Here is a 144,179-nt window from a genome sequence, read left to right as displayed (position 1 = left end):
CTAGGCAAACTATTTGCTATTGTTTATATTCAAATGATATTAAAATACTAAATTATTAGATATATTTAAAATAACATTAAACAATATATTTTATTAATATTTAAAATTATATGTAACAAAACCATAGAATTTTATAGCAGAAAGAATGAATCTTAATATATGCAAATTTACAAATCATTTAGGAGGGTGAGCGATCCTGAGGTGGAATGCAGAATGTGACAAAACAATTTATCTGTATTATAAATGTATGAAGCAACCTCACTGGGGGGTGGGAGGATCAAGTGTTAACCTAAGTAACTTTGGAAATGAGTGGAGTCTGTCAGACTACAGGCAAAAGAAACTGTCCATGAACATTGTGGTCTAGTTGGAAGGGGGATGTGAAACTTCCAGGAGTGTCCTTAAAGGGAGGGGATGCCCTTCTCACTTTTCTTCTTTCCTACTGGGTAGAACAGGACACGATGCCCAGTGGGAACACTGATTTTGGACCACAAGGTTGATGATGATGGAAACAAAAAGAAGAAACCCATCTTCTTCTCATGACTTTGGAGCCACCATACCAGCTAAATTTACATGGAATGAAAAAGAAACTTCTGCCTTGCTTAACCCACTCTTATTTTGAATTTCCTGTCACAAAGGAATCTAATCCCAACTAATAAAGAGTTTACTTGTATCTTTTCCTCCCTGGCTTTTACTCTTCCACAAATCCCTGAATCCCTCACAAAGTGATGGCACATAACTTTTCAATATATAACTCTCCTTCTAAGACACTCTGATGTCTCCTTAAGCACCTAACTCTAGACAATGAAGGGGGGGGAATAAAGTGGACTCTTGCTCACAAAAAGATTATGCCCTTGAATGGAGCAATAATTGATCAGGAACATAATTCACATGAACTCATTATCCTCACAGAAGAGTTTTTAAAATGAGCTGAATGACAGTATAAATTTAGCTTTTGTTTCCTTTATATCAAAATTACACACTTACTGGATTTGGGGAGAAATGTTAAGAAGTATAACCTTTAAAAATTAAAGCAACCTTAACTCTGATCCTCTCACCCCACAGTGAGGTGGGGCTGTAAACTGGTGCAGCCACTATGGAGAACAGTATGGAGGTTCCTCAAAAAACTAAAAATAGAACTACTATATGATCCAGCAATTCCACTTCTGGGTATTTTTCAAAGGAAAACAGAAAGAGTAATTCAAAAAGACATATGCATGCCTATATTCATTGCAGCATTATTCACAATAGCCAAGACATGGAAGCAACTTAAATGCCCATTGGTAGATGAATGGATAAAGAAGATGTGGTATATATATACAATGGAACATTACTCAGCTACAAAAAAGAATGAAATCTTGCCATTTGCTACAATGTGGATGGCCCCTAGAGGGTATTACACTAAGTAAAATAAGTCAGACAAAGACAAATACCATATGATGTGACTTATAAGTGTAATTTAAAAAACAAAACAGATGAACAAACATAACTAAACAGAAACAGACTCAGATACAGAAAACAAACAGGTGGTTGCCAGAGTGGAGGTGGGGAGGGGGGAGGGGAGAAGAAGTGAAAAAAAGGTAACTATGTGAGGTAATGAATGCTAATTAACTTGATTGTGGTGATCATTTCACAATGTATATTCACATGAAACCATCACATTGTACACCTTAAATATACAATATTTGTCAGTTATACCTCAATAAAACTGAAAAAAGATTTAAAAAAAATAAATAAATAAAAATAAATTAAAATGTGAAGCAACACAAAATAAAAACACTAACATGTTGGTTGGAAGGTGGTAAGTATGTGGTCTAAAACAGTAGAACTATTAAGAAAATAGTCATTCATGACTGGCATTGTTGCTTTTCTTTCAGGTATTTCCATAAATAGGCACTAATAGTCTAAAATCTCTCTCCCCACCCCACCACCACCCCCGACTTTTGATGTTAAACAGGATTTAGGAATTGCAAGTCTGTTCATGGAATAATGAAGCAGATAAGGAGGATGGCAGTTAATAATTGCTAGATGTCCATTTCAAAATGGTTACCTAGCAACAGCCCGAGCTTGTAGCTACAAGGACTATTGCCAGCAGCTTACAGCTAAAAAGCTTGCTTGAGCTACATACTTCCTCCACTAAACATCTCCTCTGCCTGGTTTTCAAAATAAGAATCACCTTTTGGGGTCATGTGGGCTGACGTGCAATGGACCATCTGTTTTGTCTTATCTCGCCCTCTGACAGGGTTAATGTGCTTGCTGTGTTTATAGCAAACCACTCAGGTTGTGAAGAAAAAAAAATCTCGTGGTATTTGAAGCTAAAACAAAATCTCTTTCAAAGTTTCTAGATGCCAGAGGTAGCAGCTATGTGAGTTCCTAAATAGATTTTTTTTAAGTCCATTTTTAAGCAAGAAAATTAAGTTTCCTGAAACGCAAAGAAGTAACTTCAAAGAGTTTAAATCAGTGTTAAGTAATTTTCACTAGAGTTAAGTATCATTCTAAGAGCACTCTAACCAACTCAGCCCCCCACATTTTCATCTGTTTATGTTCAGTTCCAGGAAACTAAAACAAACATCTATAAAATGAGAAATGCAGGATGTATTACAGAGGTTGTGGTATTTGATATTTACATCCTGTCATTAAGCTGCACTTTTATTTCCTTTGTGTTAAGCCTCTCTCCTTGTTTACACCTATTTTCTAACTATATTTCAAAATTAGAAAAATATTTCTTTGTAAAGTCTCTGGAACTCTATAATCTCTCAAAAGGAAAGCCTCTTGATAAGGTTTAAATACACATCACACATGCTCTATGGGTTAAGAATCTATTAAAAATCAAATCTGCAGGAACTTGGATATTTTTATACACAAACAGATATTTGTACATAATAATGTTCACAGCAGCATTATTCAAAATAAGTGGAAAACCTGTGTCCATCGACAGATGAATGGATAAAGAAAATGTGGCATATATTAAAATATAGAATAGTATTCAGCCCTAAAAAGGAAGAAAATTCTGACACAAGCTCCAATAGGGATGAACCTTGAAGACATGACGCTAAGTGAAATAAGCCAGACACAAAAGGATAAATATTGTATGATTTCGCTTATATGAGGTACGTAGAACTGTCAAATTCATAGAGACAGAAAGTAGAATGGTGGTTTCCAGTGGCTGGGGTGGCAGTAGGGGCAGGGAATGGGGAGTTTTTGTTTGATGGGTACAGAGTTTCAGTTGGAGAAGATGAAAAAGTTCTGGAGATGGATAGTGGTGATGGTTGCACAACTTTGTAAATGTAGTTAATGCTAGTCAACTGTACAGCTACATTTAAAATGGTAAATTTCACTTGTATATATTTTACCACAATTTTTAAAAAGCCAAAAGCATTTCTTTAGCCCAGACCAATGTTAATGATACTCTTGATTTTTCCTTGTGCTCCAGTGTCCTAATGGGAGATAATCACAGCGAGATAAAAATCTACTATGGGGATCATGTCATGAACAGAGGAATAAACCACGTTATTGAAAGAGTAAAATCCTACCTGATTCTTGCTAGGAATTCTGACATCGGCTGAACGAAAAGTAAAAAAAAAAAAAATAGAAAGAAAGAAAGAACGACTCTTTTGAGGGGAGAAGGGGCTGACAACATGTATCCTAACAGATATCCTTCGTGTTGTTTTCTCCTTGCTCTTTCTCCTTCAGTGACCAGACATTTAAATTTGTCTCTCCTGAAGAATTAAACAAAATATATTTAAAAGTGAACTAGAACTGAAATTATATTTTGCTGTTGCTTCCCCTAAGCAGAACTTTCACATACTCTACATGGCTTTTGTAATGGATCTTGTTCAGCAATGTAATGACAATATTACTAGTTTTGCTTGTTTTCTCATCTGGGCCCAAAACTGAAACACTGAGATAACCATTACATAGAGATACTGCCATCCTAATTACAGTGCCCTGGGTTAATCACAATGGACCCCAAATGAAGACCAGATTAGACTTTTAGGCTTTTCTGAGTCACATGTTTACGATGTGTAATTGTTATAAAGACCTATCTCATTTAAAAGCATGATTTTTATCTTTTGATATACATTGTCTTAAGTTTTTATCCCTCTTGCAAAAGTAAAGTGTATCTATTATAGAAAAATCAGGAAATACATGTAGGCCTAATAAGTCCTAGGGCTCCACATAATCCAATGGCCACAAGGAATTCCATCAAAGCAGCATGGTAGGCTAGCCTGTCTGCCTGTAATAGTGCTGTGTTATGTCCTATTTCCTGCACCCCATTTCCTCCAGAGGCATTCCCCCAACCTCCTCTGTGCTGCTCCATCCTTTTAGAGGCTGAGCCTCATATGCACACTGTGTCACCCAGGTTTCCTGCCTTCTGCTTGGGTTCAGCCAATGGGAGGACTGGTAGCCCCACATGTCTGCATCCCAAAGAAGTAACTACTTCCCAGAAGAAATACTGAGTCTTATTTGGGGTTTGTCCCAGAGCAGATCTTGAAACAAGGACTTGAATGCAAGCCGTTTATTTGGGGGATGATCCTAAGAAACAGTGGTAAGGAAATGAGGAAGAGAAGAAAACAAGAGGGTATATTGTCAAGCAAGTCACCCTACAGGCAACTAAAGTTTAATCTTTTGGGACAAGGCGGGGAGGAATCCTAGAAACAGTGAAGAATATGCACCTCAGAGCTGGGAGTGAGTTACTTATCACCAATTTCCATCTGTCATTGCAGGTGGATGCCCCAGGGACAGTGTACGTGACAACGTAAGGGCTGTGCCCATTGATTCCTCCAAAGGTGTTTCTGGAAGGACAGAGTCAGTGGAGTGGCAGGGCCTGAAGCCAGAATGCTTCAGAGAAAGAAGTGGAGATGATGTGTTTGGACAATTCTTCCAGAAAGCTTGATCCTGAAAGGGAGGAGAGAGAGAATCCATGGCTCTAACCCCACAGCCCCAAAGGCTGCGGGGTTAGAGCGATGGTTTTCAAACTTGGATCTCTGAAAGTACTCTCTGTCCTTAAGATCTGAGAATTTAAACACACATACACACACACACACACACACACACACACACACACACACACACACACGCTGTACACACTGTATCCCCTGGATGCCCACTGATAACTGAAAACTATTTGGGGATTTCAGTTCCTCTGGTCATATTTGTGTTTACAATCAAGTTGCAGCCAGGCGGTAATCCTTTAAAGATGACTTTCCACCAGAAATTGTTCCTGCTGTACGAGAAAAGGGATGGTCTCCATGGGAGTGACGTCCGTTTCTAGGGATGGTCTCCATGGGAGTGATGTCCGTTTCTGTGTTGACAAGGAGAATCCTGATCCTGTCTTATGTGCTACTTGTTCCAGCTTTGGAGATGTTTGAATTAGAATGAACATTCCCAATGGAGAATGTTTATGTCCTGGAAAAGACACTGAGACTCAAAGAGAAACAAAGGGAACAAAATATTGGGGATGAGAGATTTGTCATATTAAACCAGGGACACAAGCTGAAAGCTTGATCACATGTATCTACCAAATCACTCTGGCTACAGGACACCTTTCCAGAAAGCAGCTCTGGAAACTTCCAACCCTGAAGGACTCAAGGACTTGATTTTCAGAGAGGAACTACTTTAGTGGGTATATAAGCGAATGTCTCAAGCAAGATTCAATGGGAATGGGCTCCCCTGTGGCCATGGCAGCATTGGAGTTGGGGATGTAGAAGGTGGGCGAGATGTAAAAGCCACTTGTTTGGCCATCCCAGAGAACCTTCCTGTCTGTATGAGAATGCAGGCCATGAATATGATTTAGTGTGTATCTGCAAAAAGCAAACACAACCCGTCATAGGTAATCTCAAGCTTCTGATGTCTAATAAGGAAGCTGAAGAACTTGGCATCAATGATTAGGATAAATAATCTTAGAAGTATTCAGTGTTTAAAGGAGTTTTACCAAAACAAACAAACAAACAAAACAAACCTGCAACCCCCCCACCCCCAACACACACACTCACAGAGGAAAAACACTCCGTTTTAACAGAGCAACTATTTGCAACTTGTTTTCTGGTCTTTCCAATCTTGATCTATACGCCTATGGTTTTTAAATTGTTGTGGTCAATGTGTTGAACACTTCATGAGTGATCCGAGACAAACCATGTTAGCTCCACTAGTCTGTTTTTCTATCAGCAAATGGAGAGAACTGCTTCTATTTCACAAGGTTATGATGAAGCATAAGTGAGATAATGTAATATAAACACAATCTGTAAACTCTAAAAGTATAAAATTATGAGGTATAATACTCATGCGATTGTTTCTTATATGCTTTTCTATGTATCATTTTCAATGGTTACAAAATATTCAAACTGAATTGCTATCATTGTTTATTTAACCATTGTCTAATTGTTGCTCATTCCTGCTTTTTGCTATCATAAAGTTGATTATAAACATCTCTGCATGGTGAGCATTTTTCCCTTCTGAAATATTTCCTTAGACGGAATTACTGGAAGTAGAACGGCTGGGTCCAAATAGCAGCTGGGACATTCTTCTTGAGATGATGTACATCTTCTTAGTACAAACCCCACCCCCGCCAAGATCTGAAACCTAGTTAATTAGGATGTACCACAATTCAGATAAATTAAAAAACTAAATCTAATCCTGGTGGTGGCAGAAAATCAGGATATATAAAACCATATCATCATAATCTTCAAAAGGCAGATAGTTAAATTTTCTCTGATCCTGGAACATATCTCCCAGTGGCTAAAAGTCCTCTTTTTGAAACATGGCAAGATAGAGAATGAAATGCAAAGACCCTGACCTGGTAACCTTCTTTTCCAGTTTTAGCATCCTCTGTTTACCTGGTTTTCAGAGGATGAATGTCTTCCCCTCTGAGGCTTCAGGCACCCTCTTCTCAGTTGGATCAGATTCCAAGCAAAGTAATTTTGGTAAAAGGATGGTTTGCTACACAGATTTTAGGTTAAAGTCAGGGATGTGAATTTTGTGCTGCATGTATAAAAATATGAGAGTATATTCCTCATGATCTGGTTTCAGTTTTCTGGAAATATCTTAATATTTATAAAGTATATGCAGATTCCTGGGCTCCTGAGCTGTACACACTCGTAACATCAATTATGTGATACTATTTTTGGAGGCTTAAATGCTCAGATTGGCAGGAGTTCTCTCTGCCTAAAAGATTCCTTTTTTTGATTGAAATTTTGCTTTCCTCCAGGCCATTTCTTTACGGATGCCTGCAGGGATCAAAGAAATATCTAACCAAACAACTATGGTTCACTAGAAACTTTCCCTATGTTTCAGGGGAATTTTACTTAATATCGTTAATCAAGGGACCAGTATGGTTGATTATTGAATGATTAGTTCTACATGGATCTTTTGCTTCTCCAGGTATTTCTTTTTGAATTTATTTTATTTTTTAATTTTTTGGCCACGTGGCACAGCATGTTGGACCTCAGTTCCCCTACTAGGGACTGAACCTGTGTCCCCTGCAGTGGAGTCTTAACCACTGGACTGCCAGGGAAGTCCTCATATATTTCTTTTTTAAATGGCTTGAGAGGGAGTTAGGAGGAGGTATAATGGAAAAGTGCTGGCTAAGAGTTAGATGTGTCTGATTTCAGCTTTGCCACTAACTAGCTGTATGACCAGATTCAAGTTACTGAACCTACTTGGGGTTCAGTTTCTTCAACTTCAATGTTGAATGTAACAAACACTCTGTCATTCTATATGCAGGAAAGGCTATTCAGAGAGCCAAGTAACATAGAAAAGTCTATTTCTACATGTTGTGCTATTGTGGTTCATTGTGTGCGTGCGTGTGTGTGTGTGTGTGTGTGTGTGTGTGTGTGTGTGTTGCTGGAGCACTGGGTGGGAGGAAAGCTTCCTACTTCTCCACATATCAGTAGTTGAAAAACAGGCTGGAAAAAAACACTGTGTTCTCCTATGTTTGGGCAAACAGGAATCAGGCCACCCTAACCTCACGGTCGCATGGAGATTGCCAGGAAGCGTGCAAAGACAGCGTGCTGCCCAGACAGCATGTTTGTCTGAGAGGAAGCTGGAAGGAGCAGTGGAGAGAGTTAATGCTTGTAAAGAGGTGAGCAGGTGCTGGCAGGGTACTGCACGTACTAAGTGCTGCAGTGACACCTGCCTGACGGTCATTATTAGCTCCTGCAGAAACAGCCAGTAGCGATCTAGGGAGGGGCCTTAACTTACTCCAACCTCATTTCAGGAGCGTTAGTACTTTAATACGTCTACTACTTGTTAAGATTATTATTCCTTTCAGATCCAAATTCTTGCAGCTGGTTATTTATATCTTTTTTTGGTATTTCTCTGGCATCGCTGTTGAAGCTAAGATCTCAGATGAGACGATCAGGTTCTACAAAGCACTACTATGAGAGCTTTGAGAAAGTGAGTCCCAGCATCCCCGAGTCTGCCTTCCCTTCCTCTGGGGCCCTTGGAGTCCCAGGCCTGTGGGGCTGTGTGGCCATCCTAGCGGCCTCCGGCTCACCCAGCCTACACACCTCTGCTAATGCCTCTTACAGTCACTTGCATTTCTCCCTAACACTTCTCTGGCCCTGCCACCTGGTCAAACACTACATCCTGCTGCTTCTTCACACACCCCTCAGCTCCAGGGAGAACCATTCGCTGTGAGCTTTCACGTGCCCTTCTTTGGTTCTCTGCCCAGGTTCTTGCCCCTGCTTGCTGGCCTGGTAAACTCGTAAGCCTGCCATCCTTCAAGACTCAGTTAAACCGTCCCTTCCAATGTTGTATTGCTTCCCCCTCTGAGCTGCCTCAGCACCCAAGACAATTACATCTACACAGGACAGTGTGAGTTTCTTGGAATCATGCATTTTATTTTCATTTTTGTAATTCCAGCACAGAATCTGGCAAATAGATGCTCAATAAATGCTCAGTCCATATTTAGACATGCGTTCTAATCATCTCACCTGCAATTCCTGTTTAGAACAGGGGGAGGGGAGGGGCTTAGATGAAAAAAGTTGTGGGGCTTCCCTGGTGGCACAGTGGTTGAGTCCGCCTGCCGATGCAGGGGACACGGGTTCGTGCCCCGGTCCGGGAAGATCCCACATGCCGTGGAGCGGCTGGGCCCTTGAGCCATGGCCACTGAGCCTGCGCATCCGGAGCCTGTGCTCCGCAACAGGAAAGTCCACAACAATGAGAGGCCCGCGTAACGCTAAAAAAAAAAAAAAAAAAAAAAAAAAGTTGTGTAAACTGACATGGGAGAATCTATATTAAAACATGTTCGATGGGCTTCCCTGGTGGCCGCAGTGGTTGAGAATCTGCCTGCCAATGCAGGGGACACGGGTTCGAGCCCTGGTCTGAGAAGATCCCACATGCTGCGGAGCAACTGGTCCCGTGAGCCATAACTACTGAGCCTGCGCGTCTGGAGCCTGTGCTCCGCAACGAGAGGCCGCGATAGTGAGAGGCCCGCACACTGCGATGAACAGTGGCCACCGCTCGCCACAACTAGAGAAAGCCCTCGCACAGAAACGAAGACCCAGCACAGCCAAAAATAAATTAAAAAAAAAAAAAAACCAACATGTTCGATCGTCAATTTGCTTTATGTAAACTCATCTTTAAACAACGAAAAATGGGACCAGATGACATATGGTCCCTTTCAGTTTCAAAGATCTTATCTAAAGGAAAGTCCCTCCATACTCAGCCCCCAGCACACCCCCATGAATTTCTCTTACACTTTCTATCAACCATGGACCCATTTAGGTTAATAAGTTACTCTTTTCAAAACATGCTAGGAAGGCTAAGCCTTATTTACCCCTTAGCGCGAATTACTCTAAATAGAAATTCTGCTGTGGACAGCCATGTGTTGAAGACAGTCAGTGTACTTTGTTGTTTGTTTACTGAAGTATAATCAACTTACAATGTTATATTAGTTCACTTTGGTTTTGTTTATTGAAGCATAATTGACTTACAATATTGTATTAGTTTCACTTTGTTTTCGTTTGTTTATTAAAGTATAATTGACTTACAATATTAGTTTCAGGTCTACAACAGAGTGCCCTGGTATTTCTGCACACGGCAAAATGATCACCACGTGGAGAAGCGTACTTTGAACGGAGGGCTCTCCGTAGGCATACAGGTTACAGCTCTTATGCTAATTAGTGCTCCTGAGCTGCAGTCCACTCTTGGCCCAAATTCCAGGCCCATGGAAAGCCATTCTCCACAGTGTAAAGAGCCTGGGCATCTTTGCCAGACAAAGCTGGTTTCAAATCCTGGCTCTGTCACATACTGGCCCTATGACTTTGGGTAAGTTACTCAACTTAGCAGAGTCTCTATTTCCTCACCCATAAAATGGTGATAATAACAGCAAGTACCTCACAGGGTGTTGAGAGGATTACATGAGATGATGGCGCTAAGGTGCTGCCATAGAGCAAACGCACGTTAATAGTAACCGTTAGAGCTCTGCATGATTCTGGGGCTCCATAGACTTGCCAGGAGTAGATCTGGGTTGGTTGGCTGTCGGGTCTTGCTCTGAACTGGAGATGGGCTGGGGTGGGGGCAGTTTGGTGATAGGACAGGAGGCCTGCTGAACACACAGTCAGATATCGCATACTGCGGGGCCCTGAGGTTTGATCAGCTGGGGGACACGCTATTCCAGGAGTTCCATGACAGTCATCAACCCAGCGCCTGCCAACGACCCTGGATTCTGGGGGCCAGTCCCTCTTGCAGCTGAAGGTCTTTTCCATTCCTAGCCCGCTGAACTAGGGAAGCCACTGCACTTTATAAAGCTGTGAAACATACACTCTTATTTCAAACATGAAATAAAATGCCAGACTCAGTTTTGCATCTGTAAATAATCGATCTCACCTTTGGAAGTGAAGCCCATGGAAGATTATTTCTTAAAGTGGGGTGTTTAGAGCAGCTACACCTGAGCCCCATCTCAGGCATGCTGAATCAAGATCTCAGAGATGAGGATGAAGAGCCTACATTAAACCAAGTCCCCCAGGTAATCCTGATGCACCCTGAACCCTTGCTTCTGCAGCTGCGTTCCCACCGGCACCATTTCGGAGCTTATAAGAATTGCAGACACTCAGGCCCTGCCCCAGACCTACTGAATCTGCACTTTTAAACAACTGCGCTAAAATATGCATAACACAGAATTTACCATCTTAACTGTTTTTTAAAGTGTACAGTTCAGTAGTGTTAAGTATATTCACATTTTTGTGCAACCAATTCCCAGAAGTCTTTCCATCCTGCGAAACTGAAACTCTGTACCCATGAAAACAACTCCCCATCTCCTTCTCGCCCCATCTCCGCCCCAGCCACTGGCAACCACTCAGAACTGCATTTTATCAAGTTCCCCAGATGATTCATATGCCCATTAAAGGTTGAGAGTCACTGCCCTAAGTATGAGAACCACACATCGTAAAATCAGGAGCCACTGTGAGTTTGAGGCACCCAGGCCATGACCCTGGGCCAGGCAATGGAAACGAGGCAGCAGAGCAATGACTAGTCCCTCTAGACAATTCTGATGCTCAAGTGGTTTGAGAACCACTGCTCTGACCAGTGATTTGCACTCTTGCCTACATACTAGAATCACCTGGGAACTTTAAAATTCATGCCTGAAACCCATCCCAAGCCAACTAACTCTAGTCTCTAAAGGCAGAGCCCAGGTATTCTGAAAGATCTCCCAGTGATTCCGATAACTTAGCCAAGTTTCAGAACCATTGGAGGGACGAAGGAGAGGTTGGTAGGATTCTGCACTGTGCGTGGGATTTAGAGGGGAATCATGGCTCCAGGGAAGGCATCATAACTGCTGCTTCATTTTATATTGGCCCAGCTACCCTGATACGAATGATTGCTCCAAGGAGTTAAAAAAAAAACAAACTGGCTTTATGAAAAGAAATGGCTGTCTCCTTCGAAGCCCTAACACCCTCCCACTGCCTGTCATTATTTCCTATCACACTGCTCCGTTTATTTTCTTAATAGCATTTACCACAATTAGCAATTATCATGCTTATTGTTGGCCTCCTCTCACTAAACCAACACCTGCCTCTGTGTCAGAGCCAGGTTCAGAGCTCTATCTCACCTCTCCATCTCACAGAGCCCCTGATAAATATTCGAGTGAATCAATCAACCCTGCTATGTCATGGAATCACTGTGGCTTCTGACAGTAAAAGAAACTGCTAAACTCTCAGGACCGAGAGAATCATGGTGGGGTGGGGGGGTTCTGCATGGAGCAGTCAAGGTCACTGAGGGCGAGTTTTCCCAGATGGAAGAGGCCAATGCGGGTAGTAGTGCAGATGGATTCACTGGGTGAAAATCAGAATTCTTAAATGAGTGATACAGACTTTGAGCTAGTGAAATCTGAATATATAAATATGACCTCATCCAGAACCTCCCAGCTAGTGAGGCTTGGATGACAACACATTTATACAACACTATCCCACCCCAAGTCCTATCCGGGGTGGAATTCTGTAATGGAAACAGCATATATTTTGGGACAGACCCGCATTCAAATTCTGCTCTCTCTCCTGGCTGGCTGCTCAACCGCAAGAAATTACTGATGTGAGCCTCAGACTCCTCATCTGAAAAATGGAATAACAGTAATTATCCCACAGATTACATAAAGCACCTGACAAAGTGCCTGACACAGAGCGGAGCTCAATAAATGTTAACTCCCCAATCTGCAACCTGGATTTCCTTACCCACTCCTTTTCAAACCTCTTCTTCCTTTAGTTACACTCTTACTGCCTCATCAGCAGAACACATGCAATCACTTACAGCACCAATCGTCTATGCATTTGACTGGAAAAAAAAAAAATCACACACCGACTTGTGGATTGTCTTCTATCACTGTATTGAGAGCTCTTGTATACTGAATACATGAAAAGTTGAAGGATTTATTGAACTTGTTTCCCAGCCTAAATGGAAACGCCTTTTGGGACAGGAACCTTACCTTCTGCTTCTTTCTGTCCTCCAGCACTGAATTCCACAGTCAAACACGCAGATCTGATACGCATTTTCCAGATCTTCATGACCACGGACCGTTCAAAGAGTAGATACTATCTCTACTCTATGTCCCAGCCAGCCCATAAGACACCCTCTCTCATCATCTTCCTCCAAGTTCTGCTTTTACACATTTCCCAATGACAGGGAAAAGAAGTGGTTGCTTCCTGAGTATTCTGCATCCTTCCAAGCAACCTCTGCTCAAATGCAGCCCATCTGTGCACTGCTGACACTATGAATCTATTTAAATTCTGATGATTCACTATACTGATTGAACTAGGTTTTACTTTTATTAAGGTTTTTATGTGCTTTATCTTTTAACAGAATTCAAAGTATTATGAAGAGATATAACATCTTTAAATCATCATGATATTATTTACGTTAAGACCGTGGCAGGGGGCTTCCCTGGTGGCGCAGTGGTTGAGAGTCCGCCTGCCAATGCAGGGGACGCGGGTTCCTGCCCCGGTCCGGGAAGATCCCACATGCCGCAGAGTGGCTGGGCCCGTGAGCCGTGGCCGCTGGGCCTGCGCGTCCGGAGCCTGTGCTCCGCAACGGGAGAGGCCACAACACTGGCCCGCGTACCGCAAAAAAAAAAAAAAAAAAAAAAAAAAGAAGGAAAAAGACCGTGGCAGGGAATGCAAATTTCTTCACTCAACCTAATCTCCCCTTTTCCTTTAGTAAGAGATCCCAAAGTTTTAGTTGGTGCATTGCAGTCCAGTTAAAAGATGGCATTTCCTATTCTCATGAACAGCTCACTGAGTCAGATGTTGGGGTATTTGCCATAGAGGTGTGAGAATACTGTGCAGCATTTCTGGGTGAAGCCTCCTTATTAAGTGTTTATATGTTTATTCTTCCTCATCTGTTGCCAGCCTGGAACATAGATGAGATGGCTGGAGAGCCAGTTACCTTCCTAGACCATGAATACCAGGGCCACACTTTAGAGATTATAAGAGCTGACAGCCAGAAGGAGATTGAGTTCTTACAGAATTTGGGACACCTGGCCACGGCAAACCCAAACTGCCTAGTATTTGTAAAATCCCTTTGCAAGAGAAAACAGCTAACTATTATATGCAGTTGAACTTAATTTGAACTAATACAGGGTACAGTTAAATTATATTTCTTGCATATTCAATTCACATAAATTAAGTTTAATCACAGATAATTACTGCACTGATTCCATGATGATCAAATAGTTTACAGTCTACTAATTGCACTGAACTACTGGCTGAATGTAGCATTTTTGATTTGTAATGCAAAATAAAAAAAATGTGAACATGCTTAAGGAAGTGTAGCTGGTCCAAAAAGCCAATTTTAGACAGCAGTAAATAGCCCTAAGCCTCTCTGGGCACCAAACATTACCACATAAGGAAAACATATGCAAAAAAGCACCATAATCTAATTAAAGTACTGCTGTTGGTTTTATGGACTTTACTAGCTATTTTTATTTGTCTTAAGTTTTAAGTAGATTTTAGGCATATTTATTGTGCTAGAAAATTTTTATCACTAGTGAGAAATAAAGTCTCTGTCCTAGAAACACATATATGTAATTTTTGGTCTTTGCTTTTTGTCAGAAAATGAGCAGAGTGGGAGAGAAACAGACAATATGAGATTAAGGGAATACTGGTTAAAGGGAATGAAGTGGAAGGTCGTGATACTGGTCACTGGGAAACAGGGAAAAGCAGAACTTGGAGGAAGATGATGAGAGAGGGTGTCCCATAGGTTGGCTGGGACAAAGGGTAGAGATAGTATCTACTATTTGAATAATGGACTTCTGTTTACAAAGCCCAAGAGTTATCTCACTCAGAGATAGGTGTAGAAACACAGGGAGGGCTGGCCAGGGGTTACGGGTAAGAGAAGGGATGGCTATAAAGGAATTTCAGGAGGCATTCTTTGGGATGATAGAAAAGAGAAAGTCTCTGCATTCCAACTGCCTGAGATAACCACGGTTGGCCATAAAGTTGGTCATGTATATAAATATCAGGGAATGATTCAGATTTGACCTCATACTTATGCTTTTTCGGAGACCCTCTTTATGAAAAATACAAAATTAAGTTCAGAGTTTTGAACAAGATCTCTGCAAGTAAGAGCTTCTGAGCCTTAGCCTTGCCGTAAATCCAACTCTGATCATTTATCTATACTTTAAAAACAATCAAAACAGGGACCATACTATACAGACTGTTAGTAAACTTTTTCCCCTCAACATAAGTCTCGAGTATCCTTCCCTGTCAATACATATGATTCTAGCTCATCTTTTAAGATAATTCTGTGGTTTTTCTAATAGTCATTAGATAGATAGATAGATATTTAAATTATTTCCATATGTTGATCCTCTCACTGGGGGATGCTTTCCCTAACAACAGAGCCTGGAATATGATAAGCCCTAAATAAAATGTTTGTTGAATTGGTGCCTTGCTCTGAGCACACATGTGTAGTGTCCAGGTTTGACAGGGTTAAAAGATGGTGATCTCTACTCTGAAGCGCCCCCTGGCTGGAGTGGGGAGACAGAGACCAAAGCACCAGTATTCTGTCTCTGAATGCCTGTCCCTCTTCTGTACATCCTCTCTCTCTCTCCCCACGCCCCCACTGGGCTGTCACCACTTAGGGCTTGTAGTGAAGGGTGGGAAACTTCACTGAACAGGTCTGTTCCGGAAACACGATGGTGTTTCAGGAATATGCTCTAGATTTCAAAGCACTTCTAACCTTAAAGGGAAAGTTTCCTGAATATCTTTCCCTGGATTGATGACAGCCAGGTCCCAAATTGGAAAGACAGTGGTAATCGGAGAGTCCTGAGTACATTTAGCTGCTGTGAATCTGAAAAACAAAGAATATTAAAAATGAATAAAAATTTCACAAGATCAAGGAGTGTGGGACTCTATAAATAGAGTTCTCTTTATATTCTTATATGAGAGAATAGATGGCGAATATATCGACTTTAGCTGGGCCAAAAGACAGTTCATTTGTGATTAGAGACATTCTCTGGAAACAATAAACAGACTGAAAGTACCAGCTGAAGAAACAATAGGTTCAAAACATATCACCCAGAAAAATGCATGGAGTTTTGGTCCTTTTAATGAGAAAATGTGTATGCTCATTTCCTTGAATAAATCTCTACATCATTCATGGAATGAATGACATTGGAATATTAAGCCTAGCAATTTCTCTTACTTCCAGCCTCTGTAGCCTTCTAACCTAAACTGGGACCTCTCTACTTCAGGGATTTAGTGATGCCCCCAGATTCAGGAGAATCTAAGGGACCCAAAGGCAGGTGCTCAGTTTAAAGGACAGAGTTATTGTTCCTTGCTACTTTCTCAGCTTTACACAGGTTTTCCAGGAACAGGGCTCTTGCTTCATTCCCAGCACCTGAGTGCCTGGCAGGCACAAGTTTCAATAACCAGGTCACATGTCTCACCCATGGTTTTCTCCAGATCCTTGAGCTATCTCATCATCTTTTTGATATTCCATTTTTCTAGGATGAGGACCTTAGGCGGACATTGTTAGTTCACTAATCTGTTCCTACTTCCTAATAGTACTTACATTATCTCTCTGATATTTACCTCTTTCCCATGCAGTCCAGACATTTCAGGGAAAGCCAACCCCACCTCTCGTTCAACAGGTGGACTCTGGTGGGCTTGAGGCCATCAGCCCATTGCAGTCCCCGGGTCAGTTCGTCTGTTCAGGGATGTGCCTGTGACTCAAGGTGAATCTCAGTGTCTTTCTTAGAATACAGGGACTGAGGCACTCTATTTTCATTGGAAATAAGCCAGAAAACATTTAGCTCCCATTGCAGCTGGCAAAAACTAGTTGAATATTTGCTAGTGTTTCCTTTTTTTCCTGGGCACACAGCTCACTACATTTTCCAGTCCCCTTGGCCATATGACTGAGTTCTAGCCAATGGAATGTGGACCAAATCGATGTCTCCCCTTTCAAGCCTGCCTCTTCTCTAGTGATCTTCCTTTTACTTTCCCCATCTGCTGGCTGAGTGGAGAACCACAATGGAGAGAGCGTGGGTAGCCATTTGGAGGACGGCATCTCAGGACAGTTGCTTGACCAGGGAACACTGGACCAAACTGCATGGAGAAACAAATTTACATTGTGTGAATCACCAGAATTTTAAAAAATATTTTATTTTTATTTATTTAGGCTGTGCTGACTCTTAGTTGTGGCATGCAGGATCTTCGTTGCGGCATGTGGGATCTAGTTCCCCGATCAGGGATCGAACCTGGGCGCCCTGCACTGGGAGCACGCAGTCTTACCCACTGGACCACGAGGGAAGTCCCGAAATCACCAGAATTTTAAAGTTATCAGTTACAGTGTTAATCTCTCCTGATTAGTTCACTTCCTTACCTAGGAATCTTCCTTTTCATGGTCCCATAAATCCTCTCTACTGATTAAACATGCTTGCATTGGGTTTTTCTGTTACTACTTAGAACAGGATAACTGATACGGATCCTGCCTTGCACCCCATCTTAGGATTGCATTGTGGCTTTTTGGTTGTGCTGTTAATGCTTATTTGATTCAGTTCATTTCTGGCATTCAGTGTCACCCTGCCTAGGGAGAGTGATCTTCTTTGTTAATGGCTTAACTAGTGATTGTGGCTAGATGCTCTACCTATTTTCTCCATTCACTAAAATAACTCTTGTTTGTATTTGCTCTCCATTTAGGGATTGAGGATAATCACTACTGGCGCTATGCTGCTCCTGGTTAATAACTTAATGCTTCCTAATTACTTACTAAGGGGCTTAGTAGCTGAATAGTTTAACTAATAGTACAAGGTAAGAAAAGATACAAACTTGGACAGGAGCATCTCATCCTTACTTTCATGGGGGTTATATTTCTCCATGACCAGATCAAAGTATCCGGATTCCTTGTTCCCATGACTTCCACAGGGACCAAAAGACCTGGGAGGCAAGTGACAAGGGTCACAGGAACAATAAAGTGGTTTGATTTAGTCCTTTGCGGAGAATTGTCTATTTAGAACAAGCAGCCTCCTGTGTTAACAGCAAAGGCCACACTCATGTTACATCCACATTCATAAACAAACCAGTGTTGAGGAAGTGCCACATATGACCACAAGCAAGATCTTCTCTTTTTGCCCCAACCTTTCTTTCTCACAATATTTTACTGTCCCAGCCAAGGAAGCCTTCCTTCCTCCATCAGACTAGATATGTTAAACCAGTAACACTCCAACTTTTTTTTAACCTATTAATCCTGCTTCCCATCTTTTCTACCTTCATTTGCATTGACCACTGGAATTACAAAAATGATTAAGCCATAATTTCCTTCCTCAAATGCTTACAATCTCATGAAGGAGACAATCACATATTTTAATGAAATGTGGGAGGTGCTGTAATAAAGTTATACACATGGTGCTATGAGGCACAGAAAAGGACCACTTAGCCCAGTATGAAGCTCATAAAGGTTCTCAGGGGGGAAATGATTCCTAAGCTGAACCACAAAAAGCTGAATACTACCCAAACATAAACCATGGGCAGAAATGCCAGCATTTGATGGGTGAAGGAAGGCAGGAGAGGCCAGGTCTTAGAAAGAACATCCAAGCATGTCTTTGAATTATTTATTCCTATTAGAATTTAAGTTCCTTGAGTGTAGGAACTTGATCCATCTTGTTCACTGGTGTGTTCAGTGCCTAAAACAGTGCTTGGTACTTAAATGGTGCTAAAAAAGTATTTGTGGAATTGAATGACGCCTGAAAGGAACGCCAACAGATATGTATCTCATAGGAATCTCTCCAGCAGGTGTGTGAAGCCGGCAGGGAGACCCGTCATGAGGCTAAGGCCATATTCCAGGTAGAGAGTGGGACCTCCATAGGGCAATGAGAGTAGGGTAAGGAAGAGGGGGCATATTTGAGAAATGTTTACAAAGTAAAATCAGCAGGACTTGGTAACTGGCTGTGGGAGATGAAGGAGAGACCAGGATGACTCTTAGTGATAAAGAATACAGAGCAGGAACAGGAGGAGGAGAAAACATGGCTAGGAATCTGCTTTTAACAAAATCTCTTTCCCACCCTTGACCCTCTCAGGGACCTGCTAGCCAGGTAATGTTCAAGTCACAGTCATACTGTCATGTTCATTCAGGTGACCTTTGCATAATTTTGGAATTATATAATTTATGATAAGTTAGGATATATTTATATATTCTAAATAATGTGTTACTTAAAAGTGTATGTTAGGTCTCAGTGTATCTTTCAGGTCTTCTACTTTGTATTTTTTATATTTTTGACTCCCTATTCTAAATTCTTGATAAGTGTGTATTATATATATATATGTTATATATATGTATAAAATATATATATATATCTGTGTGGCTGTATAATTTCAATAACATTGAAATTATAATCTGTGGAAGTTTTATTCTAAAGAAGACATATTTCTCTAACAGCTAGATGAGATAAACTTTTTCTTCTATTGTTATTGACTGTTAGGATGTAGCAAAAGATTATTTTTATTTAAATAGACAATTTGGATGTACTCAATTTGACATGTAAACAAATTTGGGTTTATTAATATTTAGTTCATAAATAACACATTTCTTTATCGTCCATTTTACTTTCTTTGATGTTTACTATTAGTGAGTTATAGTCTCTGTGAATGCCCAGACAGGGGACACAACACCTTCTGCTTCCTGACTTTTTTTTTTTATGGTACGCGGGCCTCTCACTATTGTGGCCTCTCCCGTTGCGGAGCACAGGCTCCAGATGCGCAGGCTCAGCGGCCATGGCTCACAGGCCCAGCCGCTCCACGGCATGTGGGATCTTCCCGGACCGGGTCACGAACACGTGTCCCCTGCATCAGCAGGCGGACTCTCAACCACTGCGCCACCAGGGAAGCCCTGATTCCTGACTTTTAAGTAACATTATATATGGTTATATCCTACCTCTACAAGTCATCTATTTATATTTTGCTTTGTTAATTGTTATATCACGTAAGTATGATAGACATATGTAGGAATAAAAATAAATGACAAAATGAACACCTGAGTTTCCTCACCCAGCTTAAGAGATACTAATTAGATTTTTAAATAATTTTCTGATTGTTAAAATAATATATATTTGTTGTATTTTAGAAAGTATAAAAAAGACTAAGTAAGAGGGAGAAAAATCATCTATGATATTATTACCCAAGAGGAACCAATGTAGCATTTGTATAGGTTTCTCTCAAATCTTTTAATGTAGAAAATCATATTGTAGAAACAACTTTGTATCTTGCTTTTTCCTCTTAATATTGGACCATATGTATTGTCTTCTATTACTGTATCATTAGACATCATTTTTAAAAAGCTACAAAATTTCCATTGTATGACTGAATCAAAAATTTTAAGCTGTTCCCTAAATTGTTGGACTTGTAAGTTATTTCCAATTTTTCATTATTATAAATATAATTTGATGTGTATCTTTTGCAAAATGACTTTTCTGTACTGTGATGTTGTATGTACCGGGTGTGTAGTGTGTATTCCATCTTCTCTTGGATAGATTCCAAACTCATGGAATCACCAGGCCAAAGGAAGTGAACACTTTGAGGTTCTCAAGACATGCTGCCATATTGCTTCCTCCAAAAGCTCTAGCAATTAGTATATTTGATAGCACATCTTCCGCAATACTCTTGTAAACACAAAATCTAGTTATTTTCTGTTTTTAAAAAGCACATGGATGAGAAAGTATGAATGGAGCCATATTCTCCAAAGTATCCTTTGTCTTGATTCCATGCCCTGTTGATGATAAATTTAAACAAAACTAATTTTTTAAATCATAGAGGAAAATTGTGTAGTGGAGAAATTAATATTAGATAACTGATAGTGGTGATAATTTGATGGGGAGGAAGGTGGAAATAAGAGAGTACAAGGATGTAAAGACTTATTAGGCAGTGATTCAAGTCACATGCTTTTGTCCTTAATTGTGTGGCTCACTGCACTTACAGAATTTTTATAAAATACAAGACTTTAGGATTACAAAATGCACATGACTTTGCATCTCAAAGGTCACTTTTGATGATGTAGGATTTTTCGCTGGCAACTATTTTCTATTAGCATATTGAAGAGATCATACCACTGGTTCCTGGCTACCACTGTGGCTGTTCAGAAATCAACAAGTCCGGGGCTTCCCTGGTGGCGCAGTAGTTAAGAATCCACCTGCCAATTCAGGGGACACAGGTTTGAGCCCTGGTCTGGGAAGATCCCACATGCCGCGGAACAACTAAGCCTGTGCGCCACAACTGCTGAGCCTGTGCTCTAGACCCCGCGAGCCACAACTACTGAAGCCCGCATGCCACAACTACTGAAGCCCGCGTGCCTACAGCCCACGCTCCACGACAAGGGAAGCCACTGCAATGAGAAGCCCGCACACCACAACGAAGAGTAGCTCCCTCTTGCCACAACTAGAGAACGCTGGAGCACAGCAACGAAAGACCCAACGCAGCCAAAAATAAAGAAATACAATAAATACATTTATTTTTAAAAAATCAACAAGTCCAACTGTCCTTTCTTCAAAGCTAATCTGACTTTTTCTCTGGCTATTCTTCTTCCCTCTCCCCCTCACCCCTCTATTTTTAGTTTTCTTCAGTTTTACTCTGCTGAATGTAGGTGTGGATTTTAAAATGATCCTTCTTGGTATTAACTTGCCAGTGAGTCAGGGAGTAGTATTTCTATTAGCACTGGAAAAGTTTGTCACTATTTCTTCAAATATTGAATCTCCCCTATTATCTCTTTCCTTGCCTTCTGGGATTTTGATCAAATGTATGTTAGATGGAATAGATATTTGAAAGTATTAAGGAATTATTATAAATATTTAGGTGTGATGATATTGTAGTCATTTTCTTTTAAGAATTCTTATTGTTAAAGAATGTCTATTTTTAAAAACGTGTTCAAACTTCTGTCTCTTCTAGGTTTCTTTCCTCTGTTGTTCATAATTTTGACTCCCTGTTGTAAATTCTTGATGATATATATTCTGAGTTATTTTTAGTTCACTAATCTTCTGCTGTATTCTAGTATCCAATCTGCTGCCAAAGATGTCCGTATATATATAATTTAAAACAAATACATACAGAGTTTATAATAAGTATATATAAATTCTGTTTGGTTCCTTAACCAATCTGTCTTATTTCTGTAGCTTTCTGTTTCCTGCAAACATTTCCAATATTGTCATTTATTTTTTTAAACCCAGTAAGCAAAGTGGCTTTATAATCTGAGCCTGAGAATTCTGATAGCAGCAGTCTACACAACCTCTTCCGGCTGTCCTGTTTTTGGCTGATTCTCCCTCCTATTGTCTTGCTTTCTTGTGAGCTTGGTTACCTATAAGTGCGCATTTGCTACTGACCTTGAAAACTGCCTGTGAGGTTTTCCTGCGCCTGAGATGAATATGCTTCCTCCTCTGCATTTTGCATTTGCCGGTTAGACTCTTGGAAACTCCATTACTTGGAAACCAAGTCAAACCAAATTTAAGGCTTGACTTTCTCTGGCTCCCTCAGATTGTATGTGCCCCAAATGCAAATGCCTGTGAGGACTGGTCTGTGGCCAATTTTCTATGGGATTATTTTCTTTTCCTTCTTCCTCCTGTTCTGCTCACTTCCAAGTAGCATTTTCTAGTCTCTTGTGGTTGTGATGCAGAGGGCATATTTAGTTCTGCTTAACTCACGCTGATGCCGTTGCACTTTGGGGTTAAAGGCTATAGGGAAAGTCTTCCAGAACTGCCTTCCCTGCTGGACTTGACCTCCGTCCCTCCTACCCGAGCAGGGTTAACAACCTTGGTCAGCTGGGTGCTGTCTTCAATTCCCCTGCAGCATAGGCAGTTTTGACTCCCAGCTCCCACCAACTCTTCCAAATATTATTCTGAAAACAGTCTTTTATCCAAAAAACTAGCCAGAGAGTCCCACCTGTCAAGGCTTTTCAACTTTTCAATTTTTTTTAACGGGATCCAACTAACCTAACCCTCCATTTTGAGAGACAAGAAGTCTTCTGCTAAAAAATTTTATCTTTGTAATTAGCAAAATGTAGAATAACTAAGAGATTTTTGCTTTGGGAATCTGACAGTAGAAATGTAGATGAGTGGCAGCTTGACTTTATTAAAGGATAAAATGTTCATGATACGATGCAATGTTTATTATTAATGATTAACAACATAAATAATTTCAATTGGCATCATTAGTCTGTAACACTGTCTGTAACACCATATGAAATTCCACCTACAGCTGCCTCCCTTTCTAGACACCTGATACCCAATTAGCAAAAGTGTTTTGAATAATCAAGGACACAGATGTTGTCATCAACTAGTATCTAATCACATAAACTTTGGCTTCCATTTTCTCAGGGCTGAAATAAGAAGGTTGAACTCTGACCTCTGAAATGAGAAGGTCACTTCAGTTCAAAGAGTTTTCTGGCTCTTTCAGAGCCAATAATCTGGGCTAACATTTCAGCTCTTTTCTCTGGGGAAGGAAGAGAAAGATAGGTTTATCCAGTTATTAGTTTTTTTCCTCTCCTCAGTCCAAATGTTTTTTTCCCCCCCCCAGTCCAAAAAAAAAAAAAAAAAGGAGTTTGTAGCAGCAAACAAAAATAAATTAATACAACAATACAGAAAAATATATTGAGATTTTAAAATGAGAGGAAGAAAAAAAGAGATGAAAGCATTACTCCAAAATGTCCTATAGTTGGGTCATGAAGTCTATGCAGGACTTCACAGCATTTGCTAACTTAAGGAAAACATATACTATATTTTGTATATATTTAGTAGTTCATACACTAAACAGAAAGCTCCCACATAAATGAGATTTCTAGTACAGAAAAGACTTCAAGTATATATAGGCATTACTATGTTTTTATTCTGCAGTCACAGTTTTAGCAGATATCCACTGAGTTTAATGCTAATTGAGGTTCTACTATATATTGTCTATTTCAAATAGCATAAAAAAGAGAGCACATCTTGCCTGACCCATTGATTGAGCTTGATTTTGGACTTATCACCAATCTCCATAAGAACACCTCACTCAAAGAAAGGATTTGTAATTCCACCCCCCCTTAATTTTCAAAGAATGCTTCCCTCAAAAGAAAAACCATAAAATTTTAGAACATCCTAAAAAAATTTAAGTTCTGTAATCTGTCTTTCCCATCTACATTCAATCAGGAGAAAGGCAGTTAAAAGCAACTGTATTACATGCTGGAAGGTCAGTTCTAATGCATTACAGGATGATCTTGAACCATCTGACATTTTAAGTGCGTTTAAAATTTTCTGTCTTGATATTTTGTGACTCCACTGGGCTAGCTACTGTTGCCAAGGCAATATGGGTTACTGCAGGGATACAAAGGGGTTTTTGTTTGTTGTTTTTTAAATATTAACGTGACAAACATGGAAAAAGTAACTATAGAGAACAAATTCAGCCCCTTTTCTCTTCAAAATGCATGCAGTACAGACGCTCTGATCATATATCTGATTAAAAAATACAAAGACTCATGCAGTGACTTTCCCAACTGGTATAGAGACCTTCTCCCAATCAGTGGGGCAGCTACCATCAGAGTCCTCTTTTCATTTTTTGTTCTGGATTGAGGCCCCTCTGAAAATGTGGGACATTGATTATACACAATATTAACTACCCACCTCCAACATGTTTATCTCTAAATGGAAAAATCCTTTCTTTATGTAAATAAAGGTGGCGGTAAAGGTCCAGAGTGTTACATTTCAGGGAACTTGTGAAGAGAAGACAGAGAAATGTATGGTGCAAATCATATAAATACATTCAGTTGGGTTGCAAAAGACTCAAATGCAGATGAGAATAAAGATTCCAAGTAACCCTTTTTTTTCTCTGTGATTATTCCTTCTAGTCAATATAATCTAAAGCTGTTCAGACACTATGATGGACTCCAATCATCTGATGATGGGATGAATCAAAGCCTCTATTTTCTGGAATACTACATGAAACTTTTCTGGAAACAGATAACATCTTTGCTTCCTACTAACTGAAATGCAGTATTTTAAAATCAGAAGTCCACGTGCAGATCAAGAAACCCTGTAGTACAAGGCACTTTTTAATCAAAATCTCCCAAAGCAAGGTCTCCTTATGACAAACCAATGACTCAAGCAAAATGCCATGTTGCTACCAGAGACCTGGAAATAAATAGGAAGTCTTTTAAGCACAACGGAAAAACAACTCACAAACCTCAGAGCAACTATTTTTAAATAAATATTTAGAAGCTCAAGGAAAGTGTTTTTCTTATGCTGGGAAGCACACTGGACCCCATCGGCTCCTGCTCCCAATAAATGATGCTGGGAGTGTGTCTGGAAGAATAAACGTGAGACTGAGCGCTCACAGGAACGGTATAGGGTTGATGTCCATGAGTGCTTTCACATGCTGACACGTGAGCAGACCTTTGGTTCCACTGCAGGCAAGCTCCTCCTCTCCAACCATTTAAAAACTATCCAGGATACAACAGCCACTCCTACTGTGGATGGATACTTCCACTCAGTTTTGATGCAGTTTCAGTTTGATCCCGGGAAACCATCAGAACTTCCCACCAGAGATAAATGAGGAGGTTCTGGCCTTATTAGTGTGCACAATTAACACAGGTGACCTGGCTGTACCTGCCAACCTTCCCGCTATTTTTAAAGAAAATAAATTTATTTATTTATTTATATTTGGCTGCGTTGGGTCTTTGTTGCTGCGCGCAGGCTTTTCTCTAGTTGCAGAGAGCAGGGGCTACTCTTCGTTGGGGTGCACGGGTTTCTCATTGCAGTGGTTTCTCTTGTTGCAGAGCACGAGCTCTAGGCACTCGGGCTTCAGTAGTTATGGCGCGTGGGCTCAGCAGTAGTGGCTCCCGGGCTCTAGAGCACAGGCTCAGTTGTTGTGGCGCACGGGCTTAGTTGCTCCGCGGCATGTGGAATCTTCCCGGACCAGGGCTTGAACCCGTGTCCCCTGCATTGTCAGGCAGATTCTTAACCACTGCACCACCAGGGAAGTCCCCTCCTGCTATTTTTTCCACCTCCCTACATGTGAGCATCTTTGACCTACTCTGAGCTCAGACCCCCTGATCTATTAGAGTGAGTTTGTCAGTCTTTCTTTAAAAATGAACAGGCAGGGGCTTCCCTGGTGGCGCAGTGGTTGAGAGTCCGCCTGCCGATGCAGGGGACACGGGTTCGTGCCTCGGTCTGGGAAGATCCCACATGCTCCACAGCCATCCAGGGCTCTGTCTTATCTGCTGGGTAATAAAAATGGGACCTTCCTAAACTTGAAGGGCATCAAATAAAATAAGTAGTAAAGTTGTTGCTAGCCTCTGGCTCTTGGGGGGATTGCTATGCAGTTTAACCAGTGTATACTAACTACAAAACACTGTCATGGGTTTGAAACACCTATGTTCTAGGAAAGTTTTTTGGGGGGTGCAGAGGGAAGGTTGTTTCCACATAAAGCAAAAATTGAAACACAAACACCTTTGAGAACAGGGATTGTTAAGAGGGCAGCAGAAGGAAGGAATGGGCAGAAAAGAATATCTCCTCTGAAGTTAGGGTAGTTTTTCCAGAAAAGTAGGGTTCAGTCTCAGTTTAAGGAGAACACTTATAAATACCTTGGACAGCTCAAAACTGCTATTTGGGGAACCAAGAACCAAGTGAGCCAAGAATAGAGCAGTGCTTTAAAACTCCTGGCAAAGCAGCAAGAGGATGAAGAGTTGGTTTTGCATAGTTCTGAACACAGGAGTAAAGAAGCAGAGGCACCTCTTCCCAAAAGGCGCTGGAATCCTACGGCATCAACGGATCCGTCGCGGGGGCGGGGGTGCGGGGGGTATTTCTCAAAGTCTCCCAGGGCACTCACCCCTCCCTACCCTGCCCCACTACTCCCTCCACCCTTCCTCCCTCCACCTCCAGGGCCCACCCACCCCCCGGGGGTGTGCAGCACTTCTTAAGCTCTAGCCCCCAGGGGGCCACCTCTGCAGCCCGGACTCTTCCTGGAGCTTGGCAAGTTCTGGGACTGAAAGCCAGGCTTGCACGGCCACCAGGGGCCACTCGTGCCTGGAGGTCGGGGGGTCGGGTGTGCGTGGGGGAACTAGAGCCTTAAAGGCCACCCACTTCCTTCGAGGGGATGAGGAACGCATCTTCCTCACAGTGCTTCTCAGGGGTCAGCCCGCTCCTCACTCGACGGTGATCAATACTCACTCGACGCGGCTCGGACCACCTCCTGTGCCCCTGGACTCCGCCCTAAGGGTCCTCTGGCGTCTGTGACGGCGCGGGTCCCGGCCTCTTCAGTCGGCTCAGGCCAGCGCTTCACGGGTCCCTCCAGTCCCCTGCCCCGTCCCCTCCCCCCCGCCCCCGGCACTTTCTCTAACCGAGGAAGGAGCGGAGAGGAACTTGGCTGAATCAAGGGAACTGCGAGCCTATGGATGAGTTTTAAACCCGAGAGCCAATTAAATATTATTGGAACCTACTGTAAGGGCGGGGAAGGGGAGGTCAGGAGGCGGAGAGGCTGAGTCCCACGGCGGCGGGTCCAGCCCCGGAACCCAGCACAGCCCTCCCTCGGCCCTTCCCCGCCGTCAGGATGAGGGGCGCTGCCACCCCAGCCGGGACCCTGCGCCTCCCCGCCCCCGATTCTCCTCAGGACGCGCAAGTCGGCCCCTCCCCACCCACGCCGGGCCGAGCAAGCCGAGCGGAGGGCAGGGCCGAGACGAAGGGCCAAAGTTCCCCGGACTAAGACGCCGCGCGCAGCTCTTGCTACACATCAGCTAAGGCTCTGGGAGAACGCCTGCGCCTCAAAGGTTGGTCTCGCGCCGCAGCCCGGGACGGGTACAGGGCCCATACCCTCTTACCTGACGCGCGGCCCCGAGGGCGGACTGGGCTTCCGCCCGCCGGGTCCAACCCCAGGGCGGTGTGAAGGCCGTGGGCGGGGTCGGCGGTCGCACCGCCCTCCCCGCGGGCTCCGGGGCTGCTCAGCGCCAGCGGAGGGAAGAGACGCCCCAGCCGGGAGTTCGGCCTCCGCGGGCACCGGGTCTACTCCGGGCGGCGGGGACGGGGCCGCTCGGCCCTCAGTCACTCGGGGCGGGAGGTGGGGGTACCGGGGAGCGGGAAGGGGGAGCGGGGTGCCGGCGGGCGGCGGGGGACGGCTTCTCAGCCGAGTTCCCACCTTCTGAGGAAACCCGCGCTCCCCCTGGCCTGGGCGCGAGCGCCCCCTGGAGGCCCCGGTGGAGGGCGCGGCCTGGAGCGGAGCGCGACGCCTCTCCCCGCCCGGAGACCGTGTGCCCGGACTTTGGGGCTCCCGCCGCGGGCGGCCGCAGCCCCGCTTCCACGCCTGGGCCCGTCGCTCACCCCGGGCGCCTAGGGACACGTCACCCTGAGGACCTCCTCTCCACTTCGGGGTAAAGCGGGAATATCTGGAAGGCGGTGGGAGCGATGCTTCACACATTGTAGGAAACGTCTTGGATGGATGCCCAACTGCCACCAAAACCGGTGAGGGTATCTCTCACCTCTGCATCCTCGGTGTCTACAAGAGCTCCTGGCATATGGTAGGAGTCTGGTAATTATTTTTTATCAAATAAGTATGAATAAATTAATGAACGATGCGGCTTTTTTTTTTTTAAATCCTGTAATGTCTTCCTGAATACATCCACTTCACAAAAAGTATAAGACAGAAAGGCTTAGGGACCACCAATGTTTGAAAATAGAAACACGCTGACTTATGTAAGGGGTAGCCACTGCCACATGTTCTGAAGCACTTTAGAAAGAAAGCGTGGCTTTCCTGTTCCATACTTATTAAAAGTTGAATTCAGACAAATGAGTGCTAGAGGTGTATATACTGTGCATTGCGTCTGTTTCTGCAACAGTAGATAAACTAGACAGCTACATTCGCTCAGCATAGAAGTATTGTCAGAGTCACAAGTTGGACTTCAGAATCCATAAGGTCCAGAAAAGTCTGTCTCTGTCTGACATTAGGATAACATGGAGGATATTACACACAATGTGGACAGAGATACAGGGACATAGGAGGGTCTTCCTCCGCATCCTCTTAAGACAAATCTAACAAGACTTCCCTGACAACCTGGAGGGTGGATGGCAAGAAATAAACTCTTTCTGTCTTTGTTCGAATTCTCACTTCCTTTTATGAAAACAGATTCTATTCCAGATAGAACCCTTTCAGATTTCAGATTTACTTGTTCTTATTCTATTAATAGTTATACAGAATTCAGATATATTACTGTTATTTGGCCCATTTGACTGATGTAATATTGACAAGATGTGATTTATGTTCTCAGAATGACACAGCTGGAGGGCTATTTGACTGTAATTACTTGGGGGTTTTATTACCTTCCCTCCAAAGGGAAGTGTGCAAATGTGAAAGCACCAATTGTTCCCAATTACTTGAGATACTTTCTGTAAATATCTAACCTCTGGTCACCTAATATCAGATTTTATTTTATTTTTTTTTTGCGGTACGCAGGCCTCTCACTGTTGCTGCCTCTCCCGTTGTGGAGCACAGGCTCCGGACGCGCAGGCTCAGTGGCCATGGCTCACGGGCCCAGCCGCTCCGCGGCATGTGGGATCTTCCCGGACCAGGGCACGAACCCGTGTCCCCTGCATCGGCAGGCAGACTCTCAACCACTGCGCCACCAGGGAAGCCCCCCTTCCTGTATTTTTATTAGCCACATTGAAAGGAAAATGATCAGGTGATTGTATAGAATTTTAAAGTGAACAATGTGCCTTTAAAATTGCTTAATAAACAAGTGGTTAAAATATCATCAGAGATGTTACCGGAATTCAGTTAGGATGGTATGTGTCACATCTGATGGACAATGGAATGGTAAATAACAAATCAAATAAGTAAATGCTCACATAGAAAAATACAACATAGCATTTTATGAATAAGAGCTTATTGCCATAATAAGATATATAAAATTGACTTCATGGATATAAATAGCAAAAGAAAAACCCCAAAGCAAAACTTTTTTTAAATCAATTTTCTCTCCAGACCAAAAAAAAAAAAAAAGCCTAAGAAGTAAAATAAAATTAGGAATTTACCTACTGGTCTGTGTCCTTCCAATGGACACAAAAATTTTAACATGCATTTGGTTGTAGCAGGCTGTTGACCTGTTTAACTAAGGGGAGGTGTTTGATTTTGTTCATGTAACCTGATGTGAATACAGAAGGGCTAGAGCTCTTGAACCTGAAGATATTTCAAACTAGGAAGTAGCAACAAATCTTCAGGTTACTCGTGCTTGTTAGATTGAATTGCTGTGGTACACGGAGCTCATTGGAAGAGCAGTTGGCTAGTTGTCCCCTTTAGACAGTTTGTACCAAGTGGGTGGACATCCTGGAAATATTCAAAAGTATCCTAGAATCTCAGGGTCGCAGAGTACCTTCCATACCAATGAGTAGCCCATATGTACTTACAAATGGGCTGTTCAGTGAACAAATTGTTTGCTTAATTATTGTATCAAAGCATAATCTAAACAGTGATATAGGCATTTGGCCAAGTAATTCATGGTGTTTAGTAATTTATCTACGGGAGACTTGGCCCTGGAAAATAGTCCCCTCTAACCTACCTGATTTTAGGAATTTAGGAACATAACAAGACCATGTGATTATGCACTGGGTTGACTTTACTGTTCTGTCACCCCACCACTTACATATGCCCTGATTTTTGTTGCACATGTGGGCTTAGGGATTTTACAAATAGAAGAGCCACTGTAGTATTTTCTCAGTTCCTTATATTACACATATAGTGGTTAGAAACAGAACAAATGTGACCATTTGCTGGTAACAGTGCTAGATGATTGGGAAAAAAAAAGATGACCCCTAATCTCTCCTAATTATACACATTTATCTATACAACATAGATAAATGAAATATTAATATTCCATATGCATCATATGAAACCCATCATTCTTCCCTTACTGTTAACTCCCTGGATAGGTTATATTTCCTGATGCCCATTGTTTGGCTTCTTTCCTCTCTGGGTTCCACTTTTTTATTTAGTTGATGTTCAAGAGCCTACTGAAACAGACACACAAGAACTGAATGGAATTTCTCAGGCAGGAATTTCTTATGTAAAGTGGCCTCTCACTGAACTATGGTTTTGCTCATCCACCAGACTTACAGAGTGCAGCTGACTCTGTGAAAAGGCTCTGTCAATGGAACCAACACCAGTGCCAATGCAGGGGCTCATTCATTTACTGAGAGCACCCACTGAGAGGAGATCCTTTTCCCAACACAGTTTAATAAGACATGATGTTCAAACCTGAGTACTCAAGACAGCTTTTAAAAGAATAAAACATCCTCTGAGAGATCCAAAGACCCAATGTAAAAACACTCATATTTTATTCTACAAAAAGATGTTTCAATTGTAAATGATCACTGCAAAAGCAATGGTTTATAAGAGGGAGTGGTTTCTGCAACTGGGCCTTCTATATGGAAATGATGAATATTTGGTTACCCTTTGAGCCCCTCCTATGGTTATTATTTTCCCTCCTGGAGTTTAGGAACTTTTATTATTTTCTATTCCCATTTTCCAAAGAATTGCAGATGTGCTTGGTAGGATAGATACCTGAGGGAAGTGCATGGACTTAGAACAAAAACAGCCTTTATGCTATTAGTACATGGGGAAATTAAAAGTTACCCCCCATAAAAGAATTTATTGTGCTAAAACTATATGAGAAACTCTAAGTGGAACTTTGGTTACCAGGGAAGAGACAAGTCGCTTCTTGGGGAAGGGGTGACATCACCAAGAATGTAGTGAGAATAAGAGAAGATAAATGATGGCTGATCTAGGAATCTGCAGTTGGGAGTGACATGAATAAGCCCAACTTCCAAACTCTCTCCTGCTCAGGAGTGATATCAGTGTATTGCTCACTTAGTGTAGCTCTAGGGACCATGGAACAGGGTAACATTTTGGAGAAAGGGAATCAAAAGTCCCTATCCTATTGAAGATGCCAAAAGGAGGATTTAAAATGTGTTCCATTTGACTATATTTTCAAACGCACTTTCTCAAAAACAAAAGCAGGACACCTTCTTCAGAAATCATTTACACACATATATTGCAAAAGGTAACAAAGTATATATTTTGTTACCAAAAAAAGAAAAGATAATATACAGGAATGCCTGGATATGAAGAGGAAGTAGTTAGAAAGATACATATAAAAATGTTAACAGTGGTTACCTTTGGGGAGCGGGAATGGGGCTGGGGACTAGTGTGGGAGTGAGTACTTGCTTCTCACTTTATATATTCCATATTTGAAAAAAAATGTTCACCTGAAGTGGGTATCCTTTTTTTTAATTTGGGTTTTTTTTTGTTTGCTTCTTTTCTTGTGCTTGAGACTTAAAAATTGAAGTATAGTTGATGTATTTCAATATAAAAGGTATCATTTTTATAATAATTAAACTTCTAAAAATACTTCTTTGTGTACCTGATCTGTGCAAGAACAGAAGGCAGAAGAGGTGTTAGAACAATGTAAGAGTGACATCATAGTGTCCAAATGTGTTTGGATGCAGAATGTCATTGATAATCATGTTTGACTAATAAATACTGGTAATAAGATGACTTCTGATTTGTAAGCTCTTAATTCCAGATACTAAAAAGGGGTGATAACTAATTGTCAAAAATCAGAAGCAACCAAGATGTCCCTTGATAGGTGAATGGATAAACAAACTATAGAATATCCATACAATGGAATATTATTCAGTGATTGAAAAAAAACCAAAACTGTCAAGTCGTGAAAGACATGGAAGAACCCTAAATGCACACTGCTAAGTGAAAGAAGCCACTCTGAAAAGGCTACATACCATATAATTCCAACTATATGACATTCTGGGAAAGGCCAGACTATAGTGACACAAAAGATCAGCGGTTGCCAGGGGTTGGGAGAGGGATGGATATGTGGAGCACAGGGGTGTTTAGGACAGTGGAACTATTCTGTATGCTACTGTAATGATCCATACATGACATTCATTTGTCAAAACCCATAGAACAGTGCAATGCGAAGAGTGAACCTTAATGTAAACTGTGGACTCAGTTAATAATAATGTAGCTATATTGACTGATCAGTTGTAACGAACCTACTGCACTAATGCAAGCTGTTAAGAGGGAAACTGGGGAGGGGAGAAGGGACACATGGAATTCTCTGGACTTTCTGCTCAATTTTTCTGTAAAACTGAAGCTGCCCTTTTAAAAAGTATATTAATTTTTAAATAACAATGTTGGCTTTTAATATTTATATGTAATAATAAATGACCAATAATAACATAATATAATTGAAAACTATCATTTCAAAACCAAGCCAGGACTATGATGCCCTAATCATGTTTTATAAGGTAAGGTACTGAATGCCTTTCTTCCTTATCTAGTTTGTATATACAGCTATCTGGGGACCGGTCCAGGTCTTGCCTGGATAGGAGCTGGCGCGGACCTGATGCGCCCTCATCCGCTGGCACGGCCTTGGCAAGAGCTGGCCTCGGGCGCCCTCCATCGCCAGGATCCCTCTGATTCCCACTAGGGTGCTGGGCACGAGGGGCAGCTCCCACGTGCTGGCAGGTGCCTCTTCTATCTGGTTGGTGATCACTGTGGCCACACGGCCGGGCCCGCGCATCCCACAGCGCCGGCTCCACCTGCCAGCCCAGCGCCGCGTGTGGCCACTGGCCGTGCGCACCACACCCTGGCACCAGGGATGGTGAAGATGCTGAGCAAGCGGGTCTGCTCTGAGCCCCGCTCTGCGAACGGCAGCCGTGGCTAATAGGGTGCACGGGCAGGCGGCCCGGGAGGCTGGGAAGCAAGCCCGGCAACGCAACAGACGCACTTCGACACCAATCTGGACTTTCAGTCTGTCATTCTTAAAGCCTGGGTGGCAGTGCTTGTAGCCTAAAAATAAACTCCCGCTTCCCTTGGGGGCATTGGGATTTATCCTATTTAAATTGCACAGACTGTTTTCATTCCTCGGGGTTTGAAGCACTGAAGGCTGAAATATGCTTCTCAGCTCTTTTAGTGATGGAGTCACCCTTGCAACACACGCCGCTCCCATGGCAACTGCCGAAAAACAAGATCAGACTTCCACCGGAGTGGGGAAAGAAGCCTCTCAAGAAAGCCAAGAGCTGCTTTCTTCCATGGGTGTGACTCTCCCTTTTAGGGCCTAGTCAGGAAGGGAGGGCCTGGTGAGCAGGACTTGAAGAAAGACCAGCATGACAAGGATGTTTTCATGATGAAGTCCTGCATGGTGCCAACTCAACTGAAAAAAATTTTTACGTATGCCCTTCTCTTTGGGTTAGAAGGAAATGTTGGAATTAAGAGTTAATGCTTATTTCACACAGTTACATGAGGGAAAAGTATTGCACCTTAGCTTATATTCACACAAATTGCATGCACTGTCCTTGATATTATAAATAGATAGATAGATATAGATAGATATGGCTAGATATATAGATGGATATATACATATACACAGTGCATACAATAAAATGCACATATAATCTATATAATTGTTGCATATAATTATATAATGTTCCATTTACTTTGAAACTTTGTACTTCTGAGCAGATATTGTTTGGAAAACACTTGCAGCACTTAATATAACACTTTCTTATGTTAAATACAGAGTTGAGGTTCAAGAGTCCTTTGGATCCAGCCTGAAAAGCAAGAATTCATTTCCTTCTAACAGAAAAGTTCTCAACCCTATTAGACTTTGTGCTCACTTTTATCACAAATATTTTGTAATGCCTCCTTAACTGTCCTAAAATGCAATTCATAGGTAATGTCATTTACCTACAACATAATTTTTAAAAAAGCAATACAATGCTCTAATGCTCTAACTAAAATATAAAGGAGAAATAAAAGGGAAGTCATTAATAATAATACGGGGGGCTTCCCTGGTGGCACAGTGGTTAAGAATCTGCCTGCCAATGCAGGGGACACAGGTTCGTTCCCTGGCCCGGGAAGATCCCACATGCCGTGGAGCAACTAAGCCTGTGCGCCACAACTACTGAAGCCCGCGTGCCTAGAGCCCGTGCTCCACAACAAGAGAAGCCACAACAATGAGAAGCCCGGGCACCACAACGAAGAGTAGCCCCCGCTCACTGCGACTAGAGAAAGCCCGTGCACAGCAACGAAGACCCAACACAGCCAAAAATAAAAACAAATAAATAAATTAAAAAAAAAAGTATAGGGAACATATGCATATGTATAACTGATTCACTTTGTTATAAAGCAGAAACCATTGTAAACCAATTATACTCCAATAAAGATGTAAAAAAAAAAAAAGAATAAATTGTCTAAAATAATAATACGGTACAGGGACATGATGTAGAGTCCCTTACATGTAGAGTCACATATGAAAGTGACAGTCACAAATCAAGGCTGATATAGGTGCCTCATATGGGCAAGTAAAATATCCCAAATTGGTGATAGCATTTTTTGAAATGACAAATAACTCTTAGTAAAGCAAGAAAAACAAAGTGTGATCTTCCTCTTTTTACACTGTAGTTGCATTCATGAAATTCAGTGTATATTAAAACCATGCAAAAAATATTTTGTGTAAAATAAGTTGGGTTCTAGGCTCAGATAATCATAAATAGGGTGTTCATTTTATCTGACTTTCTTACACAAATATCTGATGGGGTATTCAAAAGTTAACAGAACTGTCCCATACCAACAGCAGTACTCAAATATTGTGACAACTAATCCTCCCTCCCACACAGATTTCTGAAACATTCCCTAGGGGTAATTCCAAACCACCCTACCTTTGAAACCACTGTTCTAAAGACAGAACTCCAATAGAAACATAATGTATTTCATAAATTGACTTGAGATTTGAATCAAAGAATGGAAGGCAAAATTGCTGAAAACGAGACTGTCTTAAAGTCACAGGGTGGTAAACTGATGACAATGAAAAGAGTAACTTCCTAGAACTTGCCACTTCAAGAGAGGCTGAAATGACTTGCGTATTCACAAACAAAAAAGGGCTAGGTCTCCAAAAGCTTTTCTAAGCATTTTATAAGTGCAGCTGGTCCCAAGGCAAGGTGATGCCTTAGGAACTCAGTCATGGGGAATAATACAGTAGCAAAAAAGGAGGCCAGCGATGAGCTGAATGAAACTGGGGCATGAGATGCAGAATTCTCAGCTTCTCCATCTCCAAACAGCTGCCTGTCTGTAGAAACCATGTCAAGCCAGCTCGAGCACAGCATCTCTTCTGCAGGGTTAAGTGCCATTTGCTTGTATGCAAATAACACAAATTCCAAGCAGATTCTATATGCTGTCTACCAAATAGTGACACGGAGTTTTCCAAAGAAGGAAGACTGAATTAAGAGGAAAGAGATGAGGCAAGAATTCTCAACCCTGGCTGCACACTGATATTGGAAAACCTTTAAAAAATATGGATGGTTAGGCCCATCCCTTTGGAATTCATTTTTTTTCAGTATGGGAACTAAAATATTGCCTACCATATCAGTAAACAAAGGATGTTGCAGCCATCAAGCAAGCACATTACAGCCGCCTGGATGGTGAGCGCTGAGGGAACTCAGGATGGAGGCAAACGGGCTGCCGACTGCCAAGCACATCTAGCAGTCGGCTGCTGCAGCCACCCCCGATGGTGCATCTGAGGAAACTCAGGAGAGGAAAACACAGGATACTGGCCCCTGATAGCTGAGGTGCATACCAAAGGAATGATTTCAGTGAGCCCAGACTCTTGCATCTTCCCATACAGAGAAAAGCACTAAATTCCTTAATTTGAGATAACTGGTTTTCTTTTTCTTTTTTCCTGTGGTGTTGAATTTTATTTTACTTATTTTTTATACAGCAGGTTCTCATTAGTTATCTATTTTATACATATTAGTGTATATATGTCAATCCCAATCTCCCAATTCATCCCACCACCACGGCCCCCTTGTTTTCTTTTATTAACAGTAATCTTTTGATGTTCTGAATACCTGCTCTTTTGTTGTAAAAACTCCTATATATCCTAGCTATCCCCCCACCCACCCTTGCCTCTTGGGAACAGTTTCTCAGCATTATCTGAGATGCTGTGTCCCGGGCTTGAAGTCCTCAGAATGTCCACCGAATAAAATATAATGCACAACTTTTAGGTGGTGCATTTTTTTTCAGTTGACAAGTAACTATTAGCTGACTTTATTTAATTTTATGTCCTTATTTTTGTATACTATCTGTCCCCCGTGACATTATTTTTGCGAATTACCTGTACATTTCAATAGTTTTCTCCTTCCGAATTCAGGGCTCAGGATACTTATAACAATCTTGTTATGAAATAGAAACCCAGTGACCCTACATTCGTTTCATTATCCAATATCCCCTCCACTCAACCTCCCACTCATCGAAGCTAAAAGCTGCCTGTGTAGTCCCATCCCCTTCTCCCTCTAAACTCATATTCTCCTAACCATGAATCTACCATCATATTTTCAGTGCAATCTGTGGACAAAAACATGCTGCCTGCCATTTCAGTAAACAAAGAATGTTGCCCGCCATCCTGGTAAACGTTGAATTCTGCCCCCCATCAAGCCCTGAGCCGCAGCAGCTGCCACCCAGGCCACCCCACGGTGCACCCTGAGGGGATTCAGGGTGGGGAAAACAGGAGACCGGCCTCAGGTAGTGAAGATGCATCTCAGGGCCCCCCTGGTGGCGCAGTGGTTAAGAATCCACCTGCCAATGCAGGGGACACGGATTCCAGCCCTGGTCCAGGAAGTTCCCACATGCTGTGGAGCAACTAAGCCCGTGCTCCACAACTACTGAGCCTGTGCTCTAGATCCCTCGGGCCACAACTACTGAGCCCGTGTGCCACAACTAATGAGCCCGTGTGCCACAACTCCTGAGCCTGCGCGCTAGATCCCTCGAGCCACAACTACTGAGCCTGTGTGCCACAACTACTGAGGCCCACGCACCTAGAGCCCGTGCTCTGCAACAAGAGAAGCCACGGTAGTGAGGAGCCCGCACACGGCAATGAAGAGTAGCCCCTGCTCGCCGCAACTAGAGAAAGACCGCGCACAGTAACAAAGACCCAACACAGCCAAAAAGAAATAAATAAATTTATTTTTAAAAATGCATATCAAAGGAATATTTTCAATGAGCCCAGGCTCTTGCATATTCCCATACATAGAAAAACACTAAAATAATAAACTGGAGATGTCTGTTTGTGTGATTAGCAGTAATCTTTTGATGTTTGACTACTTGTTTGTTTCTTTTTTTCCCCAGCAAATACTCCTATGTGTATCCTGGCTCCTTCCTTACCTCTTTTGGAGCAGTTCCTCAGAGCTACCTAAGAGGCTGTTTCCCAGGCTATAGTCCTCAGTAACGGCACCGAGTAAAACATAACTTCCAAATTTTAGGTTGTGGGTTTTTTTTTTTTCCATCGACAAATCTTTTCCCATCTCAATCGATACAGTTAGCTTAACTTGTTCCATACTGATATCTATCTAGCCACAGCATTCTGACTTCATTGGTGGGAGTAGGATCCCAGCATCAATTTTACAAGCTCATCAGGTGATTCTAATGTGCGGTCAAGGTGGAGAACACTAAACTGGAAACTGGAAACAAAACTCCCTTTAGCCAGTCCAGAGATTTTACAAAGTAGTTAAATACATATGGATGCTTCCACAAAGGAGGTTTGGGCTACGATGTTGTATTCATCCTGGAATATTAACTTCATGGTATGACCTTGGGCTGGTTAATTTATCTAAGACTCAATGTCATCTGTCAAAGGAGATTAGTCATAGCCTCTGCCTTATACAGGTGTCAGGTTTAAGTGAGATAATATGTGTAAATCACTTAGCACTGTGCTTGATATAAAGTATTCAATAAATAGCTGCTATGTCATCATCGTCATCTTATTATTATTTAATAGAATAAAAAATATTGGATTGAAGATTCATACACAACACTGCACTCCAGGAAGAAGTACACATTCTAAAAGGCAAACAAAAAATCATTTCATACTCTTAGAGGGGTTTTCCTTTGAACATAGACGAGGAGGGGACTGAAAAGATTTTCAATGTTCATAACTGAATCTGTTCCCAGTCTTTTTTGACATTTCCAGCCTTGAACCTGTATCTTGTTAATCCTCCTCCACAAAAGCACATACTAGGCTTCATTATTTTCTCTCAGAATATCTCATATCTTAATTTCTATCCATTTATGTTCTCTAAATACTAATCCCAGACTTGTGTAGCCAGCACTTTTCTGGCCCTAAGGGCTGCACAAAATGGACTAGGATGTTCATGTATAATGCATAGTCTACCTGGTGTGTGTAAGGGGATAAGGTGATCTGTGGTATCGAGATTGAAAGAACAGGGTGGGAAAATCAAGCTGTTACTTCACTCCTTTCCTATCAATAGGAACAGAGAGGGGGGAGAGCGAGAGAGAGAGAGAGAGAGAGAGAGAGAGAGAGAGAGAGAGAGAGAGCGAGAGAGAGAGAGAGAGAGAGAGAGAGAGAGAGAGAGGCTTTAGCTCTAAACTTCTAGTATGGTGAGCTGGGCTATATGATGTGAAGGATTCACTTGGCCGAGGCTACAGGCAGATCCAAGGGGCTGCCTCCTAAAAGTGGGATGAGCAGCCTCTAGGGGCCTCCTTCCTCTAAACCCAGTCCAAGTCACAGCCTCCAGAGCAGCCCAATGTGATGGGGCAAATCCAAGGAAGAAGAGGGGAATGCACTCCCTCCTGACAGCTAGATCAGAGTGTCTCTAATCTCTCAAATTGTACCTGGCAAGGATCTCATTTGCAAGTGACAGAATCCAACTCTGATAACTTGGGAAGGAAGAACATTATTCAAAGGCTAATCTGGAGCTCCCACTCCTGTGAGGAGGCTAGAGGAACAGGCTTAGAGACAGAGTCAAAGGACACTGGACAGCTGCCAGAACCACAAGCCAGTCCAATGAGGACACCACTGTTGCTGTCACCTACACAAGACCCCCTACAGCTTGTCCACCACTGATGCTGGCATGAGATAGCGGGTGCTGCTTCAGGCATTACTGCTACCGCCTTTGGGAACTTGACGCTGCTCCCTCAGCTGCCCTCCCCACCTCCTGTAGGTGGTTTCTCCACCACCCTGCTTCCTGAAGTGGTGCAGCCCGCAAGCAGAAGCAGCTTCAGACTACCATGCTGGGCCGGCCTGGTGGAGGAGAAAGCAATTCCTCAACGGACTGAATCTCTAAACAGAGACCCCACGCCTATGACACTTAAAGTAAATACCCCTGCCTCTGACAGGGATGCATCAGCATTCCAACCCCTGAAAGCTACGGTGGGAGAGGGCTGTGAGGAGGGCCGCTGTCCACATTCTTGGAATGATTCCTCCATGCATGGCTTTTCTAGGGAAAAAGGCGTATTGTTTTTTAAAAACAAATACTTTCATAGGTTGGGAAAGACATGATTTTTGTTGTTGTTATATAACTGCGGTCTCCTTTTATGTTTTCTTTTCCAAAGAAAGTTAAAACCTTCATTTGATTTGGAGTAGAAGATGTTGTTCTGATTGGACCAGTCAAGTTCCAGATATAAGAGCCTGGGATGAACGCTCTCTGAATCTCTTGGCAGCAACTTTCCTACTCCATTAAGTGGGGAGCACAGAACTGCCCTGGGTAACTCCCACAGCTGTTTTCAAATATGTGTAAACATAGCAATAATATTATTTCATTATTAATGAAAGTACTTCAAGTACATCGAAGGAACAGTTTTCCTGTTGTGTTTGAATTAGTCTGCTAAAGATACATTCTACATGGAGCAGGATGAAACAGAAAACAAAGCCCCAGAGCCTGGAGCTTTCTGACTAATAGAAGCACCTACATAATAGTGTAAGAAGTCAATTAACACAAGCCGAGTGAGTTCAGTTACTCTGGTAGGCAAATACCAATTTCTTCAATCAGCATAGTCTATAGAACAAAAAATTAATTCAATGCTTTTATAATTGCATGGTCATTTTATTCTGTGACTGAAAGTCACATTTCCTGGAGATTGAATGAGAGCTAAGTTTTTAACAGTTAAGTATCTTATGGATTATCTTGAGAAGCCTGTTTCTACTCAATAAATATAACAATAGTTGATTAGGTATAGAATTCTAAATTGCAAGCAATATTCTTTCAGATTTTGGAAGATATTGCTCCAATGTTTTTTTACTTCCAAGATTACTATTGAGAAGTCAGAAGCTTTTCTGTTTCCTAATATTGGGTATACTACTACTTCTTCCTGTCTGGAAATGAATAATTTCTTTTTACCCCTGGATTTCTGATATTTCACAAAAATATGCCTCAGAGCAGATATATTGGGCTAAGTACCTAGGGCTCTTTCCGTCTGGCAACTTACATCATTCAATTCCAGGAAATTTTCTTGAATTTTTTCTTTGATTATTTTCTTCCCTCCATTTTCTTTCTTCTTTCTTTCTTTCTGGAACTTCTGTTATTAAATTGTTTGATCTCCTGGATGGTCGTATGGTTTTTTTTTTTTTCTTTTCACCTTTTCTCTTTGTCTTCTACTTCATGTGAGGTGTCCTCAAATGTACTTTCTCAAGTGCTAGCAATAGAATTTTCTACAATGATGGAAATGTTCTATATCTGAGCAGTCCAACACCTTAGCCACTAGGCACATGTGGCTTTTGAACATTTGAAATGCAACTAGTGCAAATGAGGTGTTGAATTTTTAATTTTGTTAATTCTAAGTGATTTACTTTTCAATAAAGGGGTTAGTGGTTAGCACGTTGGACAGCACAAGTATTTATTTTCTGCTGCCATGATTTTAATTTCCAAGAGCCCTTTGCAGTTGCTTCCCCCCTGCCCAAATCTTCCATTTCCATAGCTTTGGTTCTTGTTTAATGGATGCAATATCCCCTCTTCTCTGTCTGAGGATATGATTATAGCTGTTGCTTTTAATTCTTGACTAATTTCTGTTTCCTCCAAGATGCTTCTTCTGTTTGTGCTTGTTTGTTTTGGTCTCTATCTTCTATACAACAGCCTTTCATCAGCTATCTGGTAATCCTTGGTGGTCTGCTCAAAATTAAGATTGGGAAATTTTAAAACCGATGAAAAACTCTGAACTTTTGACTTTCACTATAGGGTGATGTTGGTAGAGAGCCTGTTGGCAAAACCTTGACATCAACCTTTAAATGTTTTCTTTTTGGATGACCAGATTTCTCCAGGGAAGAGTCTTCCAATCTCCCACCTAAAGAGTAAAGATCTAGCTGTTACATTCTGGGGACCAAGTAGGGGGAAGAGGTTGGCGAAGGGATGATCTCTTAATCCCCCTCAATAAGAATAAACATCCAGACTTCTACCAGGGTGAGGGAGGGTCTAGGGCTCTAATTTCTTCTCAAGCAGTTTTCATCCTGGTCCTCCTTATATTAGCTCTTTTCTCCCTTTTACCTCCAGTCCTGGAATTGTAGTCCTTACTTAAGGAGCCTACAAATCATGCCTTTTGAAGATTTTGCTGTGTGATTATTGTTGGTTTCTCAGCTTTCCCACTGACAGCCTGAGGTTCGTTTTCTCAGGTCTGTTAAATCACTTACCACTAATCCATAAGTTTTTCAGCTTCCAGAATTTTGTTGCTGTTGTCTCTTCTCCTATTCTAATCCATGTGGGCTTAGGTCCTAAAACACTTCTTATTTTTGATTGTTCAAGAGGGAGGCAAATTAAATGCACATGTTCAATCCACCACTGTAACCTGAAAGTTCAGAGGACTCTACTCATTCTGCAAGGTTCAATTCTTCTGTGAAGCATTCTTCTGACCTATTTGCTTTTAGCAGAATTAATCCTGTCCTTCACAGCATTTGAAGATTTTTAGTGTGGTACACAAAATACTGGATCCTAATTCATTTGTTTATGTACGCCTCTTTTCCCAGAGAAAATATTAATCCTAAAATGTCAGGACCAAGTTTTATCAACAACACTTATTACAATTAACAGTAAGTAAGCACTCCATAAATTTTTGCTATATTCAGGAATGTATAATAATTAGGTTCCCAAAAGGGTAGTGATGAACCTTTTAAAAAATTGAACACTTATTTGGATATATTTTCTACTCACTAAAAGGTTTTTTAATTCTTCTTTTTTTTTTCTTCTGTCTTTCCAAATTAAAACTGAAAACCTGTCAGCACTTCCGCAACACAGAAGCCTGTTTATAAATCAGATAGATGAATTTTTGAACTGATCGCCCTCTGGTGGCATTTCAAGAAACTAACTTCTTGTACAGCCCGTGGGTGGTCTTTAAAGAGAAAATATCTGGGGCTTCCCTGGTGGCGCAGTGGTTGAGAGTCCACCTGGCAATGCAGAGGATACGGGTTCGTGCCCCGGTCCGGGAGGATCCCACATGCCGCGGAGCGGCTGGGCCCGTGAGTCATGGCTGCTGAGCCTGCGTGTCTGGAGCCTGTGCTCCGCAAAGAGAGGGGCCTGCGTAATGCAAGAGAGAATATCTGGTATTATTGCTATCAAATTCTCAATGGAATACATCTTTCCATTTAAAAAATTTTCCTAATTGAATACACATAACTTTTTGCAATCATAGAAAAGCTATAATTTTCAAAATCATTTGATGAGTTTCTGATATATTGGACATTAATATAAGGACATTAGGAAGCTGAACAAAGGTACAAATACAAATTATACATGTTTTAAAAATACAACCTATTTGAAATGCTTACTTTGCTTTTCTTATTTCTCAGTCTGACTCAGCTAAATTACAATAACCTTCAACTGAATCATTTATAATTCAAATGGTAAGTAAATATCTGAAGTTTTTATAACAGAAAATCCATTTTATTTTATATACCAAAAACCCAATTGCGTTTCTTCTGCTCAAATTCAAAATAAATCTGAAATCTTTAATAGGTAGGTTTAATCATGTTTATTTAAACAAATATTTTTATATATTTGCACATATAAAAATGTGCAAAGTAAACTTTCTTGGATGATATATTCAAGGAGAGGGTCAAAATTTGTACACACCTCCCCCATCATTGAGTTGTCATGCTGGTCTGTACATGTCAGCAAGATTATGCAGGGGGATGCTGTGGGCAGAGCAGAGGACCCTGTTTGCTTGTGTTCAGGATGAGATAGGACATGATTGGTACCAGTTCCCACAAATGTTTTGAGCAATTGCATAACACCATACAAGAAGAGAAACTACTAGAACAAGGCATTATTTAACTCGCAAATCATATATATACATATATATTCATATATGTGGCACACATACGTATTTATGTCTAAACTGAATAAAATTATTTAAACTTTCAAATGTTTTACATAGCAAAGACATTCATACCAAGCAAATATAAGAGAAACAGGTATTATCAGATGAGACCCACAGAAGATAAAGGTGGGAGAGACTCCCCCTCCTTTCCCCATCTCTCTGATAGCAGAAACAGTGCTGGCCACAGGAGTTTAACCAGTCTGAGCCCAGAGTCTTTCCAGTTCCTGCTCAGCAGAATTAGTCATTTCTGTGGCCCAGTGACTACCTATGTTTTCCCTTCCTTCCCCCTCCTCCTCTTTCTCCTCCTCCCCCAGATAAGCATTCTTATTACATCTATCCTGCTCCTTCTATTTCATATTGGGTATGATCAGAGCAGACAACCTGTCACTTGTTTTAGAAGTGGCTGGACCAAGAAGAGCCTGATCTGAGCCTGATGAAGAGGACGGCACATCCCTCAGAGATTGTAGACACTGAGCTGGATGCACTTGCTGAATAGAATCCAGGGGTGGTCTCCACCGGGGAAGGGATGAGTGTGCTTTCTGTGCAGGAAGAGAGTGTGCATGGATACGTGGGTTTCACCAGGATTGTGGCAGAAACTGTTAGCTGTCTGAATATTTGATCTCCCCTTTTTCAACCACAATAGACTTTCACTGTTCATAGTTAACTGTCCACAGAACCAAAACAACATTTTTCTCAGTTTCCTCTGCAACTAGTGTGTGGTTATGTGACTAAGTTCCAACAGATGGGATATAAGCATGAATAATGGGCATGACTTCTGGGTGTGACCTTAAGAGGAAAGGCCCATTCTCCCTTTCAATTTTTTCCCTCTTTCCACTGGCTGGAAGGCACACAGAGTGCTGAGCTGTCTGGAACATGGGGATAAAGATGGCATAGTAGGAATAGTGGAGCAACAAGACAGAAGGGCCCTGGGCCCTGGACATCTTTGAGTTACAAGGCCAAGGTTTAACTTCCCAGACAAACTTCTATGTCATTTAAGCCACTGCCATTTAAGGTCTTTTTCTTACACAGTCGAATCTTTATTCTAAAAAAAAAAAAAACATGCCAAGGAAGGAAGCAGATCTCATAAAGAGCAGAATCTAACCAAATCTGGGGATTTGAGGGAAACATTCTGGAGAAGAAGTTTAATCTCTGATCTAAACAATGAGAGGAAGTAGGCTGGAAACACTTTCAGATAAGAACAAGCATGGGGTGTCGAGGTACCCAAAGAAGTTAAGTATGGAAGGAGATAGAAGTTATTTCCTGCTAAAACTGCAGAGGTCAGCACAACCCACATCACTCGAAGCTTTGTAGCCTTATGATTAGGGAAGGTGAAGAAGACAAAAGTGACTCCCCAAAGTGAATCCAACTATGTGGTTTTTAGAACCATTTACTGAGAAAAGAAATGACAGTAGGTTTTGGGGGTGAAGATGATGAGTTCACTTTTGGATGTGTGGACTTGCAGGTGTTCATGAGTAGGCAATTGGTCATGTAGATCTGGTGCTGAGATCCACCAAGATCTTGGATGGAAATATATGTTTAGGAGTCATCAGCAAGTGGATGGTAAACAAAGCTAGAGGAATGGATAAGAACACCTGGGAATGGATAGGAACACCTAAAAAAGTCTAAACTGAGAAAAGAATATGATTGAAGAGAAGAAGGTCTAAAATCCAGCCCTGAAAGGATTCCTGCATTCAATGATTGAGTAAGAGTGGTGACGGACCAGTGAGACTGAGAAACAATGGCCAGAGAGAAAGGAAGGAAGCCAGGCAAGTTTGTTGTCATGGAGACCAAAGTAAGAAAGTGTTTCAGTAAATAAATTATGGCCAATAATGTTGGATGCTGGTCACACAGGATGAGCTCTGATAAGAGCCTACAGGGCTTAACCACATGGAGATAGTTGATGACCTCGATGGAGAAAGAAAGGCCCTGGGCAGTGCGGGTGGAATCCAGATTAGGGTAGGCTGTATCAGGGGTGGGTGGCATGGGAAAAGAGACACTACTTTCTACAGGTTTAGCTCTGAAGGGGAGGGGAGAGTGTGAGCAGCAGCTGCAGGGGTTCTGAGGTTGAAGGAGGTGTTCGTTTTGGTTTGGCTTTTTTAGTTGGAACATTTTGAGTTGAGCTCATTTAAAAACAGAAGGGAAAGGTCCATTTGCAAGGAAAAGATTGAAGATACAGAAGAGAGAGTGGAAAGCACAAAATTCTAGGCTCCTGAGGAGGTGGGGTTGCAGAATTCAGAGTATGTGGTGAGAGTCAGCAGAAAATGCAAGAGGGAAGGAGGGAGTGAGGGATGGAGCAGGGCTGGGGCTACAGTGAGGCGAATAAGGCACTCAACTAGGGCACCAAATTTAGGGAGGCACCAAAAAAATAAACCCTCCGTAATTAAGATAAACACTATTTTAGTGCAATCTCTAAACAGATTAAAATTAATGCAAAGAATGTATGATGAATAAAATGTTAAAATATTAAACAAGGACAGGATCAGATATGGGTGGGTGAAGATTGGCTGGTGGAAAGCTAAAATAGTTTTCTTCAGAAAGTTTCTATTTTCTTTGTGAAGCAGGAGGTGAGGTTGGTTGTCCAGTGAAAGTAAGTGGGGAAGTAGATGGGAGTTTGGAGGTGAGAGCAGAGGTTCACAGAAGTTGTGGAGAGAGAAGGCAAGGTGGGGAAAGAAGCATGATAGGGCTGCAAAGGGAAGCTGGTGACTATTCATTTCTCATGATCTGCCTGTTCTGTAATCTCCAAGGCATCTCTCAGAACTCAGGGCAAGCATAGGGAAGGCAGATAGACTTATTATCACGGGGGTTTAGTCAAGGAAAGAAATTTAGGATATTGGCAAGAGATTTAGTTATGATAATGGAGTAGGACCTTTGCTGGTGAGGAAGTCAAAATCAGAGAAGCTATGGTTGCCGTTGCTGTGCAAAAGCTTTTAGTAACTTACTGAATGGGAGACAATATTTGCAAATGATATGACTGATAAGGGGCTAATATCCAACATACATAAACAGTTCATCTAACTCAACATCAAAAAAACAATCTGATGAAAAAATGGGCAGAAAACCTGAATAGACATTTCTCTAAAGAGGACATGCAAATGGCTAACAGGCATATGAAAAGTTGCTCAACATCACTAATCATCAGGGAAATGCACATCAAAACCACAATGAGATATCACAGGTGTGACCTGTCAGAATGGTTATCATCAAAAAGAACACAAATAAGAAATGTTGGTGAGGATGTGGAGAAATGGGAACCCTCATACTCTGTTGGTGGGAATGTAAACTGGTACAGCCACTGTGGAAAACAGTATGGAGGTTTCTCAAAAAACCAAAAATAGAACTACTATGTGATCCAGCAATTCCACTTCTGGGTATATATCTGAAAGAAACAAAAATGCTAATTCCAAAAGATACATGCACCCCCAATGTTCATAGTAGCATTATTTATAATTGCCAAGATATGGAAACAACCTAAGTATCCATCAATGTATGAATGAAGAAAATGTGGTATATATATACAGTGGAACACTACTAGGCCATAGAAAAGAATAAAATCTTGCCATTTGCAACAACGTGGATGGACTTGGAGAGGATTATGCTAAGTGAAATAGGTCAGACAGAGAAAGAAAAATATTGTATGACATCCCTTACATGTGAAATCTAAAAAAACAATAAACTAGTGAATATAATTAAAAAAGAAACAGACTCACAGTGGGAGAACAAACTAGTGGTTTTCAGTGGGGAGAGGGAAGGGGGAGGGGCAGTATAGGGTTAGGAGTTTAAGAGGTACAAACTATTATGTATAAAATCAGCTACAAGGATATATTGTACAACACAGGGAATACAGCCAATATTTTATAACTATAAATGGAGTATAACCTTTAAAAATTGTGAATCACTATTATACATCTGTAAGATAAAATATTGTACATTAACTATATTTCAATAAAAAAAATTTTTTAAAGAGGCTTAAGAGTCACATCCACTAACATCAATGTATGAATGTGATTTTGATTCCAATTCCAAAAATAAAATTTAAAACTATAAAAACAATTGAAAAAAATAAAGGAGAAATAAGCTAAATCAAATATGGAATTACAGCTCCATAAGGGAATGTAAACGCCATACATTATGGGCTGAGCTGTAGAGTCTCCAAATTCATATGTTGAAGTCCTAATCCCTAGTACTTCAAAATGTGACTGTATTTGGAGACAGGGTCTTTAAAGAGATAATTAAGTTAAATGAGGTATTAGGGTGGGCCCTAATCCAATATGATTGATGTTCTTATAAGAACAGGAGATTTGGACACTGATAGTTACAGAGGGAAGAAAATGTGAAAACACAGGGAGATGGCTATGTACAAGCCAAGGAGAAAGGCCTCCAAAGAAAGCAGCCTTGCGGACACCTCGATCTTGGTCTCCTAGCCTTCAGGATTGTGAGAAAATAAATTTCTGTTGTTTAAGCCACCCAGTCTGGGGTACTATTTTGTTATGGCAGCCCTAGTAAACTAATATACCACATATCTTAATGTTGTAGAAATAATAATGTAGCTTCATAACTTATTAACCCCTCTCTCCCATGAACCCTGGAAAAATTCTAGAATTAAGAAAAAACATGAATTTGAGAAATGAATAATAAAAACAACAAAACAAGAAACTCCTTGGGAGTCTGAAGGCAGTTTTCAAATAGTGTGGGAAGTAGATGTGTTTTTTGGGGGGCACGGGGCTCTGCCTGGGGTGGTGGGCGACCAGAAGCAGCCATGAGACGGCCTGGAGGAAAGCAGAAACCAGCAGCAACATTCCCAGCCTGTCCATGACTTATATCAGAGTAGCAGCATTTAGTGCACTTGGCTGGGGAGATGGGTTGATGAAAACAACAGGCTGACCAGCTCCCCTCTGACACTTTCTATGCCCCTCCCCCTCCAAATCCCAGGGTTGATGGATTACGAACTGGGAAGTGGGTCTCTCAAAGCTACTTCTTCCTTAGAGATCAACAGTGTAACCCTGAACAGAGTTGCCTTTGTTGAATGGAGTGAAAACAAATAAGAGTGCTTAACACTAATGCTGTGGTGACAGGGGCTCACAGGCTTCCTTCTCAAATTCGTCTGGAGGATCACACATGCCTCCTCCCCAATCCACATTACCAGACACTCCCACGGGCACAGGAGCTCACAGGCCAAAATAACCCGGCACTTGTCGGGGAGCAAAGAGACCACGAAATGCAGACAACAAATTGAATCACATATACCAACTGAATCAGAATTATTAGAACAGATGAACCAAGAATTTCAAAGATGCATAATGAATATACTTAAGGAGATAAACGAAGATACTGGCAATCTGAACCAAAAAATCATTAGAAAGTGGAAATATGAGGTCCCCTCATTAAACGCTCACAGGTTTCCGAAAATCCACAAACTACTGTAATTGTTTTCTTTGATACCCCTATCGCGCTTATTCAAGCTGCTGGCTGACAACTGTACCCCAGATATGTGCACACCAATCACTATTTCCAGAATGTGGCCTCTTTCCTCTCTCTTTTGTGTATTAAATCCTGTTTTTGCCTTTGTTTTTTAACAATAGTGTAATGACTGCCTTCCTTATGTGACTAAATTGCTGAAGCAAATTAACTAAAGGTCCCTGAGTTATTCTTTGACTAAACAAAATAGAGGGGAAATGCAACAAATAGGAAAAAATGGCACGGAGGATACAGCTAAAGAGTAAGTTAGAGATTGTAAAATCAGATTGAGGAATTTTCCCAGGCGGCTGCAGGAAAAAATAAAGATATGGAAAACATAAAAGGAAAAATAAGTAATATGGAGGGTAAGGAAGGTAGAATCATGCCAATATCTAGATTTTATGGGTTCAAAATAGAGAGGGGGGAAAATTGGAGAAGATACATTTAAAGAGATAATGAAGGTAAATTTTCCTAAATTAAAGAAAAATGAAGGGCCTCAGATTGAAAGAAATCAAAGAAAACCAAACAGACAAAAAAGAAGATTCCCTACCTAGAAGCATTACAATGAAATTTAAGAATGTTGATGACAAAAATAAAATATGCAGAGTTCTCAGAAAAAGGGAACAGATATCTAAAAAGATCAAGAATCATGCTGATATCAGACTTTCAAAGCAACGTTAGATACAAGAAAAAATAAAGTAATATTTTTAAAGTACTAAAGGAAAAGACCTTGGAACCTGCAGAAAACATTGCCTTAAATAGAAAGGTTTTATATGCAATTCCCATGAGTTCAGCACTGGTATCATTACTATTAACAAACTACCAAAGGCTTCTGGGTAATGCAGTAAGAAAAGACAAAGATAGAGGGGTATAAAGTTAGGAAACATAAAGCTAAAACATTTACAGAAATATGATCATCCATCAAAAACCAACAGAATAAAAAAACTATTAAAATTCATAAGGGAGCTTAGGCATGATAAAAATCAATAGTATTTTTTTCTCACCACAAATAACCAACCTAAATTTTAAATACAGTATAAAATAATATGCTATTCATAATGACAACAAAAAGCATAATGTATCTAGGGATTAACTTAATCAAGAATGGACCAGGGCTTCCCTGGTGGCGCAGTGGTTGGGGGTCCGCCTGCCGATGCAGGGGACACGGGTTCGTGCCCCGGTCCGGGAGGATCCCACGTGCCACGGAGCGGCTGGGCCCGTGAGCCGTGGCCGCTGGGCCTGCGCGTCCGGAGCGAGAGGCCCGCGTACCGGAAAACAAAACAAAACAAAAAGAATGGACCAGACCTCTATGGAGGAAATTATAAAATTTTAAAAACATATAGCATGATCTGAATAAACAGTTATATTTTTCAACAGGAAGGCAATGTTAATATGTCAGTTATCCACAAATTGTTCTACTGAATTCAATTTTAATGAGAATTTTTGTTGGATTTTCGAGGACCAGTAAATTTGTCCTCAAACGTACGTGAAAGGCTAAAAATCCATAAATAGCTAAGCCAGTATTGAAAAAGAAGACTCAAGAGGGGGAACTTATTTTACAATATATTAAGACATACTGCAGAGACAAGCAATAAAAACAGCATGGGAAGGGTGTAAGAATGGACACCACGGACCAATAGAACAGAGCAGGGCACTCAGATATGAACCTAAAGATATAGAATTAAATATACATTGGCACCAGGCAGCCATGGGTAAATGACTTAGAAACAAATGGCATTCTACTCTTCAAAGGTCATATATTTATTGTAGTTCAGCCTAGAACAATTTACAAACCCTGGTATTCAATACACAGATCTATCACTAACAGTGTATTAATCCAGGGACATTAATGCTAAATGAAAGGCAGGTATGTTTTTCACTGGGGTTAATAAGAGAATAACTGATGCTAGAGCCTCTCTTTTAGGCTTGGGCCATAACTGAAACTTTTAGGGAGGCTCTCCCCCTGAGCTGTCCAACTAGGGCACTTATTTTCTTAGGCAGAAGGCACTGGCATCATTGGGACTTCTCCTTCTGTGTACGTGGAGAGTAACAGCAGTCACCACGTACGAAATGTGGGTCTCCTGCTTGCTGATACCATACAATCAAAGGAAAGTATGGGACATGGTGGTATTTCTTGAACATTCCAGGCACGTTCTCAACTCAGGGCCTTTGCACTTGTTGCTTACACTGCCTAAAATTCTCTTCCCCCAGACAGCCTCACAGTTTGCTCCCTCACCTCCTTCAGGTCTTTGCTCAAATAGCACACCATCAGAGAGACCTCCCATAACCACTCTATTTACAATTGCAACCCCCCGTTTCCCACAGGATCATCCCCCCATTCCCCTTACCTGCTTAATTTTCCTCCATACTGTAAATATTTTACTTCTTTCTTTTGTTTGTTGTCTTTATTCCACTTCTTGAACGTAAACTCATGCCATAGGGCAAAGAGTTTATTTTCGTTTTGTTCGGTGCTCATTCCTGGCACATTTGTTGAATGAATGAATGGTTATTGTGTCTTAGCCTTCCCATAGATACTGGCAACAGTACTAAGGTATAAGCCCATCGTTTGAAGTACAAATAAATGATCAATCAATCCTTGACAGTGAATCTTCTTTACTTAACAGTTAAGTATCAAATCAAAAAGTTTGAGCAGAACAATTTTCAGTTACTGCTTATTAATGTTCACATAATGTGAATCCTGATAGTGTTTACTGGGTCATTTTTTCTTCTTTGAGAGAGATGCGATTAACAATTCTTGTTAATTTCCCTGCAGTTGTATGTCAGGACTCAAAATCATTATGTGAAGAGAAAATGAATAAATCCTGACAAAAGGAGATGATCAGAGTTGTGCCTTAGAAATCTTTGTATTGTATTGTATTTGTATTGTGTTTCTGAGCCCATAAACTTTTCGTGTCTAAACACAAAGATAAGTTTGTAATCATAAGAGAAAAAATACAGTCCACTTAGAAAGAAGCAGGTGATTTCAGAGGTAAAACATCTGTGGTAGATTTCCAGTTGTGTCCCTTTTGCTGTTAGGGAGTTATATGTCCGCACGCATTGCCACGTGACTTGAAGAGATCTTAAACTCATTAATTATTTTTATAATAATGCAGAATAACCACACCAGTGGCTTACAATAAGCATTTATTTTTCTTCCTTCCAGGTCTGCAAGTCAGCTGGGATGGCTCTGCTTCAGGATGTGGCTTTCCTGGATTTGTTTGTCTGAAAAGGTCTCTGTTTCATCCTGCTGAGTATAGAATTCCAAGTTGACAGTTGTGTTTTGCACTTTTGCATTTAATTTTCTTTTGGCTTGCACAGTTTCTAATGAGAAGTCTATGAAAACTCTTATTATTATTTCTCTATATATAATGTGCCTTTTTTCACTAGCTGCTTTTAAGATCTTTTCTTTAGCACTGTTTTTCAGCAGTGTGATTATGATGTGACCTGGTGTAGTTTTCCTTATATTTACCCTGTTTGGGTGCTTCTTTGACCTTCTTGGATCAAATATCAGATATTACACTTGGAACATTTTTGCCCACTATTTCTTCAAATATTTTTTCTTCACCCCCATCCTCTTTCTGGGTCTGTAATTATATATACATTAGATCTCTTTATATTGTCCCACAGGTTACTGAAGCTCTGGGTTTTTTTGCTTTTTTTTTTAAGTCTATTTTCTGTGTGTCATTTTGGATTGTTTCTATCACTATGTCTTCAGCTTACTTTTTATTTTCCTGCAGCAACTAAAGTGCTATCCATCCCATGTAGAGATTTAAAATTTTCAGATATTATATTTTTCATCTCTAGAAATTCTATTTGCTTCTTTTTGAAAAAACTCTTCAGTTTCTCTCCTGTCATATTTTGTGTTAAACCCTTGAGCATATTACACGCATAAGTCCTTCTCTGTTAATGCCATCATTTTTGTCATTTCTGGATATGGTTCTATTGACTATATATTTTCCTATGTACTTGGCATGCCTATTCAGTTTTGACTGGACGCCTGATATATTGAATATAATGTTGTTGAATCCCGGATTTTGTGCTAGTCTTTTAGAGAGTATCAGGCTTTGCTTTGGCAGGCAGTTCGGTTACTTACTGAGCAGTTTGACTCTATCAGGGCTTGTCTTTAAGCTTCTGAAGGGTCTAAACTAGCCCAGAGTCTAGGGCTAGTTTACCTCACTACTAAGACATGACACTTCGGGGGTCTCTATAGCATACTCCGTTCGACAACCGTATTCAACAGTCTCTCCACTCTGGCTCCAGGGAACTCAAATGATTCCTTAGCCCAGTGTGAGCTCTGAAAATTGTTTGGCTTACTGCTCCCCAATAATTGTTCTTTCCTGGTCTTGTGGAGTTTCACAGAACATATTCACTGATTTTTATTCAGCTAAAGATGCAAGGGTGCGCCTATGCAGATTTCTGAAGCTTTTTCTCCATAAACTCTGCCTCATAAATTCCAACCAACTTGGCCTCGTCAAATTCCCTAAAAAAAAAATCCCCATCTCATTTGTTTCTCTTCTCTCAGCTACAAAGGTCCGGAACTACCTGTCGTCCAATGTCTGAAAACAGTTGTTTCACCTACTTTGTTCAGTTTCGTAGTAACTCCAGACCTATTGCTTTTTCTTGTCCAGCAGTGGGCGTCTCAAACGCCTTATGGAAAAACGTAGATTGTTTTATAAATGCTATTCTCTATGGTTAAAATTCACCTCTCTCTCGGATACTCCTCGCTTACTTCTCAGGAGATGGTGATGGGTCATTTCTTCGGGCGGAATCTCTAGGCACTACAGCCCGAACTCTGGCGTCGCTTCAACCCCGCGCACGCAGCGTTCGGTTTCTCCCGCGCGCGCCTCCCCGCCGCTTCGCGCCTCCCCCGCGCTTCGCTCCTCCCATCTCTCCTTCTACCCACCGCCCCCCACCGCCTTCCTCGGCGGAGGCGCTGGCGTTCCGCGCGCCGGCTCATCGCGCCTGCGCGGCGTGTGCACGCCTCACGCTCCCGGAAGTGGGAGGTGTCCATTCGAGTTTGTGTGGTCGCCGCCGCGGGAACGGTAGTCCGGTAATTTTTCAGCGGAGAAAGGTGAGGCTTTCGGGCTTGGCCGAGTGAGAGAGCGAGTGGTGGGCTCCAGCAACTCTTTCTTACGTGACACGCGTCATGGAGGATGAGCAGAGCCACCAGCCCGGCGGCGAGGCCGTGGCTCCCGCGCGGCGCGGCTCGCGGGGGTCGGCGTGCGGAGAGGAGGCGCAGCGCCCGAATTCCGAGGTGAGAATCCGCCCGCGCGCCCTTGTCTTCGAGGGTTTCACTCAGGAACCTCAGCCCGTGCGCCCTGGGGCCCCAGCCCTGGCCGCCTTCCCTGGCCCCAACTCCGGGAGCCTTTACTCGGGGGTGGTTGTCAGTAAGCCCCTTGTGGTCCCAGTTACTGTCTGGAAGTGAGTAAACAGCCCAGACGAGAAGTATGCGAACCGCGGTTTTATTAGCTCTGCGTGGGAACTCTGCTCTAAGCATTCTGGGCGCACGGTTACTGTTGTCATTCTCTGTAGCCCTAATCTGTAGCGGGTAGTTGATGTATTTAGAAATACCACCACAGCTCTAGCTATATCACTTCTTAAGACCTTTAAGCCCAGCTCCCAGGCTTGGCAAAAGCAGATTGTGCCTGTTAGCTGGAGCTTCGTCTCTGATTTTCGCCTATTTACAACTATCTCATATAAACGTAATGTATGACTGATACCCTTAATGAGTTTGATAGCTCACCGATAGATCCTAGTTACAGTGGCAGAGTTGTAAAAACCGTCTTAAAACTTCTTTATTCATCTTCTTTGACACATACAATTATTGTTGACTGGCGCTGCAGAGTGTGAACGATCTAATACCCGAATTGGTCATTTTCTGTTAATAACATACAAATGCGGAGCACCTCATAGTGTGGGTACTTGCAGGAGGCTTCCTAGCTCTTGCTCTTTCCGTCTACAGCCCATTCCCCACATAGCAGGTAGAATGAGCTTTTAGTAACCTGAATCTGACCGGTTTCTCCCCTCCTTAGTCTTCAGTTTGCTGCCCACAGGACCTGGCTCCTTTCTCCATTGTTAACTGCACCTTGTACAGCTCTTCCCTTTTGCTCTCAGTGCCCAGCATACTCGGTTTTATGGCGGATGATCTTTCTTGTTAAGGGTCTTTGTGTGCTTCCTTTGCTGTGCATGCTCTTCCCCTGGGTCTTTTGCATAGTTATCTGCTTCGCCTTATGGTATTACTTTCAAAGAGGCCTCCATGTCCCTTCTGTCTAAAGAACTGCTCTTCTACCCCGCCATCCCTCTTCAGTTTGAGATACTGTCAATAACATCATCAAGTGAGTCGGCTTAAAAATAATTTTAAAAACTTTATTTTTAATGAGAGAAGTGTGATTGAATACACTTCATTAGATTTGGAAGTCTTAAAACTTGGAGATATAGTGACTTAAGGCCTGAGTTTATGTTCCTAGTTGATGTTAGTGACTATCATATTTGTTAAAAACCTGTTGTTGGATGCTTTTAATAAACAATGATACAGTCTTTTTTTTCAGGCTCAAGAAAGCAAAATATTTTGTTGGAGTTCAGCTAAGTAAATTTTCATTATCTTTGATGTCAGCAAAATTGTTTTTGTAAACTAATAGGTGTTGCAATTTTATATTTTTAACCAAGTAGGTTCAAATTTCATCAGAACTCTTCTTTTGGAAGGATTGTAACCAAGTTTAATTCTGCTTCTAAGTTTGTTTGTTTGTTTTTTATGTGTAGATGCAAAGGCTTTTTTTTTTAATAGGTAATGAGCAGGTTTTCTTTTTTTTTTTTGGCAATAAAATAATGGAAACACTTCCAAAACATCTATTTTCCAAATGTTCTTGCCACAGAAGAGGTTTCTCTTGATAAGCAGTTACTTGCTAAGTTATTGTTAAAACATACTTTTTTTCATCTTGAAACAAATAGGGTTTATTTAAAAAAAAAAACAGGGTCTTCACTGGTGGCGCAGTGGTTGAGAGTCTGCCTGCCGATGCAGGGGACATGGGTTCATGCCCCGGTCTGGGAGGATCCCACATGCCGCGGAGCGGCTGGTCCCGTGAGCCATGGCTGCTGCGCCTGGACATCTGGAGCCTGTGCTCCGGAACGGGAGAGGCCACAACAGTGAGAGGCCCGCGTACCGCAAAAAAAACCCAAAAAAAACAAAAAACATTTAAGGATCAAGCTATTAATCTCTTTCTCATCACAGAAAATGACAGCAATTTTGGAATACCATTTTGTGAAAGGAAATATGTAACTCATTTGTAAGTTCAATAGCACTTTTAAGTACTTTACCAGAAGATAGTCAGCCTCCATTTGGTATAAAAGATTTTCATGGTCAATTCCATATTGTAAAGATTCTCTCATTTGGGATAATATAAACCGTGCAACCATTTACTGGGACGTGTGAAAATTGCAAAATGTCACAGTATCATGAAGGTGAATATTCTCCCTTGTACGGTAGAGTCTGTCCCTACTTTCCTCATTGTATGGCCGGTACTTTGTGACATGTGACAGATGGACACAGACATTGGGGAGGGCACCATTATCAATCCATGTATTACTTAGTAAACTAATTTTGTGTTTTTGTAGATTAATAATACATACAGGGTTTTAAATATTTTCCTTCTGCTCCTTAGTGTGTTGTCTTAGTGGATTTTCTTTGGAAACCATTAGTGTAGACCACAGTTTGTGAGGACTGGACCTTCACCATGTCTTAAACTTCACTGAAGGAAGAGGGCTAGGGTTGGACCCAGGAGAGGAAGCAGAACTTTCTTTATAGAAATCATGATTTTTTTTTGTTTTTGTTTTTGTTTTTGTTTTTGTTTTTTCGGTACGCGGGCCTCTCATTGTTGTGGCCTCTCCCATTGCGGAGCACAGGCTTCGGATGCGCAGGCTCAGCGGCCATGGCTCACGGGCCCAGCCGCTCCGCGGCATGTGGGATCTTCCCGGACCAGGGCACGAACCTGCGTCCCCTGCATCGGCAGGCGAACTCTCAACAACTGCGCCACCAGGGAAGCCCAGAAATCATGATTTGTAGCATATCTAGAAGAGGCCTAAGTGTTACTTGGTGGGTAATATTTGTAGCTACAGTTTTAGACAAGAATTAAGTAAGTGAGTCAGAGGGAGGATTTAACCAAGGAGAAAATTTGCTTAAATTAAGTGAGACATTTGTTTTGGTAGACAAACTGTTACTCGTTGTTGACCAATTTTAACCCAATTGAAGACGAAGTTTAAAATTCATTGTAAGTGTAAAGACAAAGGATAAATCAGGAATCCTGATTAAATGCTAATGATAAAGTAGCCAGGCATTGTAAATTTAATATAGTATTGAAAGCTAATTATTTTCTTATCTTAGTCAAATATCCGTGTAATAAAGTTTTTAAAACATTGGTCAACAAGGAACTTCACTATAATTATTCTTCAAGGGACTTGCCTGGTGGCGCAGTGTTTAAGAATCCACCTGCCAATGCAGGGGACACGGGTTCAAGCCCTGGTCTGGGAAGTTCCCACATGCCACGGAGCAGCCAAGCCCGTGTGCCACAACTACTGAGTCTGCGCTCTAGAGCCCACGAGCCACAACTACTGAGCCTGCGTGCTGCAACTACTGAAGCTTGTGTGCCTAGAGCCCGTGCTCTGCTGCAGGGGCCGCCACCGCAGTGAGAAGCCCGCGCACCACAACGAAGAGTAGCCCCCGCTTGCTACAACTAGAGAAAGCCCACTTGCAGCAATGAAGACCCAGTGCAGCCAAAAAAAAATAAATTAATAAAATTATTTTAAAAATTATTCTTCAATTTATGGACAGTTCATACATTGGAATTCCTGTCCTCTTTCCTCAGAGGAGATGGGAGAGAGTAATTCTTAAGTATTCTAGCACAGTATCTGCTAAATGTGTGTTGCATTAAATTGAGAGCTAAGAGTGAGAAATAGTCCCTGAACCATCAGGATCAGTCCCAACTCAGGGACTGTGTCCTATCCACGGTTATCCCTCCTTAATCTGTCATTAAAGTTCACATGGGGACAATGTGGTAAGTTGTAACTAAGTTAACAAGCTTTAGTATGGATTGCTAGTAAATTCCAAAGTATTTTTGAAAATTCTGTAACATACCTAATATTTGTAACGTTGCATGTGGAAAATAACTTGTAAATGAACCTTTGGAACTTAACATATTAGTAATTTGGGACTACCTGTGGTGTGATTAGAATCAAATTATGTCTTCTTAACATGGATTTTCATTTAAGAAAGGAGGAAAGGTTTATAATATAGTTACTATAGTTCTCCTGAATAACTGATATATGTGTAACTTTTGGAAATTGCGTGTTTTGGAACTGAATTTATTTCCTTCTTTGCCTTGGGTACTAGCAAGCTTTGAATCAGATTTCTGGTCCCTTTAATTTTTATACTGGCCAATTTCTGTTAACTTTGTGAAACGAAGTCAGGTTAAAAAATTCTCGGGAGGGCACTGATGTATACATGCGTAATGTTGTAAAAGTTTACTTAAAAATTGGTTCATTTGTAAATTTTAGAATACTGCTTGTGAAAAGGTCTGACCTGCAGTCTGTGATGGTAATTAGTAAAGTTACCATTTATTAATAGCCATGCTGGGTATGGTGTCAGGAACCTGATATACTTGATCTCATTTAATCCTTATAATAATCTCTCCCAAATACTATTTATCATTACCAATACCAAATACCATTTGAGACAGTTATTATTATACCTTATTTTATAGATAAGGAAACTGAAGATCAGAGTAATAAGTAATTACCCAAGGTTATGCTACTATTAAACAATCAGCTGGCTCTGTACTGAGGTTGCTGTGACTCCCAAAACCAGTGCTCTTTTTACTTAGCTTCATTTCCTGTAAGGAACCTCGTGACTGAGAAGAGAGCAGGGTAAATTGTATTGGAAACACATCCTCCTTCCTAAGCACTTTTTATTGAACATATAACACAAAGAGCCCTTAGGAGTTTGAATATTTAAGATGTTTGTACTAATTATAAACTTTTTATATATATATATATATATATGTATTTTTTGTGTGTGTGGTAGAAAAAGCAGCGATGGAGACTTGATGGCCAAGAAACAAAAGGATCTAAGTTCATTACCTCCAGTGCAAGTGATTTCAGTGACCCAGTTTACAAAGAGATTGCTATTACAAATGGTTGCATTAACAGAATGAGTAAGGAAGAGCTCAGAGCCAAACTTTCAGAATTCAAGCTTGAAACCAGGTAATTAAAAATAACTTTTTAAAATTATAAAAGTAGTACATGTTCATCTAGAAAATCTTGAAAACACTGAAAAATATCTGTAATCCTATTATAAAGAGATAACCATTACTAACAATTCGAATAACAGCTGTAATTTACATTCTTATCCATGAATCTTTGTGTGACTCTGATTATTTCTGTCAGTCTTTTAGACAATAGAGTAGTATTGCTGAGTTAAAGTTGATGAACGTTTTGATCATCTACCAGAAGTGTATAGGAGTATCTATCATTTTATACTGAGTATGTTTAAAAAAAATTTTTAGTTGATCATTTGGTTGATAGATAATTATAACTTATTAACGAGATTGAGTATTTTTCCTTTTTCTTGTTCATTTGTATTATTTTTATAAAGAAGATTTCTTCGAAACCAAACAAACCAAAAAAAAACAGCTTTTACCTACTAGGAAGTATTTTTTCTTCTGTTTTAGTTTCTAAAAATATGCAGTATGATAGTAAGTGTTATGTTTAACTGTATATTGAATGAGAAAATAATGCAGCTTAGCCAACTCAGGAGTGTGTATGTGTGCATGTGTGTGTATCTTCAGTGAGATGTATACATACTTAAGTTTTAATAACTTTTTGTGAAACAAATCACTTTATTTTGACTTGGGGCATGGGCTAGGAATGACCTTTGGGATCCAGAAAAACATGTAGCTTCTTGATACACAAGAGAATTGCCAGGTATCTAGAAAAAAATAACTACAGGTAATAGAGGAACACTTATTGTTTTGAGGTCCCCCTGAATCCTTATTCTCTTATAAGCAGTATTCCTCCTCTTTGCTTTAAAGTAGAGCTTCACTGCTTTTCAAAAGAGCACACATGTATTTTTTCCCCCTTCTCGATTGTCTACTCCATAATTTGTGAAGAAGATTTTTACCTCCTTTCCCCCTGACTCTTTCTATTCTGGGAATACAACGTGTAGCCTACTTAAGATTTTCTGGGCAAAATGTGTGTTCTTCCCTGGTGTGAAGATCAGTTGCTCACTCCTGACTTATATGGGAGCTAGAGAGATCAAATGTATGTTTATACATTTAGTCAACAAACACTTACTGAATTGTAAGTACTTTACTAGGTAATAATGTTATAAAGGTAAAACAGATCTACTCCCTACTTTGGAAATCTCAGTCTTTTAGGAAAATACACAAACCAATAATCACAATACAGAGTGACCAGAGCTGTATTGAAGGTCTGGCCAAGTACAGCATGAGAATGTGGAAGAGTCTGTCTCAGGGATTCAGAAGTGACATTTGAATTGACTTAAAACAGAAGAGGGAGAGGGAGGGTATTTGGGGCGAAAAGAAATCAAAACTCCTAATTTCTGTTTGTATATTTTCTGCTACATGATCTTGCTTTTTCTTTGTACAACCAAAGCTATGGAACAGGAAAGCATGCCCCATTTTCGGGACGTGGCCTGTATTGTGTTTTGTCTGCAGTGTGCAGCGTACCGTGGGGAGGGGGAGCATCTGAGGAAGATGATGAAATGATAGGTCGTAGCCTAGTGCTGAAGGAGCTCTGTGCTAAAGTCTGCGTTTTACCTCGTAAGCAGAAGGGAGCCACTGAAATTTCAGCAGGAAGGTGGTGCTAGTGCCTAGCTCTCGAGCAAGGTGAAGAATGAAGAGGAGGGCTGTGATAAGGGGAGACGTGTGCCAGAGTCCGGGAAGCTAATGGGAGCCCCACCGGAGAGAATTCAGGAGAACCAGATTCTGTATGTTTCTCTGAGTTGGAATTGGCAGAAATGGTGATTGTTTGGATGTGGAGGGGCAAGGGAGATGTTAAAGATAAAGTTTTCTCTCTGGAGTAACTGGTTGGTTATGTGTTTATGTTGTCATTAGGTTTGCAGACAGCCTTTTAGTAAATAACGTTTCACCTTTAGTAGACTATAGTTTCTTCCAAAAAAGAAAGAAAGAAAAGAAATTAAGACAAAGCAATCCAAAGCTGTCCCATGACGCAGAGGTCACGCACAATACCTTAATATGAAAGGAGTTGAGGGTTTCCTTCCTAGAGGTCACGCACAATACCTTAATATGAAAGGGGTTGAGGGTTTCCTTCCTAGGTTTTGGTAGTTTGGAAAATCTCAAGCAAATAAACATATTAACACATTTTGTCTTAAAACAACTTGCTGGTTAATTATCAGGATTTTTCATGGATAAGATTCCTTTTTAGTGGTAGTTTAGAAAGGAAAACAAAAAGTTAGAAACATTTTTTCTAACGGTCACTAATTGGTGATGGGGCCAAAATGCCTTCCTTGTCACTTTCCATTAGTTACAGTTTTTAGATCCTCTTATTTTTACTACCATTTTGAATTTACAAGCCCTTACAGGACTCAACCAAGTAACAGTGAAGGAAGTCTAAGTAATGGTTGCAACTTATGATTTTTTGAAGTAATATATACTGTTTGACGAACGAATGTGACCACCTTTACCCACTATTGTCATACATTTAGAACAACTTTGCCCCACCTCCCTTTTGTGGAATGTATATTTTAAAAATACCTGTAAAACAGAAATCTCCTGAATCCAGTTCTACCCACGGTAAATGAAGAAATCTAATTGCAATTAAGATTCTACTGACTATGACAGTGTTCTTCTGGACATGGTTTATTCTAGGGTCTCCTAAATTAGTTTTCCTAGTTAAATAGCTAAGAGACATTCAACTTTATATACTACTAGGCTCATAATGCTTTCAAATTCATGTGGATTTTTTTAGTTGTCTAACTTACAAAAGCCAAAAGAAAGGAAAGAGAGAGCATACTATGTTCAATTTTCCTGAATTTTCATTCTCTGAAATTTGTGTTTGGTCAGCAGAATAATTCAGTATTAATTTCGGTTTTTGTATCATGTATGTCATCTTACTATATAAGGCAACAGGGCTGTGTAGGTAGTGTATGCTGACAAAGGTTATGGTTTGAAACACCAATATATATTTTATATATCGTACTAGAAAAATGAAAAGGTACGTGTGAATTAAAATATTGATGCTGTATTAAACGTTCTGTTTTAATTAGTTCTTTGCTAAATTAGCTTTGCTTTCTTTACATTTATTTTGGCTAACATTTGCTAAATTATGCTGGGATAATGCTGTCAGTGTTCAACCCAGTGCCAGCAGGTAAGAGTTCAGATTCTTGCCTGTAAAATTCACCTAAGCATTAATTTTATTCTTATTTTCCTTAGAGGTGTAAAGGATGTACTAAAGAAGAGACTGAAAAACTATTATAAGAAGCAGAAGCTGATGTTGAAAGAGGGCAATTGTGCTAACAGTTACTACGACTACATTTGTGTTATTGACTTCGAAGCCACTTGTGAAGAGGGTAACCCACCTGAGTTCATACATGAAATAATTGAATTTCCTGTTGTTTTACTGAATACTCATACCTTAGAAATAGTAAGTGAATTGTTTTAATTTTATTTTTAGCAGCAGCTATTCTGGGGTTGGCTACTAAGGTCCCATTTGCTGTTTCAGCTAGAATTAGGATTCTAAAGAGGGGGTGTTTGCTCTTGCTGCATGCTTAATAGATGGGCTATAATAAAATAATTTCAGGGTCTGCTCCTCTGCTTTTCCAGTAGCTAAAACAAATAAACAAACAAAAAACAAAAAAACCTGACGCCTGGTCCTTGTCCCAGAGATTCTGATTTAGTTGTTCCGTGGGGCCCCTGGCATTAGCTTTTTTTTTAAAGCTTCTCAGTTGGTATGCAGTCAGGGTTGAGAACCACTGTGGTAGACTAATGTATACTCTGATCTATAAAAATGATAAGGTATAGAAATTACCTTTCAATTTAAAACTAGTTAGCTTTCTGGTGAAAAGTTTATGGGGGAAACAACTCTTGTAACCTTGGCTTCTAAGCCATATAACATTTGCTTTAGATACTCATCGTCAGTGCATTGTTAGTTTAGGAGCTCAGCAGGTTCCCTCCAAATTAATACTGTTTGCCTTGTAAATCCTGAACAAGGATTGTAACAGCTCATATACCCAGAAGTACCACGTCCGTGGTATCCCCAGTTGCCACCAACACACTGGGAGTAAGTATAAAAAGGCTTGGTGCATTAAAATGCACACAGTTTATTCTCTCTGTTGTTTGAAGCCTCTTTTAGTTATAGTCTTAATCAGCCCATTTATATAATTTCCTTGTCCAAAGCAGATTAAAGGTCAGTAAATTAAAAGAAAAAAATGACAGCTATGAAGGCAAATCATCTTGCATAACTCACTAGATTTTACTTCCTCTCTCTCACTCAAGGACATGGCTCTAGGCCTTCTCGTCCCTCATTTAGACATGAATGATTCATTGCTTTCTACTATATCGTTCCCATCACATACAAACTTGTTATTTTTCACACCATAAAAAGCCTTCACTTGATCCCACTCCCTGCCAGCTACCCCATGTCTTTGTTCCTCTACAGCAGGTTTTTGTAAAAGTTACATACGCTTCTGTCTGTTTCCTCCCATTCTCTGTTAAACCCACACCACTTGCAGGTTTAATTTATGTATTCCAGCCCATCACTCCACTAAAATCACTCCTCAGTGTCATCTTTGACCTTTACCTAAGTCCTGGTGGAATTGACCACTGTCTCCTTCAAGTGACTGCCAGAACCCCTCATTCTCCTGCATTTTTGCCAGCCTCACTGGGTTCCCCTTCACAGTTTTCTTCACTGGTTGCTCCTTCTCTTCCCAACTTCCTAATGTAGGATGCTGTAGGTTCAATCCCAGGTCCTCTTCTCTATATAGATCCTCTCCCTTAATGATCTCGTCTATCATCTTGTTCCATAGCTTTTAGAAACTACATGCTGATGTCTTCCAAATACATATCTCCAATCTCGTCCTCTGTCCCAAATCCAGACTGTTACTTACGATCTCTACTTGGACATCTAAACAGACATCTTAACATGTCCCAAATTTACCCGCAACCTGTTTTATCTTCAGCCTCCCTAGCTTGAGGGCTAGCAACTCTGTCTTTCTAATTGCTCAGTCCAGAAACCTTGGAGTCATCCTTAACTCCTGTTTCTCTCACATCACACATCCAGGCCATCAGTGACTTGTTTGCTCTGCGTTCAAAATATATCCAGAACCCAGCCACTTAACCACACTACTATGACTGTAGTCTGAGTCCCACTGATTTCTTGTCTGGATTTGCTGCTTTTGTTCATCATTTAACCAGTCTCTGTTTCTATCCTTATTCCCTGCAGCCAATTCTCAACCTAGTGACCAGAGTGATCCTTATAAAATATAAGTCAGAGCATTTCACTCCTCTGCTCACGACTCTTTTATGGCTCCCCATTTAACTCAGAGTAAAAGTCATATTCCTTATGTGATCTGGCTTCTTGTTACCTCTGATTGCACCATATTGACCTGCTTGCTGTTTCTCAGAAATTCCAGGCATGCTCCACCCTCTCACCTCCCAGAGCTTTAGCTCAAATTCCTTTCCTGCAGAGATCTTGCTGCTAATTCCCTTCCTCCCTCCTGTCCTCCCTTCCTTCCTTCCTTCCTTCCTTCCTTCCTTCCTTCCTGGCATTCCTTCTCTCTTGCCTTCTAAATAAAGTCTAACTGGTTCTCTGTGCAATAGTGTAGCTTGAATACCCCACAGACCCAGTGTTTCTGATCCCTCTTATCTACTCTACTTTTTAAGAACCCTCATCACCTTTTAACTTACTATGTAATTTATTTAGGTGATTATTAAATATTTGGTCAATGAATGCATAGTCCTCTGGCATCATTCTGTTGAAAGTATTAAATAGCAAATACAATTTTATTAACGTCATACTTAGTAGTACCTGCTTATAATGGTAAGGGAAGTTGCAGCATATTTTTTTTTAAGATTTTCATTTAAAATTATGAAACAAAATGCTGATATTTAAAAGGATAGACTTCATTTATCTATGAAATTCAATTAAGTAGAATTTTTCCTTTTGCAATATGTCTGGTAATTAAAGAACATCTATAGCTTTTGAAGTTCAAATGTTCTTTGCTGTTCTTTTACTCTTTTATAATTGTTGGTAACTTGATAATTCATCTGCTTAACACACTAGTGTGTAAAAAGAATTTTATAAACATGATTTTTCTTAATTTTTTAATCTTCTACTATAAGTAATATTCTTTGTCTTTTTCTCCATAGCTACCTAGTATTAATAATTGCTGCCGATAAATCTTTAGGCTTTGAAATTGTCCTTAATTTTTAACAAGTGACTTAGTGTGATCTGGTTTAGGGAGGCAGCATTGGGCCAGAGGAAAAAATGCTTAGAGACCTGAGCCCGATGATAACCATGCCGTCCTTACTGAGTTCACAAAGTTGTTGTGAGTATAAAATACGAAGGCAATCATGAAAGCTTCTTGAAGAGGTTAAACGTTGCTAAAATAATTAGTAGTATTATTGCCCTTTAAATGACTACATATCATATAGTTAAATTTTGATTATTCAGAATTCAGTTTAGTGGAATCTTAATATAAAAATAAGGACTAGTCAGGAGTAAATGGGAGAGCAGGAATCTGAACTAATTTATTTGTAACTGCAGACTGGCATTTCTTCAACATACTACGTTATTTAAAAAGCTCTTAATATCTTGAACTAGAGGTTGCGTTAATAGGCTTTACAGTTTCAAAATATTATAAACAAAATCATTGACATTTTGCTCCTCTGGTTAAACTTTGGCTTGAAGACTTGCTTTCAGGTACTTGTTCTATCTTAAACTTTTTTAAACTATGAAGCATAATTTTTTAATTAAAAAATTAGAGTACTTTGGGAATAGGGCATTATCCTTAAATTGTTAAAACTCTAGACAGGTCTGTGCCTTGAGCCATCTATAAGATTACAACCTTATGTGGCTGACATAGTCACGTTATGTATCATGTATCTTAAGTCATAGAAAGTACTTCAAAATACTTTAACTTGCTGTCCTTCCCTTGTAGGAAGATACGTTTCAGCAGTATGTGAGACCAGAGATTAACACACAGCTTTCTGACTTCTGCATCAATCTAACTGGAATTACTCAGGTTATAATTCTGTGTTCCTTTTTCTAGAGTTTGAAAGAAGTTTTGAAATTAGGGATTTATTTCATAGTTTAAAAAATTTATTGTTGTAAATAATTAAATGTGATACATTCCTTGCTTGGTAAAGATCTTTTGTATTGTAATATTTAAAAAATAGAAAAGCACATTTTACACCTGGTAAGATTTTTTTTAGCCTTTCCTTTTAAGGAGTTGTAATCATTTCATTTGTATGGAGCATTAGTGAAGGAAATGTTAGTTACCATGTTGAACTTGGAGATGAAGTTTTAAAATGTATCTGTTACAACCTGATTTTATATATAGCTTAATTTTTTTTAGGCCTCTGATTTTTGGTTGTATTCTAATGTGGTAGGCCCTTTGTTGATTTATTTAGTTCCTTTATTCATTCATTCAACAAATATTTGAGGGCCTGCTATAATATTCAACATTGGCCAAGCTACGGTGGGTACAAAGATGGTCAAGGCAGTCTCCTCAGCTCACTTAACAATCTGTAAGTCGGGGACAGACAGAAAAAAACACTGGTCACGGTATGGTTAGGAAGACTGACAGTGTTTCATTAGGGTGTCATGGGCATCTGTAGAAAGACCTCCCTCTGACAGAGGGAAGGGAGGGCTGTCCTGGGCAAAACTCAAGTTGGTGAACTTGGGCCGAGTCAACGATAGGTAAATAGGTGGAAAAGAATGACTGGGCAGGCATTTCAGGTGTGAAGGGCAAAAGTGTAAGTGGTTCGGGATGGTTCAGGTGTATTATGGGCTAGTGAGAAAATGGTCGCAAATAAAGCTAAAGTGATAGAGACGAGCTAGATCATGAAGGGTCTTGTGTGTCTTTTTGTCTGGAAGACCTTGGGGAGTGTTTGGAGGATTTTAAGTATGCGAGTGATGTGATGGATCATTCAGATGTGTAGTATGTTCTGGAACGATGTGAGCTTTGAGATAGGGAAACCAGTGTAGAGGGCCATGGTTTTCAGCTGAGGAGAGATTTCCCTTTTCTCCCCTCTGGAGAAGCAGTAAGCCACTAGGTTGAGGCCTGAAAAAAGAGAACCCCTGAGGATTATCTTAAATCTTAATCTGGGGAGGATTATATACTTCAGTTGAAAGCAGTCCCTAATACTTGGCTATAAACAATTTTTAACTGTCTTAAAAATGGAATTTTAGGTGAATCTTAGCCTAGGAAACCATGAAGAGTTTAAAAGATCATAGTTAAGACTTTCTCCTACTGTTTCCTTCCCTCCACTGTTTGTTTCTGGGTAGGACTACATGTAACTACCCAGATTTTTATATATTTTACTTTCATATCCTCAGGATCAGGTAGACAAAGCTGATACCTTCCCTCAGGTACTGAAAAAAGTCATTGACTGGATGAAATTGAAGGAATTAGGAACAAAGTATAAATATTCCATATTAACAGATGGGTAAGTATTAAGGAAATTTATCTTTTTTAATCTACTTTTTAAGATTAAAGATGTCCTAACTCATCCAACTTTTAGAATAACCACAAAAAATATTATTTACTAAAGGTGTCCCCACAACAGACAGTAGTTTTTCTTTTACATTCTTACTCCTGGTTAAATTTTAAGTCCTAGATGTCAGAGAGAGGAGGGAAAGCAGAGATAACAGTCTGATCCAGTGCTAGAAGAAGATTAAATATTAATGTATAAAACTTAAAATGACTTTACTGAAACGCTGTTTTTATCAGGACACTTCCTTGCTCAAGAAAGTCCAGACTCTTCAGTCTGGCTGTCAAGGCTCTGTTGTCTAATCCCACCCTGCCCGTGTAGCCTAATCCTCCTGCCGTTTTTCTTTTTTACTCCAGTCAGGCTGGCCCATGAACCACACGGTTTATCCTTCCTCTCTGTACCCATACAACTTTCCTCTCTGCTGGAAGGTTCTTTTCCTTGACTCTTCTTTATTATTACCCAGAGCCTACCTCATATTTTATTTTGGACACTGCAACTCACGTTGACCTTTTTCTTGAAGCCTTACATCCTCTGGTATGTCCCATTCATGTTGGCATCTGACTAAATGTTCTGATGTCTAAACTTCATGTGTGTAAGACTTAGGTTTGCAAGGAGATTCAGAGCAAGGATTTTTGCTACTTGGTAGTCTTTCATATTGCTTACTATAGTGCTGAGCTCAAAATTATGCTCCAGAAGCATTAGTTAAATGAAAAGCCAAGTGGGGAGATGAGAGAGATTAAAACAGGATTAACAGCATTGTGCTGAGCCACCTCCTATTCCCTACGCTATTAAGGTTGAAGAAGAAAGTCCTGATGAACTTCTGTTTCAAATTGTGGACAAAAGCTGAGGTGTCACCTAAGTGAAGGGTTTAGAGGCCCTCAGGTGCAATAGGAGAAGAGCATTGAATTTAGGCCTATCATAATTGTGCTTAAAAATGGAAGTTTGGGAAAATGTTGATGGGCCTCTTTAGAAACCTGTTCCTGATTTTCAACATGAATGAGCAGTGTTCGTGCTAAAGTATACAGGTGTTTCTGTCATAACGTGGTGTGTGCAGTTCTGTAAAAAACCTCACATTCTGGGACAGATCATTCAAAATCTGTGCAATTTTGTAACCAGAGGACTAACAAAAACAATAATTGATACCCCCAGAAATAATTTGGACAGCCCAGGCAAGCTTCCCGGGGTCTGTAGAAGGCACCTCAGAGGATGTTACAAAGGCACAGAAGCCAGAGGATTGTGGGGGCAGGTGCTTGTTTTTAATTTTCTTAAAAGTACTCCTGTTGCTGGCACAGCGGCCGAGTTGAGAGCTTTTTCTTTCCTGCTGAAGGTTATAATTTCTACTGCTGCAATTCTGACTCCCTTTGCCAAGGAAAAACCACATATGAGGCAACATAACTTCTACATGATACAGCCAGGATTCTCCTACTTAACTACATAGATTGATTCGTGTTGTAGAAACATATGCTGTGGCAGAGCAAATTGCATTCTAACTACTTGATATCAGCTACGTTTGTTTCTCTCAAGTATTTTGTTCATTTGTTTGTGGTTTTTGTTTTATTTCAAAGCATACCCTCAGGGAACTTCCTAATGTGATAAACTTGGCATTAAAAGTAAGCTGAGCAGTTATTTTAGAGTTGTAAAAAAAAAAAAAAACAACTCAACAAGATAGAGGTGTGCCTAGGTAATCAGAACCATAAAAATGGTCAAGATGAGCCCAATAAGAATTAGACAGTTTGTCAAAAAAAATTTAATATATCCAACTTCCACTTTGCTTTTTTTTTAAAATTTTTTTTGCGGTACGCGAGCCTCTCACTGTTGTGGCCTCTCCCGTTGTGGAGCGCAGGCTCAGCGGCCATGGCTCACAGGCCCAGCCGCTCCGCAGTATGTGGGATCTTCCCATACCGGGGCATAAACCCGTGTCCCCCTGCATCGGCAGGCGGACTCTCAACCACTGCGCCACCAGGGAAGCCCCCCACTTTGCTTTTTAAAGTTTGTTTTTGAATTATTATTTTGGAGGAAGAGAAGTTAATTTTCTAAGCTTGATGTTATGTGTGAATATAAGAAAGGTGATGTGTAAGTAAAAACAAATAGAATGACTTAAAATCCTCATTTTTAAGAATGGTATAGCATTTATTTAATCCAGATTTTTTTCCTCTTTTGATTTAAGTTCATGGGATATGAGTAAGTTCCTGAACATTCAGTGCCAGCTAAGCAGGCTCAAATATCCACCTTTTGCCAAAAAGTGGATCAATATTCGAAAGTCATATGGAAACTTTTACAAGGTAAGATTTCTATATTGATTATACTGCTCTTGATAAATTTATTATATTTTGCATGTACATAAAGTTATGATTTACTAGGTACTTTTCACAGAAAAAGGTCATATAATTAGTTGTTATTCTTCAGATTCCAAATAGTTATGTTCATGTGAATTTAGAAAAATAAGCTATATTCCTCACTCAGCCTGTTACTTAAATAGGGTAACTATATATGTATGATCTTCAGTAACAGAGGTTTGAAACTGTAGGGGTATTCAATATCTGGATTGTTTGTGGAACAAATGCTCCCCACTGATTTTTCATTCTAATTTTATCAAAGTTAATACGTGTGTGTAGTGTAAATTTTTAAAAATAATATTGCAAGTCTCATAACAAATGGCAGTCTCCAACCATGGCCCTCACCAGTACTGGTTCCTATTCTCCCAAACACTTTTCACTTTTTAAAGTTGTTTCTTCCCATATTAACTTTCCTGTTTCCGGATTATATATTTATGCTATTTCTTGAATTTTCAGTCTGAACTATCTATTGAGTTCCTGCAATGCAAAGTGAAGGTTCAGCACCATTAAACAGCTACCATTCACTTTTCCCCAGATTTAATAATTGACTTCTTTAGTTGTTTTCTTATGCTGTTACTCCCCATTCAAACTGTAAATCACTTTTCAGTACTCAAAACACTCAGGTGGTATGTCAATTTTTCTTTTTTTCTTCTTTTTTTTCCTTTTTTACCTTGGAGACTAGCTTTCTGGAACCTTTAATCCTGTTCTAATCTGAGCTGTTCTTCAGGCTTCTTCAAAAATCATCCTAGAAGATTTCCTTTGCTTCTCTATCACATGTTAGATCTTGGGTCATCTTTTTCCCTTTACAACCACATTTTGGTGAAGCACATCCTTTCCTGAGAAAAGGTGCTTTTCTCTCAAAACATTTTTTTTGTTTAGCATTTTAAAATTGAGAACTATGTGTACAGAAAAGTGGATTTTGACAGATTGTTTTTAGAGTGAAATCCCTTGTAAATTCCACCCACTTAACCCTCTTTCTTCCTCCTAGAGCTTCTGTAATCCATACTTTCGTGGGGATAATTTTCTTGTTTTTCCTTACAGCTTTATTTTTTAATTATTATTTTTATACATCTTTATTGGAGTATAATTGCTTCACAATGCTGTGTTAGTTTCTGTTGTACAGCAAAGTCAATCATCCATATGCATACATATGTCCCCATATCCCCTCCCTCTTGAGCCTCCCTCCCACCCTTCCTCATAGCTTTAATATTTATATGTTGATCCTTGTAGCATATGGTTTAGTTTTGCCTGTTTTTGAAAACGATGTAATTAGCATCATACTGGCTGTATTGTTTATTTTGCTTTTTTCCTCAACATTATATTTGAGATTCATCCTTCTTGTGTATATAGCTGAAGTTCATTTATTTTACTGCTGTGTAGAATTCCATTGTGTTGGTTTATCTACTTTGGGTGGTTTTTGGTTTGGGGCTTTTTATGAACAGTGGTGCTATAAACATTCCTGTGCATATCTTCTGGTGCCTTGCATGCTCATTTCTCCAGAGTATAAGCCTAGGAGTTGAATTGCTGGGTTATAGAATATGTACCACATTGAGATTACTTGATAATGCAAAAATTGTTTTCCAAAGTGGTTGTACCAGTTGGCACTCTCACAAGAAGAGTGTGTGATTTACTATTGCTCCACGTCTTTGCCAGCATCTAGTATTGCCAGTCATTTAAAATGTTTGTAAGTGTGGTGGATGTGTGATGACATCTCATTGAGGTTCTGATTTGCATTTGCCTAATTACTCATGCAACTGAGCTCCTTTTCCTATGTTATTAGTCATTTGGATTTCTTTCCTTTGATTATATTTGGTAAATATTTTTTCCTTTTTTGTGGATTTTTCACTAATTTTGTGATTTCTTAAAAAAAGTTGGTTATGAAAAATTACAAACATATACAAAAGTAGACAGATACAATGAACTCTCATGACTCAGTTTCAACAGTTATTAACTCATGACCAACCTTGTTTCATCTATAACCCTACCCACTTTACCCTTTCCTTATTATTTTGAAGATCTTAAACATTATTTCATTTGCTTTGTAAACATTTCATTATGTAACCCCCAAAAGATGACTCTTTTAGAAAGCATAACCACCACCATTATCACACCTAAAAAAATTAACAGTAATTCCTTAATGTTATCAAATCATCATAAATATCATAAGTATTTTGTTTTCTTTTACCCTTTGTGTGTTGAATGAGGATCAGAATAAACTTCACACATTTGCAGTTGGGTGACATGTCTCGTAAGTTAAAAATTTTTTTTTATTATTTTTTAAAATAAATTTTATTTATTTTGGATGAATTGGGTCTTCGTTGCTGTGTGTGGGCTTTCTCTAGTTGTGGTGAGCAGGCTTCTCATTGCAGTCGCCTCTCTTGTTGCGGGGCACGGGCTCTAGGCACGTGGGCTTCAGTAGTTGTGGTGCGTGGGCTTCAGTAGTTGTGGCTTGCGGGCTCTAGAGCCCAGGCTCGGTGGTTGTGGCACATGGGCTTAGTTGCTCTGCGGCATGTGGGAACCTCCCGGACCAGGGCTCGAGCTTATGTTCCCTGCACTGGCAGGCAGATTCTTAACCACTGCGCCACCAGGGAAGCCCCAAGTTTTTAAATTTATAAATTCCTTTCCCACCTCCTTTTTCCCTTTAGCAGTTTTTTTTTTTTCCCCCCTCAAGAACCTGAGCCATTTGTCCTATAGAGTTTCCCATAGTCTGGATTTTACTTGTTGTATCCTGTGATATAGTTTCAAATGTGCCTCTGTCCTCTGAATTTCATATAAATTTGTAGGAGCTGATCAGCTTTAGATTCTTTTCATGCTACAACTCCCAGGTGGTAATGCGTTCTTATGTAAGGGGTCTTTCTCCAACCTTTAACTTAGAGAAATAATTTACTTATTCTAAGGATAATTATTAACAATTACTAAAACCATAAAAGAATTTTCAGGTCTGCATAAAAACATCTACAGCTCATAGTACATTAGAGTGATCAGAAAGTTTTAGATACATTAAGGCAGAATTGCCAGTGCTTTTTTGAGTAGAGAATTACATTTTTCTGTGGATCTGTTTATATTGGTCAGTTTCTTAGGCTGCTCTTTTCTGGGTGGTTCCCCCCTTTGTACTAGATACCAATTATAATGCTGATTAGTAGTGTAAGTTGAGGAAACTTACATTTTCCTTTTTAAAAATTTTCTTCTCCTCTTCCCATTTGTATATTATATTCTTTGGAGAAATGTCTATTCAAGTTCTTTAAATCAGGTTGTTTGCTTTTTTTGTTGTTGAGTTTTAGGAATTCTTTGTATATTCTAGATGGTAATCCCTTTCCATGTATGTGATTTGCAAATATTTTCTTCCATTCTGTGGGCCGCCTTTTCACTCTCTTGATAGTGTCCTTTGATATATAAAAGTTATAAATTTTGTCAGTCAAGTAAAATAGTACATTACAGAAAAATACCATGCCAAAAAATTAGTTTGGGTTAAATTTAGATGTTTAGAACAATGCATTTCCTTTCATAATTTGTTAAGTTATAAAACTGCAAACTTTTTAGGTGTTTTAAGGATTCCATCTGTTTATATGTATTTTTATCTAAAACTCTAAGATCATTTTTTTAAAGCTCTGAAGGTTTATTTATTTGCTTAATTTGACCCGAGAGTATTTGCCCTTTGCCTAACTTTATTTAGCTATTACTGTTCATTTTCAGCTTCTTATTTTTCCACTTCACTATGACTTACAGAATACTAAAGAATTATTTACTGAGCTGTTTATTTTTCAGGTTCCTAGAAGCCAAACCAAGCTGACAATAATGCTTGAAAAACTTGGAATGGATTACGATGGGCGGCCTCACAGTGGTCTTGATGACTCTAAGAACATCGCCCGAATAGCAGTTAGAATGCTGCAGGATGGGTGTGAACTCCGGGTTAATGAGAAGATGCATGCAGGGCAGCTAATGAGTGTGTCCTCTTCACTACCAATAGAGGGCACTCCAGCGCCACAAATGCCGCATTCCAGAAAATAACAGCATTTTTGCGCTTTTGCCCGTGGATCATTCACTCTAACTGGAGCTGCTACAAAGAGGTAGCAGATGATTACTTATTGAATTAGTCCTGCAGTGCAAAATTTAAGCACCTTAATCATTTAAAATCTTGTTACAGTTATAGATATATGTATGTGAACAGATTCTGTGGGGAGGGCATATTGAATTCTTTGTTGAATTCTTTGTCACCAGCACTTTTGATATGAGCAGTATTTGTTACACAGTAACAGTTCCTGCTTAGAACTGAATTTTATAATTTAAGGTGTCCAAGATGTGTTCCTTTTGGTTTTAAAATACAGAGGTTTATTGGCTCTCCCCTTGAATGTCATACCTTATTGATGTTAAAATATGTAATGTGTTTCTACATTAACAGATCATTAGATCAGATCATTTCTTAAAATGCAGAAAAGATTGGAAAGGTGGGCCTTATCTAGCCTTTGGGTTTTAAGAATGTCAGTGTCCTTTTGATTTTTTTGAAATGTACATGTGAAGGTCAGTTGTGAGTGGTGAATTTCATAAAGTACTTGGTACACATATCTGCCTTTGTTTTTTTTTTTAATTTATAATTGGAAGATTCACGATAGATTATAGGGTCTGATTAAAAATTCAGTTACTAATGAGGTTAATGGAAATTCAAAAGAAAATACCATTTAAAGGAATATAAGGGCTACAGCTTGAACTTTATAATACATAGATAAATCATTGGGATTTTTTTGGATTCGGTTTTTTGGTTCCCCTCCCCCTTGTGACATATATCTGTCTGCCTTGTTTCTTAAGTCTAAGAGACCATGCTTTGAATTAGATTTAAAATTAAAGGTCACCACTTAATTTTGCATTTGTATTCAACATTATGAGTGAGGTTAGTAAAGTCGAATAATGCTTTCTACCATATCTTACATTTCTATTACTAAAAACTGATTTTACACAGTGACCACTAAATGTTAATTCTTAACTAATTCTAAAAACAAAAGTGTGTTTATGGAGTTGAGAAAGTAAAACTCTCCTTATCTAGAAGCTAAAAATACATGTTTTCAGAATTGGATTTCCCCCTATAGCTTTCCTAGAACAATTTCATTAACATTGTTTGCTTCTTTTCGTTTACTTCCTAATAGTAATTGTGATGCTACTTTATTTTAATGATTTATACATTATAATCAAATGAATTTTATAGAGGTCTTCCAACCCTGGTGCATAGGAGAAAAGTAGGCATTTTTCTTGGTATGAGAATTCTCCACACAGTGCTGTAGCTTTTTTTTTTTTTGCGGTACGCGGGCCTCTCACCGTTGTGGCCTCTCCCGCTGTGGAGCAGAGGCTCCTGACGCGCAGGCTCAGTGGCCGTGGCTCACGGGCCCAGCTACTCTGCGGCATGTGGGATCCTCCCGGACCAGGGCACCAACCCGTGTCCCCTGCATTGGCAGGCGGACTTTCAACCACTGCGCCACCAGGGAAGCCCAGTGCTGTAGCTTTTTAACTTAAAAGAATGAATTTCTGCCTTTGAGCAGTAGTTATAGAATCAGCATAATAAAAAAATAAGTGGATAACAGAAGGCACAAGGGTGGACAAAATACACCTTATAGTAAAACAAGGACATCTAGATGTTTTAGGTTTAAACAGGAAACTCTTGGGGTAAAATGGGTATATGCTAAGATTTTTGTGAATCCCAAATAGCACCATACAATATACCATAAAGTATTACTGGACGTTTTAAAGCATTTCCTTCAAATCCTTACAGAGCTACTGTGCCAGGGCCAAGTAGTAGAAAATAGGAAATCACTAGTGAGGTGTGGATGCTGGGCAGTCCACTCACACTCCCTAGGTGACTTTTTCACATAGCCACCTCGCCGTAGAATTCAAATTCATGCTGCAGCAAAGCTGGAATCCTCTCTCACCAGCTTCCAGGGTTGCTCACAGGAGGTAAAAACTGCAAGTGGGAAATCTGACTATGGCAAGGGACCACTACATTGCCCTCCTCCTTTATTTTGTTTTTAAGTCAAGCTGCTAATCTTTTCGGCTGTTTTTCTTTTTGCCAAGTACCCAAGTGCCAACAAGCTCATTTTATATTTCTTTTTAAGACCTTCAACATTATAAGCTCTCAATATCCTTTTGGCTCAACCAAATATTTTATTTGGTGATGCTTTACTGTCCTGATACATTTTTTAAACTTTACTGAGGAATAATTGACAAATACAATGTATATGTTTAAGTATAAATGTAGTGATTTGATGCACATTGTGGAATGGTACCAAGATCAATTGACACATCACCTCATTTAGTTAGCTTTTTTTTTTTTTTTGATGGTGAGAATGCTTGAGGTCTACTCTCAGCAATTTTCAGGTATACAGTACGGTACTATTAACCATAGTCATAATGCTGTATGTTACATCCTCAGAAAATATTCTTTGTATAACTGAAAACATGTATCCTTTGACCTTTGTTGCCCCATTCTGCCGTCCCCAGCTGTTGGCAACCGTCGTTCTATTCTCTGTTTCTATGAAATTGGTGCTTTTTTTTTTTTCTTTTTCTAGATTCCACCTATAAGTGATACCATACAGTGTTTGTTTTCTCCGTCTGGCTTATTTCACTTAAACCTCCAGGTCATCCACATTGTCACAAATGGTAGGATTTCCTTCTTTTTTTATGGCTGAATAACATTCCTCTGTGTGTGTATGTGTTTGTGTACAATTTTTGTTCAGGGTATTTTTTGAGTTCCCTTTTGACTTCTCCTTTGAGCCATTAGTTGCTCAGAAGTGTGTTGTATAATTTCCACATATTTGTGGACTTCCTCGCTTTCCTCCTGTTATTGATTTCTAGTTTCATACCGTCGTGGTCAGAAAAGATACTTGATATGATTTCAGCCATCTTAAATTTGTTGAGACTGTTTTTATGACCTGTGATCTATCCTGAGAATGTTCTTTGTGTGCTTGAGAAGAATATGTACAGGTGTACCTCAGAGATAGTGCAGGTTCGGTTCCAGACCACTGCAGTAAAGCGACTATCACAATAACGTGAGTCACATGAATTTTTTGGTATATTTACAGTATACTGTAGTCTATTAAGTGCAATAGTATTATGTCTTAAAAATGTATATACCTTAATTAAAAAATACGTTATTGCTGAAAAATGCTAACTATCATCTGAACCTTCAGCGAGTCATAATCTTTCTGCTGGTGGAGGGTCTTTCCTCGATGTTGATGCTGCTGACTGATCAGGGTGGTGGCTGCTGAAGGCTGGGGTGGCCGAGACAATTTCTTAAGACAACAATGAAAGTTTGCCACATCAATCGAATCTTTCTTTCACAAATGATTTCTCTGTAGCATGCAGTGCTGTTTGACAGCATTTTACCCACCTTTCAAAACTGGAGTCAGTCCTCAACTAACTGACTTTATCAACCTGACACTGCTTTATCAACTAATCTTATGTAATATTCTAAATCCTCTGCTGTCATTTCAACAGTCTTCACACCATCTTCACCAGGAGTAGGTTCCTTCTCAAGAAACCACTTTCTTTGCTCATCCATAAGAAGCAACTTCCCATCCATTGGTTTTATCATGAGGTTTCAGCAGTTCATTCACATCTTCAGGCTCCACTTCTAGTTCTCTTGCTATTTCCACCATATCAGCAGTTACTTTCTCCACTGAAGTCTTGAACCTCTCAAAGTCATCCATGAGGGTTGGAGTCAACTTCTTACAAACTCCTGTGAATGTTGATATTTTGACCTATTCCCATGAGTCACAGATGTTCTTAATGGCATCTAGAATGGTGAATCATTTCCAGAAGGCTTTCAGTTGACTTTGCCCAGAGCCATCAGAGGAATCCGTATCTATTGCGGCTATATCCTTAGGAAATGTATTTCTTAAAGAATAAGACTTGAAAGACAAAATATTCCTTGATTCATAAGCTGCAGAATGGATGTTGTGTCAGTAGGCATGAAAACAATGTGGATCTTATTGTACCTCTCCATCAGAGGTCTTGGGTGACCAGGTAGGTACATTGTCAATGAGCAGTAATATTTTGAAAGAAATCTTTTTTTCTGAGTAGTAGGTCTCAACAGTGGGCTTAAAATATTCAGGAAACCATGTTGTAAACATGTGCTGTCTTCTAGGCTTTGTTGTTCCATTTATAGAGCACAGGCGGAGTAGGTTATCATCATTCTTGAGGTCCCTAGGGTTTTCGGGATGGTAAGTGAGCATTGGCTTCAGCTTTAAGTGACCAGCTGCATTAGCCCCTAACAAGGGAGTCAGCCTGCCCTTTGAAGCTTTTGAAGCCAGGCATTGACTTCTCCTCTCTAGCTGTCAAAGTCCTAGGTGGCATCTTCTAATAGAAGGTGGTTTTGTCTACATTGAAAATCTGTTGTTCAGTATAGCTACCTTCATTAATTACCTTAGCTGGATCCTCTGGATAACTTGTTGCAGCTTCATATGTGCACTTGTTGTTTCACTGTACACTTTGATGTTATGGAGATGGCTTCTTTCCTTAAACCTCACGACCCAACCTCTGCTGGCTTCACACTTTTCCTTTGCAACTTCCTCATCTCTCTCAGCCGTCATAGAATTGAAGAGAGTTAGGGCCTTATTTTGGATTATGCTTTGGCCTAAGGGAATGTTGTGGCTAGTTTCATCTATCGGACCGCTAAAACTTAAACAACAATAAAACTTATAATTCGTGTGTTCACTGGAGTAGCACTTTTAATTTCCTTCAAGAACTTTTCCTTTGCACTCACAACTTGGCTGACTGTTTGGTGCAAGAGGCCTAGCTTTTGGCCTATCGCGGCCTGTGACCTAACTTTTTCACTAAGCTTAATCGTCTCTAGCTTTTGATTTAAAGTAAGAGATGTGTGACTCCTCCTTTCACTTGAACACTTAGAAGCCATTATAGGGTTATTAATTGTCCTAATTTCAATATTGTTGTGTTTCAGGGAATAGAGAGGCCCAAAGAGAGGGAGAGAGATGGGAACAGCTGGTTGGTGGAGCAGTCAGAACACACATAACACTTACTAAGTTCACTGTCTTATATGGGTACAGTTTGTGTGCTTCAAAACAATTACTGTAGTAACATCAAAGATCACTGATCACAGATCACCGTAACAAATATAATAACAATGAAAAAATTTGAAATATTGCAAGAATTACCAAAATATGACTCAGAGACACAAAGTGAGCAAATGCTGTTGGAATAATAGCACCAATAGATTTGTCTAACACAGGGTTATTAGAAACCTTCAGTTTGTAAAAAGTGCAGTACCTGTGAGACATAGTAAAGCAAAATGCAACAAAATGAGGTATGCCTGTATTCTGCTGCTGTTGGATGGAATGTTCTGTATATGTATGCGCTAGGTCCATTTGATTAAAGTGTCTTTCAGGTCCATTATTTTCTTACTGATTTTCTGTCTGAATGATCTATCCATTGTTGAAAGTGGGATATTGAAGTCCTCTACTATTATTGCATTGCTGTGTATTTTTGCCTTCAGATCTGTTAATAATTGTTTAGTATATTTAGGTGTTCCAGTATTGGGTATGTACATATTTACAATTGTTACACCCTGTTGAAGTTAACTCAGACGTCTTTATTGTTGTATAGTGACCTTCTTTGTCTTTTGTTACAGCTTTTGAGTTAGTCGATTTTGTTTGATATAATTATAGCTACTCTTGCTCTCTTGTTTTCCATTTTAATGGAATCTTTTTCCATACCTTTACTTTCAGCCTATGAGTGTCCTTATAGCTTAAGTGAGTCTCTTGTAGTGAGCATATAATTAGGTCTTATTTTTGTATCTATTCAGCCACTCTACGTCTTTTAATTGTAAAAACCATTTACATTTAGAGTACTTATTGATAGGTAAGAACTCATCTCCATTTTGTTCATTGCTTTCTGATTGTTTTGTAATTCCTTTGTTCCTCTCTTTATGTTTGTCTTTGTGAGTTGATGACTTTTTGTAGTGGTATGCTTTGGTTCTTTTCGCTTTATTGTTTGTGTATCTATTATAGGTTTTTTTTTAAACATTTTTATTGGAGTATAATTGCTTTACAATGGTGTGTTAGTTTCTGCTTTATAACATAGTGAATCAGCTATACATATACATATATCCCCATATCTCTTCCCTCTTGCATCTCCCTCCTTCCCACCCTCCCTATCCCACCCCTCTAGGTGGTCACAAAGCACCAAGCTGATCTCCCTGTGCTATGCGGCTGCTTCCCACTAGCTATCAGTTTTACATGTGGTAGTGTACATATGTCCGGGCCACTCTCTCACTTTGTCCCAGCTTACCCTTCCCCCTCCCCCATGTCCTCAAGTCCATTCTCTTAGTAGGTCTGTGTCTTTATTCCCATCTTGCCCCTAGGTTCTTCATGACCTGTTTTTTTTTTTTTTAAGATTCCATATATGTGTGTGAGCATATGGAATTTGTTTTTCTCTTTCTGACTTACTTCACTCTGTATGACAGACTCTAGGTCCATCCACCTCACTACAAATAACTCAATTTCATTTCTTTTTATGGCTGAGTAATATTCCATTGTATATATGTGCCACGTCTTCGTTATCCATTCTGTGTTATAGGTTTTTGCTTTATAATTACCATAAGGCTTTCATTATATAACTGATCCTTGAACAACACAGGTTTGAACTGTGTGGGTCCAGTTACATGTGATTTTTTTTTTCAGTAGTAAATGTTACAGTACATCACAGTCTGCATTTGGTCGAATCCACAGATGTGAAATGGTGGATACAGAGGAACCAAGTATATGGAGGACCAACTGTAGTTACAGAATTTCAATTACACGGAGGGTCAGCAACCCTAACTCTTGTGTTGTTCAAGGGTCACCTGTGTATCTTATGGGTATAGTAGTCTATTTTAGGCAAGCTGATAACAGCTGCACTTAATTGCATAAAAAAGTCTTCACATTTACTTGCCCCACCTACACATTTTATGTTGTTGATGTTCCATTTTACATCTTTTTGTATTGTGTATCCATTAACAAAGTATTGTAACTATAGTTATTTTTAACAGTTTTATATCTTAATCTATATGCTAGAGTCCAAACTGATCTACACACCACCACTGCAGTATTACAGTATTTTGAATTTGAATATATATTTACCTTTACCAGTGAACTTTATATTTTTTATATGTTTTAGTGTTTGCAATTAGTACCCTTTCCTTTCAGCTTGAAGAACTCCCTTTAGCATTTATTGTAAGACTGGCCTAGTGGTGATAAATCCCTGTTTTTGTTTGGGAAAGTCTGTATCTCTCCTTAGTTTCTGAAGAACAGCTTGGCTGGTAAAGTGTTCTTGGTTGACAGTTTTTTCTTTTAGCACTTTGAATTTATTATCCCTCTCCTTTCTAACCTATGAGGTGTCTGCTGAGAGGTCTGATAATACCTTATTAGGATTCCCTTGTACATAATACGTTTTTTCTTGCTTTCAAAATTTTCTCTTTTTCTTTGATTTTTGAGATCTTTATTATAGAGTTCTTTGGGTTGAATCTGTTTAGGGATCTCTGAAGCTTTATGTATCTGCATGGCCATATCCTCAGATCTGGGAAGTTTTCAGTCATTGTTTCTTTAAATAAGTTGTCTGTCCCTTTCTCTCTTCTCCTTTTTGGACTGCTATAGTACAAATGTTGTTTCACTTGATGATGTACCATAATTCCCATAAACTGTCTTCACTCTTTTTCATTCTAATTTCTTTTTTATCCTCTGGATAACAGTAAGAGGTCTGTCTTAAGTTTGCAGATTCTTTCTTCTGCCTGCCTGAGCCTGCTGTTGAAGCTCTATGGATTTTTCATTTCATTCACTGTCTTCTTCAGCTTCAGAATTTCTGTTTATTTCTTTTTTATGATTTCTTTTTGTTGAACTTTCCGTTTTGTTCATGCATTGCTTTACTGAGTTCACTGAGTTGTCTGTGTTCTCCTGAATCTTGCTAAACTTCCTTAAAATGATTGTTTTGAATCTTTATTTCAGGTAACTCACAGATCTTCAGTTTTCAGGGGTGTCAGTTACTGAAAAATTACTGTGTTCCTTTGGCGGTGTCATGTTTCCTTGCTTTTTCATGTTTCTGATGACTTTGCTTTGGTGTCTGTGCACTGAGGGAGCAGTCACCTTTTCCAGTTTTTTTGGCCTGGCTTCTGTGGGAAAGACCTTCACCTGAAGTTGGTTGTGCAGGCACCAACTGGGTGGGATGCAGCGTCTTGGATTCCTGGGAGAGCACAGTGGTGTAGTCTCTGTGTAGCTCTGTTAGCAGAAATCAGCTGTGGTGCAGACTGATGGGATCTTCTGTGGCCAAGGCTGCCAAGGTCCTGTGGTGGCTGGGGCTTTTGGGATCCTCAGAGGTGAAGATTGCTGGGGTCATCCTGTTCTCTCTCTTTTTTTCCCATGGAAGAAAGTTCTAGCCAAGGGGCTACCTCCTGGCATTTGATCTGGCATGCTGGCACTCAGATTAGTAGTGGAGTAGAGTCTTGGGGTCAGACGCATGTGGAACTACTGCAGTGCCTGGGTCCTCAGGCACAGGTGCATCTGTAGGATCTGTGGCACTGGTATCTAAAGTGCAGGTGTGTGCACATATCCTGTGGAACCAAGGTCTGGGTCTCTGGGGCTCATCTCAGTGACTCAGACAGGGTTGGGGGAGAGATACAGAAGCAGCAGAGGCCCTGAGATGATGGGGTGCAGTGGTGGCTTGGGTCCAGGGAGCAGAGTGCAGTAGCAGCTGGGGACAGTGGGTCAAAAGCCCAACTCTGGCCCCAGGGGGCAGTCTCAGAATAGCAGCGGTATGTCCCTGGTGGAGGCCTGTTAAAGCCATGTGTCCGGGACCCGGGGGGGGGGGGGGGGCGGACAGTTGCTGAGCAGCAGGAGCTTGACCTCTGTGATGACGGGTCAGAGCTGTGATGTGGGGTGGGGGCAGAAACAGCAACAGACATCCCAGAAATGGTGGGACAGAGTTGTGACTGGGAGCTGAGAGCCGGGTGCAGAGCTGTGGCAGCCCTGGTTTGTATATGGCAAGGCCCTGTGGCATCCGATCTTGGAGAGTGGGGCACAGCAACAACTGGGTTCCCTGGGGGCAGCTCTCACCGCAGTGCCAGCCCCAGGAGCTGATGCAGTGGGGGGCACTCCAGACAGCGCTGGCGAAGACTCTGTAGCAACTGCTGCAGATGTCCACGGCAGGGAGGCTCGCTGGGGTTCTCCTGCTCTCCTTTTCCCCATGGGGTGAAAGTCCTTTGAGGGCCTCCTTCCTGGGGCCAAGCTGCTCTGGACTGAGAAATGAGGGGGCGCAGCTAAAATGTGCCCTTCACTTTTCTGTGAGGTCATCCTTGGTTTTTGAGCTCTGTAGGGTTTTCGCTGCTGCTTTGTTGTAGTCCAGAGCTTTCTCTGTTTTAAGGAAACATAGCTTTCCCTGTTTTTGTCGATTTGTAGTTGATTTATTGTTTTCCTGGGGGAGATGAGTGGGAGCACCTTCTAGCCCTCTATCTTACTCACGCCGCCACCCCGTTTTTAACTGCTCTGTTGAGGCTCTGCCCTCCTCTCCAATGTGATATGCCTTGTATCATGGGCTTTTTGGGGGGATTTTGTTGAGACTAATCATGCCTATTCTGATGAGATGATCTTAAACATCAAGAGTACTGTTTTGGATTTTTGTTGTGGTCTGTTGTTTTTAAAGTATTCAATCCTGCTCATTCTTTCAAGGAAGTGCGTATTCTTTTTTTTTTTTTTTTTTGGCGGTACGCGGGCCTCTCACTGTTGTGGCCTCTCCCCTTGTGGAGCACAGGCTCCGGACATGCAGGCTCAGCAGCCATGGCTCATGGACCCAGCCGCTCCGCGGCATGTGGGATCCTCCCGGACCGGGGCACGAACCCGCGCCCCCTGCATCGGCAGGCGGTCTCTCAACCACTGCGCCACCAGGGAAGCCTGGAAAATGCTTATTCTTAAGCATTTATGCTGTTTAGTATTCCAGAAAATCAACAGTATTAGGAATATTTTATTGTCAGTTTTTGTTTTCTTTTTTCTATGGAATGTGTATTCTTTTTTTTTTTTTTTTTTTGGCGGTACGCGGGCCTCTCACTGTTGTGGCCTCTCCCCTTGTGGAGCACAGGCTCCGGACATGCAGGCTCAGCAGCCATGGCTCATGGACCCAGCCGCTCCGCGGCATGTGGGATCCTCCCGGACCGGGGCACGAACCCGCGCCCCCTGCATCGGCAGGCGGTCTCTCAACCACTGCGCCACCAGGGAAGCCTGGAAAATGCTTATTCTTAAGCATTTATGCTGTTTAGTATTCCAGAAAATCAACAGTATTAGGAATATTTTATTGTCAGTTTTTGTTTTCTATTAATGGTATTATTGTAATATATACTATATACTAGAATGTTAATATTTTAAAATAATTATTATTTACAAACAACTATTTGTTTTTTCCCTAATCATTAGCTATGTTGATTTCTTGCTCACTGTTTTTCACTTATGGTTACATACTGACATACTGGGTTTCTGCTGTATTATTTCAAATCCACAGTCTTTAGAACCAGCTGAGGTGTATGTGGGAGCGCTGTATTTTGTCTGTGTTTATTTTGTGTTCTTTTAGATAATATACTTCAAAACACTTGCTGTGAAAAATCTTTTTCCTGAAGTTTTTCTTTTGCCTAAAGATAGACCTGTTTAACGTGCTTCCCAGGGATAGGTTTCTACCTGGATTGAAGTAAAAAACTATGGAATCACTAACGTGGTACCTATTAGAAGGGAGACGGTATCTTTGAAGAGTAGTTTAAATGGTCAGTTTTTAAAGACAGGACTGATTGACTTGCTCTCTTTAGTACCTCATAATGAATATTACCCCCAACATGACCATGCAAAACAGAATAATTTGAAGGCAAGGGAGAGCACTGGTCGTAAAATTACTGAGGAGACGAGGAAGCAGGGTGGTCACAATCCGCGCATGTTTGGCATGGGCTGTGGGTGGAGTCACCAAAGACACTCCCAGCCTCTTGTATGAGCGTGCCTGTGTATGCTGGAAAAGCCTGATAGGAGGTATTGTATTTTGAAGGAAGGCTTTCAGTTTCTAAGCCACTGTGGAGGAGTATAAGCTCCTTGAGAGCAGGGACTTTGACTTCTGCATCTTTGATTGCACTGTGACATCTACAACGGTGCGTGAGTCCAAAAATGTTCTGCACATAACTGAGTCTGGTGTTAATAAGTGAATGACAGCATTAAATATCCTTTTTCTATTATACTTAGAAGTTTCCTCTTCTGTGCCACAGACCGAACCCGTATTTCAGAACTGCCTGCCCCCACAAACTTCCAAAGCCCATCAACTTACTAAGTTTACTGTGGAGCAGGGGCCAGCAAACTACCAACCCCTGGGCCAGTGTGGCCCACTGCCTATTTTTGTATGGCCTTCGAACTAAGTATAGTTTTTACATTTCTAAATGGTTGAAAAAAATCAAAAGAATAAGTATTGGGTAGCATGAAAATTATATGGAATTCAACTTTAAGTAAAGTTTTACTGGAACACAGCTACCATGTTCATTTGTTTGCATGTTATCTCTGACTGCTTTTGTGCTACAATAGTGGAAGTGAGTAGTTGCAGTGGAGGCCACCTAGCCAGCAAGGCTGAGAATATTACTACCTAGCCCTTTGCAGAAAAAGTTCACTTACTCTTACCCCTACCCCTTGATCTAGAGCAATATGTAAGTTCCATCAATAAATAAGTTAACTGTGGTAAATGACTGCCTAGAGCTGGAAGTCCAGGTATAATAAGAATTGTACCTGATTTTGAACACTGTGAAAGCACTTTCATCCATGTTTTAGCAAGAAGCCTGCAGGCTACACATTATCACCTCCATTTTACAGATGGAAAAATTGAGGTACAGAGAGGTTGACTTGCCAAAGTTTACATAGTGGGAGTTTGAGACTTGGGGAGTCTGCCTTGAGCCTTTGCACTCTACCATTTTGCTATGCCACCTCCTGTTATAGACTTCAGCTCCCTTGATATTCTAAGAACAGATAGGTTGTCCTACATTGTGTGAACATCTTTCTGCAGTTTGGGTTTTTTTTTTTTTTTTTTGGCAGCGCTGCACGGCATGCAGGATCTTAGTTCCCTGACCAGAGATTGAACTGGTGCCTCCTGCAGTGGAAGTGTGGAATCTTAACCACTGGACCACCAGGGAAGTCCGTCCCCCAGCTGCAGTTTAAATTAGACATTTCCAGTGTCTGATTGTACTAAATATTACATACCAGGAAAGAATTTGAAGTTCATTCTTCGGATGGAACGAATACACAAAATACTGTTCACAGATGACAAGCTTGGAAGGCTTGTTGGGGATGAGGGTCAGTGAGGAAGGGAAAGGATTTATGTTTATAATTTTTCCCATTTTTCTGGAGGCAAAGACTATAATGAGTCTGTAATGAGACATAGTGGTCAGAGGGCTTAAGCTTGGCTGATGAGGGGGCTGAAGGTGGAGGTGGTGGTTTTACGAATTCTGTGTCAAGACTTGTGTAAGAGGCTGATGATTCTGAGGCTTTAAGCTAGATCTGCTTTTGGACTGCTAAATGAGTATTCTCAAGGAAATTTTCCTTAGATTTCTTTAGAATGAATGCTAGTAAATCATTATGTCATATAGTATGATTCCTTAGGGTCATTAATTCATGCAGTATGATTCTTTAGGGTGAATACCAATAAATCAGAAAGTCACGTAGTATGATCACTACCAATTTAGAATACTAATTCTTTTTTCCCCTGTTGAACAAGAGGACGTGGGAGAAAGCATATGATTTCCCATAGAGCTGGTGATGGCAGATGAGTTGGAGGTTGGACTTTCCCCTTCACGTGTCCATTCTTGCTTGTTGACCCTGCTCCTTCGAACATCAGGCTGCTTTCCCTTTGGATTTGTTTTTGTCAGTGGGACCATGATTATCACAGTCACATAGGCTTGAAACCTTGGAATTACTTGTGGTTCCCCCTCCCCTTTTAGCAAATTGTCGTTTGATTATTTTCCAGTCACAATATCCTTACCCCAGTCTCTGCTTCCATCCTAGTTCCCCAGACTGTTGCTAAAATTTAAGTGACTCTTCTCTCTTCCTACATTCTACTGTCATAAAAAAAAGCTCTCTAAAATGTCTCACGGTGCTCTCAGAAACCTTCACATTTCTCGTGAGATAAGAGCCAGCTCTTCGTTGGCATTTAAGACCCTCCACAGTCTGGTTTCTAGCTACCTTCCAATTTTTATAGCAGCCATCTGTTCTGGGCTAATCACTGTTCCCATCATTGTCATACCTGCATCACACGTACACCATCCTATTTCTTTTTTTTGAATTTTATTGTTTTTTTTATACAGCAGATTCTTATTAGTTATCCATTTTATACATATTAGTGTATATATGTCTATCCCAATCTCCCAATTCATCACACCACCACCCGTCCCCCACTACTTTCCCCCCTTGGTGTCCATACGTTTGTTCTCTACATCTGTGGCTCTATTTCTGCCCTGCAAACCAGTTCATCTGTACCATTTTTCTAGGTTCCACATATATGCGTTAATATACAATATTTGTTTTTCTCTTTCTGACTTACTTCACTCTGTATGACAGTCTCTAGATCCATCCACATCTCTATACACATGACCCAATTTCATTCCTTTTTATGGCTGAGTAATATTCCATTGTATATATGTACCACATCATCTTTACCCATTCGTCTGTCGATGGGCATTTAGGTTGCTTCCATGACCTGGCTATTGTAAATAGTGCTGCAATGAACATTGGGGTGCATGTGTCTTTTTAAATTTTATTTATTTATTTATTTATTTATGGCTGTGTCGGGTCTTTGTTTCTGTGCGAGGGCTTTCTCTAGTTGCAGTGAGCGGGGGCCACTCTTCATCATGGTGCGCGGGCCTCTCACTGTTGCGGCCTCATTTGTTGCGGAGCACAAGCTCCAGATACGCAGGCTCAGTAGTTGTGGCTCACGGCTGTAGTGCTCCACGACATGTGGGATCTTCCCAGGCCAGGGCTCGAACCCATGTCCCCTGCATTGGCAGGCAGATTCTCAACCACTGCACCTCCAAGGAAGCCCGCATGTGTCGTTTTGAATTATGGTTTTCTCTGGGTATATGCCCAGTAGTGGGATTGCTGGATCGTATGGTAATTCTATTTTTAGTTTTTTAAGGAACCTCCATACTGTTCTCCATAGTGGCTGTATCAATTTACATTCCCACCGGCAGTGCAAGAGGGTTCCCTTTTCTCCACACCCTCTCCAGCATTTGTTGTTTGTAGATTTTCTAATGATGCCCATTCTAACTGGTGTGAGGTGATACCTCATTGTAGTTTTGATTTGCATTTCTTGAATAATTAGGGATGTTGAGCAGCTTTTCATGTGCTTCTTGGCCATCTGTATGTCTTCTTTGGAGAAATTTAGGTCTTCTGCCCATTTCTGGATTGGGTTGTTTGTTTTTTTAATATTGAGCTGCATGAGCTGTTTATATATTTTCGAGATTAATCCTTTGTCCATTGATTCGTTTGCAAATATTTTGTCCCATTCTGAGGGTTACACTGTCCTATTTCTGCCCCCACCAAATTAGCCCATCAATCTTGTTCTCTTGATTCTGTTTTTTTGTTGTTGTTTTTTTTAAGACCTAATTTGATTCCAGCCCTCTCCTTCCCAGATCACCCTGACCTTTGGCAATAACTCCGTCTATTCGTTCATTTCAGTTTCATCATAGCCATTGGACCCTTAATTTGTGCTACACAGATTCATATTTATCTCAGTGTTTTTTCTGTTTCATAAGGGATGCTCAGTTGAAAAGAATTAGTGGTGGTAAAATATATTCCATGAAATCAGTACCTTTTCCTGAAACTGCAAAGAGAGAGTTTAAGTCTTGACTAGTCTCTGGTCAAGAACGAGTTATTGCTTGGGCAGAGTTATGGATAAGAGCTGTTCCCTTTCCTCTTACAGTGTGCCATAAATCAGTTTTTAGGGCCTTTGACTCAATAGCAGGAATGTTTAATCCCTCTGTATGCTTGGCTTTCCCTCTAGATGCCAGGAAAAGCAAACAAATGCTAAGCTCTCCTTCTTAGTTGTTCACTCTATGCACTGGTGATAAAAAATCTGCTCCAAATATCCTTGGCCTTGAAAAGGTCATTGCTAACCTTTTCCGTCTAGAACAGTGATTTGCAAACTTTTTTGCACAAGTACTCCCTAATAGTTTTTTAGAAATCGTCTTAAAAGGAAACTGTTCCTTTGTACATTTAAAGCTGTTCCTAAGTTTAAATACTGGCAAAGGATAGAATTTCCAGCATAGTATAAATATTGACATTTTAAAACAAAACATTGCTCTTTCACATATACCCAACGGAGGCAAAATATCATAGAAATTTAATACCATCAACCATATAAAAGATACATAAAGATATTGAAAATTTTACATCTTTCCTTTTTCTCCTTGAACTTGTATTTCATTGTGATTTCCCCACAGAATTTTATCCTAATATAATACAACATAATGCCTAGATGGGATACAAAAAATCTAATTGTGAAAATGCAGGGTCATGTTATTGCAATTATAATGAAAGAAAAAAAGTACGTTTTAGTCTGTATTGTCACACAGAGGACAAAAGTAAAAGTAGTGAAATTTATTGTACTAACTGACCGACCATTCACTGAACTGAGCAAGTCCCCATTGATCACAAGGCAGTCACTTTCTTTTGCGGGGAAGGCCTGCAGTGCACGGCATGCAGAATCTTAGTTCCCCGACCGGTGATTGAACCCAGTGCCTTGGCAGTGAAAGTGTGGCGTCCTCACCACTGGACCGCCAGGGAATTCTTGGCAGTCGGTTTCTAACCACCACCAGCACATGCCTTCCCTGGAGAAGCTTAAACATTTGGGAATAGGGGCCTGGACTGGAGGATGGGGCCAAGTCCATTAGATCAGATTCTCATATTCTTCAAGTTCGTTGACATACGATTTTACTATATATTTTTACGCCCCAAAGTAATATTGATCATACTGTCATACATCTTTGACAAAAAAAAGTATGTAAATTAACATTCTAAAATTTATTTATTGTGACCTTAAGGCTGTGCTAAATTTCTTCTATACTGAGTTGTTAAAATTATTTTACATAATTGATCAAAACATATTTAAAATTTTGATACTTTTTAATAATGAAATGTGAAATTGTTGAAAGTCCTTTTTTTTAGTTTTTTTTTTTGCGGTATGCAGGCCTCTCACTGTTGTGGCCTCTCCCGTTGCGGAGCACAGGCTCCGGACGCCCAGGGTCAGCGGCCATGGCTCACGGGCCCAGCTGCTCCACAACATGTGGGATCTTCCCGGACCGGGTCACGAACCCGTGTCCCCTGCCATCGGCAGGCGGACTCTCAACCACTGCACCACCAGGGAAGCCCTGAAAGTCCTCTTTTAATGAGAGTAATTTTCTGATTAGTTTATCCCTGAATAAATGTGACATTGCTAGAATGAAAGAGGGCTGAATGTCAGTTCTGTTTCTGTCTTTCATTTCTATGTAAATGCTGAACAACAGCCCCTAAATAAAGAAATGGGTGTGGAAGTAGCTTTATTGAAACCATTTTACTCAGTTCTTTAAATTCCATGCCAAAGATCACATTGTGTTTTTAATCATCCTTCAGCTGACAATATGATTAGTTTATTGTTCTTTTTTTTTTGAAAACAGAGAATTGGTAGCTCTGACTTTTAGAATTGTTTGTTACTTAAGAGTTATTCATTCTCAAATTTGGGGGCATAAACCCAAACAGCTTTACCAAGACTATCAAATGATTATTAATCATACCCATTACTCTTTCACTTAGAAAAACTTCATTTAATCCTGCTGGAAAATCCAACCTGTTACTTTCAAAACACCTTTTCAGAAATATTTTTTGATACAATTAGTGCTTTAAATATAGTTTTACCATAATATATATTTCATTAAGTATATAATTAATTCAAAACCTTTGAGCCGCAGGTTTAATCATTCAATTTATGTTAAATGTCTACCATATAATGAAATCAAGTCAAATATCCACCATTTCATCATTAAATCAGATAACCAAATCATATTTCCTTTCTGTCAGAAAAAGTCTGACTTGACAGTTCAAATGTTGTGTTAAAGAATTTTGAAGAATATTATAAAACTTATTAAAAACATCACAGAACACCTTTTGTAAGAGATACTAAAAACAGTCAAGGTGTAAAGTCCATAAACTTCACATATATTTTTTAAAAACGATGTAACTCAATATACAATTTCTCATTATTTAACTTTTAACAAGTCACAATCCTCTATTAGCTAAAATTATAAGTTATTAGGAAGGAAATAGGTTGACAAGGCAAGATAATCTTTCAATAAAGGTATGTGCATATATTGAACTAGTGTGTTTGGCTTTTGGTAGAATTAGGAATCAAAAAATAACGATAATTTTATTAGGATCAGATTTTTCTATAGAATGTTCTATAGGGTACTAAAAACTAGCTGGTGTGGCAGCTAGAATCTAATTTTTCTGTTACTAGGTGGTGGGAAATAATCATTTCATAAAATGCAATAAATTGAGATTTGACTATTTAGAATATGTATTTCATGATATGATCATGAAAAGTTTTGTCTGTAGGTTTTATTCAACGCATCATGAAAATTCTGGTAGTCATGAAAAATATCCCAAGTTATAATTAAAATAATCAGCATTACTAAACTATTCCTGTTTTTCTGTTCAAAGGTACTTTTTTAGGGGGTCAGTGATTGTTCTGAGGATGAATATTTTAAATAGTAAAGTACTCATGAGAAAAGCTGTTTGTAGCGTTCAGTGTCTCTTACAGGTACTTCTTGCTTTGCTGGTAGGGTTTCCATCAAGAGTGATCTATTTCTTCCTTGGCATGAATCTGGAAATGGAAGTAGCCAACTTGTTAAAGAAAAATCAGCATTACTTCCATAGTACCCCACTTTATCACGTATCCAAATTTTGAACATCTTAACAATTCCCCAAATATCTCGTCTCTAAATCTCCCTTAACAGAAATATAGAACAGGGAACATTAGGCAGCCCCAAGGACTGACACTAGTGGACCCTGAAGCCCTGAATGCCTCAGGGCAGTGCAACCTAGCGTGAGCTGGGAAGGTGAGTGGTGTGCCTTTGGTGTATAGAATGGAAGAAACATTGTGGATGCAGTATTTTGTTGTGTTTTAGATTGCTCAGTTTGAGGGAAAGTTGTGTACGAAAGGTAAAGATGTGGAGGAAGTTCCCTTTAAAATTACCCTTTTGCTCAGGGATCCCTTGAAAGGTTTTGAGGGCCCCTCGTAGGGTTAGACATACCCCATATGAACACTCTGGTCCAGAGTGTTGAAAATTTCTGTTCTTATTTCCATATGTTCATAAAATGTTTTCATTAGTGACATTGTGCTTTTTTTTTTTTTTGAGTTCCCATTTGATGAAAGTTCTTATTTAGGACTTCCTTAGTGAGCACTGAGAAAACTGGGTTAGTCTTTCATAGGGGAGTGTAAAACAAACTAACCTGCCCCTTCCTCATTACTGTCATAAAGCTTATCCTTCAACCAGCCAACACCAAGCCTGTTGAGTTCCCTTTATCAGATAATGTCAGGAACACCTGGGTTATAGCATTCTTTCCACCTAAGTCCAGTGCTTATTCAGTCCGGAGCTGTGTTGAAACTGCATACATACAAGGCATAATGTTAAGAGACAGTTTTCAGTGCAGACGGCTGAAACGCGGTCACTCACTCTGCTGAGTGTTTTCGTGATTACACTACCCTTCTGCTCGCTCGCTTAAAATGTGGAAAGAGCGCTGCGGGGAACAATGACCGTGACTTTTGTTCATTCTCTGTGTACAGTGAGAAAAATGCGGCAACTCCAAATAGTAACTTAATGATGATCCAGGAAAGACAGGTAAAATAACATAAATAAACCTTAAGTCATAAAACTTGCATTAAATCCTACATTCTTTATACAGGCAACTTCCTTGTGTGCTACCAATAGTGTTTGCGGAGGAGAGAAGGAAGGGGAGCTTTTAAAAAGTGAATCTAGTAAAAGTCCAACTAATAATTTCAAACATTCTTATAAGGGATTTTTTGCACAAATATTTGGATTTAATGGTGCACAATCAGAACCTTATGCTGTTTTAGATAACACAGTTCTTTATTTTTGAGAAAGTTTATTAATCCATTCAAAGACCACACTCTTACAAGACTTTTTATGGGCTTACTGAGTAAAGTCATTTATTCCAAGGCTCTATTTGACTGTCAGGATTGGGATGAAAATTTCCTACTTTTTTTAAAAATTAATTAATTTACTTTTGGCTGCGTTGGGTCTTTGTTGCTGTGTGTGGGCTTTCTCTAGTTGTGGCAAGCGGGGACTACTCTTCACTGTGGTGCGTGGGCTTCTCATTGAGGTGGCTACTCTTGTTGCGGAGCACGGACTCTAGGCGCGTGGGCTCAGTAGTTGTGGCTCGTGGGCTCTAGAGTGCGGGCTCAGTAGTTGTGGCTCGTGGGCTCTAGAGCGCAGGCTCAGTAGCTGTGGCGCACGGGCTTAGTTGCTTCACAGCATTGTGGGATCTTCCCGGACCAGGGCTTGAACCTGTGTGCCTTGCATTGGCAGGTGGATTCTTAACCACAGCTCCACTAAGAAAGTCCCAAAATTTCCTACTTTTGTCCAGGCTAGAAGGAAATAGAATAAGATAAGTATTAGGAATTGCTCAAGGCTTAGAGGATTCTCTGTACAAAGAATAGGAAGGACTTGGGAACTGGGTACCAGAGTGCCTCATCCAGTGTGTGTCTCCCTAAGCTTGTGTCCGTGGTCCTTGCCTTGCTTTATTTTCTGCCTGGGATGCACAAGATTTTATCACCTTCCTGTAAAAGGTTCTAAAATCTAGGGCCCTGACCTCTCTTGAGTTCTATAAGTTCTTCATGAGTGTCACCAGCATCTTTAGTTCAATACATTAAAAAAAAAAACAAAACACGTGGCTATTCCCCACCCCCCACTGCAGCCTGTTCTTCTGCCACCTGCTCATCACTCATTCAGAATCTGTGGCAAAACTGCTAGTTTCCTGTTCTTTGGGCTTAAGGGTTGCTTCATTCATCACAGTGCAGGCCTGCTTTGGCTTTCTGCTCTTGGAAGAAGCCTAGATGTGATCACCCTTTGCATCTAGAATGAAAAGTTTGCTAACAAAGCTGGAGGGAAGTGCTGTGCTTTTAGGAGGCGATGCCTGAGCCTGCTCCAATCAGCCCCCACTCCATTGCTCCCAGGTGTGGTGTTACCTGTCTGCCCAGAGCCTCTGTCATCCCTGCAAGGCTCTGCAGCCCCTGGAGAGAAATGGCTCGGCCCCTGCCTCCTTGCAGTCTGCCTTTCATCTCTTCCATTGGAATAGGTGGGGTTTGCCTCTGCTTTTACTCTAAGTGCATCTCTTTAGGTTTCTGGCCTTTGAGCCACGCTTGGGTGTGGAGGGGGTGCATAATTCGAATTTCTTTTTAAAATCGTCTTTGTATTTCTCTGCTTATAATTGATGTCAGTCATTTATGATATCCTATAGAGCTTCTTAAAAATCCCCCCTTTAAGACAAGTGGTCAGTGCTTTCTTGTGTGAGCTGTCAGGTAGGTAGATGGTATATTTGGGAAACTGTGAATGTGGTGCCCTCCCCCCATGCCCAGTTCCAGACCTGCCATGTGTGACTCTTGTGACTCAGTGATGAATCCTCTGAGATTCATCACTGGCCCCATCACCCTGTCTTGATACAGTACGTGCACATTTTCAGACACTACCATGTAGGGCCCCACCTAAAACAAACAGCACCATGGAAGTGGGGCTTCCTTGGAGTTCAAGAATGCTTTATGAAAAATGGTGACAACCGTAGAGGATTCTTTCTCTCAGCCATGGTAAGTAGCTGGGATGCAAATAGACCTAGGCTCACATTCTGTTGGAAACTTTTAAAAAGACATTTCTTGGGAGTTCCCTGCCGGTCCAGTGGTGAAGACTCCACGCTTCCACTGCAGGGGGTGTGGGTGAGGGAACTAAGATCCTGCATGCTGCATGGCATGGCACGGCGGAAAAGAAAGACACTTCTAGGAAGTCATTCCACGCTTGGCAATTGGTAAGAGAAGATTAGGCACTTCTTTTTTTGAGTTCAGGTCATGACATCCCATCCATAATTATATATGGATATATATATATATAATTATGGATATTAATTATACCCATAACTAATAAGTATAATTATAACAATATGATTATACTTGTTGAATATTTCATTTTAATTGGGACATTAAGGCATACACAGGGAAAGAGAGCTGACTGTAAAGTGGGTTTCTCAAGTCGCCTCAAGTGCAGCCTGGTGTTTGGGAGCATAAGGATCTGGAGTCAGATCTGGGTCTTTGTCTTTGTCCTGACACTGCTGGTGTGGCCGAGGCAGGTTACTGAACCGTTCTGACTCTCGGTTTTCCGTATAAAGCTTTCTTTGTAGGCCTGTTGCAAGAGTTAAATGAGGTAATGTCTGAATCATGCCTAGTGAATTATGGCCGATGTAGCTAGAGTATTGTAGAGTAAAACACAAATAAAACATCTGCAAAATTCATCATGGTGTTAAAGGGTAATCCTGATTGGCCCGGCATAATGGATGCAGGCCTACAGGTCACCTTATTTTCCATGATTAAGAGATGAGTGATCCCAGAGCCTGGAATAATACTGAGATTGTTGGTAAAAGCAAAATGGCTCTGACTGTGGGAATAAGGGGGATGTGAGGGACAGAAGGAAAGCCAGCAGCCAGATTAGCAGACACATCACTACCTCAGTTCAGTAGAAGGACAGTTCCCACCAACCCCCATACAAGTAGATTTATTTACTGAAGTGCCAGCTACCCATCATCAAGTGGAGGTGATGGAGACGTAAAATGATTAAATCCATGTGGTTGAGGTACACAGAGGATAGTATAAGGGCAGAAGTCAAGATAAACGGACTAGTGAGTCAGAGAGCGCTTCTTCTAAGTGGGAACACAAGTGAAGTCTTAAAGAACATACCAATAGACGTTAGAAGAGGTAATATTACCAAGCAGCAGAAACAGTATGTGTAAGAAAGAAAGGTGTGGGAACGTAAAACACAACTTGATTCTTTAAGATGGTGTTTTCCCAGTGGAGTTCCATTTTTCTTTAGTATGACCTAGGGTCTAAACCTGTTTTGGACTCTTACACTGACCTGCATCATCTGCTTGGCTAACATTAAGGCAGATTTCACTTGGTAAGAAGTGTTCTTGAAATCTTGTCTAAAAGTCCTGACCATGAAGCCTTTAAGAATAGTGATGTTAGATCCAGCTCTGAGCTGGTGTCTCAGATTTCCACTAGACTGGTTCTACAACAAGTGTTCTGTGGCTCAGGGAGTTCCCCACCCCACTCACGTATATTTGCACTGAAATGAATCGCTCACTCAAGCCCTACAGTAATAGCCTCCACAAATAGTAGACAGCTTAAAAGGCAGTCTCTTGTTAGATCTTAGTGGAAAGATTAATGGATACCAGAGTCTTGCGTTTCAGTGACTCTCAAATATAATTTATCATCAGAATTGCTTAAGGAATTTTTAATGCAGAGTTTCAGCTCCTACTCAAGAGATTCTAGGATGCAGCCTGGGTCTGTATTAAAACAAAAGAAATCTCCCACAACTGACTCGAATCAGCAGCCAGATCTGAGAACCTTGGTTGAGAAAACGGCCACTGGGCTAACTGTCCAGTGACTGCTGCTGATGGAATCTGGCCAGTCATGTTCTTCCTGAGAATGGATACCGAAAGACACTAGTCATGCTCTTGAGGGGAAGTGGTGGTGCTGCCCTCTGAGTGGTAGCAACATTTCTCGTTGTAGGTGGAGGCAAGAGAAGCCAGTGAGCAGAGACACACAAAAGCAGCTCATATGCAAAGCTTCACAGATGAGACATTGCAGACGTGTCCTGGCAGCTTTCCAGTCCCCTGTCCCTTCCTGAAGCCTGGCCACACTCCTTTCTTTGCTTCCCTGAGCTGTTCCTTTATGCTTATAATAAATTCTCCTCTATGGCTAAAGCCCACACAAGTTTTTGTTACTTGCAATTAAAGAGCCCAACAACTAGGAGTCTAAAATAGTTTCTCTAAAGAACAGTCGAGAAATCAATTCCTTCCTTCCTTCCTTCCTTCCTTTCTTTCTTTTGAAGTATAGTTGATTCACAATGTTGTGTTAGTTTCAGATGTACAGCAGAGTGATTCAGTTATATATATATATTTTTCAGATTCTTTTCCATCATAGGGTATTACAAGATATTGAATACAGTTCCCTGTGCTCTACAGTAGGTTCTTGTTGTTTGTCTGTTTTATATATAGTAGTGAGTATCCGTTAATCTCAAACTCCTACTTTATCCTTCCCCCAAGCATACACTTTAAACATGCTCAGGGAGAGAATATCAGCCTTCTTTACAAACAAGTCTGGAAATGGGCTCAGGGGAGGAAAAAACCAAACCACTCTTACTATTGCGTGGTTTATTTAGCTATTAACTTGGGACAAGTAGTACTCCTTTATGAAAAAAAAGAAAAAGAGACTATATTGATAGGAGAAAATGACAGAAAGCGATGGAAGCCACACGTGAACCAGCAGGGTCCAGACGGCCCTCCAGAAGGGAAAAGGGGACTACAGCCAGTTTTGTGCATGGACGATATCTGAGGCCAAGCCAGCCTCCATTACGCTAATCCAAATCTGTACCTTCTGCCTCATCCTCTCTGAGTCAGACCAAGGCTGGCAGAGGTCCCTGAACCAGGCCGGGATGTTTGACCCATAGGGTTGAAAACAATCAACACTGTCCAAGAATCAAATAGAGCACAGCTGTTCTCAGTTGGGATAACAGGCAAACTACTCTTTCCCAAAGGGAGCATCCTTGCCAAGCCAGGATGCCCGCAGGGTCTTTCTGCACAGGGCGCTTAAATACTCTCCTCCTCTTGAACAGGAAATGGTTCAAGCCTCCCAGCCACCACCACACAGCTAAAAACCAAGCAGAGACATCCAGCCAGCCAGGGGATCAGGGTTTTAGAGCAGCGTCTCTTGGGTGGGTCAGTGGGCTAAGTTAGTGGCTGCCTATTCCACTAATGAGCTTGAGGCTACAGAGGACACTTGGGCCAAGCAGCCCTACTCTGCTGGCTCTTCTGGCCACAGAGCTGTCCCTGAATCCAGCCAGCCGGATCCTGCCACCAGAAGAGAGATTGGAAATGGACCACAGCAGTTCTAAGGCAGGAAAAGCCACCCCAAACAGTGAAATTGGGTCTGTAATGTCATTACGTCCCATACTAGTGGTTTTCAGATTATTTCCTAGAACCCCTAAGGGTTTGCAGACCCCTGGAAGAGAGAGTGAGGTCTGAGTCTCTCCCAACCCCTGGCATCCAAAAGCAGTTCCGCCTTTATTTATTCATTGGACTTGCCATCATTTGGTCGGAAGAATGGACACTTAACTAATAATACTAACAGCTCATACTGGGCGTGGAGGTGCATGAGGAACTGCAGGCACACACGCCAGACACTGTGCTTGGTGTTTTAGATGCCTTAACTTGTGCCTTCAAACAATTCTATCGTTATCTCCAGAGCACAATTGAGAAAACAGAAGTAAGTATCTTGTCCAAAGTCACAAAGCTAGTATATGGGAAAGCCAGGAGTTGAATTCTGCTCCCTCTGACCCTGGAGCCTCACTGTTATTGGTCTCTGGAAAGGACCAAAGGGAAAACCAACGGAGGGAGGAAAATAGTGTGTCAGCCTTTCACTAAAGCCATCTTGCCTGCACGTCAGAACCATCTGGGAAGACTTAAAGATTACCGACTCCAGGCGCACGCCTCCGGAGATACCGATTTCCTGGATCAGGGGAGCAGCCCGGGCTTAGGGATTTGTGTTTTAAAGATTGAGAGCCATTGCATTAGAGAAACAGTGACAGGAATTCAATAATTAAGATTACATGTCAACACTGATTTGAGGGTGTCAAAGATAGGAATTTCCCTCATGGCAAAAACTGACGGTGTAAAAAATGTCCTTTCAGAAAGAGAAAGAAACGCGGCAGGCTCCTCTTTCCCCCCACTGCTCAGCTGTGAACTTGAGAGCATGGGGCGGTCTCTACTTCAGTGGGTCTGCATGGAGAGCAGCTAACGTGTAGGGGAGAGAGAAAGGATGCAGGAAAACGATAAACTGGGAATCAGGGCCCACTGTCTGTGATTCCGAATGCTGTGTACCCAGGCCAGGACTGCGATTGGTGAGTGAGGTGCTCACCCTGGGCACAAATTTAAGGGGACTCAAAAAAAAAAACCCAAACTCAGTCATCAAGATAAATACTATTTTACTGCCATATTAAAAAAATAAAAACTAATGCAAAAAACACCCACAGTGAACAGAATGTCAAGGATTTAAATATAGACTGGATCCGACAGGGCTGGGGTGAGGGGAGTGGCGTGAGTGGTGCAAGTGTAGGCTTGGATCTTCTGAGTTTGTTTGTTTGTTTTTATTTGGCCGCACTGTGCAGCACGCGGGGTCTTAGTTTCCCAACCGGGGATCTAACCCGCGCCCCCTGCAGTGGAAGCGCAGAGTCTTAACTACTGGACTGCCAGGGAAGTCCCATGGATATTTTGGCATTAATTTTGATTTTTAAAAATATTGCATGAAAGTATTACTTTTCTTAAATTTTGTGGCCCCATCGTTTACTCAAGAAGAGTAAACAACTTCTTTTTGGCTTGTTCAGATCCTTCTGAATTGAGGGAGGGAAATAACACAGAAGCATCAGAACGTTAGCCTCCTAGAGGCCTGATGCGATTTCCTGCATCAAAGTGAAGATGTCAACAGAAAAATGACCCTCAGGTGAGAGAGAGAGAGAGAGAGAGTGGAAAACCATGCACAGAGAGGGTAGGGAGAGGGTGAGCTGAGTGCAGGATCAGCCCTTGTCACTAGGGGCAGCCTTGGAGGCCCTATCTGTTGATTCTTGAGGCTGGGATGCATTCTAGACCCGAACACACAATTCCCCGTCATAAGGCTCCTTACTGTTCCCTTGGTAAGTTAACCCATTTAACCTTCAGTTCCCCTTATCTGTAAAGTAGAGGCAATAATATACATTCCTCACAGGGATGTTTTAAGGAGAGATGACATCATATATGAAAATGGCTTCAGACACTGCCTGGTACATTCTAAGTGCTAAAAACATGGCATTTATTATCATATGATGATTCCATTTCTAAGTCTGTTCTAGAAGCTCTACCTTCTTATCTCAGCCCACTTTTGGAACATTTCACTGCTCGCTGATAACTCACCAGAGGGTGGGCCAAATCAGTCAATTTTGTTGCTTATAAATCTGGGAATTTGTCACTAAAATAGGTCAGGATTAGAGAAGAGTTGGAGAAGCCTGGGTTCTAGTCTCAGGTTTAGGACTTGTTAGCCGTGTAAGTTAGCTATGTCGTTTACATTTCTGGGCCTCTTTATTTCTTCCTTATGAAATGAGGATAAAAATGTTAGTATCTTTCTTGTTGTTCTCCTGTTGTGGGATCAAAGAGAAAATGGTGCAAAAGCGACTCAGATGCCCACTCAGAGTTGCCCACTCAGATGGAAATATGCTTTGTTAAGGTCTAATTCTTGAAGTGGGCTCATTTCTTTGAACTAGTTCACCTGGTTCTGATACTAAACTTCAGTAATCCTTGGAAGTAGATTCTTTATTCAGGACTTTAAAATGATAGCAGAAAGGATTAATTGAGAGTAACAAAATTTGGACCCTGGAATGAACTACTTACTATTTGCCAAATTCTTATTCTAAGTAGAGAGAACAAACATTAGTTCTGGCCTTAACTATATTACTTTCCCATAGGGAACTGGGGAAATGTTTTCCTCCTCATCCTAGAAGTACAGCTACTTCTTTTGCTGTCCTGAGTTTGTATGTTTTGATCTTCTTAAAAGTCCCATGTAGTTACATATTCTTCATGAGTATGTGTTTGAAGGACCACTTCTTTTTCTCAAAGCTCATGCACGAATTCATGAGAATTTTCAATAATTTGACTGTAGGTGCTTATAATTCAAACTTTAACTTGAAATGGGAGAGTCATGTTCCAGCCATCATTAGAGAATGAGTGCAGGGCATTGACTGAGAGCATGGGCTCTGATGTCATGCAGTGCCACTGAGTAAGTGGCCTTCCTCTGTTAAATGGGGCACAATAGCCTTGATCTCATAGGGTTGTAGGGAGAAGTGTAAGAATGGATGTTTATAAAGTGCCTAGCGAATAGTAACCACTCAATAAATGTTAACCGGTATTGTGTTGACCCTGTTCGTGTTAGCTGTCACACTGGTCTGTGCAATTCTGAAGCTTGAAACTTGTTCTGTGGGGCAATTTCTATGAATTCCAGTTACTGCTCCCTATCACACTTCCTGGCAATGTTTCTGTCTCTATTTCTTTGTTGTCTTCCTCTCTTTGCAGTGGCAATGGAAAGGCTTATATAGAAAGACTGATTCCAGGAGGTCTTTCTCCCTCCTGTTGCTACTTGTAACAAATTACTATTCAATACAACTTAGTGGCTAAAAACAATATAAATTCACAGTTGTGGAGGTCAGAAGTCCAAAATGGGTCTCATGGGCTAAATTCAAGGTGTTGGCAGTGTTGTCTTTCTTCTGGAGGCTCTACAGGAGAATCCGTTTTCTTGGTTCAAAAAGAGAATTTCCGGGGCTTCCCTGGTGGCGCAGTGGTTAAGAATCTGCCTGCCAATGCAGGGGACATGGGCTCGAGCCCTGGTCTTGGAAGATCCCACATGCTGCGGAGCAACTAAGCCCGTGCGCCACAACCACTGAGCCTGCGCTCTAGAGCCCGTGAGCCGCAACTACTGAAGCCCAAGTGCTATAACAACTGAGCCCGTGTGCCACAACTACTGAAGCTTGTGTGCCTAGAGCCCGTGCTCCGCAGCAAGAGAAGCCACCACAATGAGAAGCCCGTGCACCACAACAAAGAGAAGCCCCCGCTCGCCGCAACTAGAGAAAGCCCACACGCAGCAACGAAGACCCAACGCAGCCAAAAATAAATAAATAAATTTATGGAAGAAAAAAAAGAGAATTTCCAAATGACCCATAAACATATGAAAAGGTCCTCAGCCACATTAGTAATAAAGGAACACGAAATTTGAAAATGCAGTGTCTGTCAACAATAAAATAGATGACTAGATTGTGATCTAATCATCTAACGGCTTACTATACAGGTGTGAAAATGAATGAACTGCATATATATGCCCAAATGTAACATTGAGTGAAATTAGACAGTCACAAAAGACTACATAGTGCATGATTTTATTTAGGTGAAGTTAAAAAGAGAAATGCCACGCTAAACCAAAGTGTTGACAGGTGAGCTCTTAGGCAGTAGGAATAGAAAGAGAAACAAAGCAGTCAGAATAATAAGGGAGGGGTAGTGGGGAGAGGGGATGATGCTGAAATCCGGCCTCTGTGCACCGGTACCAAATTGAATCTCGGAGACAGAGTTTTGGGTGAAGTGGAAAAGAATAACTTTATTGCTTTGCCAGGCAAAGGGGGCCACAGTGGGCTAATGCCCTCAGAACTGTGTGTCCTGACCTGGAGGGAGTAGTGAGGACTTTTATCATAATGGTTCAAAGGGGCTGTGTGATCAGCTTGTGGACATTCTTCTGATTGGTTGGTGGTGAGGTAATTGGGAGTTGGCATCAACCTTCTGGTTCCAGCCGGTCTGGGGTCTATGTGCTTGTGGGCAGCACAGCATTAATTTTTCCCACCTGATGGGGGTTTCAGTAACTGCAAAAGAGCTCAAAGATATTGTTATGTGTTTCCCTTGAGGGGGAGCCAGGACCCTGCCCCAAGGCTGCACTATTGTTTCTTGACGGCTCCTCCCTTGTCTCCATATCCCCTCTCTTCCCTGATGAGCAACCGTTTGAACCTACCCATTGGAAGCAGGGAAGGGCATGGAAGCTGAATGAAGCCTATTTCCTGTAATCAAGAAATGGGGGACACAGGCTTTTGTGCCCAGAAGCCCCACAGGGTCTGCTCGGTTTCAGGGATGTGTGGTGTTTGGCAGGAGGACGAAAGGGCTTTGGGGGTGCTGGCAATGCCTGTGTATTGACCTGGGTGGTGGTTGTGTGGGTATTTATCTTGAGATAACCATTGTACTGTATGTTTTTGTTTTGTACACTCCTTTGTTTTTGTATGTTCTACTTTACAATTAAAAAGTTAAACAAAAACAAAACACCAAGATGGTTCAAGACAAAAAGGGAAATCAGAACTCATTTGGAGGCATCCAGGAGCCTAGGATGATACAGGAACAATTTAGCACTAAATTTAACTTATGGTTTGCCGGGGCCAATGCAGAGAGGAAAACATGTTGTACCACGTAGTTCACATTGTCTGATAAAAATTAGCATGCATGTTTGCCTGGAGAGGCGAGTCTTTCTCTGGCTCTAAACTGTGGGCAGAATTTTGGACTCGTTGTATAAGAAGTAAGGACAATGAATTCAGTGGCAGATTTTCGAAGAATACAAGATGTTCTTTAAATGGTTATTTCCTATCTGAATTCTTGATAAAAGCTGAGTGCGCGACATTCAATTATAACTTAGGGAAGGCATTTCTCAGGGACTCTAAGTTGACGCAGTCCTGTGGTTTTCTAGGGCAAGGACAGACCTCTGCGGTAGGAGCTCAGAAAGAATTCCAGCTGTTTCTTGACTGCAGCCTTCGGGACTCTTTTGCATGTACGCTCACAGAGAGGTGGCCGTACCCATCAGCGTCCCAGGCCGATCACTCTTTGTGAAGGGTTTCCTCCAACCCTTATCCTAGCCCTGGTTTTCTCCCAAGGCTCTGTTGGCTCTCTCTTCCTTGACCTTGACCTCGACTTGGCCTTGTAGAGGCCACAGCTCCTCTACTGCTGAGCATGCCTGACTCCCCAGCTTAGGGTTGGGGCTGCTAAGAATTCCTAAGAGTGGCTGGCTCTGCACTCTGTCCTACGTGCAAAGGATGCAGTGTCTGCTTATGTCTCCGCACTTAAGGCACTGTGCCCATTGGCCGCCAGCTCTGCAGCACAGCAGAATCCATGACAGCACTGGCTTTGGAATCAGACTCTGTGGGTTTAAATCCTGACCCTACCACCTTACGGATGCAGTTTGTCGCTCATTTCTTCCTCTGTAAATTGGAGACAAGTAGACTGTTTACCTCACGTGCAGTTTAAAACGTGAAGAGTGCGGGGAGGATGTAGCACTGTGGTTGAAAGCATAAACTCAAGAACCAGATTGCCTGGTTCACGTCCCAGCTCTACCACTTAGTAGCCACGTGGTCTTGAACAAGTTTCTTAGCTCTTCACACCTCAGTGGGCCCACCTGTAAAATGGAAGTAATATAGCACCTGCTTAAGGGTTGTTGTGAGGATTTAATGGTTAATATTTACAATACACCTAAAATAGGGCACATTCCAAGTGCTTTATGAGTTTGGTAACTAAAGATTAGAATGATGCCTGGCGTATGGTAAATTTCAATAAATCTTAGATATTTTCATTATTTTCTCTTTATGTGACCCCTCCCTCCATCTCCCAACTACAGTGATTGATCAAGGAGTAAGAATCTGGAGCCCAAGACTTGGATATTTCTAATAATTCTTAAGATGGGATGGCAGGGACTTCCCTGGTGGTCCAGTGGTAAAGAATCCGCCTTACAATGCAGCGGATGCGAGTTTGATCCCTAGTCAGGGAACTAAGATCCCACATGCCCCAGGGCAACTACTGAGCTTGCACGCCTCAACTAGAGAGCCTGCGGGCCGCAAACCACAGAGCTCACGCACCCTGGATCCTGTGCGCCACAACTAGAGCAAAGAAAACCCACACGCCACAACTAGAGAGAAGCCCAGGCACCACAACGATATCCTGCATGCCTCAACGAAGATCCCGGTTGCTGCAACTAAGACCCGACGCAGCCAAAAATAAAAATAAAATAAATAAATAATAAATAAATCTTAAAAAAAAAGAAAAAAAGATGGGATGGCAGGAAGACTCTTTTGCCCTCTAGTCCCAAAAGCTGTTGCCACTGTGTCAAGGAAGAAGCTGATCAACAGAAGGAGAGAAAGCTAACAAAAATAAAAAGAAAATTTAAAAAGTGTACAAAAATAAACAATATTTGAAAGCAGGGGAGCAGAGAGAGGGAAGAAGACAGACACAGAGAGAAACAGACCATGAGAGTCAGAGACAGAGACCAAATGCTATTGGAGACATGGTTCCCATGTCTGGAGTCCCAGAAGTTCCTTGGTTTTCTGTCTATGGTTGAACAAAGAGCTCTCCTTTTTGTTCTATGAGCTACCCGTATACATACATTTATATATATATATATATGTGTGTGTGTATATATATATAAAATTATATATAGAGAGAGAATTTGGGGGTTTTTTGCAATAAATCTCCTTTAAGCAAATTTGAGTCCAGTTTCTGTCTCTTGCTGCCAATAGAATCTGGAAGAACACCACTAGGTCGGGACAGTCACCTCCTATTCTTAATTTAACGGGTCTAACTCTTTCCGAGCCCTTGGTCTTCTGGGATCCTGGCAATGCTTTCTCTCTAACACCAGCAGGGTTGTGATGTAAGTGGCACATACCAGCACTATCAGGTAATTAATTGAGAACCCATGTTGAGGTGCATTCTTTGCACAAAGAACTGTGTTAAGCATTGTGGTAAAACCAGAGTGGCAGAAACCTGGGTCATAGCTGCCCGTGAAGTTAAATGTGTTAACTTCAGGTTACATTTTAGAAAGCTGAAGTAAAGAGATTTCACCACAAAACACATTTCAGAACTGTGGTATAATAAAAAATGTATTTGGTCTTTGTCCCAGATTCTTGGAACAGAGCTTCAAAACTCCTTGGGATTTTCCTGAGTGAAAGGAGCATCTTTCATTGTTCATACCAGGCTCCTTTCTGACCATCTGAGTTGATGCTAATGAGATGACTCGTGGTGGGACCCTCAGATAGATTCAGGGGAGGGGCTGACCACACCAGAAAGACCCAGCATGAGGTTAGAGGGTTACAACTTTCAGCCTCACACCCAACCTCCAGGGAGAGGAGAGGGGCTGGAGATTGAGTTCAGTCACTAATGGACAGTGATTTAATCGATCATGCCTAAGTAACGAAACCATGATAAAAACTCTTGAACAGTGAGGTTCTGAGGTGCTTCCAGGTTGGTGAACTCATCCTGGTTCTGGGACAGTGGAGTACCTGGGAGGGGATGGGAGCTCTGTGCCCTGACCCCCCACCCCCCACCCCTTACCCTCTGCGTCTCTCTCATTTGGCTGTTTTTGTAAAACTGTAATTATTAATATAGCTCTTTGCTGGGTTCTGTGAGTTCTTGCAGCAGATTATCAAACCTGAGGGGGGTCTTGGAAACCCCTCCAATTTTTTTAATTGAGGTATAATTGACATATACTAGTTTCAGGTATATGACGTAATGATTTGATATTTGTATAGAAACTCCCAGATTTGTAGTCAGCAAGACAGAAGTGCTGGTGGCCTGGGAACCCTGTTAGCTGAAAAACTGGGTTTGCCTCTTGGTCGGTGTCAAGCCAAAAGAGACAACCAAGCCAAACTGGGGAGAAAGAAGGATTGATTAGTTGCAGCAATTAAGGAGAACACTGGGGATCTTTCCCAAAGCAGTGTCTCCCCAAACAGCAAAATAGACGTTTTAAGCTCAGGGTACATGCATATTCATGAAGGGGCTTAAGCAGAGGAGAATTCAGCATAGAATCGGTGGACAGAGTCAAGCTTTGGTTGACTGAAGTCACAAGGGTCAGAAGAAGTCAACGTCATCATCCCCCAGGTTCCGACCAGTCTGGGGTTTCAGCAGGTAGTTACCATCTTCCGCACGGGGGCCTTAGTTCCTCCTGCGGAACTCAGAGATACGTATCAGATACATATCATTGCGTATATCCCTCGAGGAGGAACGAGGAGTCTTGTTTCTTGACCACTTCTGTGTTTCTGCATTCCTTTGTTCCCTTAAGATCATTAATTATGGAGATGTGTTCCAGGGCAAACATTGCAGCCAGGCGTAGATCACAAAATGGCTTAGGCCAAAAATGGCTTCTCTTATGTCAAGAAAATTATGCCTGGTTCTCTTTCTCTGGGGACCCCTACCTTACCTGCTTAACAACCCCACTTGTGCTGGCATCTGAAAGGGGAGCAGTCTCGTGAGACAGAATCCTTCACTTGTAGGGTCTAGTGCTTACTCCAGCTAGTTAATGTCAGCATCGGATTGAATTGTAGGACATCCTGTTGGTGTCAGTGACTCGCTGTTGGAACCAGGTAAGAACTTTGGAGGAACTGGCAGACCACCATGGCAGAGACAAAAAGGTGACTGCTCTGTGAGTTGATAATGAAGATGCTGGGCGAATATCTCTGTGATCGTTTCGATTTTATGAAAGTTTAGAAATTTCATTGTGTCACTGTTCGGGGGTTCTCTGAGACTTCAGCTGTGCTTATGAGAATGGGCAGAACAGAACGACGAAGTGAGAGGCACGGGAAGCACCAGGCTTCCAGCATCCCAGCCGCCTCGCAGCATGGAACATGAATCAGTGCTGGTGAATTGGGAGAAGGCCCATGGTCGGCCCTTTGAGGTGTAAACTTGGGCAAATCATTTACCATATGCACAGCTTAGTCTATTTGTTAAAAAGAAATAATTTGGATTCCCTATTTCTTAAATTAGTTCTGACGTTCAGAAGTGAAAGTGATAGGACATAAATTTGCTTTGTAAACACTAATTATAAAGATAAATGTAAGCCTCTATTATTGATCTAGCAATAAGATGCATTATTCATACATATAAGATGTGTTCAACCCAATGATCACAGACACATTTTTTCATCATCCTAAAATCTGTATTAAGTTTTCTGGACATAAATAACCATCATTTCATGATTGTAATTTTTTTTTTTTTTTGCCTGTGCTGTGTGGCTTGTGGGTTAATTCCCAGTCCAGGGACTGAGATTTAATCTTTAACCTATATGTTTATGTGTGTGTGGGTATGTGGGTGAGTGTTACATTAATAGTAAAAGGAAGGAAAAAAGAAATGTGGACAAGGCCTTACAGATGAGTGAGTCCAGTTTCCACATTTCAAGTTGAGGAAGCTGGATGTGGTTGATTGCCAGGATTACACAGCTTATTAGAGCAGAACCAGTGCTGAAAGCCAGGTCAATGGACTCCCAGTTCAGTGTTCTTTCTACCTTAGTTTACTTCTCTCCTGTATTATGCAATGTTTTTACACATATTAGCACAGAGTATTACACCACCTATATATAACGTTCCTCCCCCAGCAGTCCCCTCCCCGAAGCAAGAACTTTCTACCAAACCTTGAACTATTTCACTTAAAGCTTTACAGCTAAATAAGTAGAGGAAGCAGAGGGCATGTACTTTTAGAGCCAGAACTAAGCCAGAATTGCTTTTCTCTTTATCATCCATGTACTTCTTTCAAAATCCAGATTTTTTTCCCTGATATCTCTGAAATCTTTTTGTATGTGATTGACTTGACACTGTCTTCCTTATGCAGAAGCATTTCTAGAAGTTCCACTGAACAACCTCCGTTACATCTCACATGCCGTCCTGCTCTTCAGATGGCCAGGAAAGATGGGTTTAGTTTTGTGTTTTCTTTTTGAGTTGGGGCTCTCTTCTTAAGGGTGAGAGGGAGGCTGGATATCATCAGGGCAACAGCCTTTCTGCCACGGGGGGCTTTCTTGACACCGACAGAAACAAGTTACTTCCTCGCCTGTAGGCTCCATCATATCCATGGCTTACTTCTCTTGTCAGGATTTACCACAGTCTGAATTTATTTCCTCCCTTCACCTGTGTGCTTATTCATTGTTTTGCCCTCTCTTCGTGAGGATGTAAGTTTCCTGAGAGCAGGGAGCTCACTTGTGTTGGTCATGAGTGTACCTTGAGTGTGTAGCATTTGATAGGCACTCAAATATTATTAAAAGAATAAAAGAATTGTGGGGTCAGTGAGTTGGAACATTCATAAGATTTGGATCCATATTTTCAAATTGCCTCCCCCAAAATGTCAGGGTTCACATTCTCATCAGTGATGTCCAGGAGGGTCCTTTTCCTTGTATCCTCTCTGAACCTGGGTATTATAACTCAGTGAAAAGCCCTTGTTGATATCCGAGACAAAAAAAGAATTCTTATCTTAATTTATATTTGTTTGTTTCAATGTATTTTAGAAAGATTTTTGTTCAAACTCATTAGAATTTTTTTCTTTTTTGATTATGGTAACATAAAGGGATAAACTTTAATGGTCAGGAAAATTCAGTTAATCTTCCCTGTGTTAATTAAAGATTACTGTACAGCTTCTCTCAGTTATGAAGATCAAACATGTTTGACAGCATTTTAAGAAGTATAAACAAGTTACGCAATCATAACGATTTGTTATACTCAAGATGGGAGTACAGAGGATACTGATGGTTTTACTCAGCATATTTAAAGTACTGTAAAGATACCTAGTTAGACAGTCGGGCCTTCTGTATCTGTGGGTTCTGCATCCTCGGATTCAACCAACCTCAGATTGAAAATATACATACAAAAAAAAAAAATCCAGAAAGTTCCAAAAAGTGAAACTTGAATTTGCCACGTGCCAGCAACTATTTAGATAGCATTTACATCGTATTTACAACTTTCTACATACCATTTACATTGTATTAAATATTATAACTAATCTAGAGATGATTTAAAATATCCAGGAGGATGTACACAGGTTATATGCCATTTCATATAAGGAACTTGAGCATCCCTGGATTTTGGAATACTTAGTGGGAAGGGGTGGGGGTCCCGGCACCAATCCCCCACGAATACCCAGGGACGACTGTACTTGGTGAGACATTGGTGGTGTTCAGAACAACCAGTACGGACAGAAAGGAAGAAATTGATTGGTTCTCTTCCCAACTACTTATTCACCCACAGAGCATTCATAATGAATACCCACAAGAACTCATGGCTTACATGGACCAATTAACCCACTTAACCAATGCATTTCGTCCTTGCAGGTGCACACAGAAAGAGAATACTTGCTATCTAACAGGATCTGTCTCCAGTCTCAAGGGCATAGGTCAAAGTTAATTTTTTTTTTTTTTTGACTGTGGTTCTGTGAACTGTTGGGGCTGACTTTCTTTTAAATCCCTCTTTTTCTCAGCATGTTGGCAGACTATGCACGTGTGAAGGGCCCAGCGGGGATGACGCAGTGGTGGTCTGGGAGTGAGGGGAGAAGATTTCAAGGGCATCACAGTCTGCTGTCATCCTGAGCTCTCCAGAGACTGCAGGATGACCCGAGTCAGACTTCTCTCTACTTTGTTCTTCTGGGTGTTTGGGTCTGTTGATTTTCCAGTGTCCGTAACCCAAAGCAACGTATCTTTCTTGGCATGTTTGGAAAGGGAGCTGTTGCTAAGATTATTAAGCTCACAAGGGAAAGTTCTTATAGTTACACATATATAATACATTATTCTAAGCTGAAGATTGCATAGTTGTAGATATCTGCTAGGTCAGTTTTTCTTAACCATTTTAATAAAACTAATGCTAACCAGTAAACTTGACGCAGTCATTTCTCAAAGGAGCTTTGGTATTCAATAACTACTTCCCTTTTTCTAGGGTTTATATTCTAGATATTACATTTGGAAGTAGAATGTACACCCATTATAAAATATCCTCCTGGATGTTTTAAATCATCTCTAGATTAGTTATAATATTTAATACAATGTAAATGGTATGTAGAAAGTTGTAAATACGATGTAAATGCTATCTAAATAGTTGCTGGCACGTGGCAAATTCAAGTTTCACTTTTTGGAACTTTCTGGATTTTTTTTTTTGTATGTATATTTTCAATCTGAGGTTGGTTGAATCCGAGGATGCAGAACCCACAGATACAGATACACCCATTATAAGCTCCTTCTTTGGAATTCAATATAATTAAAAACAGAAAGTATTTATTAAGTTTCTGGGAATGCCAGCCCTATGTGAGGAGCTTTGGGGGACACCCTAGAAGTCCAAGTCCTGTAAGTGATGTCCTAATAATGTAAAGGAATAAAAAACCTTTACCGGATTTCGGTTCCCAATTCAGTCATCTAAGAAACGCTTTCTCCAGATAGGACAGGATAATGATTCCTTTAATTGGACCCCCATTCTGCATGGAGATGTGGAAACTGCTCCCATTGAGCTATTCTCTGGCTGGTACCACCCTTTCAAGTGTTTGAACTGTAACACGTTCATCACACCCATAGTTTGTGGGCTCCAACAGGTCAAGGTAATTCAACTTTGGAAATAGTGGCATCTAGACAATGACAGAGAGGCAAAATTCCCCTAAGAGGTGTAAAATATGGAATATGATGATTTTGAGTTTCCCTGTGATTCTTTACTTAGCATTTGATAATATCTTTCCTTTTTGGGGTCAGTTATACCCAAGTTTTTACCTTCTAGCCCTGGGAGGTTGCTGTGTTAAGGCTGGTTCTCATGCCACATTGACCCATCTCTCTAATTTCTTATAGGCTTAAAAAAAGGCTTATTGGTATGTAATTCACGTAACATACAATTCACTCATTTAAAGTGTACATTCAGGGACTTCCCTTGTGGTCCAGTGGTTTAGGACTCTGTGCTTCCATTGCAGGGAGCAAGGGTTCAATTCCTGGTCTGGGAACTAAGGTCCTGCATGCCATGTGGTGTGGCCAAAAAAATAAATAAAAATAAAGTGTATATTCAGGTATGTGCAACCATCACCACAGTCGATTTTTTATTTTATTTTTAATTAATTAATTTATTTTTGGCTGTGTTGGGTCTTCGTTGCTGCGTGCGGGCTTTCTCTAGTTGCGGTGAGCGGGGGCTACTCTTCGTTGCAGTGCGCGGGCTTCTCATTGCGGTGACTTCTCTTGTTGCGGAGCACGGGCTCTAGGTGCACGGGCTTCAGTAGTTGTGGCACGCAGGCTCAGTAGTTGTGGTTCGTGGGCTCTAGAGTGCAGGCTCAGTAGTTGCAGTGCATGGGCCCAGTTGCTCTGCAGCATCTGGGATCTTCCCAGACCAGGGCTCAAACCTGTGTCCTCTGCATTGGCACGTGGATTCTTAGCCACTGAGCCACCAGGGAAGTCCCCACAGTCCATTTTAGAACATTTTCATCACCTCGAGAAGAAATCCGACATCCCTTAGCTGTCCCCTCCTAGCCTCCCACCCCCTCCAGACCTAAACAACTACTGATCTACTTTTTTTTTTTTTAATCTCTGAAGCCCTCATGAATCAGCACTTTGATATAAATCTCCACTGTTTTTTGATCAGTTCTTCACCAGACCTTGACGTATGCTCTCCCCTTCAGTTGGAGCCAGTACCCTAGGGAACATGATGACCTAAAAGTAGTGCCTCAGAGAGGTTAAGGGTTAGGGTTAAGCACCAAGTGTTCTCAGGTGAACTGAAAATCTTGACCCAGAATTTGGAGAACCTCCCCAGCCTAAAGTCTTTTCGTGGAGATCAAATTGCAGGATTCCTCTTTTGCCTCTTGGGAAGTACAAAAACATGTTGTGGTCTAGCTTTTTGCTGCACCTTCCCTCTCTGGTTTTCTTTAATTTACCTTTTACTGTGCTTGCCTTTAGGATGTTTCATCTGTATCCAGCACATTCATCAGGGAACAAATACATCATCCTTCTTCTGCCTTTTGCTGTCAGTCTATTGGAATATTGGTTGGTTGTCTTCTCAGCCATGAGGTTTATCACAGCTTTGTCCTTGGTTTTGGAAGAAGAGTGAATCAACATTATTTATCTTCCCTGAAGGCTGTATCTTAACCACCTTCTGGTAGCATTAATCTGCCACATCAGCCCAAAGATGTAAGGCACTGTATACTGTCTAAACTGAGACTTATTGTCTGTTGAAGGGTATTATGCACTCTCTTACTAAAATATCTCCACTCATGACCCTGAATACTTCCAAGAAGGGTGAGCACAAGAGAAAGTATATACGTGGGGACGTTTAGGTGGGGAGGAGAGCATGTAGAAAGCAGAACATGGTAGAGATCAGTGTAATCAGTCATTTATCATTTTGATGTAGAAGAATTTTGATGATTTTCTTTTGCTTTTCCAGTTCAATTTTTATTGTAACAATTACAAGTCTTTTAACCATTCTATATTCAATTTTGCTTTGAAGACACTTGATGTTAGGCTTTTTAAAATGTCTCTGAATAATTATATTCTTCTGGTGTGAAAAATGTGTGGTATTAGAATAAGCCTCCTATTTCTTAAATAGGCTTAAACATACTTCAGCTGTTCTCTCTCTGATGCAATCAGGATTGTAGAGACTGGAATGAAACTGTATCTAGTCCAGTAAAACTTTTGTTTTAGGGTCTTTCACTTATTAATAATTCATTTCATGAAAGATTCAAACCCTGTAGTCTCTTATAAAATGCCATGATTCAGTCAATACTGTGCTTTATTTTTATTTATTTATTTATGGGTGTGTTGGGTCTTTATTGCTGCACGCGGGCTTTCTCTAGTTGTGGCGAGCGGGGACCACTCTTTGTTGCGGTGCACGGGCTTCTCATTGTGGTGGCTTCTCTTGTTGAGGAGCACAGGCTCTAGGCGTGCGGGCTCAGTATTTGTGGCTCGTGGGCTTCAGTAGTTGTGGCACGCGGGCTCAGTAGTTGTGGCTTGCGGACTGTAGAGCACAGGCTCAGTAGTTGTGGTGCATGGGCTTAGTTGCTCCGCGGCATGTGGGATCTTCCCAGACCAGGGCTCGAGCCCGTGTCCCCTGCATTGGCAGGCAGATTCTTAACCACTGTGCCACCAGGGAAGCACTGTGCTTTATTTTTAAAGTGGCCACATATATATGGATGGATACTTCCTGTAATATCCACCTCCCTTAAAATAAAATTCCTGAAGCTTTAATTGATAGAGGGCATGGTCTTCTTGGCTTATTTCAGTCCTTCTGAGGGAAAATCAGCATGTGCTTGTGTTCTTAATTTTCATGAGCCATAAGAACAAGGTTTACTCCTCCGACACCTCAGAAGGCAGCATAAAAGAGTGGCAGGGGTACCGTACTTTAACTTGCATTCATCTGGTCCTGGCTGAGTTAGTAGGTTTCCCACAAAAGCCCATTTTTCCTTTCCTGGATCATTTTTGAGCCAAAGGCCCTATAAGGGAAAGATTCCCTGCCTTGTGATGAAATACCAGCACATGACATTCTTTCTAATGAGTTACAGTCAATAAAAATTGCTCTCCGAATGAATCTGAGTATGCCTCCACACTGAGCTACATGAAAGAAACATCTTTTTCAAATCACAACATCTCGTTTCATCCACTGAGTTCAGACAGACGTTTCACTTCTGTAAGCAAAGAGAATGAGTCTCCACACAAAGTGAAAATCCAGTCCGTCCTTATTTTTCCTGAGCTACACATGTTATGTAGTTTGACGAAATGAGGGAGACACATTGGAAAATGTTCTCGGGGTTTGGAGGCTGAGGGGAAGCTACTGAGGAATTTTGTGTATAATAATAAAATGATTATTCATTAGTCTAAAGGTATTTTGAACCCCTGAGAGCTTCCATATAAACATTAGGTGATAGGATTTGTTTATATAGCATGATTGAACGTGGTCTTAACTTGAAATCTCACTGGCCCTGTAATTAGGGGAAGTGGGCATTTGTTAGCAGTGCATTCCTGTTGTGTTGCTGCTAAAGAGACTTATAGTGGGCCTAGTGAAGCCACAAAGGATCCCCAAAGATGTCCACACATCAGCCACAGACAGAAAGGCTGACCTTTCAGGCTTGGGAAAATGGAAATGAAGAAACAATGTAACGTTCGTCTAGGGGCTACTATCATTACAGGAAAAGCATAAAGAAAATTTTAAGGAGGAAATACAAGCAAGTCTGGTGACACATTTAGGGGACAACAGAGAGGGTGTGAATTTCAGGGCTGGCATTCACAAAAGGGAAGAATGTGCAACATGTAGGGTTCAACTTTAAATCCGAGCAAACCCAAGTCAGAATGAGATGAAGGATTTAATTAACTACAATCAAGCCTCCAAGGGATCACCCATAGATAAATGAGAACCCACTTGGACCTTGAGCTTGAACTTCTCTCAAGTACTCCCAGTAAGGTTACCCCATAAAGAAAAGAGGCGGGGCTGGGAATTAAATTCTTATCCAAACATCAAGAGTTTGTTTGCTTAACTTATCCAAGTGCCTTTGGTAATGCTGTGTGCTTCTCTTTCTATGGGAGAAACGAAATTATATGCAGAGAAGGGTAACCAGAATGGCAGAGAGAGCCTCTTAAATGAGAAATGGCTGAAAAATTTGGGTGTGCTTGGCAATAAGAAGAGAAACATGAATAAGGACAAGAGAGTTACCAGGAAAGTTAGGAGGGAGAGGGAGAGTGTGTTCTCCTGTAATGCTCCGGAGGGCAGGGCTGGGACCACGGCAGAGCTGCCTGGCGTTTTGAAAGGGGGAGATCTCTGGGGGAGATGATGACGATTCAGAGGATTGGGATTTACTCTAAGGCTACAGCAGTGCGGTGTGGGGAGGTGGTAAGGACCTGGGGTCGGGAGGGAGGGCTGTTAAGGAAAACTGACTCTTAACAGGTCTCTCTGCCTCCACAGCCTCCCCGTTCCCATCCCTGCCCACCCCACCCCGCCGTGTCCACAGACCAGTATGCCTGATCTTCTGAGCACGTTGAGCTGCTGATCAGAACCTTTCATTGGCTGCCCATTACCTACTGAATCATGTTCGAACTCCTTTTCTGGGTCCTCAAAGCTTACGGTAATGAGGCCTTAAACTCCTTCTCCACCTGTATCATTAGATTAATCATCTTCCCATACCCTTCATCTCCTTGTATGTCATGCATGTTCCTGCCTTGCCCTTCACCTCCCTTCCCCACCCAGTTCCCTGCCTGTTTTTCCTGAAGTTCCCTGCATCCAACGCTTCCTCGTGCCAGCTGAACGCATCTTCTTTCTCCGTGTTCTCGTCACACTCTGACAGTCTCTGACACCGACCCCAGGCTGTGATCCTTTCTATTATTATGTATTTATACATAATATATGTAATATTTGTACAGCACTTTTCAGCCACAAAGAATTTTCACAAACATGGGTATTATCTACCCGGGAGGTTTTTATTCATATTTTGCAGATAGCTCAGGCTTTGAGAGTTTAAGTAACTTGTCCAAAGTCACAGAGCTAATATTTGGTAGAGCTGGAATTTGGATGCAGGTTTTCTGACCCTCAATCCAGAATCTACTTCCCTCCTAGGATTGTGGTGAAGGCTAGTTAAAAAAAAAAAAAAAAGAAATCTCTTAAGGATGAGAGCAATTTTCAAATGTAAAGTGTTGCTCAGATGAAAGGAAGGATTTATCCATCAGACTGCAGTTTTCTCAAAGCCAGAGACTAAGTCATTTTCATCTTTCATCTTTGCATATAAATGCAGGTTCTCAGGCCCACCGCAGACCTGCTGAATCAGTGACTCCAGTGTCTTTGTGCTGACAAACCCTCCAGGTATTCTGATGCATGCTCAGCTCTGAGAACCAGGGCTGTGAGAGAGGATTATTCTTTCTCTGTGGGTCCCTTGTCCTCCAGAGATGGGGCATTATCGGATCATTAGCAAGTATGCAAACCTTGATTCTCAGAGGAGAGGATGAGTGAGAAAACTATACATATATATAGTGCTGAGTGAATGAAGATTTTATTAGGGATTAAAAAATAAATAAATAAAGACTAAACTGGCAAGATTTTGAGCTGTAAAGGGTGTTATCTTCCCTGGAAGGCAGGTGTCAAGTGGAGCTTTAAGTGATGGAGGTAAGAAGACAGGACTTTGAAAGGGAAATTCTTCATGGGTGTCAGGAAAACTCATGGGGAGGGGAGAAAAAGAGTTATTACGGAGTTTTAACTTGGAAAAGAAATGACATAAAAGGGTTTTTTTTTCTTTGAAAACAGTTGACAACAGGCCTTTGGTAAAAGAGTGGAACAACCCAGGTGTAGAGAACGGGTAATAAAGTACTGAAGGGTGAGGTTAACCCTTTAGTCTAGAGAATGGACTTGGGCATTTGAGTTCCTGTGACCATTTTCTTTTGAGTTCAGCTATAGACTGTTTCTATTTTCCCTAAGCAATGCATTGTTCTAAAGAGAGAAAAAAAGAAAAACAAACTCTGAAAGGTTCCTGGTTTCTTTAAGCTATTTTGAATAATGCAAAATGTTGCTTGGTACCCTCATTTGAAATGTATACAGAATTAGCTAGTGAGAAAGAGGAACCTGCTAGAGTTTGCGGAACCCGAATAGTCTATCGCCAGAGTTGATGTGTCCTGTAAGTCTCCAAGAACCCTCTGGTGTGAACTTACATCTAGTGTCCTGAGAGCACAGCTTGAGTCATCCTTCAGTACGCATATTGTAGGAAGCCACCCCCCTACCCCGCCCCGACCTTCCTGGAGGTTTCCGTGGGTTCCTGTTCCCTAGTCAACTTTGCTGTCACCTTATTTCAGAGTATGAAAGCATATCCCCAGGGTGGAACTTGGCCCCTTTTCCAATTCTACCCCTCCCCAAAGCACCACTAACTAGGCTTCTCTAGGTAACAGGCTATGATATTGTGATTTATAATAAGAAATACATATTTGGCCTTTGTCCCTGTTTCTTGCACAGAGCTCCTAAAACCTTTGGAATTTTCTAAGTGGTAAGTGTTATGAAGGTGTCTTTTATTACTCATAACAAGCCCCTTTCAACACTGTGGACCAAAAAAATTTAATCAGTCATCTAAAAAGAAATAGAAAATTTTGTTTGCACCAAATAGAGTATTATAACCTGGGAAGCAGTCTTTCAGAAAGCTCTGAGGTCTGTTCTGCCCATTAGTAGGTCAAAACGTAGTTATCTAAGTTTTTGAGACATAGGGCTGTATGTTAAATGACATATAATGGACAGTTTACACAATCCAGATCTGAGCATACAAAGTGAGTAGTGGGTCATGGGTCATTGTGGCCCCTTACAAGATTAAGAAGGAATGTTATCTTTTAAGGATTTGTCTTGGTGCCAGGAGAATGTTGCTTTTTATGGTTGAGCAGGTATTTCTGCCGATGGGGAGGTTTGGTCCATGCATAATGCAGATATACAATGCACGGTAGAGGGGCGAGAGGAGGCCAAAGGGCAGAGAAAAATTATGTTTAAAATTTCTTTGACTTGCCTTAGAATACGAATTTTTATTTCATCAACCCCATCTGAGTTTATGTGAATGAAGTGACTTTTAGAAAGACTCTAAGGATGGGGGCTGGTGGCCAGGAGAGCCAAACACGTGATTAGAGGGTTGGAACTTTCAGTCTCATCCCTTGACCTCTGGGGAGGGGAGAGGGGCTGGAGATTGAGTTCAGTCACCAATGGCCAATGACTTAATCATGCCTCCATAATGAAGCCTCCATAAAACCCCAAAGGACAAGGTTCCGACAGCTTGCAGGTAGGTGAACTCATGGAGGTGCTAGGAAGGCGATGTGTCTGCTGGGGGCACAGAAGCTCCGTGCCCTTTCCCGCATATCTGGCCCCGTGCATCCCTTCCATCTGGCTGTTCCTGAGTTGTATCCTTTTATAATAACCCAGCAATCTAGTAAGTAAACTGTTTTCCATGAGTTATGTGAGCCGCTCTAGCAAATTAATTGAACCCAAGGAAAGGGGGTTGTGGGAACCTCTGGTTTATAGCTGGTAGGTCAGAAGCACAGGTGACACCCTGGACTTGTGATTGGCATCTGCATGGGGTTGGGGGTGGGGGAGTCTCGTGGGACTGAGCCCTTAACCTGTGGGATCTGACACTCTCCCAGGGTGGGTGGTGTCAGATTTGAGCTAAATTGTAGGACACCCAGCTGGTGCTGCAGAATTGCTTCGTGTGGGGAGACTGCCACACATCCGGTGTCTGAAGTGCAGTCAGTAGTGCTTTAGCAGACTTTTGAGAGTAAAGGACACACGTGGGGATGTGTCTTTCTTTTATACAGGTTTTTAGGGAGGATATTGGCTTATTTAGGGAGACAACAGCATAGCCCAGAAAAGGCTACTACTTAAAATTGACTGCTATTCTAAGATGTTTACCCAGGAAATGTGATATCTGGAATTTCCTTCAAAATAATTTATGGGGGAGGGGTGAGTCAGTGGGGTGCTTTAGATGAAACAAGATTGACTGTGAGTTAATTGTTAAAGTTGGGTATGGTCCATGGAGGTTCATGATTCTTGTCTGTCTACTTTTGTATATGCTTGAAATTTTTCATAATAAATAATTTTTTAAACGGATGCTAGGTATCCCTGAACTGTCCTAGAATCCTCAGCCACCCCTGGCATGGGTAATTTCTCTCTGGCCATCCTTCTGTCTATGGCCCTGCCTGTTAATGTGTCTACTTGGATCCCCCTTCCCCTCTGCCACGCCTTTCTTCACCACTCTCTTCCCTTCTGTGACCCACTAAAACCCTGTCTTCCCCACCTATGGGGAACTCTAAAATAATGATAACAGTTATCCTGTTCTATGCAAAGCAAGCAGTTTCTTTTTTGTTGAGACTTCCCATCAGGCCTCCACTGGAAGCACCTACTCTTTTATAACGAAACATACCCATTCATACTGTTTTTCTGAACAAAAACTCTTCTAACCTCATGAAGAATTCTGCCTTCTTCCCAATCCATCTGGATCCTGCCGCCAGCTTTTAAAATCACTGTATTTCTCCCATCAGAGCTCTCAAATTTGTTTAACTGCAAAGTAGAAGTCATGAATGGTAGATATTTCTATGACTTCAGGAAAGGGAATTTAGTCTCTGTCTAGAAACTTCCATCAGGAGAGGTTCAGCTATGAGACTTGACTCTTGGTTTGTCTCTGGTTGAGAGGCACAGGCGAAGGGAAACTCCTGCAATCTCCTAAAACTCGTGTTTTCTACATACTCCTCTTCCTTTAAATTCCCCTTACTCCTTTTACCAGAACTTCTGGCAAGTAACATGTTGACTCATGCTATTTTGTCACTTCCTTCCTCTGGCTCACCTCCAGTGGAGATGCAAAAGAGTTGTCAAGTGACCAATAGGCAAGTCAGGTTGAAAGCAACGTCCCGCTACAAAAACTCGATCATCTGGAATTGGCAGTGACAAACTGAGACACAGTTAGGTTGGATGAAGTGATCTCTCCTGCCTTCCAGCATGAATCTCTCTTTCCCTGTTTCCTCTGGAGCTCAGATTCTACAGACCCTATCTGTGCGTATGAAGGATGCAGCGTCAGGAGTGACCTGTGCATCTCAGGGGTCTTAATTTCAGCCATGGTAGGAGGATATTGAAGGGAACTTGGGGGGCAGCTGGCTTTTAGGCAAATGGCTGCTCTCCTTCCTGACTTCTCTTCGAGGGCCAGAGGTCAGGCTGACAGTCTGAACCTGTCTAGGGTCGGGAAGAATGTCTTTCTAGGAACGTAAGGAAAGTTGATGGTAAAATACCCAGAGAGTCATAATTACAGGAGTCCTGTCTAATCACTCTGGGGGGAGGTGAGGTGTGGCATGAGTTGGAGAAGGGTGGGGAGGATGGACTCTCCTAAATTTTATAAGCCATAGAAATAGAGTTGCTAGATAAAGTACGGGATACCCACTTAAATTTGAATTTCAGATAAACAACAAATATATTTTGAGTATAAGCGTGGCCCAAATATTGCATGGGACACACGTATACTAAAAAAATGATACTTGTTATTTGTCGGAAATTCAAAAATGTAGCTGGGTCCTGCATTTTTATTTGCTGGAGACCCTGTATAGTAGCCCAGTTGTTTTGATCTTTTTTTGCTCCATTGATGTAACAAGTCGTCACGGTGTATTTGTTCAGTGAAGGAAGCACAATGATTATGCCTTACCTTTTTTTTTTTTTTTTTTTTTTTGGTGAAGTAGAAAAGAATAGCTTTATTGCTTTGCCAGGCAAAGGGGGACACAGTGGGCTCATGCCTCTCAAAACTGTGTGTCCCATGCCTTATCTTAATCGTGCCTTATCTTGGCCTACTTTCAGTGAAAAAGTCACCTATTTTTTCCCTTTGGGAATGTTGTTAAAACAATGATTGTGCTATGAAAATAACTCCCATCCAAAGGTCTTTCATTACGTCGTATATGCTTCTTGGAGAGAACATGCCATTGAGGGTTCAGAAATCATTACTTAATTCCGTGCTTTCCTGCTCTTGATGCCTTTTTAAATTTTATTATGAAAAATTTTAAACAGACACTAAAGAAGAAAGAACAATGAATCTCCATGTTCACTCAGCCTCAACAATCATCAACTCATAATCAATACTGCCTCATCTCTAACCCCCCTATTCTGTCCATCCCAACCCCATCAATTTGAAACAGATTCCAGAGAGCTGGAGCTTTATTGTTTATAACTTTCTGCCCCTCACTGTACCTTTGCTTTCCCAGTAATGGAATTGTATGGATAGTGGTTCCCCCAAATCTTCTCAACATTGCTCCATATGGTTACAGTTCTCTAGTTGTTAGCCTTCCCAATATCAAATCCTCAAATCTGCCTTTTCCAGCCTCCCTTGCCCTCATGGCCCATATGTGGGACTTGAAAATCAGACCCACCTGGCGTAGGACTTTGGTTGGGACTCAGGTTACGGGAGGAAACAGGAGGGGTAGTGGGAACATGTCATTAGGCCCACTCTGCAGTGTCTCTCTGGCAAATGTTCCTAGAAGCTGATCCGAGAACATATTCCTCCAGCTTTTGCGAAGAGCCTGAGCACTTTAACATACCTTAATACATCCTTCCCTCGTGCACTGTCTAGAGAGGATTCCATTGACGTTAACTTGCTACCTTGACCGAGACAAAAGCTAATAGTGCTTACCTTCCAAAGAGGTGAGAGAGGAGAGGCACACACAGCATTTAAGTCACTCAGAAGAGAAATGTGATGGCTCCTGTGAGTTTAATAATGCACTTCGGGCTTATGGGACTGCCCTAGAACAGAGGTGCTCAGAGTTTGGCCTCCAGCCAGCAGCATTAGCATCACTTAAAGACTCAAATGCTTGGGCCCACTCCCAAGACCTAGTGAATCCCTTGGAGAATGAGAGGGGCGGCGGGGTGGAGGATCCCAGAAATCTGTGTTTTCACAAGCTCTAGATGATTTAAATCTGGGGTCAGCCATGGCAACATGAGGACCAAATCCTGCCCACCACCTGTTTTTGTAAATAAAGTTTTATTGGAACACAGCCATAATCACTTATGTATTGTCCTGGCTTTCATGCTACAATGGCAGGGTTGAGTGGTGGTGACAGAGGCCATACGGCCGATGAAGCCTAAAATATCTGCTACCTGGCCCTTTACAGAAGAATTTGCTGACCGCTGATTTTGATTTATACTAAATGATGAGTCAATAAAAGTTAGAGGGAGTCCTCCCCGCCCTGGAAGGACCAGACATTCAACTCACTTCCCCACACCCCTCAAACCTTTGTAAGCTACACATTTTCAAATGCTTGTTACCATATTTTAAAGTTTGGTTTAACATGCATGGAGTGCTTGTTATGTGCCAGATACTGTTCTGGGCTCTTTAAAACTAGAATCTCAATATTTTGGAAGGCAGCCATGCTCACCACTATACCACCAACATGAATCTCAATCTTTTGTATGCAGTATTTTATGTGTACACTGGATAGGATGACATGCCTTTTAAGATACTAATAACATCTTTTTAAAAGATTAAAGTCTTTTATCATGAAAAAAAAAAAGAGGATGAGTCAATAAGAGTTGAACAGGAATGCCTGACACTAATTTGTGCCTAAGTATAGCTGTTGGGATTGGCTTCCATGAGAGAGCAGTCCTCTACCATTTAGCTGAGGTCTGTGGAACAGAGAATAGCTGGCGATTTCTGACTTCTATAAATGGGAATCTTTGCTGCTGAGGACTTACATTTAACAGAATCTTATTTAATCAAACTACTTTTAAAAAAAAGGTGCATGTGTCTGTGTGTGTGTGTGTGTGTGTGTGTGTGTGTGTCCAGAAGACAAATAATCTGTCAAACGACCGGGAGCAATCACAGGAAAATCAGAACAAGGCCTAATTCTATCCCTAATATTAGAGAAATAACTCTAGTCCTCTTCCAAATCCAGATTTCTTTACTTGTGTTGTCGGGGCATTTTTCACAAATGATAAAACGTAGGGATGGTGGGTTTACAAAGTGAGTTCAGAGGGTGCGGAGAGTGGCTAGGGTAGATTATTTGAGATTGATGTAAGACAATAGAACTCTTCAGAAGCAAGTGTAGACAACTGTTACTTGGTCATGCTTCATTACTCTGCTTTGATCCTTCTCCATGAAGAAGAGGCAGTCACACAGTGAGGGCTCCACCCATTTTCTGGTCCCTCACTATGTGAGCCCCAAGGCAATGCCCAGGAGACTGTTTGCTGGGTACCATAGATCCCGGGCAAGGTGGGTGTCTTCCTCCCTGGTCATCAGTTTTCTCACCTGGAAAATGATGGGCTGGGACCAGATCTCTGAGATTCTTTCTAGTTCTAAAACTGCAATAATTGCTTTGCAGATGGTCTAATGCTTCCTCTCACACTGATTATGGTTTCTAAGATACCTCTTAAAGACCATGCAGCACTCAAACCTAGGCTTTTCAAGGAAGAGAGAAATAGCCATACTTATACACTGCTAGTGTGATAACTTTTCTGGAAGATGTGTTTCTAATATACATCAGAAGAGTTAACAAAGCAATCTCTTTGACCCACCAATTCCGCTTTTAAGAATTTATTCTAAGACAATAAGAAAGGGTGTATTCAATGATGTAGCAACAAGCTTGTTAGATTCAGCACTATTCATGACAATGAAAAATTGAAAGCAGCCTAAATGTCCTACCTAATCAATGCAATGAGTAATCTGTGGTATATGCATATTGTGGAATGTTATGTGGTCATGTAAAATGATGTTGTAAAAGTATACTTGTTGACGTGGATACATACTCATACTGTTGAAGGAACAACAGCTTCAAAGCATTGTTTTCTGTTACCATCTTTTTCTGGAATGGACTTACTGTTATTTATACCTATCTATATACCTACATTATAAGTTATAAGGGTACATATAAAAATTCTCAAAATGGTTACTGCTGGATGGTGGGATTATGAATACTTTTGATCCCTTTCTTATCTTTATTTTAAATTTTTCTACAGTGATGATATATTACTTGTGTGTGTATGTTAATGCACACAGAGGCACATGTGTATACATACACACATCTCAGTTCAGAGAAGTAACACAAAACTTAAATGGATAAATTTGGACAACCTGCCCTCTGTCCTAACTGAGAGAAATGCCTTCCCCATGTGGCTAGATGGGAGCAGCAGGCCCCATAAGGGTTACAGGTTGCTCTACTTTTGTAGAGAAGGAAAGAGGCAGGGGTGAATTAGAGGACCCGTTATTCCGCCCTCATTTCCTGGCCAAGGTGACCAACCATCCCAGTTCACCTGGGGCTGAGAGATTTTCCAGGATGTGAGACTGTCAGTGCTAAATTGGTGAAGTCCTAGGCAAACTGGGACAAGTTGGCCACCCAGTTCCTGGCTGACTGGAGAAGAATGGCTGGTACTCAGCGCAGGTACGTAGAGCCGCCGCATCTTCTGACACGCTCTGTGGTATGCGATCTCTTGAAAGATTATTTACAAAACTGTTGCTGACTCCTGGCTAGGAGAGGCTGTGAGCTCAGCAGGGTGGGGTCAGGACTCAGAAGGGTGGGGTCAGGACTCAGAAGAGCCTTCCTGACCCCCAAGAAAGCAGAGCTCATTTCAGAAGACCCCTTCTCTTTTCTTCCTGTGTCCATCCGTGCATTTGTTCTGTGCCTGAGCCTCTGTAAGTAAAATTAAACCAAGTGTTATCTGAATAATTAAGGCCAAATTAGCCATTCAGTGACTCAGATGACTTTGAATTTCTGACTTCAATTATTATTAAACTTTGAACTAATTAATGTTGCTGAAGTTGCATTAATTGTGTCCCATTAGCTCAATTGTGCCCATTCCACTAAAGCTCTCGACATCCTTTTTTATGAAAGTGAAAGAGAAAAGGGATCAGGAACGGGGAATGGCAAACCACAGCCGGTGTGGAAAGGAAAGTTGACATGTGATGAAAGCGGAAGTCTGTGTAAACTGCTGGGCTATCAACATTGAATACCTCTCTCTGTGTGTTGCACATGGACATGTTTGAAGGTGGTGGCCAAGATGGTGCAGAGTGGGACCAGTGCCAGTTCTACAGGTGGACGTTGTAGGCTCATCTGCCTGTCACCTTTTACTTGAAAGTAGAGCACTTTTTGCACCAGCTGAATCAGGGGACGTCCTCCTGGGTAATTTCAGGGACTCTGAAATTACATCACATTCACATCATTCCCTTTGGATCTTAGGGTGCTAGGGTGCTCTATCAGGGATGTGGAAGGGTGAGCATCTCCACAAAGCAGACTGAGCCTATTCCCTGACTGGGTCATCAGGTCAGTTAACAGTGTTCCTTCTGTCCTCTACTCTGAAGTGCGAAATTGCATTGTTTTCCTGGCCCACAGGAAAACTCCTTTTCCGTTGAGTTTCTCTGACGGGTGCTCCTTTGTTGCCTGAAAAACATAAGGAAGGAGAGTAAGATTGATCGGGGAGGTGGGGGGGGGATTCCAAGTGACTCTCGTCTTCTGACACGGCCTCAAGCATAGAGCCTGCATCTTATTCCTCAGGGGAACTTTCTTTTCTGACAAAGAGTAATGCAGGGGGTTGTAAAGCCCGTTCTGTGGACCACTGGTGATTTACTGGTCCTCCAGGTGTCCTAAAATTCGAGGTGAGAACGTGCTCATGTTTCCCTGTAAGGAGGAAACACAGGAGTCCCATTGGCTCTGGGTGAGGACTCCTGGTTCTACTTTAGAGCCCAGGGGAGATCCGATTCTTTTCTTCTCCGAGTAACTGTCTCAGTCTCACGAGAGCCCACATCTAATCCTTTGCTGTTTTTCCCACCTCTTCACTAGCAGCACAAAATGACAAGGTTCGGTGGCCAAAGCAATCCTTTGGGTTTTGTTGTTTATTTTACACCACTAGGAAGAACAGGTGGATTAGGTAAGAGACGCCACTCAGCTTTTGGGTGAGGAAATAAGAGGTGTGGTGAGATGGGCTCAGGTGTATTTTGCGGGTGGGAATGCAGATAAGATCCAGAAGAGGATGATGTGAATGTGAGCAATGAGACAGATTCCCTGAAATTACCCAGGAGGACACCTCCTGACGTGACTGACAGACGGAAAAGAGGGTGTGTTGCTTTCAAATGAAGGATGACCGGCAGCAAAATGAGATCACAGCTTGCATTATTTTTGAATTGGCATTTGTCTCACTCTGCATCACCTTTCCCATCTGCACATGTGTACTTGTGCAACACACAGACATCCACATCTGCTAAAGAGTAGGTAACGAAAATCCAAGGACCCCAGACACTTGCTTGACCCAATTATCCAGAAACTCAACCGCTTCAATCTCCTTACATTTAGCGAGAGAGAAAAGGTGGATGGAGTAATGAGAGGACAGGTGAGGTGATCTCAGGTGTATTTTGCTAATGGGAAGAAGGCACATTGGTACCACATATTAGAAAGTAATTTATTGTCTCACTCTGCATCACCTTTCCCATCTGCACATGTGTACTTGTGCAACACACAGACATCCACATCTGCTAAAGAGTAGGTAACGAAAATCCAAGGACCCCAGACACTTGCTTGACCCAATTATCCAGAAACTCAACCGCTTCAATCTCCTTACATTTAGCGAGAGAGAAAAGGTGGATGGAGTAATGAGAGGACAGGTGAGGTGATCTCAGGTGTATTTTGCTAATGGGAAGGCACATTGGTACCACATATTAGAAAGTAATTTGCATGAATATAAACATCTTTAAAAGTTCTCATTCATTGATCCAATAATTCTAGTTCTAGGAATCCAGCTAGAGTAACTAACCAGTGATGCAGAGGAGCATGTAGTATGTTAAGGCTACTTACTGTAACTTTATATATTGTAGTAAAATATTGAGAAAAAATGGACATGATCAAGGATGGGAAGTATTGAAACATTTTAAGTACATCTATCTGATGGAATTACACCACCAGTGAAGGTGATGCTTTAGATGTATTTGTTTTCTAAAATGAAAAGTAATACATGCATATTGTTTAAAGGCTTAAATAGCGCAAAAGAGCAGAAATAAGGAGATCTGTCTCTCATCTCAGACCCCAGTCCTTCTCTACAGATATGACTACTGTCATCAGTTATAGATTGTGTTTTAGAAAAGAAAGCAGTGAAATAAGAAAATGATTCTAAAGCAATGCTAAGTGGAAAAACGACACAGATAAGAAAACTAACTTTTCAGTATAATTGCAGTTTGAGAGGAGTGAGGTGAGGGTAATATGGAAAGGAAATATCCCAAACTGTTTCTGGGTGGTGAAATTAAGAGTAATTTTTATTTTCTGTGTTTTCTAATTATTTTTATGACGTGTAATGTTGCTATCTAATACTCAGCATTTAGGGAGCTGAAGATTGCATTCAAGCTCGAATTCAGCAAAGAGCACAAATGATCTTTAAATAATAATTGTTTTTGAAAAAGCAAGGGTTTTTATATTTACATATATGTTCCCCAGTTCTTGTCATGTGTAAGTTTAAAATAGCACTGCAGGCCAATATGCTTTTGTTCTAGAAAACACAGAAAATCAAATTTGTCTCCCCACCAGCCCTTCTCCATCATTCCACTAAATCGACACACACTAGAAAGTTAGAGTTCTTGCTATTATTTGTTGGTCTTGTGCTCAAATAAAAACTTCCTCTTATTTTGCATGTGAGTGCCAAATGCTGGAGTTTGAACTTTGCCTTTCTATAAATGAATCCATCAGGGAAAATAAACTTGACACTGGTTCTTAGGTCAAGGTCTAATGTTATGAGATTTTCCAAAAGAATCCCAGGGGAAAGTATTTGTCTGGTTTGTGTATGACAGCACTTAGGAACAAACTCTCCAAGTTCCCCAAAATGATAAATGTACATTTGACAGTCCATTGCAGTGGTATTTCAGAATCCACACACGTTTTAAAGAGACAGACATTTTTGAATATCCCTAAAAAGATGCAGTAGCAAAAGTGTTAATTTCTGATGTTGGAAAGAGCTTTCTGCACTTATATTGGAGCATGTGTATGTGTTTTCATGATGAGATTCCCATGGTGTTGTGAAAACCCTTACTGGAGAGGAGTTGGGAGGGTATCGACTTTTCATTCTGTTTAGAGTCTTCTTGTCTACACCATTGTCTATGCTTCTTGTCAACACCAGCTGTCGGGTTCACCTGAGTCTGGGATGGAGCAAACAAATATCCTATTTGTATCCACATGTTGGTTAATTGGTCAAGTAGATAATGATGTTAGTAACTCCGATTTGTCCTTTTTTTTTTCCTAATATAAATTTATTTATTTATTTATTTACTTATTTATTTATGGCTGTGTCGGGTCTTCATTGCTGCGCATAGGCTTTCTCTAGTTGCGGCGAGCGGGGGATAATCCTCGTTGCAGTGCGTGGGCTTCTCATTGCGGTGGCTTCTCTTGTTGTGGGGCATGGGCTCTAGATGTGCGGGATTCAGTAGTTGTGGTACGCAGGCTCAGTTGTTGTGGGTTACTGGTTCTAGAGCGCAGGCTCAGTAGTTGTGGCGCACAGGCTTAGTTGCTCTGCAGCATGTGGGATCTTCCCAGACCAGGGCTTGAACCCATGTCCCCTGCATTGGCAAGGGGGTTCTTAACCACTGCACCACCAAGGAAGTCCTCCAATTTGTTCTTGCCATAGATAAAGAGATGAGGACTTAACTGAAGATTACATGGCACCAAATGAGCAATGTTTTGCTTCAGTCCTTCCCACACTTATCAGCTTATTAGGATAAACATGAAAATGTGAGCGGGTAGTGCTAGCAGCAATGAGGAACCAGGACTGTAGGCAGTGGTCTGCTACTAGAACTAGTTCAAATTTTTATTTCCTTGTATTTTGAATTCTTGATTCCTGGTGATTTATGTATTTATAGATGTATTTTGTATTCATTTGTTAGGGCTACTGTAACAAAATAGCACAAACTGGGTGGCTTAAACAACAGAAATGTATTTTCTCATAGTTGTGGAGATTGGAAGTCCAAATTCAAGGTATCAGCAGGGTTGGGGCCTTCTGAGCGCTATGACGGGGGGTGGGGGGCTTTTCCATGCCTTTCTCCAGCTTTTGGTAGTTTGCTGGCACTTTTTGACATTCTTTGGCTTGTAGATTCATTACCCCAATCTCTTCCTTCATGTTCACGTCGTGTTTCCTCTGTGTGTGTGTCTGTCTCCAAATTTCTCCTTTTTATGAGAACACCAATCATGCTGGATGAAGGGCTCACTCTACTCCAGTACGGCCTCATCTTAACTAACCACGTCTGCAGCAGCCCTATTCTGTTCACTTTCTGAGGTACTGGAGGCTAGGACTTCAACATATGAATTTTTAGGAGACACAGTTCAACCCCTAACATACAAACAGATGTGTGCATACATGTGTGTATGTATAATGCTTTTTGAGGCCACATAAGCACAGTGAAGGCCATTTTGGCCTGTTCTGGACTCTGATTGAATGATGGAGCCTTCCTTGAATACTACAGCATTACTGTGAAAAATGTGTGTGTGTTGGCAGTTAACAGCAGTTATGCATTACATACGTTTGTGGCATTGCCTTTGAATTTGATGTTTTGTGTATTGCTATGTTTTTGGCAATAATTATGGCTACATGGACATGTGACTAGCATATGGGCCAATTGAAAAGCTTATAAGATGTGGTTTATGATTTCACAGAATTTCTTCCCTTTTGCACAGTTAATAGCATCATTTACTTCTTCATTTTGGTTTAGAAAGGTATTTACTCCACACTAATTTCAACTGGGGCAATTGTGCATTGTCAGAGCAGACGCTCATGATAGGGGTCAGGTGCATGATAGGGTTAGATCATCTAGAACTTAAAAACTTCTACGAGCCTTGTGGTGACTGGGAAAACGACATTTTATGGCATTTCTAGTTGGCCTAATCTCAGCAATGAGCCCATGTATAACCACGGAAATTCTGTGATATTACCCTGTCAGTTCTGATGGTCCCTGCTCTCGTCTGTTCTTTGAAGTCCTTCATGGAGAAACCGATGGGTACTGAGTAGCTATTACAAATTTCCTGGTACCAATCCTTCAGAGAACAGATCTGGCTTAGCCTTTTACCAGGGGTCAGGAAAACATCACATCTGTCCAAGAGAGCAAAGCACACATTTAAGGAAATAGAACATAAGTCTTTGATTGTTCTAGAGAGCCTTATCCACCAGAAAACAGTGGATGAGTGTAGCGTACAGATATGAGGACACCAAATGAGAAGGCACAGTGCCCATATAAATAAGAGACTGTAAAAATAATTATTTTTCCAAGAGAGAGGTAGTTCTGAATTTTAAGAGAGAATGTTAATGTATTTTAAATGTTACTTATTATTAAATACAGAAAAAACCTTTAAAAAATTATGATACCCACATACCTATCTGCTAGCTTCAACAATTATTAACAATTGTTATAAATTAATTGTGTGACCATCACAATCACAATAGCAGTTATTAGCAGTTTAAAAGTTTTGCTGAAGAATATTACAAATAGCAAACAAGGCATTGAGGAAAATGGAAAAATTAGCTGGGATGATAAGCTCCAATTCCAACAGTAATAGCCTATTACATTATGGACACTGAGGGTCATTGTGGACTCTTTCGTAATGAATCCAGGTGGCCAGCAGAGTCTCCAGCAGCTGAGGACCTCACCCTGCCCTGGGCAACAGCCCAGAGGCCTCTCTGCAGGACTTAAGGCTTGCTATTTTGCCTAGCAGTCCCTCCTTCCACAGTTGCTGTTTGTATGGAGTCTCTCAAACTTTTGTCTGTGAACCTCTTTGATGAGGCAAAAAGCCTCCAACCATCTGCCCTACCTGTTGGCTCTGAGCACGAGGGGAGCTTGCCTTTGCTCACTCTTTCTGTCCAGTGTTTTGATGGACGATGCATTTCCAGTAACCCAACTGCTCAGAACAAAGACCACATCTCCTTTTCTCTTTTCTCTTTGTGCTGGTCGGGGAACAGAAATGTGTTTCTCATTATTTGGTCTGTTTTACAATGTGAGTTCCTGCTGGGGTTCATTGCTTTGGGGATTACTAGGTATTTCATCTCATACAAAACTGGCCCTTCCTTAATGTTTAACAATGGCAGCCTGTCCCAAGGCAGGAAACCCTGAAGTGCTTTGCTAAATTTAAAGACTCAACCAAACATTAAGGTTCAGAAGATTTTTCCTGTTGAAAAAAAACGTGTAATTTCCTTCTGGCTGGTGTGTATATGCATTATGAGAGTGTTGGGGGGTACTTGGAATGGGGTGGTGTGTGGTAGGATGGACCCAGAGATAATTCCTAGGTTAAAAGCCATTATGGCACAATGGAAAGAAAACAGGCCCTGGAGCCAGAAGGTTGGGTTAGAATCCCAAGTCTTTCTTTTTTTTTTTTAATTTAATTTTATTTATTTTTTATACAGCAGGTTCTTATTAGTTATCTATTTTATACATATTAGTGTATATATGTCAATCCCAGTCTCCCAATTCATCCCACCACTACCACCCCTCCCACTTTCCCCCCTTGGTGGCCATACATTTGTTCTCTACATCAGATGTCTCTCTACCTAGAGACATCTGTGTGTCTCTATTTCTGTCTTGCAAACCAGTTCATCTGTACCATTTTTCTAGATTCCACATATATGCATTAATATATGATATCTATTTTTCTCTTTTTGACTTACTTCACTCTGTATGACAGTCTCTAGGTCCATCCACATCTCTACAAATGACCCAATTTCATTCCTTTTTATGGCTGAGTAATACTCCATTGTATATATGTACCACATCTTCTTTATCCATTAGTCTGTCAATGGGCATTTAGGTTGCTTCCGTGTCTTGGCTATTGTAAATAGTGCTGTAATGAACATTGGGGTGCATGTGTCATTTTGAATTATGGTTTTCTCTGGGTGTATGCCCACTAGTGGGATTGCTGGGTCATATGGTAATTCTATTTTTAGTTTTTTAAGGAACCTCCGTACTGTTCTCCATAGTGGCTATATCAATTTACATTCCCACCAACATTGCAAGAGGGTTCCCTTTTCTCCACACCCTCTAGAATCCCAAGTCTTTCTTACTGGCTGCTGGAACCGCTAGTGACTTTGAAAGTGAATTGACCTTTCTGAGCCTTAGTTTATCATCTGCAAAGAAGAAGATAATATAACCTACTCCTGGGGATTGTTGTGAAGATTAAGTAAGATGCTGGCCGAGAGCACTGGCACATTCTAGGTTTTCAGTAATTGGTACCTCTTGTTATTATTATCTTCCTGTGTGATGGCGAGGAGTGTCAGCATTGCTAATATGGGGCCCGTGACCAAGGGTTACCCGAATCTATGGAACAGACGTTTACAGTAGAGCTTTGCTCTGTGTTTAAGGATCATCTGTAGGGGGCAGGGAGAAAGCATTGCTTAACCCAGCTCTGTGACCCAGGGCGAGTCACTTAGCCTTAGTAACCTAATTATTGAGGCCTTGTCTCCAGCTCCAGGGCACTGGGTCATCTCTGATACAGGGATCACAATAATCCCCATAGGGTTGACCTGGGGATCAGGTGAGATAATGTCTGTGAAAGTACTTGGTAAACTTGGAGCACAATCTAAATGTACTGCTGTGGATGTGAGGCAGAGGGAACATTTACTCTGTCCCATTCATGAGGTTCAAATATAAACTCTCCATTCCTGGGCATTCAGCAGAGAGCAAACACATTCTATTTGGCTTTAGGATTGAATGAAAAGTAAACAGTACCTTTTCAGTTGCTTTGCTTCCTCTCTTTGCCCTTCAAAACAAAGCCAGACCCTTTAAGTGCTTCCTGCTGAGTTGAGAAAGAGATGCTGGATTACAAATCTAGCCCCAGGTCATAGGGCCTTGGAGGAGGGGAAAATGGGGACGTCAGAAAAAGGACATCCAAAGACTCATACTACCTGGTTCTTAGTTAAGGGATTGGCCTTTTCTCAACCCCCAAACCAGGGCCAAGTACCCTCAAGACAGTTGCCTTCTTCTTCCATGGGGGTAATGCCAGAACACATAGGAAAGCACTTGGACAATAGCACAGCTGGATTGTATCAAGTGTTACTATGACGATAAGGATGAGGTGCCCTGGGCTGGCCTGGGAAGTTTGGTCCAGTGGCTTGACTTTGGATCACGCCTTTCAGGATTCCTGTGAGAAGATTCCTAAGTGAATCCAAAGTCCTATGAGTTTTGTCCTTGAAATGTCTGTCACTTCCCTTCTGTTGCCATTCTCCATCTGAGGTCCTTCATTCTCTTTCCTCCAGTCTCACCAGTCCATCCTATGTGTCCTGAATACTGCCTTTGTGGTGGGAATTAGGATCTTCACGATCTAGACTAGCCTACTTTTCCTGCCTAAGTCCCAAACAGACTCATGGCCCCATCACATTTGTGCCGTAGCTCTCACTGTCACTCCCTCTGGAGCTGCTCTTTTTTCTCTCTTACTGTTTACACCCTCACATCCTTCAGGACACTTTGTGTTCCCCTCGTCATGAAGCCTTTTGTGACAGTTCAATCCCACTGCTCTTCCTCCGTCCACTGGTAGACTATAGTATAGTATAGTATGTATTTTCCGTGTTACTCTTTGGCCTTTAACGATTTTCTGTTCCTTGTACCTTCATTTACAACTTGCCTTTGTACCAGGCACTGTACTGGGGACTGAGGAATCCAGTGGTGAAGCAAACAAATGTGGCCTCTCCCCAGAAGAAATTTGCCATTTAGTAAGTAAGAAGGGAGATTTCAAAAAAAGAAAGAGAGAAGAAAAGAAACAATACATAATACATAGTAAAGAGCATGGATTTTATTCTAAAAGCAGTGAAAGCCATTGTAGAGTGTTTTAAAACATTTTTAAAGAGCTTCATTGAGGTATAATTGACATATAATAAACTGCAATTTTTATTGGGGTGTAGCTCTTTTACATACTATACATATTTAAAATGTATATAACTTGATAAGTTTTGACACATGTGTGCACTCATAAAGCCATCTTCACAATGTAGTGAGCATACTTATTATCCCCAAAGTCTTCTTGTGCTCCCTCCTTCCCTTAGCCCCTGCCTCAAGTGCTGATTAGTTTGAATTTTCTATAAATAATCCTATAGTATATGTAAGGTCGGATCTTAACAAACGGCACCGCAAAACAGAGGAAAGCTTCAAGTGAGCTTTATTAGGGAGCGCTCCCGGGGGGAGGTTCACTGGTCCGAGAGAAAGGGGTCAGAGAAGTCGCACCCGGGTGAGGGTTGGGCAAGATTTTATAGGGGAAGAAGGGAAAGGGGTGTGGTGAATCTGGGAGGGCTCAGGGTATTCCTTATTTGGTGGTCTTTTCGGGTATCCTGGGGGACCGTTAGTCCCGCGCCTCGAAAGGCGGGAAGGCTGGGCTGGGTTCAAAGTCCCCAGGTCAGTTCCTGGAACTGGGTGGTCCGGAATGTCTCCAGGGCAGTTTCTGGAACTGGGTGGTCCGGAGAATTTCGGTCTGATGCAACCTGTGAATCTGATCGTGTTCCCCTGCCTCGGGCCAGCTGGCCTTACAGTATATACTTTTGTGTGTGCTTCAGCATATTTATTTTGAGATTCATCCACGTTGTGTCACGTATCAATAGTTCATCTTTTTTACTGCTGAGTAGTATTCCATTGTATGATATACCCATTCGCTTATCCATTGACCTGTTGATGAACCTTTGGGTTGTTCCCACTTTGGGGCTATTATAATGTTGCTATACCTGCATACAGGTATAGCAATGTTGCTATACCTGCTATAATGTTGCTATACCTGCTATACCTGCATACAGGTATGTGGACATATGTTTTCATGTCCTTTGAGTAGACAGCTAAGAGTGGAATTTCTCAATCATGTGGTAAATTTATGTTTAATTTTCTAAGGAACTGCCAGGTCTGTTTGACCTCAGGGCCATCATTCTATTCACATCAGCTTATTGTAAAATAATGTAGACATAGACAAAGATGGTGACGAAGGAAAATAATCACTAACATTTATTGTATGTTTCCCATAGTCTAGGCATCGTGCTAAGAATTTTTAAATGCATTATTCCTTAATCCCTCCAAAAAACCCTCTGAGGTAGGCACTATGATTAGCCTCATGTATAGAAGAGGCACCTAAGACTTTTTGAAATTGAATAACTTGCCCAAGGTCTCTGACCTACTAGCAAAGTAGCTAGAACCTAAACCTAGGCTTTTCTGACCCCAAAGTTTGTATTTATAACCACAGTGTACGTAAGAGTAAGCCAGTGGACACTAAACTCAAGACACTTGCCTTATGCTTTGCTTTCTCCTCAGACTCGGGGTGGCAGGGTGGGGGCTGGGGAAAGAGCGTTCTGTGCCTACAGGGGGGGTTCAGTTTCGCTGAGATGCTGGTCTCAGTTTGTTTTAACTGTTAGTCTAAGAATCTGAGCAAAATAGAATGTGCAAGGTACACTTAGAATTCATTTTATGGATTACTCTAGAACTCCATAGAAATCATTTATCATGTTGAATCCAAATATATGACTATATTTAAAAGGTATTTCTTTTTTACTCAGTTTAGATCATAGTTTTTTTAGAGGGCCTCATCCATCAAAACACAATAAATGGAAAATGACTATATAAAGAATCCTAAGACTCTGTGATATTTGGAGGCAGAATGATAGAGCCGAGAGAACATGAGTCTGGGAGTAAAAGAGACTTGGATTGAATGCTGGCTCTGATATTTTGTACTTAAACTTTGTTTTCCTCACCTGTAGAATAGAAATAGTAATCATTTTAAAGGGTTGTTTTGAGGATTAGAGAAGATTACAAGTCAAAACCGTAGGTTCTCAATGAGTGCCAGATTCTAGTTTCTTTTTCCACTTCACTTTTTAAAAAAGGACACACACATCCTGGCTTAAAACCTAAAGCCCTGGGCTTCCCTGGTGCAGTGGTTGAGAGTCCGCCTGTCAATGCAGGGGACACGTGTTCGTGCCCCGGTCTGGGAAGATCCCACATGCCGCAGAGCGGCTGGGCCCGTGAGCCATGGCCGCTGAGCCTGCGCGTCCGGAGCCTGTGCTCCGCAACGGGAGAGGCCACAACAGTGAGAGGCCCGCGTATCACAAAAAATAAATAAAAAATAAAAATTAAGGTTTGATTAAAAAAAAACCCTAAAGCCCTTTCTGCTTGAGAGTGGTGATCCTCCCAAACCATACACAAAATTGTGTATGTTTGTACATGTGCATTTTGGTGGGAAAATGTCCCTAGCTTCCATCAGATTTCAAAGAACTCCATGATTCAAAAACAATTCAGAACCAACATGAGACTTTTTTTAATTCATTTTGTCATTCAACGATATTTACTGAATACCCACTATGTATGGGTCAAGAATTTTATACAGATAAACTCTGTCCCTCCCTGCCTTTAAGGAGTTTACAGTTAAGAGTCATGAGTAAAAAACTGCAATGTGTTGTGAATGTGTGTGTTACCACAGTCATTACATACATCAGAGAGAAAGCTTGTTGTGTGAAGAAGAAAGCAGAAGATTCCTAGGGTGGAGGTGAGCATGATAGAATCATTGCAGGGGAAAGAGTCAGGAATCCAGGACATACATTTCCTGACTTTCATGTGTTACTGGCAGTCAGCTGCTCCATTGCTGGAGAAGACAGTGTGGGTTCTGCCCTGGACAGAAGTGCCTGCCGATGTGTGTGTGTGTGTGTGTGTGTGTGTGTGTGTGTGTGTGTGTGTGTAAGGGGTGGAATGGGGAGTGAGGAAATGCACCTGGCTCTCCCCTTATCAGGTGGAGCTCTGCCTACTTCGAGGGGCTCTTTTTTCTAATTTGCTCAAATGTTCTGTGCGTGCTGCCAGCCCCATGTGGTGCTGCTAGACAGTGTCAAATTTCCCTTTAGTAGTTTTGCTGTTAAACTTTAAAGTGGATCAGCTCAGGCTTCCCTGGTGGCGCAGCGGTTGAGAGTCCGCCTGCCGATGCAGGGGACGCGGGTGCGTGCCCCGGTCCGGGAGGATCCCACATGCCGTGGAGCGGCTGGGCCCGTGAGCCATGGCCGCTGAGCCTGCGCTCCGCAACGGGAGAGGCCACAACAGTGAGAGGCCTGCGTACTGCAAAAAAAAAAGAAAAAGTAAAGTGGATCAGCTCGAGTCCTGAAACAAAAAAGTGTGCTCTTTACTCCATTGATCTCTTAGTAGACATGATCAAGATGACAGTTGGATTTCTCTGTTGACAGTGTTTTGAAAATAAAGAAGGTGTCTTCCAGGCAATTAGCAAGACGAGTTGGAAAAATCCTGAAGCCGGAGGGGCGTTGGGGTATTGTGTAGCTCCATCCTCTCATTTTATAGATGAAGACCCTGGGGCCCAGTTACGTGACTTCTCTGAGGTTACGCGTCTCTTCCTCAAGCATGGGCTGCCGTTGATAAATAAAGCAGCCACAGAGCGAGTGGCTCATGAAGGCACACTCGGATGTTTCACTCTCATGGCTGTGAGCGCTGAACAGTGGGAAAGGGCCTCTGTGCAGTCAATCCCATTTCTGCCGGCCCTGCCCACAGGGACTGGCTCCACCTGCCCCATTGCATCTCGGGGGCCAGAGCCTGTGCATGTTTATTCTTTCCAATTCTGCACTTTGCTCTTTTATTTTTACTGGCCCTGCGGTTGTGTTTGTTCCTGGAGCTCTCTTCATACATATTGCAGGCGGCCCTGTGTTTACTTGAGCTCAGGACTAAATATAACCTCTGCTATCGCCAGAGACATCCTTACATGTCAGCCCCTTTCCAGTGTGTGTGCAAATGCCACTGCAGCCTACAGACCCGGGACGGGTACAAATGCTGGTTTCATTTCATGGGAGTTCACTTTAAAATGGGAACTGTGACCGTAAACACGGATGGCCGGGTTCAGGAAGAAATTAGTTCTTATCACAGGCGGCTCTCATGCGTTGTCTCTTGTGTGCAGAAAGCCCAGTCTCCAAATCATAGGTGGGACAGGGCCCTCTTCTCCATTTAACAGCATGGCAGGTGCCCCTTCTCCATCCTGTGGGCCCTTCAAAGGGAAATAGAAAGTGTCTGTAGCATCTGTCACAACCTTCCCTCCTTTAGGACCTTCTAAAGTATCCCTGGAAGAGTCTGGTTAGTGGCTTTCCATAGTGCCAGAGACCTGAGACCCAAGTTCTCAGGAAATTGCCACCACAGTCCACGGAGCACAAGGACAAGCTTCGAACCCCACACCCTCCAGGAAGCTCTCCCTCACTCTCCTATCAACCTTGCTCTCTACCGTCTGTAGTAATACTGTGCTGGTTAAAAGTTGTCTGTATGGTTCATAAATTATTTTGTGGTTTTAATCTGCAAAATGAGAGTGAAAGCTCTTCAGAATTGTAGTCTGTGTCTCCTTACCTTTACCCATTCACTCTAGTCAGTGCTGAGAAAACAGTTGCTTGCCAACTTCCCATCTTCTTGCGAACATGGAAAATTCAAGCTGGCATTTCCCCTCTTCTCTGAATCTGGTAGAATCTGCTATGGCCTCCATTACAGGGCTGGTGAACTCCGGGCAAGAAGAGGTGGCCTCGAGTGACGGCAGGACCTCTTCTAAAATACACTTAATGAGAGAAGAGCGAGGACCCTGCTCAGCTGATCGACCTAGGGACAGTGGGGTAATAGAACTTGAAACAACATTGCCTTCATATCCTCAAAGTGGGTCTGAAATCAGATCCTTTAAAATTTCTCCAAGGTTCATAACGTCAGAGATTCACTCCTTTGAAAGAATACTATATGCAGTGATAATCATTTCCCAAACCAGCCTCCCTTCCTTCTAGCAATTATTCAGCACCTACTATGTACAGCGCCCTGGGTCAGCAAGGCAGGCCGACATGTACTTCTTCTACTCACGGCGTTTACTATCTAGGAGAAAAGACTTACCCACCAACATGTTAGAAGGACTTAGAAAGGACCATTACATAAGCTGTCTGGGCTGCTTCGGGGGTTGTCAGGAGAGCAATTTGGATGTTTAGAAGCAAAAGACACGTTGGCAGGGGTTCAGGGAGAGTAAGAAAGTAGAGAAAGAAGATGGTTTTGTTTGATTTTTGAGCTTGTTTCTACCCCAGGAAGGAAGCAAGTGGAGGAGGTAAGATTGCAGGTCCTGGAGAAGGCATGAGAGGGGCAGCAAATGTGATCCCCCCCCCCGGACAAAGAGAGAACACATGGGGGAGGGGCAGCACCCGCCACGCTTCGTGTGCTTCTCAGTCAGAATTATTCCTCGTCTTGGCTATCGATGGCTAACTAGCGAATTTTCTGCATGGCTGGCCAGCCAGCTACTAAGCCTGTTCTTCAGAAGTTCTTCTCCATTTTTGTGTTCGCTGTGGGTGAGGAAGGGAAATCATTCTCGCTCTTTGCCCCCAGTTGTATTTACAGGGTCACCCCCCTGCTATCAGGACTTGAGTGAGGACACAGTGTCCCACACCGTTCATCAGAACAACTGTCTGGTCAGTGTGCATCTACCATTGGCCGCAGGGCTGTTGCTGGGGATACGGTGGGTGCTGATGGTCAGAACTGGAGAGTCTCTAGTCTGGCTGTGACATCCAACAGCAGAGAGTGGGCCTCAGGGGGCCTGAGGAGGGTGTCCTTAGGTGCCGCTGAGAACACAGAGGACGGGAGCCTGTTGACAAGGAGGTGGGGCTGGCTGTGAGCTCAAGATGGGGCCTCTTGATTTTCAGTGATTCATTGTCAGAACCGGAATTTCAGGGTTCCTGTGGCCTGGGATCTACATAGGTAGGCATTTGAAAACTAGAATTACTGGGTCATTAGGTGGTATTCAGTGTGGCTATGTCCAGAGTGTGAAAGCTTCCCCCCAGAATACAAAGCAGGATCTTATCTCTACTGCATCAGTCAGACAAGATATTACACTGGCTGTAAGATAACAGCCCGCGTCTCCCTTGGAAACAGGCAGAAATGTCTATAAACAATAAATGCAGATGAAAAATGCTCAGCTTGTGTTTTAAATCAGATTGAAGACCCATTCATTTTGTTGACCGGCATATAGTCTTTGTTATCCCACAGCCCCCATACAATAAGAAAACGGGAGTCGTGGGTAGCCCAGTACCTGGTAGATGCTTAGAAATGCTAGTTACCTCTTGACCCCCAACCCCATTTCGCTTGTTCCTGAAGGAAGAAAGTCTCAGCCCCGTATACACTTGGAGGCTTTTTTCACAACCTGCTTCCTTTTCTTGCGTTCAGTAAAACATGAGCACCAGTTATGTGCTAGGGGATGAGATGAAGTCCCCACCCTTGTGGAATTTAGATTCTAGTAGGAGAGAACGTCAAGAAACAAAGTGTATAATGTCAGACAGTGAAAAGAACAATGGAAAAAAAGAACAGGGTAAGGGGAGATAGCAACTGCTTTTATATCTTTATTGGGTGCATTTCAGCAATTTCTTTCCCCAGAAATGCTTCCCGACTCCCCTTACTCTTATCTCTCCCACCTTTGTTACGTTGTCATTGATTCAGATCTCATTGCTGTTTGGACTTTTCCATTTGGGTTCAATTTCCTTTGTAAAGTTCACCCTTTTCCTTGAGGGGCAGTGAGTAGTTACATTCTTCCAGTCTTTGTCTGACTGTATCTTTATTTTATCTTTTGCTTAGTAGCTTAGACCTGTATAGATTCTAGATTAAAAGCGTTTTCCTGCGGCACTTGGAAATATTATTCCACTGTCTTCCACTGTCTCTCGAAGCTGGTGAGCAGCTTTTTATTAGGATAATTGCTGTCCTTTGCATAATTTGTCTTTTTCTTTCATTTTTTCTCTTCTCTTCCCTCTGTTTTTTTTTTCTCCCTCACTTGTTCCTTTAGCTGCTTTTAGGTTTTTAAAAATTATGTGTGTGTGTGCATTCTGTAGCTTCACCGTGGGTCATGTTAGTATAGGTTTACTTTTCTCTGTTCTGTTTGGGACTAATGACTTCATATCTTCAGATATGAATCCTTATTTGTTCTCCCAAAGCTTAAACTCCAGTGAAATGTCGGTCCTTCTTTTCTTCTTTTATTTCTTTTAATACTCTAATTTCTACCTCTTTGTCTCTCTGGCTTCATAGTTGGTAATCTATGCATATCTATTTCCCAATTACAAATTACAGTGACCTATTTTACAATTCACATAGTCTCTCTTCAGTTTTGCTAATATACAATTAAACTGTACTTTGCATTTTAATCTTAATGATGACGTGTTCATTTTTAGAAAAAAATTTCAAATCTTTTCCATTTTTTCATAATGCCTAATATTTTCTTGGAGTTTTGGCCTTTTTTGGAGGGGTCTATATTTAGTCATTTCAAATATTTCTTTTAGATTCTCTTTCAGATTGATGTTCTATTCTCTAATGCCTAATTCTTCATTTTGTTTTGTTTTCTCATTCTCAAAAATGGTGGGTTGTTTCCTTATGTATTTTATAATATTTTTTTAAAATCTAATAGAGATTGTGTGTGTCTGAAAAGCTCCTGTGGCATGGATTTTAAGAACATCTTTCTCATGGTTGCCTCTGTTTCTGCCAAGGACTCTGGGTATCACTGGCCCAGAACCAGGTCTTTACATTAATTCCTGGACTTAGGGTTTTCTAGATCACACAGGTAAATTTGAATCCCTCATCTATGCAAGACACAGGCTAGAGTTCCTGTTTTTTAGGGGAGACTTTATTTCCCCACCCAGAGTCCAGCCAGAAACAGAAAAACTTTCTTGTAATATCTTGGTACTGATGGGTAGATTTTTCTAGTCTATCTTTTACCTGAGGAGGGAAGTCTATTAGGGTCCCGTCTTAATGCAGGAATTTCAGTTCCCAGCTCCACATCTCTATCAGGCTCCAAAAGCCTTGTTGAAGTCTAATACATTGGCTGAATATTTACTTTATAACCCAGTGCTGCACCAGGGACCTCCAGCAGCATCAGCAGCATCTTGGAGGTCGTTAGAAACACAGAATCTCAGTCTCACCCAGAGCTATAGAATCCGAATCCTCATTTTAACAAGATCCCAGGTGATTCATGTGCACATTGCGGATTGAGAAGCACTGCCCTGGATCACCATGTTATATAATGCTCCTTCTTCTAACCCCTCCCCTAGAGAAGGGACAGTGTCAGCTCATGTGTTTTCTGGTTTTGTTTTGTTTTGTTTTTAACTTTCCTCCGCATTTTTGGGAAATGAGAATTTCACTGTCTTTCTTGGGAGCTCACCTATGCATTTAAAAACACTTGTGTTAAAACCTTCTTAGTCTGCCATATCACCAGGCCTGGAAGGCCAATCCTACTGTCTTCACAGTCCAGCATTGAGTATTTAAAAACTTCCTATACCAGCCGCTTGCTTACTGCTTTTGTATGCAGACAATCAGTAACTGTAGCTGCTACTGTTCCAATGATAGGTTAGAACTGATCTTTTGAAAGTTACAGAGTAAAATGGATAATTTTTGTTTAGTTTTCTTCCCTTGCATGGTGGTCTCTTTTTTATATACTAATGCTTTTGAGACAGGGAGGGACCTGGGACCCTCTACTGCAGTGCCTGCGCCCGGACAAACGTCTCCTTGAACAACACAATACAAAGAAAGTGTAAGGGACTAAAAATAACCGTGCGCACGCGCAGTTGGGGCAAATTGTGAACAGTAAGATACAAAAAGGCCAAAACCTAAGTGCCACTTCTGAGGTGCCAGGAGCAAAAGCAGGATCCTGTGTACAATCCCTGCACACAGCACCAAGGGGGTGGGCAGACCGCCGAAGCACCCCTCCGGCCAGATCCACCTATCTGCTCCCACCCGCATCCCATTTAAGGAACCAGGTCACCCACTGCCTGGGGGGAGTGAACAAGGGAAACTCTTACTTGTTTTCTCTCCCTGCAGTCCCAGTAAAGCCTTGCCTGAATTCCTAATCTGGCCTCTTATCAATTTCTATTGGTTGATGAGTCCAAGAACCCAGGTCTGTAACACTTTGACCCATTACATCCTCTGGTCCTACTATGTACTTTTTTTTTTTTTTTGGCTGCATTGGGTCTTCCTTGCTGCGTGCAGGCTTTCTCTATTTGCAGCGAGAGGGGGCTACTCTTTGTTGCGGTGCGCGGGCTTCTCATTGAGGTTGCTTCTCTTGTTGCAGAGCACGGGCTCTAGGTGCACAGGCTTCAGTAGTTGTGGCACATGGGCTCAGTAGTTGTGGCTCGTGGGCTCTAGAGCGCAGGCTCAGTAGTTGTGGCGCACAGGCTTAGTTGCTCCAAGGCATGTGGGATCTTCCCGGACCAGGGCTCGAACCCGTGTCCCCTGCATTGGTAGGCGGATTCTTAACCACTGCACCACCAGGGAAGCCCCCTACTATGTACTTTTTATAGAGCTGGGTCTGGCTCAAGGCTAGACCCCCTCTTGTGCACCATGGAATTTCTGTAGTGAGATGGGAGAAATCGGTTGTGCTCTCAGAGTCACAGACACCGAACAACACAGCAGGGGCCACTTTATCATCAGACACCTCTTTCAGAGCCCCAGTTGAACAGTGGGTTA

General features: G+C 41.4%; 2 protein-coding genes across 3 annotated transcripts; one reads left to right on the top strand and one right to left on the bottom strand.

Annotated features, from left to right (window-relative positions):
* Window positions 1-16,378: 16,378 nt before the first annotated feature.
* LOC112413188 (proline-rich protein HaeIII subfamily 1-like) lies at window positions 16,379-28,444 on the bottom strand. The gene is given in 3 exon segments (XM_024765080.1): window positions 16,379-17,016; window positions 17,018-17,036; window positions 27,757-28,444. Coding segments are annotated over 3 exon segments (888 nt in total). The 5' UTR covers window positions 28,350-28,444; the 3' UTR covers window positions 16,379-16,740.
* Window positions 28,445-54,542: 26,098 nt separating this feature from the next.
* ERI1 (exoribonuclease 1) lies at window positions 54,543-125,822 on the top strand. 2 transcript variants are annotated; one of them, XM_024765131.1, is made up of 8 exons: window positions 54,581-54,804; window positions 59,623-59,801; window positions 63,011-63,221; window positions 66,736-66,819; window positions 68,136-68,245; window positions 70,458-70,572; window positions 113,571-113,575; window positions 125,614-125,822. In XM_024765131.1, exons 1-8 carry the CDS (start codon window positions 54,697-54,699, stop codon window positions 125,720-125,722), a joined length of 921 nt encoding a protein of 306 aa, XP_024620899.1. In that variant the 5' UTR covers window positions 54,581-54,696; the 3' UTR covers window positions 125,723-125,822. The 2 variants fall into 2 exon arrangements, with proteins under 2 accessions (XP_024620898.1, XP_024620899.1); XM_024765130.1 differs by lacking the exons at window positions 113,571-113,575; window positions 125,614-125,822 and adding an exon at window positions 74,392-75,186 and having other exon boundaries at window positions 54,543-54,804.
* Window positions 125,823-144,179: the final 18,357 nt, after the last annotated feature.

The sequence above is a fragment of the Neophocaena asiaeorientalis genome, unplaced genomic scaffold, assembly GCF_003031525.2.
Source record: "Neophocaena asiaeorientalis asiaeorientalis breed wild unplaced genomic scaffold, Neophocaena_asiaeorientalis_V1.1 scaffold14, whole genome shotgun sequence".
NCBI classification, from domain to species: Eukaryota; Metazoa; Chordata; class Mammalia; order Artiodactyla; family Phocoenidae; genus Neophocaena; species Neophocaena asiaeorientalis.
This window is presented reverse-complemented; position numbering and strand designations above follow the sequence as displayed.

Bases quoted from the DNA above. Each gene is read 5' to 3' on its own strand.
- ERI1 (XM_024765130.1), top strand. From the start codon at position 54,697: ATGGAGGATGAGCAGAGCCACCAGCCCGGCGGCGAGGCCGTGGCTCCC. The intron at 54,805-59,622 runs GTGAGAATCCGC...TGTGTGTGGTAG, and splicing joins CGCAGCGCCCGAATTCCGAG to AAAAAGCAGCGATGGAGACT. The intron at 70,573-74,391 runs GTAAGATTTCTA...TTTATTTTTCAG, and splicing joins CATATGGAAACTTTTACAAG to GTTCCTAGAAGCCAAACCAA.